Source organism: Lygodium microphyllum, chromosome 26, assembly GCF_053477565.2.
Source record: "Lygodium microphyllum isolate KBCC chromosome 26, Lygodium_microphyllum_v1.1.10, whole genome shotgun sequence".
Lineage (NCBI taxonomy): Eukaryota > Viridiplantae > Streptophyta > Polypodiopsida > Schizaeales > Lygodiaceae > Lygodium > Lygodium microphyllum.
In genome coordinates, this window is record NC_141160.1 from 131,259,992 (window position 1) to 131,404,170 (window position 144,179).

General features: G+C 41.8%; 1 protein-coding gene across 2 annotated transcripts; it reads left to right on the forward strand.

Annotated features, from left to right (window-relative positions):
- The first annotated feature begins 69,481 nt into the window (after window positions 1-69,481).
- LOC148013808 (protein RGF1 INDUCIBLE TRANSCRIPTION FACTOR 1-like) lies at window positions 69,482-72,271 on the forward strand. 2 transcript variants are annotated; one of them, XM_087667717.1, is made up of 3 exons: window positions 69,482-69,938; window positions 70,737-70,952; window positions 71,296-72,271. In XM_087667717.1, exons 1-3 carry the CDS (start codon window positions 69,720-69,722, stop codon window positions 71,833-71,835), a joined length of 975 nt encoding a protein of 324 aa, XP_087523843.1. In that variant the 5' UTR covers window positions 69,482-69,719; the 3' UTR covers window positions 71,836-72,271. The 2 variants fall into 2 exon arrangements, with proteins under 2 accessions (XP_087523843.1, XP_087523844.1); XM_087667718.1 differs by having other exon boundaries at window positions 69,496-69,938; window positions 71,302-72,271.
- The last annotated feature ends 71,908 nt before the right edge of the window (window positions 72,272-144,179 follow it).

Sequence of the window (144,179 nt, forward strand, 5' to 3'; positions counted from 1 at the left end):
CATCATCCTTACAAAAATGGTGTAGCCTACATCTCCAATGGGAAAAACAAGGTTCCCAAGTAATGACTAATGCTGAGCAGCAACGTGCAATTAAAACAACTGAGTATGACCTAGCTTACGTAGCATCAACCTCATTCAGGGTCTTGGCCATCACTCGAAACAAACACCCAGATGACTAGGTCTTGGCCCCCACCCTTACATTGATCGCATCCTTATGGAAGAGGAGCTACATGTGGCTATCGCATCAACTCAGGTGATTTTCTAACCGATGTCCTAACTTACATTACCCAAGTATGTGTTAGCCCTTGTAATCTCAATCGTCATGCCCACTTGGAATGCAACCTTGATTTCTACAATTGGCTTATGCCAAAGTAGATAGCACCATACTATGCTCAAATACCCTGACTCTCCCATGTCCAATCCTAGGAAGGATTCTCATCATTTCTCAAGGAGGGAGGGGGTAAGTTTACTAAGAAAACATAGGCAAGAAGGAAACAAAAATCCTTAATCAAAGTTAAAAGAAGAGAAGAATAGAGAAAGAAAAAGGGGTTGAAAAGAAAATGTCAATAATGTTTTGGAATGAATAGGCTGATGTTTGAAAATTTCATGTTTTTAATTTAGCTTGTTTATTCTGTTCATGGAAGCAAAATCAATTTCTTGCTTACCGAAAATTCATCGGAGGAATACTAATGTTGGATTATGATGAATGATAGGTACCCACAATGGCAGGGCAAGATAAAGATGGCAAGCTCCCTTTCACGAAAGAAGAGTAGACTAAGTATGGCTTGAGGGTCGAGACAAGGGGCTTTAGCCATTTCACCTTCAAACACATTGAACTTGGACGAAGTCATCCTGAAGGAGCTTGTTGTAAAGCAACTCATGGAAAAATGTGCCCTCTGGAAGTGCGTGGAGAAAGTAGGGCAAGCAATTGACTATAGCATGTGCACAGATTTCCTGAGAAGATTTGATGATGCAAGGAGCTACGGCACAGTAACAGTCAAGGGTGGAGAAGAAGACTGCCAAGTGGAGGTGCCCCTAAGTTCTACAATGGTGGAGAAGGCCCTAGGTTTGGCCGCCAAGAAAGAAAAATGCCCTCGAAGAGATGTATATGCCATGCCGGGAGCGAATAAGAATGATGTGCACACAATGGAAAGGATAAGTTTGGCAGACATCCCAAATCTAGAAGTAAGGATGCAAGCAAAGATGGCCCATGCCCTCTTCTCGGGACAGAGTTCCAACACATTGATGAATAGAATTGGCATGCTGCTATTGGAAAGCATAGCCATAGGGTCCCCTGAAGAAGTAGACTGGAAAAACCATCAAGAACTCAGCCACCATCCTAGCCATAACTGCAGCACCAGCAGGAGGGAATTCCCAGCCTCGAGGGCTAGATCAACATGAAAGAAGCCTGCCTCTAAGACATCCACGATCAGATTTGGTGGAGTCTTAATGCCCATCATGTAGGAGGCCATAAAGGAGGCAGAAGGAGTTGAAGAGGAGGTAGAAGACACACCCTAGCAATTGGCACGTTGTCCTGACATGGAGCAATCCATCAAGAGAACCATCAACAGGAGAGCAAGAAGTGCAAACTACCCAAAAGGAGGCCAGGGCATAAGAGAAGAAGAAGAGCAAAAGAAGAGCTAAGGAGTTAAGGAGAAAGGAGGATGAAGACATGGCGGAGGCCATGCACAGGTCTATCAAGGAGACCCATGGTTTCTGAAGAGCTAAACCCCTTGAGCCCATGACAAGAAGGCGAGCCTAGCAGTAGTGGCCCCTATCATTGCAGGAAAGCGCAAGGCCCTACTACGTCCCCTCCCTTCCACTTTTGTGCCTCAAACCACCACCGCCAGAACACAGGAGCCATCACCTGTCATAGACACTACTCAGCTCATGTCCATGATGTAGTTCCTAGTTACGAAAGCACAAGAGATGGTGCCAGGGGCAGGAGCCAAAAAGCTGGCTGTAGAGACATCGAGTCAAGGCAAGACCCAAGGCGGCAAAGGTTGGAAGCATCCACCACCATAGCACACTAACAATGCCCATGGCTGCAAACTATGATGCCTATGTAGCTGAACTCCTAGCCTAGTTGGAGAAGGCTAAGGAAGAGAAGAAGGCCCAAGCTGCAGAATTAGAGGCTGAAAGAGACGTTTCTACTGCGCTAAGGCTAGAAATAACACGGCAAGTCGTGGAACATCAGAAAGAAATTCGAACTTGAAAGAACAACTCAATGCCAAAGAAAAGGAGGTGCAAGAGAATGAAGATCGGCTAAGGAAAAGGCTAGAGGATGAAGCCCAAGACCTAGTGGCAAAGTAGCGGGGCCACAAGTTGCTCATCCAACAATACGCTGAGTTCCAACAATGAATGGCATGGGTGGAAGTGATGAATACAGAACTATGGGAGAGAGCCAATAGGAAGGAGACCAGGCATGAGAAGAACAACGCCAAGAACATGAGGATGCCCTGGTATTCAAGCTGTGGTTAGCAATGTAGAAGCAAGGAAGGCTAGAGAGAGATAGAAGTAGTATCGAAGGAGATGGAAGAGGCCATAGAAGAAGCCACCAGGAGTCTATAGAGGACAACCTGCAAAACACCCAATAGGAAGTGGAGGGACTAATGGCCATGGCCATGACTGAAAGAAGGCTGTACCGAGAAAAACTGCAAAGCCAGGTGCAAGTCAATGAAGATCTATTAGAAAGGCTCATAGAAGCCCACCATCAATTCTTGGTGGCTGATCAAGGTAGAAGAATAGCCAAAGAGCAACTGACCACCAAGATAAAGAGAAGACTCAAATGCTGGAAGTGTGGAATGAGCAGCAACAGGTGGTAATGATGCTATCTCAGGATATGGAAATGGGTAAGGAAGATCTGGAAGAAAAGGCACAACAGTGGAGAGACGCAATTTTGAAAGAGTGTGAGGATTATTAGAGTGCCTAGCAATGGCAGAGTGCAAGAGGGTGCAATCCAAAGCTGACGCCGCTGAATTGTGCTCCGATACGCAGAGGAAAGCCTTTTTGAGTACAGTGCTTCATGTCACACAAGTTGAAGGCGAGGATTCAATGGAGAGAATGAAAAGGAAGTTGGAGTTGACGACTAGAGCTTTAAGGTATGGCTTGCAAGAATGCACACTCCCGACCAGCACATGCATAATCTAGGATTAGCAATCCAGCTACTTACCACAAGCTGGCCTCTCCATTGAGATGAGGTCATGGAACTTGGATTCAAAGAACAAGAGCAACCCCATCCAACCCATGATGGAACAAGACACCAAGGAAGACTTTGAGTAGGAATTCAAAGAAGAACCACAAACCAGAGAGCCCAGTCTGCCTGATCTACGCCCAAAAGAGCCAGAGGGTGCCCAGGTTCTCGAGTGCATTATTGTTGTAAGACGGAGAAGATGGGAACTTGTGGAGCAAGCCCAGCAAAGAGTGCAAGCGTGGCCACAATAACTTCCTGATGAGCCCATGCCACTACACAAGGATCACCATCCCGTCAACTAGCTGCATGAGCTGAACAGGAGCTCCAATCCTTTGAGTTCTCCTCCTCTACCCATGAGCATTGCACCGAGTCTTACCCCTGGAGGTTGTGGAAAGAATCATTCGTTTGGGCAATACTTTAGTGAGCCGATGGGTTGAGGAGCGGAGCATCGTAATCACACAATGGAGGCAAGAACCCACGGATTACTAGCAGGATAAGGTTGATTAGGTTCCCAAAACCATCCTAGGCTATGAGGCATAGCCAAAGTGGTGGAGGATTATTCGGGACACCAATCTTGATGCATGGATGGCCTTCTGCGGTATGCTACCGGAAGAAAGGAATGATCCTATCTACATGCCCTACCCTCGCAGACATGGAGTGGATTACGATAGGGGGGTGCATGGCAGATATGACTTCTCGAAGATCTATAATGTCAATGCATCAACTCTCGAGGCCTTTAAAGTGGGGGACTTGCGTCCTTCACTTCCTCGAGGATTTCTCTTTCTGCCCAGACCCAGCCTTCATAACTACTTGTAATTACCTTAGGACCATTAGGTTTTTACTTAAGCAAAAGCTAGCAGCTGAGGAAGCCCACCTTCCCCCACTCTTTTTTGACATTAACCTAGGAATAGATAGTTGTGCTATGGCTAGGCTCATGAAGAGGGCAACCCTACTTCCCTCTTTTTGTATAAAGATCCTTGAGGACATGAGCGATAGTAGCCGCTTCATGAGGTGCAATCATCCCTTCTTCTCAAGCACACCTCTTAATGCAAAGGTTAGTATCAAGGAATACTTGTAGAGCCACATCTTTTTGACTAACTCAAAGACCACATCGTGAATCATCGCGGAGGAAGATCGGGGCACAGTTTGAGCACATCCCTGTATCAAAATGCTGGCTATAATCATCTAATTTTTTAATTAAAAAGAGAAAAAAGAAAAAGAAATGTGAAAACTTGGATCCCGTGACATATCATGAGTGCCACAACCACTGCACATAGGGTTTTTATACCTAGCCCCATTCCCCACTGCACATGCTTAGGGCACATCAAGGGTAGGACATTCTCCTAGACCTGCCTCCCTAGGCGGCGCACTGCACTTACAACCATGCACGAGATGGGTCCTCAAGTGTCAGGTAGTGCCCAGGCTTCAACCCAACTCCTAGTCCCACTAGCATGATCACAATGCACCACATGGCACACCCCCAAGAAGTGCACCTTCTTTTCTTTTTAGGTACAAACAAAGGCTCCAAACCCCAGCTTCGAAGGCCCCATCATCCATGCAATGCGCTCCCGGACTCCGATACCTTAACCGGGTGATCCGTTTCTTTCCAAGCCCAATTCCTTTGCAGCCCCATCATCATTGACTCAAACGTTTGCCCTTCTCATCAAACCTTCATCAGTTCAAAACTAGCAGCCACCTAAGAGAGGGGCCATCTTATGCGACAATGTTTCCATGCAGGCAAACCAAGGTAGAGGCAGATCAAGGCAGCCCCAATCAAAAAGTGAATGAAGAAGCTCATTTGGAATAGTGTAGAAGAAGGCAGCCATAGAGGGACAAAAGACCGGATCCATCTAAAGCCATCTTAAATTTCAAAGATGGATCCATCCACCCTCCATCCTCCAAGCAAGGATCCAACAAGGATTCGTCTAACACCATTTTCAATTTCAAAGATGGATCTGCCCACCAATCTATTCCCATGCACGGATTTTTCCAATACGATATTCAATTTCAAAGGCATAAATCCCTCCAATACATCCTCAACCAGGGCATGTATATAAACTCAAAATGTCACCTATCTACCCCATCACCACCATCCAACTCACCACCCAATAGTGCCATGGGACTAGTGCTCGGCTAGGAGGGGGTAATGTTTACTGCAGAGTAGAGGAAGCGGAAAAAGAGGCATCAAGAGGAAAAGCGCAAGGTGAAGAAAAGGAAAAGGCGCCTCACAAGAGAGTGGGCCACCCGAAAAAAATCTAAAATCATGGGAACAACCACCAGGAGTTCAAGGTGCAACCATGGAAGTTGCGAAAAAGTCAAAAGCAAGAAGACTCACATTTAAATATAAAGGCACAGCCAAAATCTTTGTAAAAGATCACTAGGCCCCCTCTTGTGCAATTTGTAACCATGAACAGGCGGTAGGTCAAAGCTAGGAAGTTAGGGCAAAGGGAAAAAGGGCCTAGGGCCATGTAAAAAGGGGATGACTACCCAAGGGAAGGAGGGCATGTATATAAGCCAAAAAGTTAATGAAAACTCTCATTCTTGGTGTGTGGAAAAAAGCTTCTCTTCTTCTTTCCTTCTTGTGTGTGCTTGAGTGAGGGAGTGAGGGAGTGAGGGAGTGTCAGAGAGTGAGGGAGTGAGTGTGTGAATGTGAGGGATCGAGGAGAAGAAGCTTCCCATCTCCTCTCTTCTTCTCTTCTCTTGCTCACGGCAATGGAGCTTGGAGCGTGGAGCTTGAGGATGGAGCTCGCTTGAAGCTTGCACTTGGATCGCGAAGCTACCGGAATGCTCATGAGAGGAGGCAGATCGCATTTTGAAAAAGGAGTTACACATTGCTAGCAGAATAGTCTTTGAGGCTCTCCTAATGGATGTCCTCACCTACATCACTCATGTAAGTATCCAACCTATCAACATGGACCACTATGCTAGCATGGAGTACAACCCAAACTTCTACGCTTGGCTCATGCAAAAGTAAAACACTGTGAGCATGTGCTGGAATGGTCTTAACCCTTCAACCTCTAATCCTAAATAGTATTTTTCTCATTTCCAAAGGGGGAGGGGGTAAGGTGGAAAAACATACTTACTTTAAGAAAATTCTCATGGACCTTCGTTGGATTGTGCAAATTGTTTACTGGAATGTGTGAATTGTGAAAAAAAATTCCATTTCTGTACTTAAGCTTTTCATTTTTCTATAAGCACACAATAACTATCTACTCGTTATCTTAAGAAAACTAATGGTGAGTTGTGGTGTTATGACAAGGAGCCACAATGGCAAGTCAAGAGAAGCATAGCAAACTTCCATTCTCGCAAGAGGAACAAGCTAAATATGGCCTCTCAGTGGAGACGAGGGCCTTCAACCAGTTCGGGCTTAGGCATGTCCTAAACTTGGAGGATGTGGCCATGGAGCAACAGGTCGTAAAATAGATTGTGAAGCAATGCAATATGCAGAAGTACCTAGAGGAAGCCAGCCAGCCATGGACTATGAGAAGTGTGAGAAATTCCTCCAAATTTTCAACAGGAACCACGGCACCATAATGGTGCATTAAGAAAATGAAACCTGCCAAGTGGAGATCGAGCTGAGCGCCCTGAGTTGGTACAAAGACATTGGGCCTGCCCAACAAGGTTGAGAGATGGTCCAAAAGATATGTATATGATATACTGGGGATGGACAAGATCCTAGTCTACACCAATGATGGCATCAATCTCGCCGACATCTCAAATCCAGAAGTCTAGCTGCAAGCGAAGATTGACCATGCATTATTCTCCATTCAAAGGTACAATGCACTGATGAGCCGGATCAACATGCCTATGTTGGAGAGCATTGCAGTCAAATCCCTAGACGAAGTAAACCTAAACCTCTTTGTGTGGAAGAAAAATAGTAACTTTAGCAAAAGCACTGGCAGGTGGAAGACCCACAAGTAGAGAATCCCTAGCCTCCAAAGCAAGGAAGAAGTTGTCATTGAAGGCCTCAACCATTGAGTTTGGAGGGGTATTGATGTCCATCATTAGAGAGGCTTTGGGGCAAGTGCAAGAAGATGAGGGATTGGTGAGACACCATACAAGTCCCCTCCCCACCAAGAACAAGAACAATCTAGTGAGAGGATAGAAAGTGATGAATAAGAGAGTAGGAAGAAAGAGATAATAGACTTGCAAAGAGCCCGAAGAGAGTCCAAAAACATCAAAGGCAGAAGGAAGAAAAAATAAAAGGAGGAGGTAAAAAGAATAAAAGAGGAATCCAAGAGGGATAAATAGGAGAGGAGGAGGAAAGTAGATGAAGAAGCCGAGGAGTTAAGGAGGAAAAGGCAGAACACCTTGAAATGGGACAACAAGAGGAGCAGCTAGTCCCACAACCTCCTTTCCCACGACTTGAAGAGTAACAACAGGTGGACACCCCTACTGCTAGGAAAGTCGAGCTCAAAAATAAGAGCAAGCAAATGCTAGAGCAAGCACAAAGAAGGTTGAATGCTCAATCGGGCAGTAATGCCAGCAGTGCACATCCGAATGAGAGAAGATTGCTTCCTAGTAAACTATAGCCTCAAACTCATATTCTGGGAGCAGAGAGAGAATAACCATGAATAGTTTGACTTTGATTTTTGATTCCCCACTGCATTGAGCAGGGTATTATCAACCAAGGTGGTGGAAGAGGTGATCAATGGCAGAAGGAGATTGGGAGAGATAGGTGGACCTCTAAGAGAGAGAAAAATCTTGCCCAATGTGGAATAGAGGCTCCAAACTATTGGGAGAACAAGGTCTATGAAGTGCCCAAAATAGTGAAGGGCTATGAGTGCCAACTAAAGTGGAGGAGGCGCATTTGGGAAGGCAACATGGATACTTGGATGGCATTTTGTGACGCCCTTCCCTTCAAAAGAAATAACCCTACTTTCATGCCATATCCAAGAAGGGTAGGAGTGGATTACAATCTAGACATCCACAATCAATATGACTTCCCCAGAATATACAATGGCAATGCCACCAAGCCTAAGGAAGCCCTCACTTTCACGCTGCAAGATTTATACAACTCCATAGCCCACTTCCTTAATGAATTCACTTCATGCCCAGACCCAACCTTCCTAACTACATGTAATTATCTCATATTACTTAGGGTACTATTAAAGCAAGAGCCTACATCACAAGAGTACCGCCTATTGCCACTCTTTTTTTATCCAAATGGCATAGGGAGGATAATATATTTACTGAAACCAGAACCCATGCTACACTATGACTAGGTTAATGATGCGAGCTATCCTCCTTTCTTCTTTTTTCTTAGCTTTCTTAGAAGATATGAATGATATCAACTTCACTCTCAATAATCATCCATTTCTTTCCACTACTTCTCTCCAAGCACGAATGAACCTCAAAGGATACATGCAAAGATAGAGATACTTAACAAATCTCTTAAGCCCCCAACTCCTCCCTCTCATGACTTTGATGATGAAGACTAGATTTTCATCTATTTAAAAAAATGGAAAAATAATAGAAAAGACAAAGAAAAGAGAAAATAAAAGAAAATAATAAGTAATCATGAGAAGAAAATCATAGGAGAATGCAAATGAATCATCTCACTACATATGGGCCAAAGTCATTGCACCTAGGGGTCCTCAAATTAGGTGCATTTGGTGGCTTTAGTCAGCTGGCTCCATCCCTAAGCCCCTAGCCCATTTTGATTCCCCACATCATGCTTAGGACACATCAAGGGCAAGACATGCCTAAGGGGGTCACCCTCGTCTATGGTTAAACCTGTCTCCCTAAGCCACACTCACCGCACCACCGTTAGGCATAGAATCAAGTCCTCAAGTGTAGGACAATACCCAAGCTTTCATGTGGTTTGACCCAAATTCCAATTCCACTAGCACAAGCACAATGCACCACATGGTAAGGTAGACACAAACCCCCCCCCCCCCCCCCCATGTAGCACACCTTCTTTTCTACAAGTAAATACAAATGTTGCAAACCACCAACTTTGGAGGCCCCATTATCCACTCAATCCACTCTTGGCCTCCACCACCTTAATCATGTGATTAGCTTCTCCCTAGGACCAATCCCCATGAGGCCCCATCATCATCAACTCACATGACTGCCCTTCAAATCACCAAACCCTCATCAGCTTAGACCCTACAAGTGCCATGGGACTGGCACTATCTAGGAGGGGGATAATGTTATAGACATGTCACGGACCATACAACCCAAAAGGAAGCAAAGGAAGGCCAAGGAAGCCCAAGTCAAAAAGTGAATAGAGAAGCTCATTCTTCCCAAGCAAGAAAAGTAAAAGAGAAGGAAAACTCATAAAAAATCTAGGAGAGCATCAAATATTCTAGCAAAGTGCATTGAATATTCTAGCAAGGTGCACCAAATATTCTAGAAATGTGCAAGTTCTAGCAAGGAAAGCGTAGGGTGCAATGTAATTCATTTTATAAAAGAGTGCCAAGCTCTATCCTGTGCAAATTGTAAAGTCTAGATGGACATAGGTGAAGGGATAAGGCAACTAGAAGAGAGTAGGGAAAGAGGACCTTAGCAAGATGCCCGGTCATGTAAAAAAGGGAATGGGTGCCCAAGGGATTTAGGGCGTGTATATAAACTCAAAAAATAAATGAGAATCTCATTATTTTGGGTGTGGCAAAATTGGTCTCTTCTTCTCTCCTTACTTGCTTGTGTGTGCTTGAGAGAGGGAGTGTGGGAGTGTGAGGGAGTGAGTGTGTGAGGGTGAGGGATCTTGGAGAAGAAGCTCTCCATCATCTCCTCTCTCTTCATCTCTTCTCTTCTCCTGTCTCACACACAGCTATGGAGGATGGAGCTTAGGGGTGGTGGCTTGAGGTTTCTTGAGCTCGCATCTCGAATCGTGGAGCTACCGATTTTCTTGAGGGATGAGGCTACTCATTCGAGCATCAAGGTAAGCTCAATACACCCCCATAGAATCGAAGGTGTGCCGGCTAAGTGAGAGATAGCCATTTGTGCTTGCTTGAAATGATTGAAGCAATAAGAAGTCCATGGATCTTGGTGGATGAGCGTGAGCTCCCACTATAAGATACAAGGAAGTATCCCCATAGTCAAGTCCATAATTGCATCCATAATGTAAAAACATAGATCTAGAACATGGCTTGAGTCGGAAGCTATGGAGGTTGGAAGAGAAAGAGTAATTTCATGAAGACACTGACATGATTGATTGTTACACAAGTGAATTAGTTTCTAAGATGGAAGCTTGGACTTATAAACATAATCTTGTGTATAGACTAACAATGACACAGAGATTTTACTGAAGGACAAAAGTACTATGACATTACATTAGAAAAGAGAGCAAGTACAATGCTTTATAAGAACTAGATAGTAGCACTTCTCTTACTGTGCTTATGGGATTCTAGTCCTGAGCCCACAGTGCTCCATACAAAGAGGCTAAGTAGGTGTGATTGCAGAAATCTCAACACCCCTCCTCAATCACAACCAGAAGGACAAAGTATGTAGAGGCTTTAGTGAGAGCAACACCTACAAAGTGTGGGCACACCATAAACATGGTAGAACACCAGAGATTGTCGCAGATAAGGCTAAGTGTGGATACCACAAATATGGTGGATATCCAAAGGCTGTAACAAGGACCTCACAAAGTTTATAGAGGTTGTAGTACAAGGCTACATGAAGAATTTACAAGCATATGATAGAGTCATTTTTTTCTAGGCAATGCAAAGCTAAGTCTATTAGAATAGTGAGAATAGAAGGACTAGTGAGGCTTGTCCTTCTGATCCTGGTGGTCTTCTTCTTCTTCCTCCTCCTTTGCTCCATGGTCTTCTTCCTCTTTCACTGTAGCAAGATATGCCTTCTAGGACCTCTTTCTGGCATGGCAGAACTTTTTAGTGTGTTTGGTTCTTTTGCAAAAATCACAGAATAGCTGGTCCTTCTTGCCTTTGTACCTGTTGCCAACATATAACATTTGTTCATTTCTAGAGGTGCTTGGTTCTTCTTTAGATTTCAACTTCTTTTCCTCCTCTAGGAGTGATTCTTGGATATCAGCAAGCTTAGGATTTGGCATATTGATTAAGGTTGTTGATAAATTATTATATTCAAGAGGCAAACTTTTAACCAATACTAATATTGTCATCCATTTTCAAATTTATTCTTGCAAGCTGGGTTAGAAATCCTTCCATGTAATTTAAACATGTAGCAAGAGGTGTGCTCGACTTCATATCAAGCCTAAAGAATTCAATCAAGAGACCACACTTTGATGACTTAGACTGTGCACCAAACAAAGTGTCAAGTCTCTTCCATGTATCATGTGAAGTATCTAGTTATCCACATGGTGGATATAGATGTCTTCTAGCTCTAGTTTGATAATGGCCTGAGCCTTATCATCATTCTTTTGCCATGTGATTGCAAGGTTTGCATCACAAGGCTTCTTCTATTTTCCATTGGTGATGGCCCAAAGACCCTTCTTCATTAGGATGAGCTTGATGCGGGTCTGCCAGGTGTGAAACCCGACCCCTTTGAAGTGAACTATCGGAGAGTCCTTGCCCATGCTAGAGTTGGAGGATCAACAACAAATCAGCTTCAAAATTCTCATATTTTAGCAAGCAGAAGACTTGATCTTGAGTGTACTTAATAAGCATAACTGCCAAAAGACACTAGATGAATAGTATCAAGAGATATTGATGCTTGTGGCTCAAAGCTTGAGACCTTCAAAATGACCTTTAGAATCTCCCCTCCTTGATTTGATACTGAACAAAGTGCTGGACAACTTCAAATTAAGTGGATCAGAGTGACAAAGGCTTGGCTTGAGTGTTAGGAGAGAGAAAATAATTGAAAGATGAAGCATTGAGTTCTTGGCTATGGCAATCAGAGTTAGGGTTTGCAAGGCATCCTGGTTTTTCACAAATTACACGAACGTTAGTGCATCATTTCCAAAAAAAAAATATAGAAATGAAGCTTAATTCATGAGCTATCAATGCCCTATGATGGTGCCTTGAATTGCAGCGTGTACAGAGAACAAGATGAGTACAAATAGGGCGGGTGCAGTTCTGAGCAGCAGGTCAAAAAGTTCACAATGTTGGGTCATATACAACCTAATGTCAAGGCCGCAGGTCACAGGAAGAAGCGCCCTGATGTGGGGAGCAAGTCCTCAGAAGGAACCATGAGGAGATACTACCTGGATGTGGAGATATAAGAGCTCCAAGCAAGATTGGTACCGCCTAACTATGGTTGCCATGGAAGGTTGGTGAAGAGTAAGAAAATGAACTCATTGGTTGGTGAACAGAGTTGGAGAGAGGCTAGAAGGGGGGTTTACTGATCCGAATTGATGTATGCCATGCTCACCATTGCTTTGATACCATGTAAAAACATGGATCTAGAACATGGCTCGAGGCAGAAGCTATGGAGGTTGGAAGAGAAAGAGTGAGTTCATGAAGACACTGACATGACTGATTGTTACACAAGTGAATTAGGTTCCAAGATGGAAGCTTGGACTCATAAACACAATCTTGTGTATAGACTGACAATGACACAGAGACTTTACTGAAGGACAAAAGTACTATGACATTACATTAGAAAAGAGAGCAAGTACAATGCTTTATAGGAATTGGATGGTAGCACTTCTCCTACTCTGCTTATGGGATTCTAGTCCTGAGCCCACACTGCTCCATACAAAAAGGCTAAGTAGGTGTGATTGCAAAAATCTCAACACATAATCCCCCTAATCATAGGGAAACACAATGTCATCTTCATCTTCATGTATACCCACATCATGTGTTAGATCATCATCATACACATACTAATCATCGTAACCATGATCAAGGTACTCATTATCATATGCATTATATGGCTATTGTAAACCTTGATTAAGTGTAAGATAATACTCAATTAGATTGCCATGAGGTTACTCTAAGGCTTTAAAACATTTAGCATAACCATCTACATCCATGAGTGCCTCATGTGATTCTTCAACTAATATGTCATCAGCTTGTACATTTTGCTCATCATTGTCTCCTTCTTGTACATCTTCCTAGTCATTGTCTTTCTCAACTCCATCATGACATAGCATTGAGTATTCATGTTGTCCACAAATTGGGTCAAGTATTGCTAGCAAAAATCATTGAGTAGGATCACATAAAACTTGCAATATCTTTGTTATCAGACCCTCAACAAAGGGCTCAAACCTCTTCTTTGTTTCTAGTAGTTCCCAAATTTTAGTACAATGCCCATTGTAGCAAAATTCTTATAGCTAACACAATCTATAATCCCTCCCTAAAGGATAGTCTAGCAGCAATAAGCTGAGCATCTCTACAGTTAGTTTCCAACAAGGTAAGTAACGGAGGTATGCATCCCCCATCTAACATCTTCACTCTCCACTCGTGTTCCTGACATAATGCCTTGAATATGCATGCAACATTATTTTTTGTAGCCATTGTTCCTAGCGGCTTGGCTAATGCTACAAGCAAAGGTATAGCTTGAGTGTGAACACCAATGGCAATCCTAGCTTCCACCTTGGTCCTTGTAAGCTCAAGAATATGCCTAGGAACAAATGCCTTCTCGTTGGGAGTTGATACATTTCCCTTAGTTTCCCAATGCATCGAACAAATTTTCAACAAATTTGTCTAGATCATCCAAATTTTTGTGTCATGCTCCAAAACATGATTTCAACAGATTGTATAGAATTGTATTTTACACATCCATTGCAAAACCTGCTAACATGATAAGATTGCATAGTTGAAATTGCAAAATTATTTAGCTTTGACATGCTATGTTGGCATAGAAGAAAGTGTGGGAGAAGATGGAGAATCTGAGAACTCTAGGTGGAAGGGTCAAAAGCTTGGACCAATGTATGCATCAACTGCTACTTCAATTTCTGTGATGGCAATCTCCTTTCAAGAACCACAGTGACGACAAATAATCCACACTTGTGTATATTCAATTGTCTTCACATCAAGAGCTTAGAGCTTATATTTTTAGAACCATCATCTATGTGGATTGTAACAATAATTACTTGATAGAGCTTTTGAGAGAGCCAACTCTGCTCTTGTTCTTTTCCTTAGAAACACCATTCAGTATGTTGAACTGGGAAAATCAAACCCGCTATTCGCAACTTCTGTAGCTCCTTGAATAACCCATCCCTTAGTTAAAAAGCCATGCACCTTACTTTCTAATGTACAAGCCGACTTCCTTCCTTTAGAGGAATGGTATGCACAGCCAGGCTGGGAGAAATGCCTCTAAGGTCATCATAACTCCAAGCAAAGATGTCGTGAAACTCTTGAATTAAGGACACACATAGTCCTCTCTTTCTTCCGAACTGAGCATGGAACCTAATTTGATTGGCCGCAAATCGTTTGGCACACCAAGGTCCAACTCAATTATATCTGTGTCTCTTATCCTATCTTGCGGCTTTATCGGCTCATTCAAAGTTATTTGATAAATATCCCCTGTAGTGGCCCCTTCTTTAGATCCATCGCTCAATGACATCTCACTACTAGATGGATCACCTATTGTTTCTAGTTCAGTAGAGGATAAAGGAGCTCTCTTACTCTGAGGAGACTCAGGGTAAGCATCCACTATTACACGATTGGCACCTCTACCTAGAATCACTCGACTAGCGGGTATATCGACTTGACAGTCTATTCGTAAAATCTATGCCCTACCTAGCAAAACTCGATAGCTAGGATGTCCTGCAAACCTTATCACCTTAAAGTTTAGATAGCATTCCATGCTTGCAATGGTAACGTGGACTTTAGTGATGCAACCTTCTGGTTTCCTTAGACTATCATCAGCCATCCTAAGAAGTGTGGAGCCGTCTTTTTGGATTTCTAGACCTAGCCTCTCCATCAAGTCTGAACTCATGATATTGACAGAGGATCTAGTGTCCACGATAGCATGCTCCACTAATATTCCATCCACATATGATGGAACCCTGGGACAATGCTTTTCAACATGATCGAACCAATCTTCTTCCACTCGTGCTATGCCCAAAGGTTCTACAATATACCCAATACATAGGATTTTCTTGAATTCCTTGTGTACTCCTAGAGACAGTTTAATCAAATGTAGGAGATTCACGTCTAGTTTAACCTCGCAAAGAGAACTTGCTAGATCACAGTCGTGGTAGTTAGCCAAAGTTCTCTTCTCTTGCCAAACCAGTCTCTCCTTTGGTTTTTGGACTAGCTTTGGTGCCTCTCTTTTAAATTTTGTATTCTTTCTTGGAAATTCATTATCCTTCTTGAGATCAACTTTACTATTAACAGGTCTTAGATATCCACCTTCCATATCAGGATTCAATACTTGCTTATGAGGCAACTCCTCTACAATAGCATTTTCTCTTTGCAGTATTTGTCTTGGTCCATCATTGTAACATGTCCACCTATTCACTCGTAGGACACGTCTTAGTAGCCCATCGGGAAGAGAGTCCAGAAGGCACTCCCACGGAATGTCACGGGGTTTGTGATCTAGGTCTTCCTGAGTCTGCCATGAAGCGGAAGAATCCCGGCCGTTCCCACTTAGGATCGACCTGAATCAGGGTTTTCCTAATGGTCAAGTTCCTAGAACGGTAACTAGCGTCGAACCCCAGGTGAACTACTTTACGCAGAAACGTCAGGGTTGAAGCGGATTCATGCTGCACTTGGTTCAAGGAGAATGGGAAATGAGAGGGAATGTGAAGCTCGACCTCTCTGCCCATAAGGCATAGTCCCATTCCATTCCCCTAAAATAGCATAAATCGGGTTTCTAGCTTCCTAGATTCTAGGTCATCGTTCCTTACTGTCAATTCCGTTGAGAGAAGTTCCCGACCAACCGAGACCACCCTTCCGTAGAATAGACCCATGGCCACATCCACCGCACTTTCCTCAGGGTTGCTTTAGTTGTCTAATTACCTACCACATTTAGTTTGACAAACAAAAATAGCTTCCTTAATTAGCCAATTATTAAGTGATTCCTTCACGTAATTTAAGCACTGACATCAAAAAACAATGTCAAACAACAATTGATCTTATTTATCACTCTTTGAAATACATCATATAATCCAACCTGTAGGCTATTCCATAATCCAGCCCGAATGCAATCCATAATCTGCCCGAAGGCAACCCATAATCCGCCCGAAGGCAATCCATAATCTACCTGAAGGCAATCCAACAATCCTCAAGGATTACTAATCCAAGTTTCTACCCGTAGACTAGTATATGGACCTCGAGATCCAATCCTGAGTCATGTCAGCCTCTTGTGCAGGACCCGGAGGCAAGGGATTTACGGCCAGAGCCCCCCCTGGCACCCAAGCGTCCTCTTGCTCCAAGTAGCACCCATGGAGAGACCTCTCGCGGCGAGTTTGGTCCACGTACCTAGCACGGCTAATAACCCCCTTGGTTAGGGTCAGGCAGACAGTCGGGGGTAACTAATGCTGCCTCTCCCTCCAGGCCTTCAACCTAAAGCATTAATTATTTTTCCATCTTTAGTTCCTTGAGCAAAGAGTACAAATAGTGCTACTAACTGTACAAACACAATCAATCCAATGGTTATTTATTTGGCCAACTGCTAAGTGTGAATCCTCTTCTCCGAATGCATCCAGTATTCGATCCGGGATCGATTGTGACTCGGAAAGATCCTCAAGGGTTTGTTGTTTGTTTACCCTTTTATCCTTGGGTTAGGGTTATACCCTGTTAACCCAAATTAACCAACACCTTAGGTTCCTTAAATTAAGATACTAAATCCTGGGCAACCTTGTCGCCCTAACTTGATTGATCAATTTCTTATTAGGCAATACATAACTTCCCTAATTTGGCAAATCGGCCTCAAGGGAAGGTGATGTAGCATGATGACTACTCATCCTCAAGATATAATGACTTGAACTTAGGACTTGCCAACCTCGTTCTAAGGGGTGGCCATTCTATTTTGTGATTTAACACAAAACCATGCAACGTTACAACTTGTTGCATAGGAGTCGCATCTGACATGCAGGATCATTTCTCCCATCGCTCAGTATTCCTTGGTCAAGAATACCTTTGGTCAAGATGTCAGATTTGGGATGTCCTCTTGACTCAACCCAACCTTAATCTTACTAGGCCGACAATGTTTGGCCCTAGGGTTTCTAAACTCAATCGGGAGTCTAGTATTAGGCCAATTTGCCCTAGGGTTAAAACCCTAGATCGTTATTGTATGGGCGTCTAACTAACCCTAACATTCTGTGAATGTGGGTAGGACCTTTGAGGTTGGAAGTCTTGACTTGGCATCCCAAGTGCGATACCAGGCAGAATTTTTAACATACTAAACCCTACCTAGCACTTTGAAGTGTTCGTCGTACCAACTAGTTATGCTTTTACGAATCCCTTGAGGGTTATGCCATTACAAGCGATTTACCTAAAACGATCTAATTGTCTTGTGACGAGAGTGATCTTTGCTTAGAAGAGATGTAAATACTTTTCCTAAGAGATGCAAATAAATAAATTCAAGATACAATATTCCGTGCAAGTATGCGAATCATAGACTTTTCCTTCTATGCAACTATAGGGTTTGCAATGACCATTTCTTTTCCCTTGCACTAAAACTATAATGATGCAACGGAATCAAGCTTAAATGATTGACAATTTAGGACTAACTCGTATAGAAACCTACGTTGAGTTTCAACGAGAACTATACCTATAAACCTTTTGTCCAATGCATTGAATTCATGATTTACTATGAAATGCATCTTTTTCTAAAATAACTTCGATAAAGAAGTTCATGCATGATGAATGTCATAAGACTATTGTTGACTTAATCCATTCAGCGGCACTTAATTTGACTTAAAAATGCAAGTATCCTCACATGCAACAAGTAAGTTCATGGTTTCCTTTTCATGCAATGCAATTCTTTGGGCAATATTCAAAGGCGTCGAAGATTAACCTTTATACGAATCACGTCCATGAATTTAAATCATAAGTGCAATATGCGACAAGCCCTATCCTTCTTAGCATGATCCCTCCTCTAATTTATACATTATACATTCAAGGAGATTGCAACTTGGAAGTGCAAGCATTTTTCAAAGGCATGACATGCACTAACTTTGTAAATGAATGGATAATTGCATTTAAAATTTCCAAATGTATTTAACTCGATTACGTGTATTAAAGACATGCTTAAATGCATTCTTTCCATGAAAGTTAAACGTACCTAATGCATTTCTTTTCTGCAGAATTAATCTTCTAAGAACCTGGGCATTGGGGTTCGAGGTATTGTCCACACGTGTGCTCGGGGTAGAAACTCCCACGTGAGTGCCTCTCGCCATTTTCTTGGGAGCCATAGATGACGTAGTTATTTTGTTACAGCAACTTCCCTTGGGTTACTTTCGTGTATCGAACCTTCTCTGACTGAGCTCTTCTCCTCTACGCGGGACACGGCCCTTACAACAGGTGGTTTTAAGAAAAACCCGCAATGGTCAGGATAAACAAGGCTTATAGAAGCCTTGTTTTAGAAGCTTCTAAAGAAGCTTCATGTCTTCTGTGACATCAACGTGACGTGGAGAGACAAGGTAATAGTGGAGGAGATGATGATAATAATGATGATCATGGTGATGGGGTGGGCGGTAGTAGCGCGGCTGAAGGCGACAGTGGCGTGGCGGATGGCGATGGCCTGGGTAGCATGACATGGGTAGCAGCAGCAGTCATCCTCTCTTGTCCCCTCACAAGCTCCAAGGGGGGGTCATATAGGCTAAGGGGGGGGAGAGGTAGCCACCCACATGGCTTGTGTGCATGCCTCCTCCCTCATGCTTCCCCACACCACTTAGCTCCACTCCCTCTCACACTCCTCTCCCCTGCCATGCATCGGCTGAGGGGAGGGGTTAGTAAAAAAAAATTTGCAAAATTCTTATCCATTATCCATTACCTTTTCCCCGAGAAGGGTGTTCTTGTGCGGCCTTGCGGTCTTCAAGCCGCGGCCTTTTATGCACCATACGGGTGGAGTTTATTGACGCGCGAGGGTGGGGCATTTAGCCTAGGGTTCTTCTAGTCGCGGGGAGATTATTTTAAGTTTCTCTTGCGCGGGGCGTGTAATGGTAAAAATTCATTAATATTTCGTGCAAAAATATTACAATCATCCTTACTGGAGATTATTCCCTTATGCACGATGATTAACTAGACCTGGTTGTTTACTTCCTTGTTGGAGAGAACTAATCTTACTCCAACAAGTAGCATCTAAGTGGCTAGACTTTTCGCAAACATCGCATTTGACATTTGGGCAATTTCTAGGGAAATGTTGGTCACCACACTACTTACAACTGAATCTTAAGGGGGCACCCTCTTCAAGGTGTTGACTCCCTATCAAATTCTGTTGCTTCTTAAGGAAATTGATATCCACATCTATTTGTCTATACTATTCGGTAATCATGTCAGTGTAGTGCTTCATCATATCATTAACTTCACCAAGGATATTTGAGGCACTTGACTCATAGCCGCGATCGTCTATATGTCATCCCATCGGTCTAATCACTTGATTGGGGATCAGCCACTAACTTACTGGGACAGCATTTGGGTTTGTTGTTTGGCCTCCACCATTTAGTGGGGCCATCTGACTAGCCATAGGCATAGCTATACTGGGAGGAGTTGGTAACATAAGCAAATTTGGCATGATACTCCCTCTTCCATTCGCATTTGACATGGGGTCCCCTTAACTCCTGTTGATCAGTGCCAAATTATTGCCATTCTAATTTCCCTTGTTGCATAAGCCACTTGCAAGCGTGACTCTACTCCTTCTACTTGGGTAATAGCAATGTCAATGTTGGCCAAAGCAACACTACTAAGTTGCACCTGGATGTTGAAATCTAATCCATGTAGGAAATATTGCAACTGTGCAGCCGATGGAATGGGAATATAAGCATCAAGTTTGCGAAGAACTTGCTTTAGTTTCTTGGCATAGGCCTGGACATTCTCATTTGGCTCCTGGCGTGTTACATTCAAGACACACAACCAATAATGTCCACCCCTCTCAAGGACAAACTCTCTACGGAAGGCCGTGAAGAATTGGTCAATGCTAGTTATGGTTCCGACCTCTAGACTGTGATACCATACTATTGCCCTTCCTTTTATTGTCATGTTGAAGAACATCATTAAGTGTCCTTCATCTTGGATTCCATAGTTGAACATGAGTTTTTGAAACTCATTAATATGGAGTTCTCCATCTTCTTCTCCTAACCCATGGAAGATGGGAAAAGGTGCTCCTAATCCCGGTAAATCCTGTGTCCCTATTACTGGGATTGCATTGGGTTGTGCCATGGCTACAACCAGATTGACAATAGGAGTTTGTGTAGGTAAAACTATACCCCCACTTGAAGTGGGTTGATTGACTGGAAGAGGGGAAGTATTAGGACTTCCTCTTACACTCAAAGGGTTGCTTGTGACACTTAGGTTACTAATACCACTACCGCTTATGTGTATCAAACTGCTCCTTTGAGGAGAATAACGCCTTAGAATCTTAGCTCGCCATCTAGCCCTCTCAGCATGTTCCTCTTTTTGTATTTCGGCTTGACGGTTCTTGTCAGAGGACATAAACCGACTATTTGGTCCATAGAGACCCTAGATTCAGAACCACCACTTATTGGCGGCTCTCGGAAAACCCACCACTTGGTCAGGACCAAAAATGGTCCCAACACTAGCTCTCTAGCACTAGTCGAACCTCTAAGACACATAGGACACCCCACACAACCTCCCGGCTAGGAGCGTCTAAGGCTCACACTACACTGAACTCTAATGTCAATTTTGTGTTTGTAATAGGACACAGTTCAACGTTTATCTTCCCTTCCTCCCCATAGGGAGATCCCATACACATTGGTATAATTTACCACATATCACATACACAAGAGAGGCAACCTCTCAGTTGCAACACCGTGGCCCCCCACTATAGCTCTCATATATCTCAGGGATTGGTCCCTTAATGCGCTGCCTCAACATATAAGGCACACGATACATAGTCCACTCTCTGATTTATCGAACGATCCAGGAGTTAATATTTCCTCACTGAACCTACTCCAAGGAACCGCTCATCTAACCTACAGCAAAGGACTTCCTCACACTCTCAGCGTTAGTCAATATTCGGCATACAGGTACTATGCATCCAGGAGATTATACCATGTGGCATGCAAAATGCAAAAGTGTATGCTTATTATGCAAAAAATATATATTTTAAAACAAATTAGCAAAGTGGAGTGTAAAATTAGTCCTTCAATGATTTTCAATCTACTCGTTGTTGCCACGTTGCTAGAGACTAGCACCGAGTTACCTCGTGCTACTAACCTCTTAAAACTTAAATGATTATCGTCCTATATGGCGTGCACAACCAAAAGATCAGACTTTACTTCATGTTCTGCACTTAAACACTTCCACAACCCTTTTCTCCCCCTATCGCTTATATGTTGCATCATTACATAGATGTAGGGTTTTATTTTTTGTCATTTTTCAATGTATAAAGCAATAAAAACCGCACTAAAACATACAAATAAGAGTGAATTGAGGCTATACCTCATGCCTCAACCTTGCCAAACATGCACGAACATTAATCGTACTTTCACTTATTTTTCAAAGCACAAAAACTTATTTTTCTCAATTTTCGCTATTTTTTCATTATTTATTTATCAAGAAAATACACTAGTTACTAGTTTTTCTAGTTTTTTCTTATCATGACAACTGAGAACCATTTTATAAGGTACTAAATGATTGATCTAGTAGTCAAAGTTAAGGAGATGGGGTTGGCCTTTTGCCTCCTTCCTCCCTCTTGTGGTGGAGGCCATGAGTTCTTTTCTAGCAAATAATTTAAGTATTTGGGGAATAGATTTCTATACTAGATTTTGATGAGCTTCTAGTAGAGTTCACAAATGATAGGGTAGTGAGACATCCCCGAAAGATCCAACCTGCACATGAGACACAACATAAGCTATATTCACAATGAAAGGGATCGGACATTAGACTCACCTTCTAGCCATAGAGCAAAAATGGACTCACCCTCGAGCTTGGGAGCTAGCGGCACTCCGCGTTGCGATCACATCCCAAGGGTTGGTGTCCCATACACCAGCCCATACCATCGCAGTGTTTAGATGGCCAATGGACCAGAGTTTAAGAGTGGTGATCACACAATTAATGTGCACAATACTCATTCCCCACATTTCATCCCATATGCATCTTTTCATCTCACCCAAAACAAGCAAAACCTCATTCTCCTTTATAAAATGTGTGTTTCTTGGTCTTTCAAGAATTATTTTCAGCATTATGACATTATGATTTTTGATTTTTTTCTCCACACAAGTCTCAAAAAAACAGCAAACAATAATCCAATATGAACACCATATGACCAATAAAATATTTAAAAAGACATTTTCCTTCATAAAAGAGAGTTACCGTTTTTTTTTTTTGTGGGTTTTCAAAATCTGATTCATGATAGCAAAACAATGCAACATTGATTATCAGTCCTTCTCCAATCATCCATTTTCAGCCCCACTCGATTCAGAAGCGATCTGATACACCGCTAAACAAACATTCGCCAATCGGGCTTCTTCCACATGAATTGCCTCTTAGAGGAGAGAGAGAGCAGAGAGAGAAAGACTAAAACAGGATCTTTCAAGCCGGGCAACCATTTCAAGATTGGATCAGTGTGATTGAGAGCGTAGGAGAAGAGAAACAGGCATGTGCTATCGGGTTGGCATGGTTCATAGAGGCTCCATAGCCTCTCTCTCATCAAGAAGACGCCATTGTTTCGTTGTTGCTTGCGCATGCTAAACCCCCCCCCCCCCCCCCAAATTTTTTTTTTGGGGTGGGAGACCCCAAGGGTCACCCCCTTTGGCTATTAAGCCCATTTGCATTTGGCCTCTTTTGGCTCTCCACTTCTTCAGGCACTCCCATTTTCGCATTCGGCCTTTGTTTGATGAGCTGAAAATTTCTGCCTGACTGTCTCGGGGTCCCCCATTGTTGGGCACTTCTAGAAGTCTCATTTGACATGTCGTGAAATTATGGAAATTACCCAACCATCGCTCGATGGGTCTTTAAAGCACTTTTGGAACCCATCGGCTACTTGCTACTTAAAATCGACCCAATCAGCAATTATTAAAAGTGGCCTACTCCACAAAGTGAACTTCTTCTTCTGGTCTGTTGACATATCAGAAGGCAACACTCCATCTGTCAAAAACTACACCATTTGGTCACGCCAAATGTCAAAATCTTACCCTTGTATTTGAAATAATTTTGCATATGGAAGTTGATCTGACTCTCCAAGTGCCTCCTGTACATGCTCCAATCTGCTAAGATAATCCGCCACTGCATGTTTGTTGCCTAGTGTATGCAGCACTATATAATCAAATTCTTGTAACAAAAGCATCCATCTGGAAAGTCGACCTTCTAGCTTTGGTTTCTTCACCAAGAAAATGAGCTCTTGATGATCCACATGAAATATCACTTTATTCCCTAGCAAATAACGCCTGAACTTTTCCAATGCAAAAATCATCCCCAAAGCTTCTCTCTCACTGACCGTATAATTCTTTTCAATCGATTTCAGTATCTGACTAGCATAATACACCATCCTTGGATCCTTTCCTGCATCAAAACTGCTCTGACTACCATATCCAATGCATCCACAAACACATGAAATGGTAGCTGCCAATGTGGTGGTTGGATGATAGGGGAAACCATAAGTATCTTTTTCATAATCTGAAATTCCTTCTCCTGAGCATCTTCCCACGCAAACTCAACATCTTTCTTTGTTAGATGTGTCAAAGGTGAACTGACATCTACCAAATACTGCAGATACCGATTATGCCACTTTATTTGCCCCATGAATCTTGACACTGCCTTCAAGTTTTCAGGTGCTACTACCTTCTAGATTGCATGTATTTTGTTAGATTCAATTGACATCCCTTCCTATCAGATGATATGACCCAACAATTTCCCTCTCTTCACTACAATTGCACACTTGTAAGGATTCAAAGACATCCAAAACAGTCGGCATCTCTCCAAACATTTCCTAAGATACTCCAAATGCTTTGCCTTTGCTCCAAACACAAAAAAGTCATCCATAAAAATCCGCATGAATTCCATCAAGTACAGCTCAAAAGTTTTGAAAGCTGCTTTAGAAAATGTGGTGGTCCATTCTTCAATCCAAAGCTCATCACTGTGTATGCAAATTATCCCCATTCACTTATAAATGTCGTCTTAGTGACATCCTCATCTGCCATCCGGATCTGATTGTATCCTGAAAATCCATCAAGAAAGTTGTACATCTCATGCCCTACAACATCATCCAGAATTGAATCACAAATGGCAATGGAAACGGATCTGCGATTGTTGCCGCATTTAGCTTCCTATAATCCGCACACACTCGAATCTTGCCTGACTTCCTTGGAACAACCACTATTGGTGACAGCCATTCTGCGTGATCTATTGGGACAATGAAACCCACTTGCAAAAGCTTATCTAACTCCTCTTTCACCTGCTTTGCATAATTCGGATTCATCCTATAACGTTGCTAAATCACTAGCACTGCATCCTCCTTCAAATTGATCTAATGCTTATACACTCCTAGATACATGCCTTTTAGGTCAGAATAGTCCCAAGTAAATACATCCATGAACTCCTGCAACAACTTCTTAAGATCCTCCTTAAATCCATCATCCAAATTGACACTAACTTTAACAAATTTTGGGCTAACTTCAAATCCAAAATTCAAATCTCACAAATCATCCTCTTTTACCTATGAAACATTTTCCATCAGCTTGTCATACAAGATTTCAGCTCTGGTTATTGCCTCCTTTGGTGCAACCTCCCCTTCTGCACATTCCAAATCCTCCTTCAGCTTTAACTGATGAGAAACTCTTGACTCCTGAGTTGGATTTTGCTTTGCATCCACATCCTTTGACTTACAAGATGACTCCTTAACTAACTTCCCAGATTCCTCCTGACAAACATATGTTTGCACAATCCTTTCCACATCAACTTCAAACACTAGTACCACACTAGGATTGGCATCCAGAAAACATGCTTCCTCCTCATCTTCAACATCCTCAGCTAAATAATTAGTTTGAGCCATCATTGGCTTTATTGATGTTGCAGTCTCTTCATAGATGTCATTGGAATCCTTACTAAATTCTTTCCTTTCTTTAAAACCACTTCATTTCATTCCCAATCCTACTTAAGCTTTGTTGATTTGCACCAGGGTCTTCCCAATAACATTGAATAAGCATTACTTGCATCATGCATTTTCAAAACAATGAAATTTTCTTGAAATGACAACCCATGCACTTTGAGGGTTTGCCCTCTTAGCATCCCTATTGATTTATTGCACTCTTCACTGGCCCGCCATCCTTACTTAAAATGGTGCCTGTTCAAGTTTTGCATTTGTCAGCCTTGAAAATTTAGGCTCTGACAAAATATTTACCCCAAATCTGCCATCTGGCAAAATATTTGAAAATGTGTGACCATCAAACTAAAGCTTAACAGTTGGAATGGTAAAATCAACATCATCAGGGACTGATCTGATAGCTATCAACATTCTCCTTCAATGCATTCTGAATCTTTGGAACAGTTGACATCCTTGTAATTGAGTAAAACCTATCCTTGAAAATCGGGACCAATGAGAGCAACTGATCTAATGTAAAATACATAGGAGTATCCAGCAATTCTTCAAACAATGCTCCTGATGTCAATTCGGAATTCTCCACTTCCTTTAATTGCTTTTTCTTCCGCTTGGATGTCATCTCGTCTCCCTCTAACTTCTCCACTTCTTCAACACTTCATCTCGGACTTCTTTCTATTCCTTCCAATCCAAAGGTGATTTTAGCTTTGCTTTAGAGCGTGTGACCGCCAATACTTCTGGTTCCACCTAACTTGCATTGCGAACAATCACATTCCAGATAACAATCTGGTGACACTCAATTTGTCCCATGATCCTTAGAAATCTCCACATCAATTAAATTTCTTTGAGGTGCTTTCTCTGCTTCCCTCGGTTGCACTGGTGGGGCAAGTAGTTGTGGCTGCTCATTTGGTGGTTGCTGATTCTAACCTTGTGAATTTCACCCTTGCTGATTCCAGTTTTTCTAATTCCAATTTGGTGGCTATTGCCATCCTTGTTGTTGATTCCAATTTCCTCCCCATGGTCTAGAATTCTGAAATCCACCAAATCTTGGTCAGAACCCTTGATTGAAATTCCCTCTGAATACCCTATCTTGATTGAAAGGTGGTATCCATCCTCCAAAGAACTATTGTTGTTGCCTTTGCCATCCCGAATTGTTAAATGGCCTCTGCTGTCCTACAGCATCAGGAAACACTCCACTTGCCTGTGCCAAATTTTGTTGAATCTTTTGCTGAACCCGCTCCGAAATTTGTCCTCGGAATTTTGGGTTACACCAGCAACTAGTTGTCAAATGACCATCCTTTTCACAAATGTCACAATGAGCCTTCTTGCTACCCGAGCCTTCTTGACACCCATTTGCTTCAACTTCTTCTCCACCATCTTTTGAACTAAACTCCCCTTGATCTTTTCTTTACCCTTCTTCTTATGCTTCCTCTTCTTATCTCTGTTATCTGAATCTAAATCTAAATCTGAATCTAAGTCGGAATCTGAACTGCTACTTACTTCTGAATCAAAATCCGAATCTATATCTGTATCAGAATCATCATCACTGCTGTCATCCAAAGATTTCTTCTTCTTCCTCCCCTTCTTTCTCTTCCTTTTCACCCGAGAACTCTTCCTTGAAGAACTCGGACTTGTAACTCCAAATGTCTTTTCTGCTCTTGTTGCAATGTCCACCAAGGCATTAAAACCAGCTCCGACATCTACATCATGCAATATCCAGCCAACATTACATCTGTAGGCCTTTCTGCATTTGTAAGCCTCTTCAAATACTGATTGAATTTCTAAGTGTAATCCTCCACAAACATTTTCCTCTACTTAATCCCTTTGATTTTGGTAAGCACATCATTCGGAGTTTTCTCCTTCCGGAATCTATTCAGAAATGTATCCCTTAATGCTGCATAATCTGCAAAATGCCCTATATTAAAATTGTTCAACCATTGCATGGCTCTTCCCTCAAGTGTTTCTTGGAATTTTCGCAACTTGGCTTGTGCATCATACACTCTGTCAAATCCTGTGGCCTGCCACCTTGTCTCAAATTGAGCTACATGGCAATCGGGGTCTTGTTTGCACTTCCCAAAAAAGGTCCCGAACTTCACGCATAAATCCGCTCTGCCCACTACTACCATATTCCTTTGCATATTTGGGGTCAAATGCCCTGCTAAAGATGATGTTGATGATGTATGTACTGAAGGACATATTGGTATGCCTCTTCGAATTCCCAAAGGGTCAAACTGCAATTGTCTTCTCACCAATGCCTGCTACAAAACTACTCCTCCTACAAAAGTTGGATCCAATTGCCCAACTCCTCTAGGTTCATTGAAAAGTCCTCCATAATTCTCTATATCCTCCAATCCCTCTGCACCTTGATCTGACTCATCCTCCAAATTCTCACTTTGCATCCCACTATTTTCACCACCTTCATGCCCTTCTGCACGTTGCTGCACACCTCGCTGCCGCACTGCCCACCTTATGAAATATGGATGAACAAGTTGCTGTGAATTCTCCAAAACGAAATATCATTCAGCATCTGACTTCCAAAAAAAAACATAATCGCCAATGTAACTACCCCCAAAACCACTGTTCAGCATGGCACTCGTCCCTCCCACAGAAGAGAGCAAACTTGACCATGAATACCCTTCATAAACACCGTGATCGCCAGTGTATTAAGGTCACACAGCCAAGCATTTTCTACATAGACTTTGACAAAACTGTGTGACTTCTACCTTGACAAACATCAAAATTCTGCCTATTTCACAAAAAACGTCACTACGGCAACATGAGCATTCCCCACTCAGCATCATTGCATTGTTACTGCACTCCAAAACATGAAATACGCAAAAAATACAAATTATTGGGACAGAGAAGAAGATAGAATGTAAATTGCGAATTGCATCTATCATATCAAAAATTTAGCCATAGCCATCATAACTTCCGCCCCTTGCATCCGCCTTATATATCTGAATGTGGTTGTGCAACTGAAAAGCCAAACGTCCATTTTTACTTCCTAAGATCTGAAAAGTCACCATACATAAGGTAAGGTTCATACATATGCCAAAAATAATCCGCCTAAGATGCTTGCCCTTATACACTATTGTCCATACATAAATTTAGCAGGCATATACCTTGTAACTGCACTATGAGTGGTCCTATTAGCCCATAAAGTGAAGGGTAACATTCTTGGCCACTCTTTCATCCTGCCCTTGCATGACTTTGCTAATGCCTTAATGATAGGCTAATGACCTCTTTCACTTTTGCCATTTTCTTTAGGATTGTAGGTTGAAGTTAAAGCCATCTTGATACCCAATTGTGAAAAGAAGTCACAAACCTCATATGCATCCAATGCTCCTCTATCTACAACCACTTTACCAACACAACCATACCTGCAAAAGATTTCTTCCAATAAGAACCTACAAATTGCTTGAGTAGTCTTTGTGCTAAGAGCTCGACCTTCCACTTGATTTGTCAAGTCTTCTCGTGCAAGCACAAGATATCTCATATTCCATAAACCTATATGCATAGTAATCAAATCAACTACCCATTTGTAATGCATAGACAATGGATAGGTCGGTTGGAACCCATCTCTATGCTTTACCATAGAATACATTTGACAAACATTGCATGATTCCACATAATGCTCCACATCTTTATACATGTTTTGCCATCAATACTTCTCTTTGATATTGGCAAATGTGCCCCAAACTCCTCTATGTCTAGCCCATAAGCTTTCATGAGACTCATGCATCACTTGTTGTTGAGAAGCCCTATCTCCTAATACACGTACTGAAGCTCCTCTTTTTTGTATTTGCATGCTTCCATAAATATCTAACTTTCAAGAAAAACCCATAAGCTTTTCTTTTAATCCTTTTGAATTCCACTCAGCCTTCTTTGTCACGAGGCTGAGATATTGGCCTATTTTCAGCCAATCATCCTCATACAACTCTTCCAAAAATTGTGTTCTCACTGAAGCATAACACTAATGATGCTTTCTCACTACTACCCATCTCTTCTCCATGGCTATAAGTTCTTTTCTTACTATTGAAATCCCTGTTACAACAGTTGTACCTACTATAGTAGCAACAATTGCATACTCATTCCCTACTATCATAAAGTCATTTTCATCACCTATCACATTGTCCTCTTCATCTTCCATCAGCTCCTCTTCATCTTCAAACCTTGCTTTTGAAACATGTCAGTACGAGGTTTTCTCTACCTCAGATACATTCGAACATGTCTCCCGCATCCTGCTTATCTTTACTGATGAGGGCTTTCTTCCATATGGTCCACACATGTGCCTAACAACTAATATGTTCTCCACTCCAAAAATTGACTTTTCTCTTGATAGAGTCAAATGCACTTCTTCATCAAGGTGGCTCAAAATCCTGTCATAATCAACAATATGTTCAATCACAAACCTTCTACATCCTTGCTCATTCAACTCTTCATTCTTCTCATAGATATCACACCCTTTTATTAGCACATCATCAAGAAAGGGTAAGGTCAACTGAGGGATATACTCCCTCAAGACTTTATGCATAGCATTCATCATATGTGCCACTGAATTGGTTGCTCCCTATGGAAGCATACACATCCTAACCAATCCAAGTGGTGTCTTCATGGTAGTGATATCTTGGCTTTTAAATGAAAGTTGGAATTGATCATATCCCGAATATAAATCTCGTATAGAGTAAAATGCATTGCCTGCAAATGCTTCTGCAAATTCATCCACTATCGAGCATGATCCAACATTCCTTATGGTGATCTTATTAACTGGTTGTTAATCATGTATAAACCTCAAAGAACCATTCTTCTTTAGAATACTAAACCACCAATTCGAATATGGAGCTAAAGAGGGCTCCAAAATCCACATCCTAATCTTGTCGTTCAAAAGCTCTAGCAGCTTAGGCAAATATTCCCAAGAGGTACTAGAATAGGCTTTAAATTCCATGGCACATGAGGTACTGTAAAGATCACCATAGGTGAGACTATGGTCGGCCCTCAACACATCCAATTTCATTTGGCTGAAACACAAAGGCTTTCCCATGCCTTGCCAACATCTGCAAGAAATAAGCTCTTTCTACAAGCACAAGAAATCATGTACCAGCAATTTTAAATTTTTGTAAAGTTTCAACTGTAAATTTATGTCCTACTCCATGTGGATCCCATAAACTAGGCTGTTGAGACACTTTTCTAGCCAACCCATCACTTTCACGTGGTAAAGGCAAGCCACAAGCTTAACCTTCTTTGCAACTATTTTGTACTTTGTATCCACCCTTGCTTCAGCCCTGTTTTGCAGCCCATATTGTAGCCTATAACATTCATGCTCAGCAAACTCTTGAATGACTTCATACATCTCTAAAGTGTCAACATAAATAACCTCTTTTTCTTCCTTGTTTTCAGCATTAATTGCTGTAGAAATTTTAGCCATTGTATCAATATCAACTAGCCTTGAAAATAGCCCTGAAATACCTTCATTTGCAGCCATCAAACCATATGTCTTTATCTCTTTTTCAACCCATCCTACACATTTCTTCTCAGCCGTGCACATGGCTAAAATATTCTTAAAATTGCCAAGACTACATGTTGTCCATTCCTGCAATCCAAACACCAACACAATTTCCCCCTTTCTTAGAGGCATAATTATCTTTCTAGAGGCACTGCCATAGCCTCCACTTATAGTAGTGCTGTCTAAAAATCCTTAAACTCTCATGCATTAGGTGACATAGAATTATCCCACATCCTATCTCAATTTTGTGGGGATGATTCACACAAACAGTGAGAAACTGTACCACCTTTGTATTATCTTTACTTTGAACCCGAGCATATGAAGAACCATCATAGGGCCGCCCCAAAATCACCGGATAACTACATGAATCATGCACAAAAAAATGATATTCATCCCTAACATCTCCAATAGTCACGGGAACATTCAGACAAGCCACATAAAGATCCCCTGATGAATTATTTGTTGCCCACATGCGGCATCCTAGATCTACATCAATCGTCCAAACCTCCATTCTCATACAAGATGTGTGCCATAACATTGATTTCGGAACCATGATCCAAGAGAGCTATGCAAGGCGTCTCTCTTTCTCCCACTTTAACAATTGTCTCTGTTGTAGCACAAGCCCAATGCATTCGTGAATAATGACTACTTGGAATAAAATGAGCATCTTCTTCTTCATGTACTTGTTGATGGACATCCCCACTATATATAGCCTTCTCTCTATGCTTACTGCTACCCATAAGACCAATTTCAGCCGCAAGCTTGCTGTCTACACTCCCATTTAACCCATTTTCAACATTAGTTTGCTCCAAATCAGTATTACATGCATCATCATATTCTCTTTGAAGATGTTTCTCTATGTCTTTGTCAACATGCATCAATGCTTGTAAAACTTCACCATCAAACTATCTTTTTCGTTTCAACATATCAATGATTGCATCATGAAATTCACACTTCACGATTCCAAGAACTTCACCAAGGGTGAATTCCAGTCTACTACCAAGTATGCGATCTTCCAATACCTTTTTAAGGTTTGTGGCAATCTCAAGATTCGATTGTAACCTATAACCGGGCTACTTGCCCCTTTTCTTCCCTTCTTGTTTCTTCTCTTGAGATGCATCCTCCATAACATGCTCAATCAGGTATGGCTTTCTTAGCCTCTTTCTATTGCCCCATTTTACTTTGTGTTATGCATTTAGATGGGCCTGAAGAGGAAGGACTAGCATTGTCCTCATCTCTTCTTCTCTTTTCTTCCACAAGAGTTTCTTGATTGTGGACCTCAACCAAATAAGCATAGGTTGAAAATGAATCTACCGGTTCACTCCATCTTGTTCTCCCTGGTATACTCTGACGACTTGCATCAGCCAATTCAAACTGTCGTTTTGCCCTTTTCCATGCAATCTAATGTTTGCATCCAAATGCAAGATTTTTCTTCAGTCATGCCTCCTTTACGAGCTTCATCAGTCCTTTCAATTCTCAACCCATATGTGGCTATATCTATGGCAACAAATGTTGTCCTTACAGCCATATCTTCTAACCTCTTCTACATGCCACCATTTCCAAAATTTGGCTCTATTGGAAGAGCAGTTTCTGTTGCATGTATTTTTCCATCTTTCCAAAAGACTAACCTTTTCTCTTCCAATTCACTATAGGCTATATAGTCTCACTTTTCATACTGTAAATTGTCACACCAAATGTATCTCCTCTTGTATCCTTCTTTGTATAGTCTTTGGGGGGTTGTTTCTCGAGCCTTCTCTTCTACCTTAACATCCAACTTTTCAATCTTTGCATAGATTTTTGTCAAATTCAGCCTCAAACCATGCATGCCTTTGATTAATTCATCCACAACATCACCTTTAAGAGCCAGACCAATAGGTATAGCCTGTTGTTCGGCCATAGCTATAGGCGCCTTGGTTGCACTTTCAGAGCACTAGCAGGGGTGGTGCCTGTACCCCATCTTAATTTCATCTGCTCTCTCTTTACCAACATATGCATTGTCTCAGTTACATTAGCCTAATCTAATTTCAGTGCCATTTTAGAAGAGGCATCTTCTAAACAATCAGTCAGCTTCTCCTGCAATACATGATCTACAACCTTCAAAAACAAATCAATTTCCTAACTCTCCAATTATTGCTACTCATCGGCATCCAACTGTGCATACCAACTTTCAAATTCACGGAGCAAAGCTATAGCAGCTATTGGGATTTTCAATCCAATCTATAAATGTCTTTTTAGTTACCAATCCTACATCTTCCAAGAAAAACTCTTCTTTCAAAGCTTTCTTAAAAGCTACCCAATCAGCATCTCTTCTATGTAACTCATCAATCCGATCATGCAATGCATGCATGGCCAAATAGGAGAAATACCGACTCCATGCATACTATGGTACCCCATGAAACAACATATTTTTTCCATACAACCAGATGAAGGCCGAAAAATTTTGACCCTTAAACTACTTCAATTCCTATCCCACTGCCTACAATGCATTCACAGCTAAGGAATCAATTATTTCTACTTCTTGTCAAGTTTGCATCTACTATTATAACAACAACTGTTGTTGTTGTTGTTGTTGTTGTTGTTGTTGCAACAAAGCAATCATCTATTGTAAAGCATCACCACCACTTGAACCTATAGAATCCCCCAACTTTACACACATGCTACTGACTTTCACATTGGGTTCACTACTATCGGAGCTTTTGGGGTCGAAAGTCTACCACCACGAGGGTAAGAGATAGTAGGGCGAAGGGAGATTCAGGGAGATGAGTAGACAGAAGATAAGAGGTTTGAAGAAATAGAAGATGTAGAAGAATACTCATAGAGGTAAAGCCTAACAATTTATTTTTGCATCCTAAGAAGCTAAATCTCTTATAACCAAAAATGTGCATAAAAAACAATAACTTCCCCTTTGCTACTTAGACCGCCAATCTAATACTTTCGTTGGCTCCAAAAGGGGGGTAAAATACCATCACACTTGGTAAGAATACTCCCAAATCACTCCTTCTTCTTCTCCCAGTTATTACAAGTGTTGTTTGCTGCCTGTAAACTATGATCATGTGTCACGTGATTTCACTAATCCTTCTTTTTGCATAAAATCCCCCAAAAATGGCTAAAAGCCACTTGCTTTTTTTTAAACATGTCATCTGTTCTAGAAGTTTACAAAGTTGGATATTTATAGGAGATAATATCTAAAATATAAAAAATATGCTAAACTTATCCAAAAATCTAGTATTTTTGAACCATCCACACTACAGACAATGACACTAATGACTAATATGGCATTGACTCTCTAGATCAATAAGATAGCTGAATGACAATGCACTCTAGATTTTTTCACACTGTGTCCACATAGCAACACGACAATGCCTAAATCTAATACGATATGTAAAAGTTATGGCCAAAATATGATAGTGTTGTCAAGCTATCATAGTTGTCCATGATAGCATACTCTATAACCACTCAAAATGGATAAAATGTCTATTCCTCGGCTCAATAAAATGGCTAAAATAACTTGAAAGAATAAAAGACTCAATGCATATCTCGAGAGAAAGAAATAATGTCTACCATGAAACCTTGAGTTGAAGCTTGAGTTCGAGTTGAAGCAAGGGATAAAAAATCTCCTCAAATGGCTCTGATACTAGTTGAAGGGAGTGAGTTTGGAGTGGATGCATGCAAACAGAAGCAAGAGCTATGGTCAAAAGAGCAAGAGAGAGAGAGAGAGAGAGAGAGAGAGAGAAGATGTGGGAACTCCAACAAACACAATATGTGACCAACCGTCCCTTTATTCAAATGCCACTGAAAGAATAAAGAATGAAGCGGCAATGATGGGTGCTTTCCACTTGTAATGTAAAGGTGTGCGAATATTATCAATGTAGTAATACATGGCATCTTGGCACAGGCATCTTTACCCCCAACAAAGCTTTGATTCCAATCTATACATATCATGTTGGTTGATTAGTCTAGAAGGCTCTTGCCATGTTGAGAATAACCATCAAGAAAAAATATGGATGTTGGGGGAGATAGTGGGACAAAATAGATCTGACCCTCCCTCATTATCAAAGAACTCGAAGGGACACGGGACTTGACAACCTCACTTGAGGGAAACTGTTAGGGCTTGAATTGCATCATGCACTTATTATTTTTATACCTTAGTACTTATAACTATGTAGGTGTAATCAACATGTGTAAACAGACCTAAAAATTTCATGTGACTTCACTTGAAAGGTGGTGTCTATCCTGTGTATTACGATTGTATATTTTCATATCTTTGATCATTTGAAATGTGAAAATATTTAGGACAATGCCCATACTAGGTCGCATATGCCTTATTCTAACAATCTATCTTGGTATCCTAAAAACTAATGCTATTTGTATCAAGTTATACATTTAGGAATGGTCGTCATGATAGTAATCTAACCAATATTTTTCAAGAGAGTGATGTTTTATGGATGATTATAATATGTATTTTAATATATTAATTGTTCAATATGGTTGTAAATCTATTCAAGAAGTTGTCTACAGCAATAGGGATATTTTAGGTAAACTAATGTTTCTTGTGTTTCTGTTGCGGTCTTGAGAGGCCATAACACTTAAGTGATCTTGCTAGTTTTATGGGCACAATTCTCATGATTTAGGCCTTAAGCCTAAAAAGAATAAATTTACAAGAGCAGCATGTGAAAGCATAGGACTATAATATCTGAATATCCGAGTGCAACGAAGGATTCAGATCTATTCAAAAAATATCTTAGTCATGTCTAATATAAGATAGATCATTCAAGTTTTATCTTCCTTCTTGAAGTTTTTTCTATAAGTTGTATTCAGATGCTCTACTTTCAAGATTCCTACAATGGAAACAATGCAATGTCGCAATAGTTTAGTCAAGAGCCTAAACATCTCAATCTATTCAAGAGTTCTCAATGCTCTAGGTTCAAAGTAGTCTAGTTCAAGTTGAAATTTTTCATCTGTAACAACCAATAGTTTAAAGGGTTCATTTTGGAAGTTTCAAGATGCAGTCCTAATTTCAAGTCTTCAAGTTTCTTCTCCAAAATTGAAATGTCAATAGAAGAAGATACAAGAGCAGAAAAAGAGGGTGCAATTTATTTAGAGGAAACTAGAAACAATGAGAGAAAGGTGATTCCTTTTTTAGGAAGACATTATGATTCATTTCTATAAATGGAGAGTATTAGGTTATCTCTTCTTTAAAATGACTTGCATTTAGGCTATTTTAGAGCAAATAGAGATTCATGCAGTTTCAAGGTAGACATGCACTTAAGCAGATTCGTGCAATTTAGACAATTTTTTGGAACCCAGGCAGATTCCTATAGTTCATGTAAATTCCTACATTTTAGGTAGTTTCCTACAATTTAGGGAAATTCTCCTTCAGATATTCAGGATATGCTGAAAAAGAATACAAAGAAGGCTTACCAGAAAAATGCTACCAACAAAAAATGAGATAAAAAGTAACTTCAAAAAAAGTACAATAATGAGGAATTGATTTGTACAACCTGAAGTGCAAAAGTGTCAAGAGCTGCAGAAATGGTAGGAGTTACCTAAATTGTCAAATATCTATTAGAGACCGGCACATAACACGGAGAAATATTATCAATATAAGAGTTTTTAGACAATACCTACAAAAGAGTTTTTTAGGCAACTTGAACTAGAGAAATTGAAGGAATAACCTAAATATAATAAGCCAACAACCTACTACTTCATCATTGTAAACTTAGGAGGTTGGCTCTGAAAGAAAAGTAGATCATTTGCAAATTACAGGCATGTTTTATCATGGGTAAATCTAAGAATAAGCAAAAGAAATGCAAAGGCTACTTTGAGCATGGGCATACCTCAAGAGATTGTTTGTATATTTATGAGTCTTGTGAAAGGGGGAAATACTTCAAGTATTTTTGCATGATTGATTTATGTAAACATTTCAATGTTATCCATAAGAAGCTTTCTTTAGCAGCAAAGAAAAAGGTGCCGGTTCAAGAATGGATAGAGCATGGGCTTGATGATGCTTATGAGTGGCGCAATGACCATGAAGGCCATAAAGTTAAATCTTGCTCCAGTTTGAAGCATGTTGGGAGGTTACTTAGAGCGTTGAGAAGATTTGGGTGAAATATGAAGATGTTTTGATTTTTGATTTGGTTTCAAGTTCAAGTGATGATGATTCGTGTGTTTTTGTCGTGGTCAGGCCATAACAAGAACTTCGATGATCTAAAGCCTATGTAGGGAGCCCTTAACGGTTGCTTTATCCCTCACACAAGCACAATGTTGATAAAAATTGAAGATCATTTTATCATTGAAGAATCAAGGTTATTTTGAGTTTTTACAATGATTTATAGGGTATCCCTCAGCCCATTATAGGTAATACTAGTTGAAACATGTCTTATTATCATAAACATGGCATTTATAGATTAAAATATAGGTGATGTTCATTCAAATAGGAACAAATTCTAGATAAATTATGTCAACCAACTTTGGGTTGTTGGAACCTTTTCTATACTAAACCAAATTGTGGGGTTAAGTGCTCTATTCAAAGAGGGTAAAGTAAGCTTTGATTTGAATCAAAAAGTTTGTCAATCCAAGTCAAAGCTTTCTAGAAAAAGTTATAGTAGATTTAGTGACAGTAGGTACTGTAAGACTACACTATCATTATGGGGCACAAAAGCAAAAATAAATCTCTAAAGGAGCGTGCACTTCAAATTAAGGATTTCCTCTTGGATAATGACACCCAAAGACCCTTGGATGATGCTCAAATATATGGGAAACTTAGTCAATTTAATGTTACCTTGTGGAAGCATGAAATCCAACACTTCTCAAAGCATGAGTAATTACTGGATGTTATGAATTAAACAAGGTCCTCTATTGATAGGCTTGTAGAGCAATTTCAAGATTTGATGGAAATCCAAGCAAGAGAAAGAGAAATTCAATTGAAAGGAAGATAAATTTAAATGAAGGAGAAAGGAAGGGAAAAATTTGAGCCACATGTAGAAAAATTGCCATTCCAATCAAGAAATATCAATGCTCAAGGCATTCTTGGCAAAACAATAATTCTCACTAGTATATATGAGGTAGGTGAGCCTTCCCATACGAATGAGGACCCTATTAGAAATATTCATGGGATAAATTTCAATCTCAAATGCCACCCATACTTGCAATAAGACCTTGGCTCTCTTATGGCAAAAATCACTCGAGAAACATGGCTTTATGGGTAATCAATATGATAAGCTCCATACTGGATAGCTTACATACAATGAACAAAAACTTAGAGACAAGATAGTGCTATCCAAATATAGTATTCAATCTTCATCCCCACCCAAACTTGAAGAGTGGATAGCTAAATTGGAAGCCTACTTTGACATTATTCCAAGTACACATTATCAAAAGATTCAACTTTCCACTTTGCATTTAGAGGGATTCACACATACATAGTGGCACTGTACAAAGAAAGAAAATTAGTTGTTAGATACTTTGGATGCATTCTAGGAACTCTTAGCACAAGTTTTTGTCTCCTCAGTTGAAAAGGAAAGGCTTTCTCTAAGGTTATACTACTTAGAGCAACGTGACTTAGTATGGAAGTATACACATCATTTCTTAACCGTACTATGCACATGGAAAGCATTAGTGACAATGCCAAGCTACACAAGTATATGTATGGGTTAGATCCTAAATTTTCCATTGATATAATGTCCCATTCTCATAACAATCTATTCAAAGCTAGTAAACTAGTTGAAAGGTATTCAAGGAAGTACCAACGAGAGCCATCTTTTGGATATCTAAGGACTGCTATAAGGCAGGACAATTTGGAGGTAATTATGGTGGAAATAATGTGCCCAAGAGTAACCCTAGAGTTCTAACCCACCATTTAACATATCAATCTATTCAAAGCTAGTGTGTTAATGATAGATAGGTTATCCATTTACGAGGAATCCAACGTAAGTTTGATTTTCAGCATATTACTACAAAGCAACTCAAGGAGTATAAAAATCACTCTCAAATATTTATATTGCACTTTTGCATTGAAGGCTTTTCTTGATGAGTACAAAGATTTTCTAGCTGCCTACAACATTACCTTCTAAGAGAGCAATTGATCACCCCATTGATTTGGAGCCTCACTCAAAACTAGGGAGTAAGACACCCTATAGGTTGTGCAAATATCAGCATGAAGAGGTTTCCAAGTAGATCAAGGAGCTACTGGAGATGGGATTCATTAAACCTAGTTTTTCACCCTATGCTTCACCGATCGTCTTATTGGTCAAGAAGAAAGATAGCTCCTGTCAGGCTGCCACCAAATTTACATGACAGAGAGTAATAAGATTAAAACAACCTTTAGGATTAATCATGGCCTTTATAATTTCTTGATTATGCCATTTGGTTGACTAACACTACATCCACTTTCCAAATCTTGATTAATAAGATACTACAACCATTCCTCTTCAAATTTTTCTTAGTATTCTTCAATGATATTCTTATTTACAACACATCATTGCAAAATCATCTATTACACATGAGGAAGTTATTTGATGTGTAAAGACACCATAATCTCCTTGATAAGGAGACCAATCTTTCATGCAAATCAAGGTGGAATACCTAGGACATGTTGTGAGGAACGAAATCAAGGCTGAGCATAAAAAGATGCAATATGTTCGAGACTAGCCAATACCTATAAATACTAGTTCCCTTCGAGGATTTGCTTATTTGATCATCATTCTATTGTAGATTCATTAAGCATTATGTGACCATTGCATCCCCTTAGGTTGATATACTTAAAAATGAAACTTTCTTTTGGGATGCCATTGCAGACAAAAGTTTCAATCAATTGAAGGATTTGCCAACTTCTACTCCTATTTTAGTTTTTAGAAACGTCTCTATGGAGTTTACTATACGGTGTGATGCCAATGAGAGAGCTATAGGTACAATATTGAGAAGAAAATGGCAATGAATGTGTGTGACTAGGAAATGTTAGCTATACTCCATGCAATTAAGAAGTGGCACTATTATTTGTATAGTAGCCAATTCAAGGTTAAGAGTGGTTATAGGGTCCTCAAGTATTTCCTCTCCCAATCAAAAATCACTCCCAAGTAGTATAGGTAGGTGGCTACATTGCAAAACTATGACTTTGACACTATATATACAAGGGGCAATGACAATATAGTGGTTGCTTCTCTTTCTCAAATGTGGACATCTAAATTTTTAGCGAGTGTTGAGCTACACTAACATTGGTATCAAATGTAAGAGACTTGCATTTTTTTAATCATTCAAAAATAACCAAAGCACTCTCTTCATCTCTCTAACTCTTTCAAGCTTTTATGGCTTTTCTCTCCTTCTTTCTCTCACTCTAGCCTTTCTCTCTCCTTATTACTCTTTTTCTCTCCTCTTTTCTCACTCTTCTACACTCTTCTCTTTCCTCTCTAGTCTCATTCATGAAAATTTGTGAGAAGTGACTTGTGGGCATGATTGCTCATCACTAGTAATTATTAGGATGGCCATGGTACTTATAACCCTATGAATAGATCATTGTAATCTCTAATAGATATGCATAAATATAAAAGCAACTAGCAAGATGTAAGATGATATCAATGAGTACTTTCATATCAATATTATTTTCTGGCTTCCATCTCCTATGCAACTTGCTTTTATACCTACTCTACATGATTAGTATCCCATTGTATGGATGCGTGCCATGAATGGTTGAAGACTATGGGTTATGCCATAAGTAATCTTTGACTATATGTGCCCCCTTTGGGAAGCGTGTTTGGGCACCGGTCTATCCCCCTTTGGTCAAATTTTCCCCTTTCTTCTTGTTTGCACTCTTAAAGGCCTACATGATGGTGTTTTTCGGTTATGCCATAAGTAATCTTTGACTATGTGTCCCCCCTTTGGGAAGCTTGTTTGGGCACCTATCTATCCCCCTTTGTGAAGCTTCTTTGGGCACCTATCTATCCTCCTTTGACTGATTTTCCCCCTTTAGGTTATGCCATAAGTAATCATTGACTACGTGTGCCCCCCTCTAGGAAGCCTATTTGGGCACCTGTCTATCCCCCTTTGGCCGATTTTCCCCCTTTCTTCTTGCTTACACTCTTAAAGGCTTGCATGATGGTGTTTTTGTGGTCTTGAGCATTGCCTGGTAAGCTAGACAATCCACACATAAGTAGGCTAGGGAAAACGTGAATTCAATATAAGTTGAGTGCTTGTTTGACCCCCCTTGAGCTAACACAAAACAACAAGGTTTGTGCTATAGAAAATTTACTTTTTTTGTGTTTTGGAGTTTCGTTTGGGTATCTATGTCCTTCTTAATCCTATCATATTCTACCCAACCCTTAAGTTAATTGCAATCCATCAAATCAACTCCTCATCAAGTTGGCCTTCCTAAATGAGTCACATGTGATTTGAAGTAAGTGATTTAGGAGCATGGGAGATCAATTCCTCATCATTCGATTCCACACTTGATTGGACAAGCCTATTATTCCACCATAGAAAGAGTGATGGATCCAAGTAATGGAACCCAAAATTTAGCTTTAAAGTGCAAGCATTGGACTTTAGATGGAGCTCTTATCAATTCAAGAGGCTTTAACCATGTTGGACCGAGCTAACTTTCACCTAGCTACCTTAGACTCCATCCCCAAACCAATCACGTATTCTCCCCCCATACTAGAAAGCAAGAAGACAAGACTAGCCTTAAGTTATAGCAAACTCACTTGCTTACCTCCCATGTTGTAGTCAAAGCTTAGAAGGTTCATAAGTGGCTCCATGATCCATGTGATGCTTCCCTCGAACAACAATTTACTCTCTTTTCATCTACAACAATCATACCATCTTTGACAAGAGAGTATGGAGAAGAAGAAAGAGAATAAGTTGTATGTGAAGATAGTAGATAAGCATGGGAAATAGAGTAAGAGGAAAGACCCATTGAACAAAGAGGTGCAGTGCTATGAGTTTCTTACCCTAAAAGTTGAAGCTTAGGTCCTCCATTATTTAAAATTATGTTTCTAATGCAAGAAAATCAATTTAAAGAGTGTATTCAAAATTTCTCAAAAAAATATGGTTGTAGTTGTGATAGAGTTTGCCAAAACATTAGGAGAAATATGGACTCTCTTTTTTGCCCCTTAAGGGGTTTCTCTCACCTCTCTCTCTCTAAAAAGAGATTCCAAAATAATATTATAAAAAGAGATCTTCTACAATCAAGAAAATCTCGTTTTTGTGTTTTCAATAGATTTCACCTATTATTTTATTCCCAAACTGCAGGATAAGGTCACTTTTTCTCAAAATCCTCATAACTAAAAAAATACAATTCTATTTTTTCTAAAAACGCAGCCAATCATTCTTTAATGCCCTCATGACTCTTTAATGCCCTCTTTAGTGCCCTCATGACTTTTCAATCATTCTCATTCTCGCTTCTTAAAAGGGCGGAAGTTAAAAAACGATATAAAATGGCGTACACATCATATTTTAAGATTATTTTTTACCCAGAGACACCTTTTTGACTCAAGAGTTTCCTTGTAAATTTTCGTTTTTTTTGGACAAGTATGTACCTATTTCTGGGCATTTTTTCATTCCCTCAGAAAGCTCTAGTTTTGTCCCAAATTTTGTGCATTCTTCTCTTTCCCTCCAGAATATGGTTTCTTGCATACGAGTTCTTCTGAAGCAGCATTGAGGAGTAGTTTTGATACCATTTGTTGAAATCAAGAATCTCTATCTACAACACACTCTACCCTGCTACAAGCCATCTTCCTCTTCAGAAATATGCAGTAAGAAATCTCCGTCTTCAACAGTCTATACTACAAGCAATCCAGTGATAATGGAGGTATCTTTATTTTTTAAATCTTTGTGATGTTATTATTCTTCACAGTTGTTGTTCAGTCCTTAAGCATCAATTCATAGAGCGAGAGAGAGAGAGAGAGAGAGAGGAGGGGAGAAGGGGGGGACAGAGAGGACTGTGTGAGATGAACAAAGAAAATAAGTGATAGAGTGACAGATAGTAAATTAGGGTAGAAGATAAGATGATGTTATTGTTTTCCACTAGCCAAGCTTCAGTATGAATGTGTTTAGGGTTTCCTTGATGAATTTTTGTTGAGAGAGAGAGAGAGAGAGAAAGAGAGAGAGAGAGAGAGAGAATATTTTGGATAGAACAGAAGATAAGATTTGATGCTAATTAGAGGTAGATTAAAAGCCAAGATTACAGGCTGATTAGGGGTTGATTAGGGGTTGATTAGGGTCTATCAAGACTGAAAGCAAGAGAAAGAGACAAGAACCAACTGGGTTTTTAAAAAAACACAGATATAGTGAATCAAAGGGGTGTAGTTCTGCTATTTGAATGTTAATCCAAGTTAACATTTGCATACTTTTTTTTTTGCAGAATGCAGGTGCAGGATGTACCAAGAGAAAGAGAGATATTCACTTTCAATTGGAGGATGAATATGCACCAATGTTCAAAAGAACTGTGGAAAGAGATGATGCAATAAGATGCAGGATGCAACAAGAAAGAAATGCAGGGAAAAAAAATGTGGACCTTTGGGTTGATGGGTGCATTTATCCACCCGATCCACTCACTCGAAGGCCACCACAATTTAAAGGGCTTACATCATTTGTAAAGTTTGCTTGTGAAGGCAATGAAGGATTGTATGGATACACATGCAGACTTGTCACACAAGGAATAGCAGGGGCTCATCAAACCTTGACAAATATGCAGACAAGATTACAAGGGAATATGCAGTCTTTGATGGAAAAGGATAGATTATTGGCTGAGAAGGATAGAGAGAACCAGAACCTACAACAAGCAATGTCTGTCATTGAAGATGCTATGCATGCTACACACGTGCAGAATATGGAGTTACAGTCTAAAGTCAATGACTTGGAGAAGGAGAATCAAAACATAGAGAGGAAGCTCACAAAAACTTTGGAGATTGGGCCCACTTTAAAAACCAAAGAGGCACGTCGGCGCATCCGATCCGTTAAACCAATTGGCCAATTAGCCAAAGGAAGTGGACAATATCATAGACGGATATATGCTCAATCTACTACAATGAGAAATATGTTTCCTCATGCAGAGAATGATACTATTGCCAAAGTCCTTAGCAAGAATATGGTAAAAAATGCATTGGAAAATCGTAAATTCAGGGACATTGTGGATGGTGTTGCTAGTGAACGTCTTAGGGATGTGAGCAACTTGTTTACTGCTACAGATGCTCAGGGATTATGTGACAAGGTGGGAATGAGTTCTGAGTCATATAGTATGCTCTATCAACAATTGGATACAGGTTTTAAGCAAGTCTTCAATACTAAGCGAGTAATGCCTCTGCCAAAACCATTTCACGTGAAGAAGGCTCGAAAACAACTAAATGAGAAAGTTTTAGAACTAATTGGTGAGCCTACGCATCTGGAACACACACACATATTGAAGTATGGTTCCAAAGAAGTTGCCTTTGTATTGAATGCATCCAACAACTTTGTATTGGATATATGTAGGGTTCAGATTGCTATGGTCAAGTTTTACAATATGTCTATGGAAGAATGTAGAGGCAAGCTTAAGTTTGTCCTCAAACTTGATGAGAGTGAGATTATCAAGGGGCAAAAACTTGAGCGTGTGAGTATAACACTTATGAATCGAGCATTGGATCCCAACATCGATGAAAAACATCCTTTATACTTCAGTGTACAATCGGAGAATGAAATATGGTGGCTTGCAGCATTTGAAGTACCAAAGGAGGACCATGAAGTACTTAAAGTTTTTTTTTACCTCACTAATATACCCAGTGTTATTCAACAGCAAAATAATGGAGCAGTTTTACATGTTGAGGGGTTTGGGGACTATCAAGTTGAATGGCATCTTGCAGGTGATTTAAAAACATTGAAGTGTATGTTTGGTTTATCAAATGCAGCAAATGCAAAATTTCCGTGCATATACTGCATGCAAACTAGGAAGAAAGGGAAAGATGGAAAGAAAGAATGGCTTGCCAAGGCAGGACAACAGGGTGCTCCGACACGTGATCAGAAAGTCATGAGAAATGGAATGCTAATTCCAATGGATCCAAACTGGCGCCCTATTTTGGAAATACCACTAACAAGGGTTCACTTTTGCACATTGCATTGTTTGGTTAGAATAATTGAGAAGCTAGTATATGAATATATATGCTTTGCATACAAGATGCAGCCCGTGTCAGAATCTGATGCTACATGCAAGAAGGTAGAACAAGTCCTCTCTGAAGTTGGATTGCACGGAGGCCAAGTAGAAATAAAAAAGGACGAGAAAAAATCGGGGAAGAGTGGAAATGTTCCTTGTAAACCATGCTTTGGCGGACCCAAGGCTAGGAAGTTTTTATCTCCACCTCGAGATGAGGAAGGCAATATACTAGTAAAACAACCAGAGAAGTACGAAGCATGGAAAAAGTTGCACCTTGCTGTTTCAGATTGGAGCAATGGGGGACGAACGAGGATTGCGAAGGCAGAAGTGTGGATACACCTAGATAGATTAGCAGCTCTCTTACAGAAGTTGGGGTTTATGGATGGTGATGCCAATGCATTTAAAGAGACAGCTGCTAAATTTCATAAGTCCATGGTGGAGGCATGGACTACAAATAGCATAACACACTACATGGTCAGTATTATCACCATTGCAAAAAAAAATCATCATTTCGAATTACTTTGTGTTTCTAATCTCTTTTCTTGTGCAGCATATACTTGAAGCACATGGTCCATACTTTGCAGATCAAGGCAATTTGGCAATATGGTCAACTCAACGCATGGAAAGATCTCACTGGCAAGCTCGCTGTGCTTTTCAAAAGGCAACTGATCATGGAGGTGGCATCAATGATTCCAATTCTATGAGGCAATTATTCCAATGGTGGTATAGGAGACTAGAGATACGATACGAGGAAAAAGAAAAGAAGTCCAAAACATCTCAAGCAGAATCTATAAGTAGGGCAATATATGAAGTGAGAAAAGCAAGATATGAAAACAGCACAGCTAGACAACGGCACGCAGAATGGTTGGCAACCCAAGAGAGAGATGGCAAAAAATGGAGACCTAGATAAAGATAATAATTTTGATGCATTTAGAGTCCACAAGAGAGCACAAGTCCCAAGGATATGACACATCAATACTCATATCTCTAACATGAGATGTCTTATAAATTTTCTTTAAAATTTCAAAGGTTTGTCACTATATTTTTCAAAGTCGATTTCGAACTTTGTTTTTTAATTATGAAAAGTCCATTTTGAAATCCTAAGACAAAGATATGAAAATTCTAAACATTGGAACATTCATTGGCCTAGAGAGAGAGGGGGGGCATGAGGGGGGTGTCAAGAGATAGAGAGAGGTAGGGATGGGGTGGAGAAATGAAATGAAATGATAAATTTAAAATTCATTTACACCACAGTAAGTTTGAAAGTTTCGTATTTAAGTCGTCTCTCCTTTCATTTTTTCCCATTGCTCTCCACTCTACCCTCCACCTTTCTATCCTTCATTATCACAGCCATGGCACGTTCCAAGCTTCCTATCAAAAAGGCGCCTGCGAGAGCAAGAGCTCAACACTCTTCCGAATCTAGTGAGCGTACTGTGAGTGACAAAGATCCCCTGGTGACCGATAACGGTGGCCCTACTGCAGCCAATAATGGTGGCGCTACTGTGGCCAACAATGGTGGCCCTAGTATGGTCGATAATGATGGTTCGCCATTGTCCAGAAATGGTGGTCCACATGCTCCAGCTGCTCCACCTCCCACTACTGCTCCAACTCGTAATACACGCCCTCCAACACATAAAAAGCGAAGATGGAGACCAGGCACAGCTGCGCTACGCGAGATAAGCAAATCCCAGAAGAGTGCCGACTTGATTATTCCTAAGGCACCATTCTCCAGGTTGGTGCGAGAAATACTGCAAGATCTACAGTCAGGGCATCATCACAAGTTCTTTTCGAGGAACCAGGCAAGGAATGTGGGGCGATGGTCAAGCCAAGCCTTGCTTGCTCTCCAAGAAGCAGTTGAAAGCTACTTGATTGATCTAATGAGTGATGGTCAACTTTTAGCCATTCATGCCCGACGTATCACTATTAAGCCCATAGATCTGGTTCTTGTTCGCAGGATCCGCAATAACAAGGATGCATTTAATATTAATGTCAACAATATGCTTTGAGAAGCTACCTTGTAATTGGATCTATGTTTTTAGCTCAAGTTTGGTTGTAGATTGTAAGGATCTTAGTTTTGGGTTATCTTTCCAATAGACCTTCAAGTATTTGATAGTAGTGGCCTGCAAAATGGAGCTAAATTTTCCCTAGCTCTAGTCGTACTTGGTGCGATGCACTATCTACCGTGTATTTCATAGTTTCGCAATGCTAAATCCAATATGTGATATTCTATTTTGACCATGTTTCACATTGTGTGAATTTTCAAGTTTCCAATTTTGTAAGTAGTTTTGTTGAGGATATATTCAATGTGCAACCACGTACACGTCGGTGATCAGTTGTACATGGGCCGATGCACTATATCCTTACTATATTTAGTGGTTTGGCAACAATATATCTGATGCGATATTCCATTTTACCCATGATTTATTTTTTGTCAATTTTTAAGTTTCCAATGTTTCGCATTGCGAGGTTGACAATACATTTAATCTGCAGTTGCACACACTCATTATCAATACATTTAATCTACAGTTGCGAGGTTGACAATACATTATCAGTGCAGTATAATGCAGTTAACGCATTTTCAAAAAAAGATTGAACCATCAAATTTATAAATCGGAATCTGGTGAAACTTCACCCTCATGCTGGGCATTAGAAAAACTCATTTATATTAAAAATTTGGCCCCATCAGAAGCCTCTGGGTCACCTGTCCGAAGGCTCGCGTCTGGGGCCCTGAATCTGGGGATTCAGGGCCCCAGACGCGAGCTTCCGGACAGGTGATCCAGAGGCTTCTGTTGGGGCCAAAAAAATTTTGGATGGTTGATGTGTCCTTGAGGAGCCTACAGGTAAAATTTCATGTGAATCGGAGCACTGGTGATATTTTTCCTAAGCGTGGATTCATTAATTGAAATTTTAGGGTTTTTGAAAAGTTTGGCTATAAGTTTAAAGTTTCACCTCATTTTACACATTTCACTTTTGAGTTCTGAGTTCTCTCTCCTAGAAGACATGGTACGCACCAAGCAAGCGGCCCGGAGATACCCCCCTGGAAATTCCATACGGCAGCCACGTCCTCCAGCTCCACCACCACCACCACCACGCCAGCATCGCAAGCGTCGATGGAAGCCAGGCACAGTGGCTCTTCGCGAGATCCGCCACTACCAGAAGACCACTCACCTCCTGATACCGAAGGCTCCATTCCAAAAGTTGGTGCGGGAGATCATGGAGGGCATACTGATCATGAACAACAGGAACCAGTTTCCAAACACATCACGCGCGAAACAACCGGATCGCTGGACTGCCCAGGCCCTCCTCACACTACAAGAAGCTGCTGAAGCCTACCTCATCGACTTATTTGGAGACTCAATCTATGCAGCGGTGCATGCAAGGAGGGTCACTGTCACCGAGAGGGATCTGCGGATAGTCAGGTTCTTTCGGCGATGGAAAGATAGTCCTCGCGGAGGTCAGCAAGGATAGAGGTGTACAAACTCAAAAGCACATGGAATGTAGCTTCTGAAGACATTTTGTAAAGCCTTGGTCGTAATGGACCCCATGTAAAATTATTATTAATACAAATACAAAGTTTTTGGCGCGTCTTATTTTTGTTTAGTCACTTGATATTTATTTTATTTACGTCGTTGAGTTATCGTTACATGCGTTCGAACAAATACATGTTGCGCACGAATTCGATAAAGCACTGTGTATTAAATTTAGGGTACGAATCGTGTTACGTATAAATTCGATAAATAAATGTAACATTCAAGTAAAAAAAAATAGTAAATGACACGTATCACAAACTACATTGCACGCGAATCCAACAAACATCAGTTTTCATTACTTGAAGAGAAGATTACAAAGTGCAGTACATCAGTGATGCGATATCAGTAGGCAATAAGTACATCTATTCTCTCCTAGGCTTCTTGGAGCTAGGCTCCCCATGGTCAGAGCTATTCTTGATCATAGGCAACAATACATTTTGCCCCAATAGTTCCTGTCTAATGACAGTGGGGTCTTCAACACCGGCAACCATGCCACGGGCCACCATGGAGAAAAGTGGGCCAGACCTAGTACTCGTGAATAAGTAGAGAAGCTTCGAACGTCGAAGCAACACTACTTTCTCCAGGCTGGAGTTGGTCGGGATGGTCTTGAAGGGCCCAGCCTTTGTTAGTGCCCTCAACTTCAAGAAGTTCTCTGCAAAAGCAGGGGAGCATGTCTTATGAAATACAATAATGTCGTTGACAAGCTGCCCAACATACTCCTTCAATGCCGAGTCTTGCACCCTTCCTTGGCTACCAGATCGGCCACCCTGCCTAGATGAAAACTCATCTATATAGACAATCTCCTGCAACACACAAGTTCAGTATCAGACTCACTATGCATGGAGTGTGCTGAAGATATATAAATCATATTCATATGAAACTTAACCAGTAGGGCCTCTAGGGCATCGGGAGCACACACATGTGTTTTTGTCGGGATCAGGCCCCCAGAAGTGCCCTGGCCGGAGGCTCGCGTCTGGGGGCCTGAATCTGCAGTTTTTGTCGGGATCAGGCCCCCAGAAGTGCCCTGGCCGGAGGCTCGCGTCTGGGGGCCTGAATCTGCAGATTCAGGCCCCCAGACGCGAGCCTCCGGCCAGGGCACTTCTGGGGGCCTGATCCCGACAAAAACACATGTGTGTGCTCCCGATGCCCTAGAGGCCCTACTGGTTAAGTTTCATATGAAACCGAGAACATTACCTTCTCTGCATCATCTATCTGCCGCTGTAATGGAGCATCCAGGTCTGCTCCTGCCACTGGGCTGCCCTCGTCTCTCTCCTGGGTAGGCACTGCATAGTCGGGTCGAGGACCAAAAAGGCTTTCCTGCAACCGCTCGAACTCCTCATCAGAGATCTGATACTGTGGCGCCGCATCCTCAATCTGCTCCTGGATGCTCACAATGGCAGAGATGTCATCGATGCTCGTGCCATCATAACAAGCCACCTCATCAACATGTGGTGGGGCATCCTGTAAATCAAAATCTATGAAATCACTAGGTGCATCACGCACCATGATACAGTATAGTTCTTCTTCCCTAAGCTCCAACAACTCTAGCACATCCTGCATGAGTAGATATTCCACCCCCTCGATGGTGATAGCATGGAGAGAAGAGAGGGGTGGCTCTTCACTCGTGGGCATCTCATCAGGGCAGGGAGGTGGGTGCACAATGGCCAAGCTCTGTGCTGCCTCAACACTCAGATCGAGAGTGATCTCCTCAGGCTCCCTCTCAAAGTACTCTAATAGTGGCCGAGAGGGTGCGTCGATGTCCTTGTCACTATCCTCTTGCACCTCAGTGCACATAACATATATGGCAAAGGCGGCATCCCTCTCAATGAGATCCATCGTGACGTGGTCCTGTGACGAGGTGGGCACTGCTCTAGCGCGGAGATGTTGCCCCACATGCACCAGGGCTCGACTTATCACATTTGCATGGCTGGATCCGGCACACAAACTATACAAAAAATCCATGGGAACCCACCTGAGAGTGGAGTCGGGAATAGAGCAAGTGAGAGGGTTCACTGCATCACAAAACGATGCTAGTATACTAGAGTCAGGGTCTACAGCGGAAAGCGAGCTCTCTAGACTCAAGGTCACGCAAAACCTAGGGTATATCTGGTCCCCTATGTGCGCGTAGCATGTGGAACTGATCCATGCGGCGAAGGCGGGAGTGGTAGCCATGGCACACAAAGAGAGAAGGAATGAGAGCACAAGTGTAGGGAAGTGGAGAATGAAAGCGAAAATGAGTTTGGAGTTATAGCTTTTATGTGTCTAGGGTTTTAAATAAAGGTTCTTTATAAAGTTATTAATTCTAAAGTTTCAAATTAAAACTCTTACCTTAGTTTCTTTATTTCAGTACTTTAAAGTCACTGTTCAAATTACTCATACAGACAAACGCTTCGTTCTACATTATTATATCCTTGAATATGTTTGGGTCACTGAGTATATTCAAGTCTAACGAGAGAAAATATATAATTTTTTAAAGAAAATAAATCTAAAAGGCCTTGAAATTCCCTTTGGATCCAATTTAATATTAAAATGTAATAAACGAGCAGCAGAGATGCGCTACAATATATCATTGTGCAAAGACAATATTCTCTAGATTATAGACCTCTAACCTGCAATTTAATTATGATTTTTAACTGCACGATTGAGTAATTACAGTATGTATTATCGCATGCTTGGATCACAGTAAACTAAAATTTAAAGTACTCAGAAGTTCAAAAAAGGTATGTATTCGCTCTTTATAAAGTTTTTTTACAAGGATTCCACTATCTCAAGGATATGTGGAGAAGCACATTGTTTACATGTCATGGATTGCTCACTACGAGTCCTGACTTTTCTATTATCTAACTTGAAATAGAAGTTGTAGAGGGGCTCACTAGACATTAATTGGATTTCTTGTCTCAGAAAATAAATGGGCCAATGACTCTCTGCACTGACTACGAAAGGATTATGACCACTCCACAAGATTACCACATCTACGAGCGCTGTATGTGTGTCATCTCGGATATCTTGATCCAAGCTGATCCACTCCCCTCGCAAAAGTCGCCATCTTCTATATCGAAAGCGAACGCACAGAGTTTGTCTAGCAATGAAATACCTGTAATAAAAACAAAAATAATGGTAAGTGATCAATGCGACTAACATAACAATTCATCTAAGCGAGACCTATGTCAATTAAATCAAGGTATGCAAAGTAGTAAAAAAGTTTTACCTGAATGTAATATCAGATTGGTTGACCCTGCACTCAATCGTCTCATCAAAATGTGTTCTTTTGACTTCCCAAGACTCACCCAATAGCTGACTCATCCATTCCTCGGATGGACACTTGCATTGATAAGTAATCTTTGTTTTCTTCAAAACATCACATGAACCAAACAAATGTGCAAACAATGAGAATGGAATAAACCAATTAAGATGCACATCTTTGGAGCCTGTGGTGGGTTTCATAGCACTATTGATGTCAGATTTTATCTTCGACTTGCAAGCTCCTGACAACTCCAAGCTACCAATGAACCATTCACCACTAGACAATGGCGGCAATGGGACATGCTGCAATCTCTGGCTTTCTACCACATACAATGAATTATAAAAAAAGATATTTTGAGTGGCAAGTTGACTTGTAGAGGTATTATCATAGATCAAAGAACCTATCTCTTCATGCCAAACATGTATCTTGCCGCTTAAACATTCCACATTCTGCCATTCATGCAAAGTCGATGGATATAGAGCTGTCAATCAAACAAGACTGAATTAGAATACTATAAAGACTTTTAAAAACAACTCTGATACAAAAGAATAATCAATGATAAAATTTAACAACTTACTGTTTTGTTTATAATTTGCAATGTTGTTCTCGTCGTGTACAGAGATTTGTTTATGCGTATAAACATGTTGAATCAACACTTCTGTTACTGCACTTGTGCCATTAAACACTTTTCTGAACTCTAGAATTCTACCTTTCCAATGTTTGCTAGGGTTTGCAACATCCTTGCGCTTGACCTTGAAACTCCCTCGAGTACTTGGGTGCATCAAAATCCAATCCAACTTATAATACTTATCACAAATCCAATTACCGCCATTATCTTTCGTGTTGAAGACCTCCACTGCAAGTATGCTACTGATATTTTTCCTCCGTGAAGACATCTGTAACAACCAAATACAAAAGTTACCTATCAACATGTGTATAATTTGCAAATGTTATCTCCAAATGAAATTAAATTTAAATGGATCAATTTAAAAAAGAAACATTGTACCTGTAATTTCTTTCACAAAGATCCCTAGATATGTTGAACAAGAAGTTGACTTATAGCAAGACCATTGTTCCTTCACTGACAGATTCCTGTAGTATAAAAACAAAAGAAATATTGGGTCAACACATACATATAACTTATATAGGCTTTGTCCAAATGCGTTGAAATTTAACCATGGAACAGTAGTAAAAAATGGCAATATACCTGTGGCTTTCTCTGCAAAAAATCCCAAAGATATTGTAGAAGTTGAGTTCTTAATAAATCATTGTTCTTCACCCTCGGAGATTCTTGGAGTAAAAAAACAAAGGAAAGCTCAGTATGCATGTAACTTGTATACATTTTGTCTAAACGAGATAAAATTTAACAGTGGAGCAACAAAAAAACAAGACAATATACCTGTAACTTTGTTTACAGAGAAACCCTAAGATGTTGAAGAAGAAGTTGAGTGTTCAAAATCCCAAAGATGTTGTAGAAGTTGAGTTCTTAATAAATCATTGTTCTTCACCCTCGGAGATTCTTGGAGTAAAAAAACAAAGGAAAGCTCAGTATGCATGTAACTTGTATACATTTTGTCTAAACGAGATAAAATTTAACAGTAGAGCAACAAAAAAACAAGACAATATACCTGTAACTTTGTTTACAGAGAAACCCTAAGATGTTGAAGAAGAAGTTGAGTGTTCAAAATCCCAAAGATGTTGTAGAAGTTGAGTTCTTAATAAATCATTGTTCTTCACCCTCGGAGATTCTTGGAGTAAAAAAACAAAGGAAATCTCAGTATGCATGTAACTTGTATACATTTTGTCTAAACGAGATAAAATTTAACAGTGGAGCAACAAAAAAACAAGACAATATACCTGTAACTTTGTTTACAGAGAAACCCTAAGATGTTGAAGATGAAGTTGAGTATTCAAAATGTCACTATTATTGACTGTAAGAGACTCTTAGAGCATCAAAACAAAAGAAATTACATGTCAGAGAATGCACATAACTTGCACAGGTTTTCTCCAAACGAGATAAAACTTTACCATAGAACATCTATGGAAGAGAAAAATATACCTGTAGAGTTTTGTGAAGAGAATCTTAGGGCTTTGGTAAAACAAGCTCTGCTCTCATGAAACACATGAATCTCTCTCTGTGCTTGTGCAAAGCAAATGAAATTTTACAGGGTTACAGACATGGCAAGAAACAGTGAGGCTGTAAAATTTCGTCAGGAAAGAAGAAGTGGGGAAAGAGATATGACAAATTTGAGTTCCGCCTAAAAAAGAGGGGGAAACTGAAAAGGGGAGAAAAGAAAAGTCAAACATAAAAAATAAGAAAATGAAAATTCGAGGCACAAACTTCCAAGAAGTGACAGCTTTGTACTCCCCTTTTCCCTTATTTTATTGCTGAGGGAAGATTTGGTCCAAGATATGGCTAGAAGATTCATGTTACATGAATCTGGAATCCCAGCTCTCTCATTGGTTAGGCCTATATTTGTTTATTCACTCCTTAAGGGGCAAAAAAGAGAGTCCATATTTCTCCTAATGACTATGCTTTTAAAGGGCAAAATGAGATCCAATCTATGCATTGGCATTTAACACAAGTTACCATATTTGTATGCATCATTACATCAAGAAAGCTAATGAACTCATCAAAATTATCCACTTTTTCATTTCAAATAATAAAGTTCACGCCACATTGTTGCCTTAGTATTTGAATGGAGTAATTTGTGTCTTTGAAATTAAAGGGAATTTTATTCTTTATTAACAATTTCACCTCTGAAACGAACCCTTTCACATAGTAAACCAAATAGTCTATTCTATATATGTTGATGTGTTGATGAGTGCATGCATGCCAATCAAAAGCATTTAAGTATCTTAATGCTAAACTAGTTGACTCTTTTTTGCTCGTATTTCTTTATTTTTTATTATCAAGGCAAGAAAAGGGTGTGTCTAGGATGCATTTTTTGCTCATATTTCTTTATTTTTTATTATCAATGTAAGAATAGCATGTGCCTAGGGTTTTGAACCACCAATGCATTGATGAGAATTTTAACCAATATTTGGGTAGAAACATATAAGATATTTTGGCTACACCAAGTGCATATTTCAAGGGGGTAGGTATGGACTTTCACCATAAGTATAGATTAATAAAAATGAATTCTAAGGCTCATAGTGTAGGTTTCCACTATTGTGTGCGTTTAGATGTATAATGTAGTTGTAACAGTACTAAAAGTAGTTGCAATAGTATTTGGGAGCACCTTATGTCTTATTTGTATTTTCACTTGTGTTAGAATCAAAGAAATTCATGTTTATTCATAATATCATACTTTGGAATTTCAGCTTTAGCAATCCAATAGGTGATAAGAGATTGAATGAGAAATATATATTGGAAGTGCAAAGGTAATTACTTTGATTAAGTAAACTTATTCAAGAAAAATCACATTGAAGAAAAATGTTAAGAAAATCAACATCTTTAGATTTGACAACTAACAAATCTCTTGATATTTGTCAAGCTTATGAAAGTTCAAATGGCATAAGGCATACAAGTCATGTAGTACCAAAATGTTTCTAAAGGTTATGTCAATTATTCTATTTGGCCGACATGAAAGTCTTTAAACATTTTGAAAGCACATGAGAACTTAAGTAAGAGTTAATTTAACATTATATGTGCAAAATGGATTGAGAGTATCCTTGGTTTTCATGCATTGGCTAATATGTATTAATGTATGATGCACAAGGTACCATTATTCTCATAAGGATGTATGATCCAAAGTGGTTACACACACCTATTCAAATTGCTACTTATGTCCCTAATTGCTATAGTAGCATTTCAAAGCACCAAATCATTCAACTTCATGTGAAGCTTCCTAGTGCTCCTTGCACATCATTATGAGTAAGGTATGCTAGTTTATGTTGTAATGATGAGAACTATATGTACTTGCATCATAGTATCTACCAATTGCACATGTTTATATATAATGCAAGTCTTATGTGAAGAAGATGAGATGAAATGAAGAAGATTAGAAATTCAAGTCTATCATGATTCATAAGAATGGCCATCAATTCTGCATACTACAATAGAAAGTAATGTGAACCTTCCATACCGAATATTAAGGTTGCTTTTGTAGTGAAAGTCTTGATACTTCACGTGGAGAGATGGATTTTTGTTTCTTGTTGATTTTTGTTTCTTGTTGTGGCTAAGTTAAATGAGCAATAACTCTATTTTCTTGGAGTTGAGCATAATAAGAAGACTAGGACACCAAAACAGAAATGTATAGTAGTATACCTTCATCATCTTTTTGTTGCCTTTTTTATTCAAGGATAATAATTGCTTTTATGTAAGCAGTTAAAAATATCCAAGTGAATCTCAAAGCTTAGAGACTCATACAAAATGTTGCTTTCCTATTGTTATTACTTCAATAAAGGGCATTCTACTCTTGTGCAAATTGACAACTGTCCAAGCCTAGGCCTATCATTTCTATAAGTATATGCTAAAACAGGAGCTAATCAACTGTTCGAATGAGTGTGAGCTACATATACAAAGTGCTACATTCATAAACGTTTTTCTATAGAGGGGATTCTTGAAATAAGTATTGAATAGTAATTTTTCAATGTATACTTGATAATTACCTTAAAATTGTATGCATGGGATTTGTTTATCTAGCTTCAGAATGTATGATGTAGGTAATTTCTTCATAGTGATTGCCTCGAGATTTCAATATGGAATTAGCCTTTACTTTTAGAAGTAATATGAAATATATGGTGTAGGTAATTTATTCATAGTGATTGCCTTGACATTTCAATACACATTTAGCCTTTTTTAAAAGAAGTAATATCAAATCATCAAAGGTCTATTGATAAGCACACATAAAAAGGAACACAATAAACTCTTCTAATAAGTAGTTATATGCTTCTTCAATTCTTATTGTGTACTTCAACTTAGGCCTAGTCCTAAGTCTTTGAACATAGTCCCTATGATGAATAGAAACATGTGTTTCTTTCAATGACTTGTGTGGGGAGATGTAGTGAATCTTACCCAACTAGATTGTAATAGTCACCATTAATTGATAATAAAGTGTCGCATTTCTCTTATCAAGGGCAATTTTCTCATGATAGTGCTAATTTGTTGGCATACAAGAAAATTTTCATAGTACCATACATAAAACATTGTGTGTTAGTCCTTTATAATACATTTCCATGGTTTTTGAACTTCTCTTCGTACGCTTTTACAAGGATATTCACTTAATAATTTGACAAATGTTACCTTCTTCATGTTCTATGGAGCATCAAAAGATTAAGATGGATACAAAAGTTGTATTCATTGTCATTTTAAGGAATCTTCTATATGACATATTTACCTTTCCATGCAACATAAGAAGCTCATGTTCCATGCGATGAAATTGTGAAAAGTTTATCAACACAAAAATCCATTTAAATCTTTCTTCACTTCAAATAAGCACTCACATGCTTTTCTGAAGGTAGTGCCACCTTAAGGTGAAATATTCAAATATCTCTTGAACAAATGTTTTGTCTTATGTACATACACTTAAACATATTGGTTAGAAGAATCACCTTTCAAAGCAAAACATGCACTTTGTCTTTAATCTTAAAAAGAAGTTATTGATTCCCCATCCCAAGTTTCTCATAGAAATGTTACTTTTTAGCCATGTTAAACACAATGTGCTTACTTCATGAAAGGACAAATTCTTTCCTTGGTTTTAGAATTCCTCTATTAAAAAACACTTCATCCTATTCCCAATTTGAGCTAAAACTACCCTCGTTATGTCACACAAAGAGTTTAGAGATAAAAATATCTATAGAGTTCCACTGCTTCTTGATGATTGTCGCTTATGCATGGAAAGTTCGCCATGGATAGTATAGGGATTAATTTGGTGGCCAAGCCCAAGATGTTTGACTTGGAAGTTTTGTTCTTTGGGCTTCCATGTATCATTGCCACATTTGATTAAATATATACCCTTGCGCAAGAACTTAGGCCACTTTTAGGAGTAATAAGGTAATTCTAACATTTCTTGCTATGCTTATGGTGAAAGGGCCATCCTCAATCACCTCTAAATATCATTCCATCCCAATCCTTCATTTAACATCACAATGTTATGTTGTCTTGGTTACCTCCAATCATATGTATGAATAGTAATAAATTTTATTAACCTGAGGGTTCCTACGTATTATTTCAACTCCAGCCTATCTAAAAGACTAGATATCTTCAAAACCAATTGAGATTAATGAGGAAATGAATATTTTAATGACCCTCCCACTAATTCTTATTAAGGGAATCCTTTATATTAAAGATTCACATTTCCATGCATGATAAGAATGCTAATATTCCACGCAATCATGTTTATTGACAAACATTCTTGTCTTATATGTATACACTTAAAAATGTTGGTTGGAAGGATCACCTTTGAAACCAAGACATACCCTTTGTCTTTAATTTTAAAAAGAAGTTATTGCTTTTCTCATAGAGATGCTACTTTTTAGCCATGCTAGACAAGTGTTAGACAATATAAAACATTCTTTATCTAATTTTCCTTCATGAAAGGACAAATCCTTCCTTGATTTTAGAATTCCTCTATCAAAAAACACTTCTTCCTATTCCCAATTTCATATATGTACCCTTTTTATATCAAATGAAACATTTAGAGATGAAAATCTCTACACAAGTTCCACTCACTTTTGATGATTGTCACTTATGCATGGAAGGTTTACCATAACTAGTACAGGGATTAATGTGGTGGCCAAGGCTAAGGTGTTGGACTTGGGAGCTTTGTTGTTTAGGATTCTGTACATCACTGTCAATTTGATGACATGTATACCATGTACAAAAATTTAATCCACTTTTACAAGTAATAAGGTAATTCCACCATTTCTTACTATTGTTCTTATAGTAAAAGAGCCATTATTAGCCACCTCTAAATATCACTACAACTCTATCCTTTAGTCACTATCACAATGCTATGTTGTCTTAGTTACCTCCAATCATATTTGTTACACTACAAGGGATTAGGCCCCTAGACAACCATATTGATACAGTTCTTGAATTGGAAAAAACTTGTGACCACATGTGTAGTTGTGATTACTAGTGTGACAAAAGACCCATGACGAAAATCACAATTATTTTACAAGACATAAGCACAACCTTTTACACATTTGTAAATGCAATTCATATATGATTTTCATGGCAATTTAAATGGTTATTTGAACAAGATATGCCTACGATTTTCATGCAATTACAAACATGCTCTATGTAGTTTTTCTTTTAAAAACTAGGGAGTTGCTAGTTACAAACATGTGGCTCCAAGCAGAGTTCTACAACCAACAAATTTGTGTTTTTTTCTCTGCTTCTTCTTGCATTTTCATTGGGCATTAATTCTACAAATGGAATACACATATCAAGTGTCACTAAATTGATTGCTTATTATGCATTCTCTATTTAATAAATTTATGTCAATAAATTAATGACTCACTTTTCTTTAAGTGTTGATGATGATCTAGCATGGCCATGAGACCATTTAGAGACCAATATTCCTAGAGCATCACTTAATGGGGTGATCAGAGCACTGTGATGGGGATATTTGGTACAAGCAGTACAAGTTATGAAGGGGGAAAGAAGTGTCTGCCAAGTGTAAGAGTGTACACAAGAACCAAGGAGTTACACATAAATGAAGATGGATTGAGTTCTAAGAAGAGGAAGTGCATTAGCATTATGTATATGTATTTATGTGTGCATCTGGGGACGCCTGGGAACATTTACTTGTGTGTAATGAGCATTGCATTCATTTGGGCTCATCCTCTCCCTTACAAGTCAAGGTTTAAGGTATTTTCTTTCATTAAGAAAGACGAGAGAACTAATTCTCCCACATAGAAAGACAAGAGACGTGATCCTCTCGAAGTGAGGAGAGAAATGATTTTCTCTTTCTAAGGTCTAAAATGGCACAAGCTTTTGTGTGGAATTCAATCTTAAGATTCAAGGCAATCTAATGAACTCTCCTTATCTATGGCTCAAGGTGGTTGCATGGACCACAAGTTAAGAGTACACTTTAAAAACAACGAGATCTACAACTTTTGTGTTGGACGTTTTTTCATCCGAGCAATGCACAGAGAGATATCTCAAAATTGGTGCTATAGAGTAGGTCCAAGAATAGCCACATCTTGCATGAAGATCAACCTTTCCAATCTTGGCACTCAAGTCTCTCTCCAAGAAGAGAAGCTCTTGAAAGCCTATAAAAGAGGAGGTTCTCCTTGGGTATGGGGGAGGTGAAGAAAGCATCACTTTTCATGCATCCAAGAGGAGAAGAGAAGGAGCAAGTGCTGTGAAAGCCCTGCTAAAAACAAGTTCCAAGAGGAGGAGAGAAGGTGCAAATGCTGCGAAAGCCCTATTGAAATCAAGTTCATTTCTGCCCTGCTGAAATCAAGTTCCAAGAGGAGGAGAGAAGGTGTAAGTGCTGCGGAAGCTCTACTAAAATCAAGTTCCAAGAGGAGATCCCTACACATATTGTGTAGGAGAGAAGGTGCAAGTGCTCCAAGAGGAGATCCCTACGCATATTGTGTAGGAGAGAAGGAGAGACTCAAGAAAGATCAAAAGATGCCAAATTCCAAGTTGTGCAAGTGTTAGCCGGTTGTATACCGTGCAAGGAACCGTGATCTTGTTTCCAAGATCTACAAGTAAGAACTGCTTTATGTGTAAGGGAGGAGCTTGCTCCTTGTCAATAATATAACTCCACAAGGGGGGGGGGGGGACTGGCCCATCTTCAAGTCCCTAGTGTGTTGTCAATCTCTCTCTATCTCTCTCTCTACATCTTTATTTTCTCTCATATGTTCTCTCTCTGTGCCAACATAATATTTACCATATATCTTTTAGGTATATAAGAAATTCGAGAGTGTATCTCGGATCTTATAACATCAAGAAAAGACTACACACAGTAACTAGATTAAGGCATATAAATATACACAATAGAAATGACCAAAAGTGGCTTATATTATATATATATATATATATATATATATATATATATATATATATATATATATATATATATATATATGATTTTGAAGCCATCGATTATAACTTGTAATATCTAACATACTACTATGTACATCAAAGTTCATATGTCCTCTGAAGGGCTATCACAAGTAGTCCCTCATTCTTCATCATTGTCTTCATTTCCCTCCTCATCGTTGTGCTCTTTGCTCTTTATATCGCCCCCTTCTCTACTCCTTCCCTCTCAAGATGTCTCATTGCGTTCTTGCCCCTATCGACATAAAGTTCAAGCTTAAAATAACTAGGAACTTTCAATGCATTTGACAAAAGAAACAACTTAGCAATTTATTCATACATTCCATTGTCACTCTATGATGATGCCTTGCTACCACAAGTGTGTCTATGTATTAGGCCTATTATGACAATGCTTATAAGCTGTCTTGTAGCTAGCAGGGGGAGTCAACTAATAATACTCAAGTGAAAATTGAAAACACAATGAGCATCAAATGCAATCAATGACAAATAATCACATATAAAAATTGGAAAAGAAATGCTTACTCTCGTGTACAGACGCCTCTTGATCCAAAATGAGACAAATCAAATCACTCCATTTGTATTCATTGTGCCTTTCTTTGTTGTGGGTTGAACACCCCATGCTCCACCCTACTTTGAGCTTCTATCCACTCTTGACCATGTGTAGCAGTTAGCATTGGCTTAGGATGCAAGCCTTACTCTAACCTCACCTTATTTACCACTTGTCTTTGTTTGACCATGACCCTCTTGTTAGAAATTGCATTTCTAATGATTTCTCAAGCTCGATTGTACACAAACCTTAGATGCAAGGGATTAGGGAACTATTCATACACAATAGCAATGGTTGCATGGAGAGCATTAGGGTCCTATCTTTTGAAGGTTAAAAAGCAGTACTGGTAGTGTGCACCCACTACAACACGCAAGTAGCTCATGATCTCCTTTCCCATAGGATATTGGAGGACCCCACTCTTAGGATTTAGTTGGCAGTATATATCTCGATGGGGTGTTTCCTTCCTCCCTCTCTTTATGTTGCTAGGATTTGATCGGTCACTCTCCATGCTACCATCGAGGGGCTCCAATCTCCACCACAGAAACCTCTACCAAAACAACTTCTATCTTGGTGCTTATGCCCATGGATGATACTACTAACATCTCATAGGATGGCTCATGTGATGAAGATTATGGAGCATTTGCACCTTGAAAGTGCAAATCTAGTACTATTAGAGCAATTAGGGACTGTATGACTGTTTCCAATTGTTTGAGAATGTTAAGGTGTGATCGTGTACTCATATAGCTCGAATTATGTAGGGGGATGCCCAAAGAAGGCATCTACCCATTCTATCTCTCTCTCTCTCATCCTCAAGGTTGAGATCTTGAGATGATGACCCCCACCACCTCAAAAATTGCATTAAGATGAACAAAAATATATATTAAAAAATTGTATAATAGGTGTAGTGTATAACATTACATATTAATACACATAGGCTTCTACATATGCATACATATGCCCATACGTATACGCATACACATAGACATATGAATACATATATGTATAGGCACATGCCTATGCATTTTGTATGTCTGTACATATACATAGCATAACACAGTATATACATATGTGTACATATGCATATATGCATAAACATACAAATACATATACATATAGACATGTTTATACATGTAGGCATATATATAGCTATGTATATACATGTGCTTATATCTATATGTAGCATACATAGTTTATGCATATGCATATGTACTCATATGTATACATATGCTTATGCATATGCATATGCATACCCATAGGTATACGTATACACATAAACATACTAATATGTATATGTATAGGTACATGTATGGGTATAGGTGCATGTGTAGCCTATGTGTATGTGTGTGTCTATACAGATATGTAGCATAACACAATACAAAGTGATTAATGGTATAACATGACATACCAATATTCATATGTTTATGCATATGCATACATATACCCATATGTGTACAGATCCAAATAGATATGTGTACACATATATGTATAGGTACATGTATATGTATAGATGCTTGTGTGGCCTATGTGTATGCATGTGCATACACATATAAGACAAACTATGTACCCTAAACACATGAGAAATCAACAAACTAGATAAGCCAAACATCCAATATGTGCGGTAAAACACGTGTTTAAAATCACGTTACAAAACAAAAAATGCCTTGAATAGTAGATGCATTTACTAGCCAATTGATAGTCTCATTCACCAAGCCCAAAGCGTGTTTATGTATATGGAAAAAATTGTGTTTTGTCTATGTAAAAACAACCTAATCCGCACCAACAAACCCAATTCAACATGCATTGTAATCATGTCAAGGGAAATGGGAATACCTATAATAATAACCACATTTACAAGGTCCCTAATAATCACATTAAGCAAAGCTATGTGTGTTTATAGCAACAACAAAGAGCGCGCTCATTCTACACAAAAATAACACAAACCCTTTGTGGTCATGAAGCCATTTCCATATGTGCATACAATAAGAAACAAAAAATTGACATAGCAAAAATAAGAAACTCCAACTGACTCATAGGCTTGAAGCGATACCTCTTCAAAGGCTCACAAAGAAACTCCAATTAACTCATAGGCTTGAAGCGATACCTCTTCAAAGGCTCACAAAGAAACTCCAATTGACTCATAGGCTTGAAGTGATACCTCTTCAAAGGCTCATAAAGATCTCTCTCTCTCTCTCTCTCTCTCTCTCTCTCTCTCTCTCTCTCTCTCTCTCTCTCTCTCTCTCTCTCTCTCTCTCTCTCTCTCTCTCTCTCTCTCTCTCTCTCTCTCTCTCTCTGTGCAACTCTTTTTGCTTGTGTTCTATGTTTTTGTCCAATAAGGGGAACGCTAAAACTAACACGATTGCTATTTTTAACACACAAGCATGTGTACACTATTACTATGTGTTTATTTTCACAAATTTGTTGAGTCTTTTTTTGCATTTTGAAATATGTTTTTCATGACATTTATCGAGTGAAATATTCTACATTTTTACACACGAGTTTACACAATAAAATGAACACACCCACTTTTTTGTTGTGTTTGGCTTGTCATCTCTGCTTCAAATTTTTTTGTAGTGTTAATAGTAATAATTTCCTTAACTTTAGGGTTCCTGCCTATTACTTAAACTCCAAATTGTCTAAAAGCCTAGTTTTCTTCACAAAAAGTCGAGGCTAATGAAAAAATGGATAGGTTATTCTTTGAAAATAGGTCACGCAAAAGTATTCACAAGTCCTTATTTAGTCCAACAAGAAGGATAAATAGGTCCCTTCACATGAAAGATATGGTCAATTCTCAAGGCTTCGTTTGTCTTTTGAAATGAGAGATTTCTGAATTTTGAAGGTGATGGGGCCTCAAGCCCTTTTGAAGGTGTTCGATAAGATCAAAGGTACCAAAAAGGAACCTCATGTTGAACATGATCAATTACAAGTAGTTCAGAAACTTGTGTTCCAAGGTTGAAGAAAAATGTCAAGAGGCCCCTCAATTGAATTGTACAATTTTTATTTTTATTTTCATTTTGTTTGGTGGTGAAGTCTTTGGGATGTTTGGACCCTTTCTGCAAACTTGTCTACCAAAGTAAAGATCAACTTTTCATGGCCTTGTTTTATGAAAACTTGTCTGGCGATGAGCTTCTCGATGTCGTGTGGAATGTGGCGTAGTGAAAGGTTGCAGCACCACAATTTATAGTGCTTGCGAGAAGAGGGGATTCACGTCGACCTCTACCTACAATGATTTTGCAACAATATGATGATGATGAAAGAGCTGGTCCCAAGTTCCTAATTCTTAGGATTGGGGGGGGGGGGGGGGGGGCCTTCACAACTTGATGGCATGCATGATTATGGGGGGAAGAGGGCAAATACAATTGGGAATTTGGGTGAGTGGGTGCCCATAAAATAATTGAAGGAAAGATATCATGACTAGATAGACTCTATGATATGTGCGTTTCATTGGACTTTTTTCTTATGTGTGAGGCTGCGAGAATATGGAACCAAAGCAATAAGACAAGATAGTGTGGTGTAGGATGGAGATATAAATAGGGGGGGATGGGGGCAGCCATGCTACGTGGCCAAAGCCATGAGGAACATGAGATGCTCACGGGTTGCGTGTAAGCTTCTATAACGCCCACACGCCGTCTTGGACAAGCAACCGCAGAACAGAATGTGTGTTGTAAAGGGGCTCGGAATATGTGTATATATTCAGCATACCAGAGAATAGTCAGAATTCTGAATACGGGGTGGTATATATATTTTGTGCTTTTTTTGGGTAATTTAATTGCGTTTTATCCACTCGACATGTCCACGTGAAGGGGCGGCTCGAAACAACGATAGCGGGAGGTTGTCCACGTAGGCGCGGGTGGCGGGCCCGGGAGAGTGCGACCTGGAGGCTGGATGGAGGAGGCTTGTTGCGTCATCGGTGACGTGGCATCGGGGTTCTGGATCATTGGGGGTGGGGGAGGGCCCCACGGAGAGAGCATTGGTTGCCGTGGCGTGATCCTCTCTCTCTCTCTCTCTCTCTCTCCCCCCTTACCCCCCCCCCCTCACACACACACATGTCACACATACACACACACACTCTCTCTCTCTCTCTCCCTCTGGTCTTCTGTTTTTGTATATACACGTATGATTGCAGGGCCGTGGGCCTCCCCCCCTCTTGGGAAGGTCAATGACAGACCCTACCCCCTCCTTGATTAATGTGTCTATATACAAAATATAAGATAGTGCCGATAATTTGATGATGCAATCAGCATCACGCCACCAGATTCTTCCACCCGCCTTCCGTGGTATCCGTGAAACCTGCAGCCCCACACCCTCTCCGGCCTACCCCCCCCTTAGAGCATGTTTCCACCCCAGGTTGTATACGTAAAACGACTTAGAGCCTGGTCATACCTAAGGTTAGTAGGGAGAGTGGAATACAAGTCCTCCCACTAACCTCGTGGTCACCCCCTCCCCCCCCCCCCCCCCCCTGGGACTGAGGGTGAGTACCGCCTTATTAATTGTCACCTTAGCCTGCTAGCATCCCCTCAAAACAGGGTTCTTGCTCAGTGCTAGCAAGGTTAACCTCTTTCATATGCTCTGTTGGGTTCCCCATAGACCCCTTTTTGTCAAGCTAATGAGCAGAACCAATGTGATTTTAGCTACTTCCTTTTTTTTTAAAAAAATTTCAAGCAAGACAACTAAGGAAACCCTGTTGCTATTGTGACTACCTTACAAGTTGAGCACCTCCATAGCCCTTTTGCCCTGTTGTTGCCTTCTTGGGGCAGCTCGACTCTTACAAGATTGGCCTTCCTAATTACACCATAACTTGTTTGTCTAAGATCAGCAAAATCTAAAGGATTAACAACTTTAACTAGCCTACTGACTATACATCTCTCTTTGAAACATTCAACACACAAGTAAAGTTCACTTACACCATGTCATCATGGTATATGGTGTTAACTACATCCAGATGGCCCCACAAAACTTGTCCTCTACTCATTGTAAGGACTCTTCCTGATCCCCTTGAGATCATTGAGATGTCAAGCAAAATGCTTGCCTATATATCTCTATTGAGAGTAAGAGAAGAAAAGAGCAAAATGTGGAGTAAGAGTTCTCTATTCTAAAGGACCAAGTTGAGGGACCTTTAGAATGGAGGATGTTCCGAATGTATCATGTAAAGCCTTTAAATATTTACAAGTACCTAAAGGATTGATTAGAATAATGAGAGTTTTTCAACTGCTCTCTTACTTGCAAACATTAATGTACATAAAATGATGAAGAAAGAATAACCTCTAAGAAATGTGCAAGCTGTACATTTTTTAAACCTCAACAAAATTAGGCTTTACAACTTATAAGAAAGGCTCTCTCTTCTCTTCCACTTTTCCCCTATGATAGGAATACAGGAGCTTTTATTTCCAAAACTTTATTTCCTACGTCTTTCTATGGTCCCTTAATTATTGAAAGCCCTCTTTGGTGGGCACTTTTGCATTGAGTCTTGAAAGGCCTCTTTAGTAGGCACTTTTGATTATTCTAAGGTTTTGTAGGACTCAATCTTGGCCACATGCAAAACTTTTTCATAATGCAAAAGTCAAATTTGCACATTGATTCTCACCCTAGAACAAGAGGTTAAATGCATATAATACTACATCCATGAATAAGCTCAAGTATTGTGCTACTCCTAGGGTAGCTTGGAACATCTTCCTTATTTTGTCCCTTAAAGCTTCTTATGAGGGCACCCTTGCAATACTCGTTCTTTTGCATGAGGTTCCTACACCAAATGTTCACTTGAGTGAGTAAGAATCATCACGCCATCCTTTGTATGTAATGATTGTATGAGCAGTTTATAATGGAGAATCATACTTGAATCAACAACTGAGTTCATTTATCAATCAAAGTTTTAGTGTTTCAGCTACAATTGTCACAAACCATTGGCCGATGCCTATTACATGAGCCTATTATAGGACAAATTAAAGAGGTTAAAACTGCTCATTAAGGTAATGGTTTCAAATAATTTATAGTTTTATGATTTAGGGTAATCTATTCAAAGCAAGAACTCAAAAATGTGTTGTATGGGCATGAAAAAGAGTTATTGTCAAGCTTTCTAGAAGAGCACTCCTTTTGAGCAAGAAGTTTAGCATGCATCCTTTTCATGGTCTTCCAATATTGCAAAGATACCATGACTTTTGATTATTCACACAACTCAATAAGTGCAGATGCTTGATTGATCTACACTAGATACTTAACAAAAAGTCCTTTGATTGAACGAGTGTTGGATGGTTGGTAGAAAAAATTACTAGAGTAAGTTATGTAGACTTTAAATCCTTTTTAAATACGGTCAATCTTCTTTTGTTGCATAAGCTAATTGGGTCCCCTTTGTTCCTAATGTGGGCTACATGATTCTTGCCTCCTCTCGAAGGGAGGAGTACATTGATTGGAAAATTTTCATGTTTTCCCCTTTTATCTCCAAAACATTACTTATGTGTGTCTAATGTCTGTTTTGATTTATTGTACATGGTAAACAAAACCTACATCCTCCTACCTAGAAATTCCAACTTCAAATAGAGTAGTCATCAAATTCTTGCAAGAATGACACCATTATCGCGAAGCTTCTAAATTTCAACTTGCACTAAAATCTCTCATTAGCAAATAGCCTCTGAAAGATTTCAATTCCTAAAACTTTATGAGAAGTGAACCATGTTGTCCATGTTTTTAGAAGGTGTGATTTTTGTGATGTTGAAAAGTTCTTGAAATGACCCTTTAGATATAACGTTGGAGAAAGGCAAACCTAACTTACATGCATGGTTTGGTGTCGTGCCTCCTTAACTATGAAGTATATCCCAAGTGCATGGATTTTTTTGTAGTAATCATTAGTGATGTTTTTATAGGGTAAGTTTGGTGAAAAAGATTTTTGACTACAATATCACAAGCATTGGAATGTGCTAATTTTTTGATGGTTTGGCTAGGCCTCGGGTAAGTTACTCATGAATATATATGTGTGCGTCACATGGATTCAAAATAAGGTAGTTTTTAAATGCCATTTGTATACACTTTTTACATACAAAAGGGTGTAATATAAAGGGGCTATTTAGAGATTGAATAGAAAAGGGTTATGTTTTATTCACGAAAAATTCACAGATAAGGATATTTATAAGTAGACCTTGAACGCACGTGATGTAGAGGATATACATATAGTAACTTCCTCGACGGTTAGGCACCAAATTAGTATGTTGAAAAGACATATAAATTTATGACCATGGTAGGTGAGTATCAATTTGAAGACCGCATAGTTTGACCTCCACCATGGTAGTTTTATCATAGGTCAAGCTATAGGCTAATTTCACAATTGGGTATTAATGTATAACCTTTGTCCAACATTCTCATTTGCCTCTTCTGTTTGTTACACTGTTGCTTAGCAATTGGTTTTTGAGAACATGGGCAACTTGCTTGCTCTAATTTTCATGTATGTATATATGTTTATTGCATTCTTCCAATATTTCTTAGTGTTAAGCTTAGGAAGGTGGCACATGGGCCTAATCCCCAAGTGTTTATGTGCACCTTGCCTCTTAGGTTGTTGGACTTATAGAATGCCAAGACCCTTGATGGTTGCTATGGTTGAAATATGGGGTGTGAAACAAATCTTCAAGTGGTTATGTGTTCCTCTCCATGGAGGTTGTTGTTCGAACATGAGACCACCACCTCTTGATGGTTGTTACATGGAAAGAATTGTGGCCCAAGGTTGAGTTCTCAAGAAAGTCCAACAAGAGCTTTTGGAGGCATGATAGTGGGGCAAGTTAGGTGGTCTTCTATTATAAACCACAAAGGCATAAAGAGAGAGGAGAATGGGTGACTTAGAAAGAGCTTGAGTGACTTGGAAACAACTAAGAGTCGTGTCACACCAATGCTACGTGGGACAATATCGTTGTAATAACCAACAAGGTCTTTTGTGCTAGTCTCCTTTGATTGGTCGGCCATAGGTTAGTGACAAGCTATTGTTATTTCTGATTTGCTAGAGCTCCAAAAGGTTTGATAAAAAGGTGGCTTCTTCGCCACTGTTAATAGTGGTTGTTAGGGTTTTGGTGAGAGACCCCTAGTCCCCCGACTTGTTGTGGAAGGGGGTATAAGCTGCCCTTGGATTCAACATAACCCAAAGGAGGGTGGTGGGGAGGCCAAAGAAGGTGCCAGGGGGGGTGTACGTGTACGAGTATGCTCTCTCTCTCTCTCTCTCTCTCTCTCTCTCTCTCTCTCTCTCTCTCTCTCTCTCTAGGTCAGCTTGCGCGGTTGCGGCCGGTAGTCCAGTCTTAATCAGAGCAAGTCTGGCCGCTAGCGGCGATGCTTACAAAGACTTAGCACTCCTCTCTCTCTCTCTCTCTCTCTCTATCAGGAGTTAGGAGGAGATCACCTCGCATGCGAGACTTTGTTTTCGGCAAAATCAAATCAATCATCACACGCACAGCCGTCTTCATGTGTCCCTCTTCCCCCCCTGCTCTTGTCAATGCAACATAGCCTCTCCCTCTCTCTCTCTCTGTGTACAGTCTGATAATCAATATCCTTCATCCCATTGTAATTATGGCCCGTGGCTTCCTTGTCAGTAACATAGACAATGCAGACATGGAACGCATTGCCCCCCCCTGGCTCGGCCCCCTCCTCAAGACTGATTTCTTCATGCCCTGCTCCTCCCACGCAGACTCCACCAAGAGTGAATGCAACCAGTATTGCCTCGACTGCACAGGCCCTGCACTCTGCCCTTCTTGCCTCATCCATCACAAAGACCACCACGTTGTGCAGGTAATTAAGTTATCACCTCAGACTAATTCAATGCTGCCTCATGGGTGACAATTCACACACAATTAGGCGGCTTCTGCATTCTTCATGTAGCGCTTGAGCATGTTTCATTGCCGATTCGACGCTGCCTCATTCAGTTCCTCGATTAGGGAATAATTCACACAATTGGGTAGCTTCTGCATTGATCGTACTGTAGCTCTTGAGCATGATCCTTTCCAAATTCAATGCTGCCTCATTGAGCCCATCAGTTGGGTAATAATTCACACAACTGGCTTGTGGCTTTCTGCATCAATCATCTAGCGCTTTAGCATTATTCGTTATTACCCAACTGACTTGTGGCTTTCTGCATTAATCATCTAGCGCTTTAGCATGATTCCTTATTACCCAACTGACTTGGTGGCTTTCTGCATTAATCATCTAGCGCTTTAGCATGATTCGTTCCCAATTCAATGCTGCCTCTCATCATTATAATTCACATAACTAAAAGTGGCTTCTGCATTAATCATGTAGCTCTTGAGCATGATCGTTGATTGCCCTTGCAGCACTTCACACATTGCTGGCCCTTAATCAGCTCTTGCATCATTCATTAGTCTCCCCTAAATTAGTACACACAATTAGGTAGCTTCTACATTCAATTAGCTGTCGAGAATGAATGATTCCGTTACAGTAATCCACACATTGCTCGCCCTGAATCAGCTAGACTTACATATAGGCACCTGGTGAAGCACAGTTGATTCCCTTACTACAGGTATATGTTGACAGTTTTCTTTCTCCTCCTCTTGTTCTTTGATGGCTTCCCAGATAAGAAGGTCATCATACCATGATGTGATCAGGGTCTCGGAAATTCAAAAGGTCTTGGACATCAATGGCATCCAGACCTACATCATCAACAGTGCCCGCGTGGTTTTCATCAATGGCAGGCCACAGTTGAGGCAAGGGAAAGGAGTCACCAACAATTGTGAAATATGCGATCGCAGCCTCCTTGATACATTCCGGTTTTGCTCTCTGGGTTGCAAGGTGAGCAGCTAGATACAGCAGATGTCTTTATTGGTAGAGGTACTGCATTGATTAGGTGAATTGAGAACTAGGGTAATTGTAGTTCAGGTCCCAATGTTAAGAACTATCTAGTTAAGAGATGTGATCACTGCCAACTGCATTACTGTTATCCCTTTGTCTGGCCAATGTGGTCTTAATTAATGTAGGGTTTTGTATGTAGCCATGGGTAGCGCTTGTCCTTTATCTAATCACATTTTTCATACTCAGTCCAATAACCACCTAGTACACTGCAGGGCTATGTGTTTTGATGATCTTTTGACATCTCGGCGTGGTGACTAATGGCACGTAGTATATTCTTGTCAAGTTTCAGCTTGCAGGAATTCGAAGATACCATCCAGAGATGACATTTTTACTGCCACCCAAAGCTCAAGCAGGTGGTATAGAACCTGCTGCCAACCCATCAATGAGGAGTACTACTTCTGATTCGGAGGAGTCCTCATTGATCAAGAGGCCAAGATCCATCAGGTCAAAGGATCATCACATGAGCCCAACAATGCTGGAGGATACAATGATGTTTGTCATGGATGAATACACCAGCACTGCGATGTCGTCGCACAAGATCATCAAGTGCGCAACCGGAGCTACCAAGTCTGTTCTGGGCAACATGGACAAGATGCCCCTACACATCAAGGATTATACCTCCTTAGTGGATGACTACACCGTCCTCAAGCCCAACAAATTGAGCAAGCTGAACATAGTGAATGCAGTCATAAGCAACAACATGAACCAGCATTGTTATAATACATCTAGTCATGATATCTCCCCTCCCACCCCTCCACCTTCAAGCCAAAGAAGCCTGCACAGAAGGAAAGGGGTTCCACACAGAGCACCCATGGGGATATAGGACGAGGAATTATCAGGGAAACAACATTAAGACCTGGTACTACAGATCATGGAAAAAAAATGATTATTATCAATCCTTTCTGTCTGTCATCATGTTATACGCATATACATATGATCAACAACCCAATATTGGTGAAGAAGCGCCTTCAAAACGTGGCTTTGGAAGCTTGATTGCATGAAAGCCCGGAAGAAGACTGGAAAGTTTATATATGAGACAGAGACTTGTGACTGTGTATAGTCTATACCAGCATCATCAAGTCAACAAACCCATGGGGCAGTCCTTGGCTGGTATGCTGAGCATAATGCCTATAATCTACATACAGTGTATGATCATCACGATTATAATTGTACAGGGATAAATTAGTCATGTAGCTGGAGAGCCTCATCTCCAATTGGTACATATTGTTGCCCTGTAATATATACCATGTACATATGTATGCATGCGCCCACATTGTTTTGATTCTTATCATCACAATCATCGGAGCCGATTAGTGCTAATTAAGTGCCACTTAATGTACACATTCGCAAATTAATCAAAGGGTTATGCTGCTGGCACTTTAGAAATTGGGTCCACAATTGCCTTACAAAAGTGTTCCTAGAGATGCGCAATTTTTGTGTAGATGTGCTCCCGGCTTTTTATACCTTAGAAATCTCTCGCGTTTGAGAAAACATACTTACATTTGATAAGTTTTCAATTACTGGAGAAATGGCCAAACATATTGAAACATCATAAAATTTGGAGAACTGGCCAATACATTAACACTTGATAAAACCTAAGAAAGCTCCCTTATATATAACTAAAGATGACAAGCCCTAACCTTATGTCATGATGATAAAATAGGGAATGGCCCTATATAGTGTGAAGGTTCATGTGCTCAAACCCCACCTTTTTACTTGCCTTTCTACAAGCAATACCACTTAAATTAGCAATTCAACTTGATTCCACAACCACAACCACAACCACAACCACACCCACACCCATTCTTACTTGAATGTACCCGTAACCAGGGGGGGCACCTAATAACCTTGTCAACCAACTCTACCCTTGGTCTATTTAAGCAATCCAACTTGGTTCGATTGTCACAACCACCTCCATTCATTGGGATTTTTTATGTGAAATGATATTGTACTTTGCTTCACTATCTAGTGCTTACAGCTTATCATCAAGGGGGGCACCTACTAACCTTGTTAATCGACTCAACTCTTGGTCTATTTTAAATGTCCACCTTAGTGACCAGCTAGGGAGAGTTACAACAAAGGCCCTACTATGTCAACTTTTTCCAAAGGTGCATCACTATTGCCCATGAGAATGAAACCTTGGTCTTCGTTTAAATTTTTTTGAAAGCTCAAATAGAAATTCAAAACTATGTCACAATTTCATTCATTAACTTCTCAATGTACACTTAATGAAAAAATGGGTTGGCCCAAGCCTCCTCCCTCATTGGGCTCTTTTTTGTGTCGTCATCTTGTCACACCACGACTGCCCATGTATTCAACAGCCCTTCACCTCCATGTGTGGAGCAAGGGATGAGATTGGGGCTCTTAGGATTAGGGTTCTTAGGGTTGGAATTCTTTGGATTAGGGTTGGGATGGAGAGGGGGATGTGAACCTAAGCTGCCCATTTGTGGGTGAGCTGTGAGAGCTTCCTCTTGCTTTTGCTTATTCATCAACAAATGCAGCACCTTGAAGCTTGGTAGTTGCACTACCTTATTGAGGAAAGGGTTCTTCCTAAGTGGTTGCTTGGTCCTTCCAATGCAAAAAATATTGAGAAGCTTTGTTTACATAGAGTCAAAACCTAAAATATAGTAAAAATTTTAACCTTTTATGACATCCAAAACACATCATAAATAACAAGTCTTAATCTGTGTTATTGTTGTTGATAACAGTGTAATCCAACATGAACCTTCCCACATTGTTGCTGATGCCATACTAATCCAATAGGAGATTGCCATTATTGATGGTGTTTGCTTGGTTCTAGCCATCTAGGCAACACCAACAACAATCTCTATTTTTTTCTAGCACTCAAAGATAGCATAGCTCATCGCTCCCAATTGTAGAGTGTGGGTTACCATCATTAATGTTGTAAAAGGTTGTACAGTGGATGAATCACGTTCCGTGTATCAGTTGAACATTGCAAGTCCTCTAGGGTGTAGGTTCTCATAAATCGTTGTGTGGAGCACGAGGAAGCAATGGCCATTCATGCTCATTGTATAAGCATGGGATAAGGTAGTGATATATGTGCAATACAAGTGAAATGAGCCAATGCTTGCTCGTTCACCTTGTACCACATGTGTATCACTTGCTTGCCCCTCACCTACATCATCACCCTAAAAAGCCATTGTTTGATTGTGCTTTTCACAACAATGTCCAAGTCTATGCCTTGCTATTAACATATCTTGAACTTTTTTGAAACTATTAATGTCTTCACTTTTTGATTTAGCTTCCATCTAGCCCAAGCCACCATTTTTTGGTATGCACAATTTTTTAATACATCTAAATTTGATAAAACTTGAGGAAGATCTTTTATATATAAGTAAGCATGACAAGCCTAACCCTATGTCACAACGATAAAGTAGGAAAGGGTCATATATAATGTGAAGTTTTGTGTGCTCAAAACACCACCCTTTTACTTACCTTTCTACAAGTAATATTGCATAAATTAGCAATTCAACTTAGTTATCAAGGAACATGTAAGATACCACGTGAGTTCAAAAGAAAGGGTATTTTATTTAGTAAAATTTACACGATTATATTTACATAAGGGACTTTTAAATAACCAAATGTTAAAAAATCCATAAGTTTAGTACAACCACACCATTCATTAAATTTTTAACTTGGGCTTATGACGTGCCATCAACAAGGGGTGCCTAGTAACCTTGTTAATCAACTCAACTCTTTCACCTTCATGCGAACTTTTGATACTTGAAGTCACAACTTAGGAGCAACAAAGACAAGGTTTACATGGTATGCAACCCTACTTAGAGGTGTGGACACGCAGTGTTGAACAATGATATCTTTCAAAAGACTATCTCTAGTATGTGCTAGGGTTCTTAATAACATGTTGGCATCTACAATGTCTTTGGAATTCTAGCAAGTGTGTCTATGGGTAAGAAACTCAAAAGTGATTATCACATTTTCTAATGATAGCTTTCATCTTGGTCATCTCCAAATGTGACATTGCTCAAGAGTGACGATTGTAGATGGCAATGATCTCAAGAACTTGATGGCTTTTGCAAATATTTGCACACGTGTTTCTCAAGGTTTATATTTTCATGGGTGTTTCTCAAGGTTTAGCATGCCAAGTCACATTTCATGGGTGCAATGTAACATAGTTTGATGTCTTTGAAATATTAAACTGCATACATAACATGCATTGTCCTTAAATGCATCCCAATGCCATTGAGAAATCAACTTGCTTAGGGGATGGACTTCATTAGTCTCACCTAAGGAAACAATCAAGAGAAATCTAGTGTCACCATAAAATACTAGGAAATGGCTTTGGAGCCCCACCCCATAAAGGGTAAGGAGGATGAGAGAACAAGCTAATCCAACCTTCCCAACACAAAGTTTGAGAGCATATAAGGCCCTAAAAGAGAAGTACTCTTTTCTATACAAATGTTCACAAGTATTGTTAAATTCAAGCTGAAGTGAAATTTATTTATATTCTTAATAGAAAAGGTTATTGAGGAGGATTTCCTAAACATCGATTATAAGATAAGTAGGGGAATGAACATGTGGAACACCAAACCAAGTATGTTCAAAGTGAGGTTAACATTAGCAAAGGCTTCCAAATGGTACAAGATGTCAATAGACACATTACTACTAGAAGAGATGTCTATTGAAATACTCCAACTACCTATGTAGAAATTATGATCAAGGAGAGAAGGTTGGTGAACCATGACATCAAAGGAGGGGGGGTTTCTTTACCAATAAATAATGAAATTTCTAGAGACAAAGAAGTTAAAGTTGAGTGCTACACTTGTTGACTAGTTGAACCATGTGGCGAGTCAAATAAGCTACATGAATCGATTTCATTAAACAATGTGTTAAGGTAAAGCCATAATTTGAGAGATGTGAAGGTAAAGATATTCGTAAGCTTTGCTTTCCTTTGCCTTGATGTGGCAATAGTTTCATACCTTTGAAGAATTTTGTATGTTCATGGGTATAAAGTTTGTTCATAGTGCCATTTTGAAATAGACAAGGTAATGTCATGCTTGCATGGAAGATGAAGGCAAGGAGAGCAACAAATTTTGGGACTTACCTTTTCCAATGGTGTGGAGTTAGTGGAGTTGTTTGGCAAGTGATGGTTTAGGTCAATTTAGAGGTCTTGTGGGGTTGAGATTCAAAGTAATGTACTCACAAAACAGTGGAAAGCCTCATAAAGTTATTCCTGTCTTTTGACTTTTAACTTCTATTACACTATTGTTGATAACTTCGAACTTCTATGGTCCTAATTATTGACTTCAAATGTGTAAGCTAGTGAGTGATTAAGGAAATCTATAAACATTCTAACCAGAAAAGGTCTTTCAATTTGTTTCAATTCGTAATCTTAGCATTCTTAAGATTTTTGAGGAATGATGCAAGTTATAAATGCTAAAATATGTTCTTAGGTTTGCCAAATTGATGCATCAAAATGCTCATCATTAGCCAAAGTGGTTCCAATTTCTTAGACTTGCATATTACAAGCGAGAAAATTGTGAATTTAGTTTTGCATTTATGAAACAGTTCAACTTTGTTCTTCAGTTTATGAAGATTGTGATGTGTCTCCTACCTAAACTTCCACTTTTTGGGAAAGGCTATGTTATGTATGTTTTGGATCTTGCCACATGCCTTATGTTTGGCATAGGGGGTTAGGCTATCCTTATTGTAACTTCAATAAAAAGTCCATAACACTTTGGACACTTTTAAATGTGCCTAAATTTTCAAAGCTTTCGTAGAGTATGTTGGATTATATTTCATATGCATATATTGGAAAAGGAAATTTCAAAATAGAATTTTGGTTTGCTTATTGCTAATTTAAGTACTGGCATTGTATCTACGATAGAAGGTTTACAATGTGTATACAATGTATACATGTAGAGATATGGATGAAAATGGTCACGTACTGTCGTCACGGTTAGGTTTGATGCGGAAGGGACTAAAACAACTGTGAGGTGGTAGTAGGAATAATTGGTTGTTTGGTGAAGGAATTTTAGTAATGGGGTAGTTTTGCAAAGAAGAAGGAATTACGATTTTTGCTAGACATATGAACTAAGTTCTTTTGCACCCTCTTGTGAGGAAAAAAAAGCTTAATTTATCTCTATTAATGTTACGATTAAATAATACCTCTTTTTTCATTTACATCCTCTTGTTAAGCAAAACAACGTAATTCACATGGTTTTTTTTTTTAATTGCACGCTCTTGTGAGAGAAAACTTGATTTATCTCTATTAATTTGGCAGTTAAATAATACATCTTTTTTCATGTACATCCTCTAGATAACAAAACCTAATTTACATCAATGGCTTGGGCATTGAAAAAATCTATGTTTTCGATAATTTGTCACTATGGTGGGTGTGGGTATGTGTGTGTGTGTGTGTGTGTGTGTTTTGGGGAGCATTTCTTCTTATGTCGATGTCGCTAATGCCAACCAACCAACAAAAGAGATGCCATCTTCCTTCTCCTTTACTTTTGGCCTCCTCTTTCGTCCAAAAAGCAAAAGGTGGGATTATGCTTAAACAATCAAGTGCTTGGGTTGATTGTTATCCACGACCTTAACCCTAACCACCCCCCACAAATAAAAATAACAATAATAATAAGCATTAAAAAAAAGGAACGGCTAATGGGCATAATGGAAAGATTAATAAATTGGATAAATCCGAGATAAGATACTAGCGAAGTGATAATTGAGGGCGATGTGATTATGAGGCGTGGAGAGCTCCGTCCGAAGAACGGAACCTGTAAAGCAAAAAAAGACAACCAGCGTTGCGTCTCTCTCTCTCTCTCTCTCTCTCTCTCAAAACATTTTAAACACACACAGAGATGACGGACGCCCTTCCTTGCTTTTGGCAGCGCCTTGGTAGGTGGGCAACGCATCCCATGGTGGTCAATCATCATCTTCATTATCCTCATCATCCCCTCCACCATTCATGCCTCCCACGTGACACCACTCTCCTTTATACGAAAACCTTCAACCTTCACAATTTGCAAGTTTTCTAGCCATATTTAACCTTAGTCTTATGTGAATAATGCTCCACACACACACACACACATCAAGGTTTAGTGTCAAGCACACTCCTAAATTGTCTAATCTTAAAATGTGTGGCTTCATATTTTGATCAATATTAGTCACTCTCAAGTAGTATTGCTTTGAAACGTCATTCACAACCATGGAAAATATCCACAATTATTGAATGTTTTTATATAGATTCTCAAAACTATTTTTGCTCTCTCTCTCTCTCTCTCTCTCTCTCTCTACACACACACACATTTTTTATCCATCCATTGAGACACACATGTAGCTTCATTTGCACATCTATGATATCACCTTAACATTTTATTTGCCATTTCTCTCCATACACAATTACACATCCATTCACACACACACACACACAATGCATATATAGCTTCATTCACACATGTATTGACACTAACATTTTCTATGTCATATTCATTGGATCATACTTTTGGGAATTGCTCTCCCTCTAACAACCCAACTTTCTCCAATACATCTTCATAACAGTGTCTTAATATGCTTTCAAAATGAGTAACACAATAAACTCTTTCTACTAGTTTATGAATTTCAACAATTGGAAAATTGTATCAGCATGAATTGAACACTAGGCAAACTTACGGAGGGCCAAATCAATGTCAAGTTGGTACTTTTCAAGAATTCCCACAAAGACCCTTTTTTCTAAAACGGAAGTTCTTTGTAAGTCTTGAAGAAAACAAGTCAAATATTTTTTAAGAGCACTTAAGCAAATATTGCCCATGCACACAATTCCGCCTCACTAAAAGAAAATTTTTATACAAAGTCTCCAACCTTTTGAGTAGGCATGATTTGATATGCTAAGTGTAGCCTTTAGCAATTTAGAGAATTCTAAATGCATTGTTGCAAACATGGCACTCACTTGAAATTTTCAATGTCTCTTCTCACTAGACTCTGCATAGTTTAGATATACAAGTAGACATCTATGCTATGCACATTGATAGCATATGCCCATACATTGTATTCAACAAACACTACATGCATATATTAAATACATAGTATACACTCATATTTAGTCCACACTGCATAGATATACAACATGTGTTTATGTGCATATATTTATTTCAGAGCATGCATACACACTCACTCGCATACACTCATACATATACATGCTCTTCCCTTTTGTAGCAATCTCTTTAAGGGTGTGCTATTATAGCCATCAAGGTGCACTTGGTTAGAATGAATAGAGTTTCTCTAAGTGCAATTCATGTTGATCCCCCCACCCTCTCTCTCCTCATTTCTCTAGGGTAAGGCTCAACCAAACTCACATGCACCCTTGCTTATTTGGTAGCTATGTCTTGTCTCTACCAAAACTTGCACCAAGTAATGGATTTGAGACACTTAATGGTTAGATCCTGTCGAACTAAATCATAACATACAAATTGAAATTCTACCTTGTTGATTCTTTAGTCATCACATATAAGAAGGGTTTTTGTGGTGGTGGTCTTTAACTCTAAAGTAAAATCAAAGAATGCGCTTGCATTCCACCAATGGTAAACTTGGAGATGTCAAGTTGAACCCTTTATTGAAAATATCTACTATAATTTCTCTGAATATAGACCATAGCACACACCATATGAATCCCTTGGATGACTTATGAATCTTCTAAAGTGTTAGATTCATCTTTGCACAAGTATAGGAAGCATCACATTCCATGTTTGTAGATAGAACTAGGTGCTCCACGCTTAGGTTGCATAAAGCGCAATGTCATGAAAACAAAGTGTACTTTACATCCTAAGCAATGGTTTGCATAGAAAGATTGTTGTTGGCTATAAAAACTCCATATAGGTATCATATTTTGTGTATCGTATGGCCCACCTCAATGCTTCCATATGTGTGTATGCTCATAGATCAAAGTGTTCATTGCAATCATATGGAACGCTCTCAAAGCTTCCGTATCTGTGTATGCTCATATATTAATGCGTGTATATTAAAATGTTAGGGTACGTGTGTTCAAATTGATATAATAGTGTGTGCATATTAATAAATGATCAATTTTCTTCATAGACTTTAAAAAGTAATTGTGTTTACGAGTAGATTGGACATTGCTTTAAGGAAAAAAGGAGCTACAAGTTTGCATGAAAGGAGGAGGACATGATTTAACAAACCTTGGATAGCATGCAACCATGGCTTGTAGACCAAATAGTGTCTAATGAACTAGATGAGTTCTTCAAATCATACTACATAGTCTCATATTTTTTTACCAACATGAATATTTTTTGACCAAGGCATCATGTTAACCCTGGTGCAAAGAAAGCAAAAAAGAAAGCGAAAGAAAATAAAAAAGGCGCAAGGGACAAAGTGGAAAAAGGTGGCCCAACGGAAAGACAAGAGGAAAAGGGCCAAAAGCGCAAGGAGCAAATTTAAAAGTCCAAGGCGAGTGCAAAAGGGGAAAGACACATCTTAAATATGAAAGCGCACCCTAAATCCTTGTAAAAGAGTGCCAAGCTCCCTCCTATGTAATTTGTAAAGGTAGATGAGCATGGGTGAAGGAACAATGTAAATAGGAAGGGAAAATGAAAAGAGGACCTAGGCTAAAATGGCCAGTCTTTTAAAGAAGGATGCGGGCCCAAAGAGGAGTAGGGCATGTATAAAAGGCAAAAAGTGAATGAAGAATCTCATTCTTGTGTGTGGCAAAAACTAGCTCTCTTCTTCTTCTTCTTCTTGCTTGTGTGTGTGCTTGTGCTTGAGAGAGGAAGTGTGAGGGAGTGAGAGAGTGAGTGTGTGAGGGCGAGGGACTGCAGTGGAGAAGCTCTCCATCTTCTCCTCTCTTCTTCTTCTCTTCTCTTCTCTTCTCTTGTCTCGTGCATGATAGCAATGGAGCTTGGAGCTTGGAGCTTGAGGATTAAGCTTGCTTGAGCTTGCACCTTGGATCATGGAGCTACAAAAGAGCTCGTGCAAGGAGGCCACTTGATTGGGCATGAAGCACTCACTACACTCGTATATGTGAGAGTGCACACCGCTATGTGAGAGGTAGCCATTGCACTTGGCTTGAAACACTTGAAACAATAAGTAGTCCATGGGCCTTGGTGGTTGAATGTAAGCTCCACATTTTGGTTCTGTTGTCGAGACCAATGGATTCAAGCTTTGAGTGCTAACATGCTCTGAATTGAGCATTGAAGTAGGGTTTTCACTGAATCGGGTGCTTGAGATAGGTAGGAAGTGAGGGAGTCTAACGGAATTCAATCTCTTTTCAAGTAACTTTTTTGTTTTTTGAGGTTTAGGAAAGTAGGTTGGATTAGCTTAAGTGTTTGCTTGTGATCCGGATGCATTTAGGTAGGGAAAACTAAGGAAAAGAAGGGAAATAAACAGTAGGGTTACTATTAAAAATAGGGTAAAACAGGGAGAAAATGGGGCTTCAATGCATTAAGAGAGGAAAGAGAGAGAGGTGGGAGTGGAAGACTGAAGGAGAAGGGGTTTAACAAGTAGAGAGAGTAAGGGGGAGCTCATCTCTACACCTAGGGTTTGAGAGAGAGAGAGACTTGGATAGGTATGTTACAAGGCAATAGGGAGGCATGGAGAGCTTTGATTTGTGCAATCGAGCATATTCGCAGGCTATAGGTGAGTTGTTTTGATTGACTCCTTTTTGTTTGATTCTGGATCTTGCTAGAGATTAGGAGGAAGCATTGAGAGTGATATGCTAGATTTTCATAGAGTCTGCGCACGTTTTCTCCCTCAAAGCCTAGACTATCCGATTCCTAGTTCGACTATCAAAAGTCGTCCAATTTTCATATTCGAACAAATCATAACCGGATCATCCAATCGGACAACACTTGGCCCATCAAAATCAAATAGCTCCTCTGACCATCCGATTTGGACAAATTGGACTTGAAAAGCACATTCAGACCAAAATTTAACAATTGAGAATTGGACGCAACGATCGGACAACCTAGAATCGAAAATCTGATTTTGGAAATCAAACTGAAACTTGCAAATTGGACAAGAGAACAAAGCATCATTTTATGAAAGTTTTTGACCTTCCGAGATCCTGTATGGCCAAACCCTAGATGTAGGACATCCCAATAGTTCCCCAAGCAAGTAGATAGGGCAATAGAGCCGATTGACTCGAGGGTTGAGACTCGAAAGTCTAGGAGCGACTACAGTCACTGATGACATACCCCAATAGAGGTTTGAAAGTGACAACCTGAACCCACTGCCCTTCAAACCGCGCGTCAAATGTGCAGTAGGGACCTAGAGTGGACCACTACGAGTGGCCACCACTTGTACGGAAGAGCTGCAACTAGCCAAATTCATTGAAGGGAGTGTGATCTGCATTGATTATGATTCAACTCACACACTTCATTACATAAACACTCGAAGTGCGCAAGGAAAGATAGAAAGCTTGATTTTGGCACAAGTTCACTCCACCACTCATGTGCCTAGTAACTTTGCAAACTAATTTAAATAACAAGGAACACACTAACACAGTCTAAGGAATGGGCCCACTAATAGGAGCAAACCCCAAGAAGCCGGATACAACCTAAGAACTAGAACCTAAAGTGAACAACTATGAATTTTCAAGTGACAAATAAGGGAGAGAGAATCAACATGATTAGGGGCGCAACCTTACTCGATATAATCAACTTAGCAACTACGTTGCTAGCAAGACTAGGAATGGCTCCAAACTCTAAGAGCCATACCAAAATACCTATAGTTGCTAAGAAACTCAATAAGTATCAGCCCGACAATGACCCTTGATGCTAAGGCTACCTTGATTCCATTGAATGTCATGACCCAAGCACAAATGAAGCAAGCTAGTATCTCATTACCTAGACCTAGCAAACTTGACACAACTTCAATAGGGAAGAAGAGCCATAAGAGAAGGAGAAAGAGGGCTGAGACGAAAGTTATGCTTAAGATAGGTAGTGCCACTACATTACCCAAGGGTAAGCGAGTCACAAATGTGGAAGCGCAAACATCTACTCCTAAGATGGCAAAAAAGGGGAGTGTTAAGATTGGGGAGTATCCCAACCCAAGGCATCGATTGGAAGTGGTGGATAAGGTCAAGGAGTGGGTGAGAACATCCCAAGAGCACCTAAAAGATGTTGAACCTATCATAGAAGACGAGATTGATGAAATCTCTAGCGTGAGCACACTAGTCTCACATATGAGGTTAAGATCAAGAGATGCATCTACACCCCATGTAGCACCGCATAGGCAAAGCCTAAATGCCACAACCAGGCAGACCGCCGGCCCAGATCACTAGCAAAAGAGTGTAGACCGTGACGAAAAGCAAGTGATTGGTGACTTGCTCACAACATTGATATCAATCCCTGTGACTCTACCTCTAGGAGAGCTTCTTAAGCATAGCCCAATACTATGGCAAGTGTTGAAGAATAGGGTAGAAAGACTTGATGAGCTTAGAGTGACTAACTTGCCTGACCATGATGGAGTAACGCACATACCTAGCTTGACTCTCAACTCAGGGCCTAAGTTTTTCCATGTAAATCATTTTTGGGAAGGCAGAAAGACAGACACAATCTTACCTATCAACACATTAGGAGACGCTACAAGGAAGGGAATTGTAGATACAGGAGTGGGAGTTAGTGTGCTCAGTCATACAATCTTCCATGCTTGGGGTAACTCACGTGTGGAGACCGCTAGGTTTAATGTCACGTTGGCTTATGGAATGAAGGTTAGACCATTTGAAGTACTAAAAGACTAGCCCTTGAAGATAGCTAGAGTCCAATTCTCATTCAACTTCATAATCATGAAGGGAGTGAACTACGACATCCTGCTAGGCCAACCCTAGATGCGAAGCACACGATTGATAGAAGACTAGGAAAATAGTCTAATATTCTTAGGTAACCGATGCTGTAAAAGTCAAGATGGACACCCGAAAGACCATGTCGGTCAATCTAGATGCCATCTTTGCTATCTTGAAAGGAGACTCACAAATCCACAATTTCTATGAGCCACTAACAAAGTGTATCCCTTGCCATGAGCAAGAGTAGGATTGGATGCATGTGCTAGCCACCATCAATATGCTATTCTCAAATGATGAGGAGGATTATAAGTAGGTTGTCAAGGTAACCGGTGAGTCCCATAAAGTCACACCATCTCAGCTCTACCAAAGAGTAGGATCCCACCATCATTACCACTCTGCATGATGATCAGGAGCTCTAGCAGTCGACCAACACTTGTCCCTTCCACGTCCCATCTAACAAACTCAAACTCCAAGGGATTCTTGAATACTTGATGAGAGAGCTAGCTGATAACCCAACTATGAATCTCAAACCCCTCAAGGACCTCATGGACAAGCCAAAGTGGCAATGGACCAAAGTGCATGACTTGAACCTATTGTACAATTGGGCAGCACTAATCATGAATGAAAAAAAGGCTAAGAGCAAAAGCCTAGGAGAAAATAAGCAGCCAGAATATGATGATTCGGATGACAAGTACAAAGACTGCTACTCTATGAATGAGGAAAGTGAGGAAGAGGCCAATACAATAGAGTATGATACGGATAGCCAAGTGATCGAACAAATACAAGTAGACTCCAACCATGAAAAGCCAACTTTTTAGGATTGAAAGAGGAGTCGTCAGGACAGGACACAACAATACTTGGTTGGACCACCTAGGTGTAATAGACTATGAGCAAGCTAGATTAGTTCGACCAAGTACTGCACTACTCTTTAGAATTGAATTGCGGCCTCAAAGCTATGACCATGAGGGGAAACTCTTCCTTCTAGCGAGGGTTGTGAGTTTAACTTTGAATCAAAAGTGAGCTCCAAGAGGATCCAAAGATTCCCCATCCACCTAAGACCAAAAGCACCAAAAGGGACCTACTAGTCCACCTAAGGCACGTGTGGTTGAACAAGGAAAAGAGAAGGCAATTAAAGAGGTCAAAGCCGAAGAGCAAAGGAAGTCCCAAGATCTACCAAAGCACTTCATGAAGTTTAAAAAGGGTGACAGGGTAGTGATCTTGCTAGGAGCTAAGATGCAAGGACAAGCAAGTAAACCAATAGAAGGGCCTGCTAAGGTCAAGGAGGTCAACTTAGCAGGGGAAGGTGAAAAGCCTTGACCCATATTCATAGTCGAGGACCTAATTGAGCTAGAGGAGGCTAATCTCGTCACTCTCCCTACGAGAGTGCATAGATGTGTTTGCTTAACTAAAGAGAGTAGATCCGAGAATCGTGACTCATAACATCCCAATGACTCCTAATGCAACACTAGTTAAGTGATGACCTTACCTGATGAATCCAAGCATGCATATGCCATTAATAAGGAGATAAATAAGCTATTAAAGGATGGATTCATCTATGAAATTGAGCACACATAGTGGGTTCACCTATAATGATTGTCTTGAAGAAGAATGGGAAGATTTGAGTGTGTGTGTGTGTGTGTGTGTGTGTGTGTGTGTGTGTGTGTGTGTGTGTGTGTGTGTGTGTGTGTGTGTGTGTGTGTGTGTGTGTGTGTGTGTGTGTGTGTGTGTGTGTGTGTGTGTGTGTGTGTGTGTGTGTGTGTGTGTGTGTGTGTTATAAAAATGTGAATGCTATGACTAAGAGAGGGACAATTATCCACTACCCTACATTTTTCTGGACAAAATTTTAGGCTATAACCAGGTGTAGATACACCTTGACGACAAACATAAGCCAACATTTACAACCAAATGGGGCATATTTGCCTACATAGTCATGCCATTTGGACTAACAGATGCACCAACTACCTTTCAATGCCTCATGTGTCCTATGTTTAAAGACATGCTTAGACTAGAATTGGAGGTATTCATTGACAATCTAAGTGTCATCTTTAGTTGGGCGGAACATTTGGATAAACTTCACACAGTCTTTGAGCTGTGGTAAGTGGGCAACGCATCCCATGGTGGACAATCATCTTCATTATCCTCCCTCATCGTCATCATCCCCTCCACCATTCATGCCTCCCACGTGGCACCACTCTCCTTTGGCATCATCCATTCCAATCAAACACCCCCCCCCCCCAAACCTTCAACCTTCACAATTTGCAAGTTTTCTAGCCATATTTAACCTTACTCTTATGTGAATAATACTCCACACACACACACACACACACACATCAAGGTTTAGTGTCAAGCACACTCCTAAATTGTCTAATCTTAGAATATGCGGCTTCATATTTTGATCAATATTAGTCACTCTTAAGTAGTATTGCTTTGAAACGTCATTCGCAACCATGGAAAATATCCACAATTATTGAATGTTTTTATATAGATTCTCAAAACTACTCTCTCTCTCTCTCTCTCTCTCTCTCTCTCTCTCTCTCTCTCTCTCTCTCTCTCTCTCTCTCTCTCTCTCTCTCTCTCTCTCTCTCTCTCTCTCTCTCTCTCTCTCTCTCTCTCTCTCTCTCTCTCTCTCTCTCTCTCTCTCTCTCTCTCTCTCTCTCTCTCTCTCTCTCTCTCTCTCTCTCTCTCTCTCTCTCTCTCTCTCTCTCTACATAAACACATTTTTTATCCATCCATTGAGACACACATGTAGCTTCATTTGCACATATATGATATCACCTTAACATTTTGTTTGCCCTTTCTCTCCACACACACACACACACACACACAATGCAAATATAGCTTCATTCACACATGTATTGACACTAACATTTTCTCTGTCATATTCATTGGATCATACTTTTGGGAATTGCTCTCCCTCTAACAACCCAACTTTCTCCAATACATCTTCATAACAGTGTCTTAAAATGCTTTCAAAATGAGTAACACAATAAACTCTTTCTAGTAGTTTATGAATTTCAACAATTGAAAATTTGTATCAGCATGAATTGAACATTAGGCAAACTTACAGAGGGCCAAATCAATGTCAAGTTGGTACTTTTCAAGAATTCCCACAAGACCTTTTTTGCTAAAACGGAAGTTCTTTGTAAGTCTTGAAGAAAACAAGTCAAATATTTTTTAAGAGCACTTAAGCAAATATTGTCCATGCACACAATTCAGCCTCACTAAAAGAAAACTTTTATACAAAGTCTCCAACCTTTTGAGTAGGCATGATTTGATATGCTAAGTGTAGCCTTTAGCAATTTAGAGAATTCTAAATGCATTGTTGCAAACATGGCACTCACTTGAAATTTTCAATGTCTCTTCTCACTAGACTCTACATCGTTTAGATATACAACTAGACATCTATGCTATGCACATTGATAGCATATGCCCAAGCATTGTATTCAACAAACATTGCATGCAAATATTAAATACATAGTATACACTCATATTTAGTCTACATTGCATAGATATACAACATGTGTTTATGTGCATATATTTATTTCAAAGCATGCATACACACTCACTCACATACACTTATACGTATACATGCTCTTCCCTTTTGTAGCAATCTCTCTAAGGGTGTGCTATTATAGCCATCAAGGTGCACTTGGTTAGAGTGAATAGAGTTGCTCTAAGTGCAGTTCATGTTGATCCCCCCCACCCTCTCTCTCCTCATTTCTCTAGGCTAAGGCTCAACCAAACTCACATGCACCCTTGCTTATTTGGTAGCTATGTCTTGTCTCTACCAAAACTTGCACCAAGTAATGGATTTGAGACACTTAATGGCTAGATCATGTTGAACTTAATCATAACATACAAATTGAAATCTTGCCTTAATGATTCTTTAGTCATCACATATAAGAAGGGTTTTTGTGGTGGTGGTCTTTAACTCTAAAGTAAAATCAAAGAATGCGCTTGCATTCCACCAATGGTAAACTTGGAGATGTCAAGTTGAACCCTTTATTGAAAATATCTACTATAACTTCTCTGAATCTAGACCATAGCACACACCATATGAATCCCTTGGATGACTAATGAATCTTCTAAAGTTAGATTCATCTTTGCACAAGTATAGGAAGCATCACATTCCATGTTTGTAGATAGAACTAGGTGCTCCACGCTTAGGTTGCATAAAGCGCAATGTCATGAAAACAAAGTGTACTTTACACCCTAAGCAATGGTTTGCATAGAAAGAGTGTTGTTGGCTATAAAAACTCCATATACGTATCATATTTTGTGTATCACACGGCCCACCTCAATGCCTCCATATGTGTGTATGCTCATAGATCAAAGTGTTCATTGCGATCATATGGAACACTCTCAGAGCTTCTGTATCTGTGTATGCTCATATATTAATGCGTATTAAAAAGTTTGGGTATGTGTGTTCAAATTGATATAATAGTGTGTGCATATTAATAAATGATCAATTTTCTTCATAGATTTTAAAAAGTAATTGTGTTTATGGGTAGATTGGACATTGCTTTGAGGAAAAAAGGAGCTACAAGTTTACATGAAAGGAGGAGGACACGATTTAACAAACCTTGGATAGCATGCAACCATGGCTTGTAGACCAAATAGTGTCTAATGAACTAGATGAGTTCTTCAAATCATATTACGTAGTCTCATATTTTTTTACCAAGGCATCATGTTAACCCTGGTGCAAAGCAAGCAAAAAAGAAAGTGAAAGAAAATAAAAAAGATGCAAGGGACAAAGTGGAAAAAGGTGGCCCAACGGAAAGACAAGAGGAAAAGGGCCAAAAGCGCTAGGAGCAAATTTAAAAGTCCAAGGCGAGTGCAAAAGGGGAAAGACACATCTTAAATATGAAAGCGCACCCTAAATCCTTGTAAAAGAGTGCCAAGCTACCTCCTATGTAATTTGTAAAGGTAGACGAGCATGGGTGAAGGAACAATGTAAATAGGAAGGGAATAGGAAAAGAGGACCTAGGCTAAAATGGCCGGTCTTTTAAAGAAGTATGAGGGTCCAAAGAGGAGTAGGGCATGTATAAAAGGTAAAAAGTGAATGAAGAAGCTCATTCTTGTGTGTGGCCAAAACTAGCTCTCTTCTTCTTCTTCTTGCTTGTGCGTGTGCTTGTGCTTGAGAGAGGAAGTGTGAGCGAGTGAGAGAGTGAGTGTGTGAGGGTGAGGGACTATGTTGGAGAAGCTCCCCATCTTCTCCTCTCTTCTTCTTCTCTTCTCTTGTCTCGTGCATGATGGCAATGGAGCTTGGAGCTTGGAGCTTGAGGATCGAGCTTGCTTGAGCTTGCACCTTGGATCATGGAGCTAATAGAGAGCTCATGGAAGAAGGCCACTCGATTGGGCATGAAGGTAAACTCACTACACTCGTATATGTGAGAGTGCACACCCCTATGTGAGAGGTAGCCATTGCACTTGGCTTGAAACACTTGAAACAATAAGCAGTCCATGGGCCTTGGAGCTTGAGTGTAAGCTCCACATTTTTTTCTATTGTTGAGACCAACGGATTCGAGCTTTGAGTGCTAACATGCTCCGAATTGAGCATTGAAGTAGGGTTTTTCCTAAACCGGGTGCTTGAGATAGGTAGGAAGTGAGGGAGTCGAAGGGCATTCAATCTCTTTTCAAGTAATTTTTTTGTTTTTTGAGGTTTAGGCAAGTAGGTCGGATTAGCTTAAGTGTTTGCTTGTGATTTGGATGCTTTTAGGTAGGGAAAACTAAGGAAAAGAAGGGAAACAAATAGTAGGGTTACTATTGTAAAATAGGGTAAAACAGGGAGAAAAGGGGGCTTCAATGCATTAAGAGAGGAAAGAGAGAGAGGTGGGAGTGGAAGATTAAAGGAGAAGGGGTTTAACAAGTAGAGAGAGTAAGGGGGAGCTCATCTCTACACCTAGGGTTTGAGTGAGAGAGAGAGACTTGGATAGGCATGTTACAAGGCAATAGGGAGGCAAGTAGAGCTTTGATTTGTGCAATCGAGCATATTCGCAAGCTATAGGCGAGTTGTTTTGATTGACTCCTTGTTGTTTGATTCTGGAGCTTGCTAGAGATTAGGAGGAAGCATTGAGAGTGATATGCTAGATTTTCATAGAGTCTGCACATGTTTTCACCCTCATAGCCTGGACTATCCGATTCCTAGAATTGGTCTGTTAGACTATCAAAAGTCATCCAATTTTCATATTCGAACACATCATAATCAGATCATCCAATCGGACAACACTTGGCCCATCAAAATCAAATAGCTCCTCTGACCATCCGATTTGGAAAAATTGGACTTGGAAAGCACATTCGGACCAAAATCAAACGGTCGAGAATTGGACGCAAGGATCGGACAACCTAGAATCGGGCATCTGATTTTGGGAATCAAAGTGAAACTTGCAAATTGGACAGGAGAACAACACATCATTTTGTGAAAGTTTCTGACCTTCCTAGACCTTGTATGGCCAAATCCTAGATGTAGGACATCCCAATAGATCCCCAAGCGAGTATATAGGGCAATAGAGCCAATTGACTCGAGGGTTGAGACTCAAAATTCTAGGAGTGACTGCAGTCACTGATGACATACCCCAATAGAGGTCTGAAAGTGACAACCTGAACCCACTACCCTTCAAACCGCACATCAAACGTGCAGTAGGGACCTAGAGTGGACCACTACGAGTGGCCGCCACTTGTACGGAAGAGCTGCAACTAGCAAAACTCATTGAAGGGAGTGTGATCTACATTGATTATGATTCAACTCACACACTTCATTACATAAACACTCGAAGTGCGCAAGGAAAGATAGAAAGCTTGATTTTGGCACAAGTTCACTCCACCACTCGTGTGTCCAGTAACTTTGCAAACTGATTTAAATAACAAGGAACACACTAACGTAGTCTAAGTAAGGAATGGGCCCACTAATAGGAGCAAATCCTAAGAAGCCGAATACAACCTAAGAACTAGAACCTAAAGTGAACAACTACGAACTTTCAAATTACCAATAAGGGAGAGAATATCAACATGATTAGGGACACAACCTTACTCGATATAATCAGCCTAGCAACTACATTGCTAGCAAGACTAGGAATGGCTCCAAACTCTAAGAGCCATACCAAAATACCTATAGTTGCTAAGCAACTCAATAAGTATCAGCCCGGAAATGACCCTTGATGCTAAGGCTACCCTGATTCCATTGAATTTCATGACCCAAGAACAAATGAAGCAAGCTAGTATCTCATTACCTAGACCTAGCAAACTTGACACAACTTCAATAGGGAAGAAGAGCCATAAGAGAAGGAGAAAGAGGGCTGAGACAAAAGGTATGCTTAAGATAGGTAGTACCACAACATTACCCAAGGGTAAGCAAGTCACAAACGTGGAAGTGGAAACATCTACTCCTAAGATGGCAAAAAAGGGGAGTGCTAAGATTGGGGAGTATCCCAACCCGAGGCACCGATTGGAAGTGGTGGATAAGGTCAAGGAGTGGGTGAGAAAATCCCAAGAGCACCTAAAAGATGTTGAACCTATCATAGAAGACGAGATCGATGAAATCTCTAGCGTGAGCACACTAGTCTCGCATATGAGGTTAAGATCGAGAGATGCATTTGCACCCCATGTAGCACCGCATAGGTGAAGCCTAAATGCCACAACCAAGCAGACCGCCGACCCAGATCACTATCAAAATAGTGTAGACTGTAACAAAAAGCAAGTGATTGGTGACTTGCTCACAACATTGATATCAATCCCTGTGACTCTACCTCTAGGAGAGCTTCTTAGGCATAGACCAAAATTATGGCAAGTGTTGAAGAATTGGGTAGAAAGACCTGACGAGCTTAGAGTGACTAACTTGCCTGACCATGATGCAATAACGTACATACCTAGCTTGACTCTCAACTCATGGCCTAAGTCTTTCCATGTAAATGATTTTTGGGAAGGCACAAATATGGACACAATCTTACCTATCAACACATTAGGAGATGCTACAAGGAAGGGAATTGTAGATACATGAGCGGGAGTTGTGTGCTCAGTCATACAGTCTTGCATGCTTGAGGTAACTCACGTGTGGAGACCGCTAGGTTTAATGTCACGTTGGCTTATGGAATGAAGGTTAGACCATTTAGAGTACTAAAAGACTAGCCCTTGAAGATAGCTAGAGTCCAATTCTCAGTGAACTTCATAATCATGAAGGGAGTGAACTACGACATCCTACTAGGCCAACCCTAGATGCAAAGCACACGACTCATAGAAGACTAGGGAATTTTCTAATATTCTTAGGCAACCGAAGCTATAAAAGTCAAGATGGACACCCAAAAGACCATGTTGGTCAATCTAGATGCCATCTTTGCTATCTTGAAAGGCGACTCGCAAGTCCACAATTTCTATGAGCCACTAACAAAGTGTATCCCTTGCCATGAGGAAGAGTAGGATTGGATGCATGTGCTAGCCACCATCAATCTGCTATTTTCAAATGATGACGAGGATTATAAGTAATCTGTCAAGGTAGTCGGTGAGTCCCATAAAGTCACACTATCTTAGCTCTACCAAAGAGTAGGTTCCCACCATCAATACCACTCTGCATGATGACCAGGAGCTCTAGCAGTCGACCAACACTTGTCCCTTCAACGTCCCATCTAATATACTCAAACTCCAAGGGATTCTTGAATACTTGATGAGAGAGCTAGCCGATAACCTAACTATCAATCTCAAACCCCTCAAGGACCCCATGAATGCAACAATACTTGGTTGGGCCACCTAGGTGTAATAGACTATGAGCAAGCTAGATTAGTTCAACCAAGTACTACACTACTCTTTAGAAGTGAATCACGGCCTCAAAGTTATGACCATGAGGGGAAACTCTTCCTTCTAGCGAGGATTGTGAGTTTAACTTTGAATCAAAAGTGAGCTCCAAGAGGATCCAAATATTCCCCGTCCACCTAAGACCAAACGCACCAAAAGGGACCTACTAGTCCACCTAAGGCACGTGCGGTTGAAGAAGGAAAAGAGAAGGCAATTAAAAGGGTCAAAGCTGAAGAGCAAAGGAAGTCCCAAGATCTACCAAAGCGCTTCATGAAGTTTAAAAAGGGTGACAGGGTAGTGATCTTGCTAGGAGCTAAGAGGCAAGGACAAGCAAGTAAACCAATAGAAGGGCCTGCTAAGGTCAAGGAGGTCAACTTAGCAGGGGAAGATGAAAAGCCTTGACCCATATTCATAGCCGAGGACCTAATTGAGCTAGAGGAGGCTTATCTCGTCACTCTCCCTACGAGAGTACATAGATGTGTTTGCTTAACTAAAGAGAGTAGATCCAAGAATCGTGACTCATAACATCCCTATGACTCTTGATGCAAAACTAGTTAAGCGATGACCTTACCCGATGAATCCAAGCATGCACATGCCATTAATAAGGAGATAAATAAGCTATTGAAGGTTGGATTCATCTATGAAATTGAGCACACATAGTGGGTTCACCTATCATGATTGTCTTGAAGAAGAATGGGAAGATTTGAGTGTGTGTGTGTGGGAATTATAAAAAGGTCAATGCTATAACTAAGAGGGACAATTATCCACTACCCTACATTTTTCTCGACAAATTTTTAGGCTATAACCAGGTGTAGATACACCTTGACGACAAACATAAGCCAACATTTGCAACCAAATGGGGAGTATTTGCCTACATAGTCATGCCATTTGGGCTAATGAATGCACCAACTACCTTTCAGTGCCTTATGTGTGTTATGTTCAAAGACATGCTTAGGCTAGAATTTGAGGTATTCATTGAAATTCTAAGTGTCCACTTTAGTTGGAGGGAACATCTAGATAAACTTCACAGTCTTTGAGCTGTATAGGCTATATAATCTATCCTTGAACCCTATAAAGTGCCAGTTCTAAGTAAAGTATGGATGTATCATAGGGAATGTGGTGTCTAAGAATAGAATTGCCACCAACCACAAACTATAAGGGAGTTCAATGCTTCCTAGGATACACAAGCTACTTTAGACAATTTGTTCTAAAGTATGCATTGATTGCTAGACCCCTTTACAATTTTCTAATAGTATTTGAGTAGACCAAGGAATGCCAATGCGCTTACGAGGAACTAAAGAAGGCTCTTACGGCCACACCAATCTTATGAGCCCCAGATTGGAACATAACGTTTCAGGTGCACATTAATACATTAAAGTTCACAGTGGGAGTTATTTTGTGCTAACCTAGTAAACATAATCTTGATTATCCTATGAGCATTATTAGTAGACAACTCATAGATATAGAGATGAATTACTCCACGATGGACAGAGAAGGCCTAGCTATGGTGTTCAGTGTGAGAAGTTCTGTCATTATCTTTTAGCTATGCTCTTCACCTTCTTCTTTGACCATTAGGCTTTGCTTTATTTAGTAAACAAACATTGCACTACAAGATGCATAGCTAGATGGTTACTTCTGGTTTTAGAGTTTGACTTCTTTGTGGTTGTACACAAGGGTAAGCAGCACTACATGGCAAACCATATGTCCCACATACCCATAGGAGAAGATGCTAACCAGGGCATCGTAGATGACTTACCAAATATGTGCACTTTTTTAGCATGTTCAGTGAGAGAGAGACTTATTTAGGGCTAATTTAACATCGTATTGGGCAGATGACATAGTCCAAATCCTAGAGCATGGATTGCCTGAGAGACCTATAGAGAGAAGGCTAGGCTAAAGTTCCTTATCCTCAAGGTTCAGCCCTATCAATTAATAGCCGGCTAGCTAAGAGAATAGAATGGTTATTACGAAGATGTGTGTGTGAGCACAAGATGCATGATGTACTTATTGAAGTGCATGGTGGATTTGCTGGAGCACAATTTAGCAAAGACACTACAGTATGTAAGGTGTTGCAATCTCAACTGTGTGGTGGGCCATCCTATTCTACGATGCAGCTATAACGTGAAGCATTGTGACAAGTACCAAAGAACCAAAGTCCCCATTCGTAAGGACAAGATGGAGTTGATCCCAATAGTAGTATGACAACCCTTTGAAAAGTGGGGAATCAACTTCATTAGGCTAATCAGCCCCATAGTGTAGTACTCATAGGTGAAGTACATTATTTTGGCGATGGATTACCTCATGAAATGGACTAAAGCTTGGGCCACTAGGAAGAATGACACTAGGACCACGGTTAAGTTCCTTTGGGAGCATGTGATCTCACAATTCGGCTGCCCCATCGAACTACTTACTGATCAAGGCACACATTTCATTAATGAAGTGATTGCCCATTTACTATCCACCTTCTTGATCACCCATAGGAAATCCTCACCATATTACCCTCAAGCTAACGATCAGGTGGAATCTACGAATAAGATCCTAGTGAATGTCTTGACTAAAGCAGTGTCCACATCACGCACTAACTGGGACAATACGCTCATGACAATGCTAATGGGCCTATAGGATAGCTTATAAGATGACCATAGGGTAGACACCATTCAAAATCTGACCTATGGGACCAAAGAAATCCTACCACTAGAGTTCTTCATTCCAAGCTTAAGAGTGGTAGTACAAGAGAGTTAGGATGGAAAGGAAGCATGGACGGAACGCGCCTGGTGGAGTTAGAATGCCTCTCTAAAACTTGACTCCTAGCAACCCATGCATTGATTTGCAAAAAGACAAGATGCAAGAGCTGGTTTGACAAACATGTCAACAATGTGACTTTCAGCAAGGTGACCTAGTGCTCTTGTACTCTGTTAAGGGTTGGGACCTTTTAAGGTTTGTAACATTAGTCAAACTGGCAATGTAGAGCTCGAGACTCTAGAAGGAGAGAGCATAGGCTTCTTTAATGGCAGTCACCTCAAGAAGTACTACCCTCCAACACACCCACTAGCATGAGTCTCCAATGCTGGACCCAACTATGAATGTAAGAGTAGCCACCATCATCATTGAGATAGAGAACAACGACAAGGAAGCAGTGGCACCTCCATACTTGCATATATCAGTCACATTGGCCACAAGAGACATGCCTTTGATGCACTCATTGATGAAGGAGCTGACTTTATTATCCTTATGCATGATCATTGGACCCTCATTAGTCAGCCCAATTGCAGCCTACTAATGCTAAACTCAACCTTTTTGGGGGGGAAATCTTATTCACCAAACCCATCGAGCCTCAATAAGTCTATCGACCAAAACTGCGGCCTGCTGCATTTGAACCAACTCAACTTAACACTTCTACTATTCCAACTGTTCCATAAGCAGAAAGCAGCACATCAATTGAGCTGCAAGTCCAACCCATTGCACACATGGCGGATAGACACCCCACTGACCAGTCGTGAAGCAGGCATTAGTAACTAAGTTATCCATTCCAACCAAACCTCAACCTCCCGTACACCTTAGACCCTCCTATAAGTGGAGACCTATCCTTACTTTGGCCTCAAACCCAGCTGCAAATATGGGGGATGACCTAGTCACCTATATCAAATGCTTGGATGCCACCTTCACCGCATTTGCTAAAAGCTATGAATGGTTAGATTTAGACCTCCTCAATGAGCCATTAGTAATGGATATATGCTCCTTGCCATTCACTTGGGAGGAATATGAATTCATGCTCATCAAGATTCTTGAGGTGGTCAAGAACTTGATTGCCAATAAGATTTCTTGAGAGTAAGCTCTCAAACAACGGTTGCTCACCTCCTATAGAGCAAGAGCAAAGTCTCTGCAACAACCCAAGAACTAGAATAATTGAAACAAATAACCCACTTTTACTCTTCCTTTTTGCAAAAATGGTATGCTCTTTGTCTCCAATGGGAATAAGATGCTCCTAATTATAACCAACATCGAGCAGAGACATTCAATCAAAATCTTTGAGTACAATCCAACCTATGTGGCTCCTACCTCATTCAATGTATTGGCCATCACACAAAATTAACCTTTAGAAGAGCATGTTGTGGCCCATCCCTATTTGGACCGACTCCTAACTGAGAAAGAACTACACATCGCTAGTAGTAGTAGAATGAACTTTGGTGACTTCCTAGCCAATGTGTTGACTACATTACACATGTACACATATTAGGCCTCAAAACATGGATCATCATGCCCACTTAGAGTAAAACCCATAGTTCTATGCTTGGCTCTCATGAAGAAATAAGGCACAATAAGTATGTGCTTAATTCCCTTAACCCTTCATCCTCCAATCCTAGGAAGGATCTTCATCATTCCTGAGGGGGAGGGGGTAAGGTGGAAAAGAAAACATGACTAGAACTTCAGAACTTCAAATCGAACTTCAAAAGAAAAAAAGAACAAATAAAGTTAACTTGTACTTGACAAAAAAAAGTTATGGAATTCTGTGAAAGATGCGGGATCTAGGACATGGCAGTGAGTTATGGTGGATGGAAGGAGAAGAGTGGACTCATGATGGAGAAGACAAAGACACTGTTTGTTACATAAGTGAATTAGGTTCCAAGATTGAGACTTGGACTCATACCCACAATCTTGTGTATGTGGACAATGACACTGACACTTTATTGAAAAGAAAAGAGTACTATCATTTCATGAAGAAAAGGAAGCAAGTACAATGCTTTATAGGAAAGTAGGAAACTGCAGTAGGCACCACTGTGCATATGGGATAGGTAAGCCTGCATGTCCTTGGCCCTGAAGCTCCATACAAAGAGGCTGTCAATGAGTGTGATTGTTGAATCTCAACACCCCTCCTCAATCACAACTAGAAAGGCACGAAGTGTGTAGAGGCTGTAATGAGAACCACCTGCAAAGTGTGGGCACACCACAAACATGGTAGACACCAGAGGCTGTCGCAGAAAAGGCTAAGTGTGGGCACCAAAACATGATGGACATCCAAAGGCTATAACAGGGGCTTCACAAAGTATACAGGGATTGTAATGCCAAGTTACATGAGGAGTTTACAAAGCTTATGGCAAGAAGCATTAGGGCAAGGAAATACAAGGTTTTTAAAACAGTCTATCAAAGTAATGAGAGTAGAAGGACTGATGAGTCTTGTCCTTTCGATCCTGGTGGTCTTCATCTTCATCTTCATCTTCATCTTTTGGTCCATGGTCTTCTTCTTCTTTCACAGCTGCAAGATAGGCCTTTTGGGACCTCTTTCTAGCATGACAGAACTTCTCAGTGTGTCCGGTCCTTTTGCAGAAGTCACAGAAGAGCGGTTCCTTTTTACCTTTGTATATGTTGTTTACAAATAACATTTGTTCATCCTTTGAAATGCTAGGCTCTTCTTTGCTTTTAAGTTTCTTTTCTTCCTCTAGCAGGGAGGCTTTAATGTCAACAAGTTGAGGATCAGGCATATTGGTTAGAGTGGTTGATACATTATCATACGCAGGAGGTAGACTTTTTAACAAGACACCAATACAAACATCTTCATCCATTTTTAGCTTTATCCCTGCAAGTTGAGTAAGCAGGCTTTCCATGTAGTTCAGATGGGATGCCAGGGATGTATGAGGCTTCATATCAAGTTGGAAAAATTCAATTAATAGACCATACTTAGACGACTTTGACTGTGCACCAAATAAGGTATCCAATTTGTCCCAACTGTCATGGGACGTGTCACAGGCATCCACATGATGGATGTAGCTATCGTCCAATTCCAGTTTAATGATGGCTTGTGCCTTGTCATCATTCTTCTGCCAAGTAACTGCAAAGTCCACATCCTAAGGTTTCTTCTCTTTGCCATTTGTGATGGCCCAAAGACCCTTCTTCATCAGAATGAGCTTGATGCGGGTTTGCCAGGTGTGAAACCCGACTCCCTTGAACCGAGCATTTGGAGAGTCTTTTCCCATGTTGGATAGCTGAAGCAGCAGCAAATCAGTACCAAGATTATCAGATGTTACAGGTGAAAGAGCATATTACAATGTGTCAAGAGACACAAGTAATGGTAGTGTGAAAACACACTATGTAGAGACTTGATGTTGAGCTTGAATCTTCCTTGCTCGGGGTTGTCGATCCTTCTTTAGTCTTCTCAGGGTCGAAGTCCACGACTCCCAAAATTGTCTCCTAAAGAAGCTCAAGAAAGAAAGTATGCCTATCGGATGATAGCACGCATGCGGGTAAAAGGTGTTCACTTTAGTAATTCCAATATCTCACAAAGGAAAAAATTATGTCGCCATCAATTGCTAGGTTCTCATAATTGTGGTGAGTGTTTTGCAAACAAAGTGAAGGCCCTTCCGAGAGGTCCTCGTCTCCAAATCATCAAATCTCTCTCTCTCTGGCCTAATCCATATCAAAGGAGGACAACTATGCATGAACGATGTGGAGTTTTGTAGAAGTGCAAAGTATGGAGACTACCTTCAACTGTTGTTAGCTCGAAGGTTGGGTGTGGTTGAAAAAGTGGCCATCACACCTTATGAAATATATGTCACCGAGAATGGACACACCAAGGCAAGAACAACCACTGGTGAGCAAATTCTCCGTATAGCAAAGTTGGTGGGTTCCAAAAAAAAACACTCTGGGAAAAATCCTTCATAATTCAAGAAAGTGCATTCCCTCTACTCCCTTAAGTAGTCTCCACTCATCAATAATAATAATGGCCCAAATTTCTACACCTTCCACTCTGTACAAAACATCCAAGTTAATGTATGCATCAATAGGAAGGTTTTCTTCCAGCAACGTCTTGTCATGTACTTTGGGGCTGAAAGATTAAGGGAGATTCTTGTATCACCAGAACCTATAATCTTCCCAATGCTAGACTACAATGCATCCTTCAATGTACATGTCTTTATCCTATTATAATAGTTTCTCATGAATCAGAACGAGTTGTATGGACCTATCTGTCCACTTGCTATGCAAACTGTGCATATTGTAGCTAGCACAAAGCTTAGATTCCAAGGCATTATTAAAAGCATACTGGGGCCTAGACGTCTTGCTGAAATCAATGCATCTGTGAACCCATTCATCCTTCCACTTATAAAATACAACTTAAGTCTAGACGTTTTCATCTTCATACTCTACTAAGGCAACATGGCATTTCCAAGTTTTTTTGGGCACAAAGGGGAGAAAGCTCTAGACTTTTTGGATGACTTAGAAATGGCATTCCTAGTCACAGGCCGGGATGATGAAGCAACCAAAGTACGGGCCTTCTCTTTAGTTCTAAAAGGTGATGCTCGAGTGTGGTATCAAGCTCTCCCGGAGGCTACAAGGGGTAATTGGGAGAATCTCAAGACCGCATTCATGCACAAGTACCAAGATACAGAGCCACCTGAAGATATTTGGAGACAACTCTTTGATCTTCGCCAAACCGTAGCAGGGGAATACCAAACCTATGAAGGCATGTTTATAAAATTGTGGGATAAATGGACAGCCTCTTTAGCCGAGGGAGAAAGAGTACCTAATTGCCTTAAGAAAGATTGTTTTCTAGCCGGACTCCATCCTCTACTAAGGGAGAAGGTCAAAGGAAAGTTTCCCACATCCTATGAAGAATCAGTCACTTATGCGAGGGAGAAAGGTAGAAAATTGAAGTATCAAGCCCAGTTGAAGGGGGGAGTTGAGCCCATGCAGGTTTTACCAACCATGCCAAGGCCTAGAGAAATAGCAGAGGCCCCGCCTGAACCAGAGATACCACAGCAAGAGCTCCTACAACGCATTACTAATCAACTTGAAAGCCTTTCATTAAATTTGGTGCAAGGAGTGCGGCCCCCTCCCCTCATAAATGAAGGCAATCGAGGTCCAAGAAGACAAGAAAGAGAGTATGTTTGCTATAATTGTGGGGAGACTGGCCATGGTATGTACTTTTGCCCTCATCCTAGGCATTTTCCAGGAAATGGGTTCCAACCAAGAAGGAGGGGACAACAAGTGACACCACCTAGGGAAAGGTTTATTCCACCAAATCCAGGGCCTCCACCACCGGTTCAAGTTCTCCAACATCCTCGACCACTTGCAGAGGTGCCGCCCTTGCCTGTCCAACCGCCAAAGAATCATGATGTTAGGATAATTAGTTTAGATGAGAGTGATGTCAAAGGGAAGACCAAAGTAGTAGAGGTTGAAACAATGCCTGTGAAGAAAGCCCGGAGAATTGAGAGAATGGAGCCTACACCACCAAAGGAGGTTGAAAATATGGAAGAGGAGGCAGAGTCATCAATGGCTGCAAAGACACGCAACAATAAAAAGAGGAGGGCTCGCTCACGCCGATACATTGAGCCAGATGATTTTTCCCTGGGTAAAGGTACTAGAGCTTATGATTTACTTACTGATGTGAGGAATCAAGGGCCAAAAATTTCATGGCCCCAATTACTACATCTATCTCCAACAGTGCGGCGACAATGGTCAAAGATGGTAAGCATTAGACCCATGAAGAATAGACATGTGAATGCAATCCAGGCTAGAAAGATGAAAGATATTGTGCCTCTAGTGGAAACCGAAATCAATGGACAGAGAGTGTCAAAGACATATGTGGATGGAGGTGTAGAGATTTGTGTCATGACAGAAAAGTTGATGCATCGTTTGGGATTAGAGGTAAATGAAACTACTAAATTTGGGGCCAAAATGGCTAACAATGTAGTAGTAAATTGTTTGGGAGTTATAAAGAAAGTCAAGGTAAAGGTGTGTGGAGTGAAATTGGAGCTTGATATGTATGTGATGCCAGTGAAGGGGGACGACTATCCGCTCATTCTTGGGCAACCATAGCTAATGGGAATGAAAGCCAGACAAGATTGGGAGACAGGGGCTTTAGAGCTAAGACCACAAAAGGGGCTGCATAAAAAATGGAAGAGCACTATCTACAACATGAAGGAAGGCCGACAGGAGGATCTTGTGTTAGAGACCACCGCTGATGAATGGAGTTCTAGCGAGGGTTGGTCATCTATGACACAGGGAGAGTCTTCTAATGAGGAGGAAGAAAGCTCTCTAGAAGTGATGGGGATTACATTAAAAGGGCCTTCTAGTAGTGAAATTCCGCAGCAGCTTCCAAAGGTCGAGAAGGAGGGGTTAGAAAAAATGTTGGCTAAGGATCTATCAGTTGAGGAGAAGGCAGCCTACATGGAAGTGGTGATAAAACACTCTACACTTTTTATTTCTGATTATGAACACATCACAGGTGTGACAGCAGTACAACATCACATTAATCTAAAAGAGGGAGCACGGCCAGTGGTGCGGCGACTACGACGATTGGGAGTAGTTCAACAAAACTCTCTACTCACTGAGGTGCAACGACTTTTAAAGGCAGGCTTCATCTATCCAATAGGGGACTCAGAGTGGGTTTCACCTATGGTGGTGATACCCAAGAAGAATGGAAAATGGAGGATTTATGTAGACTACAAGCCGCTAAATGCTGCAACAAAGAGAGATCACTTTCCTCTTCCCTTTCAGGATGAAATACTTAACGAGGTGGCCGGGCATGAGAGATACACTGTTTGTGATGGGTATTCAGGTTATTTCCAAATCCGAATAGCTGAGGAGGATCAACAGAAGACCACCTTCATTACACCTTGGGGTTGTTTTGCTTACAAAGTAATGCCATTTGGATTAACAAATGCCCCCAGCTACCTTCCAGCGATTCATGAATTATGTCTTCCAACCATATTTTGGGAAATCCATCAGGGTCTTTATTGATGATTTTTGTATTTATAGCTCTAAGGCTTTACATCTAGGGAAGGTGGATGAAGCTTTCAACCGCCTTGCACAAATGGGGGGGCAATTAAACCATGAGAAGTGTCGCATTGGCGAAAGCAGTGTAACTTTGTTAGGGCATGTCGTAAGTGAGAGGGGCATTGAAGCAGATCCAAACAAAGTTAAGGCCCTATTGGCGGTGCCATCACCATCTTCTGTGATGCAACTAACCTCTTTCATTCAGAAGGTGTGATATATGGGGCGGTTCATTCATCTCCTCTCCCAATTAATATTTCCACTGCAACAGTTAACCCACTCTGAGGAGCTTCTGTGGAGTGACGACAGCGAAAGGTGCTTTCACGAGGTGAAGAAGGCTCTTAGCACCCTTCCTATAATTTTACAGCCGTGTTGGGATCAGGAGTTTTTTGTCAATCCGAGTTTTGGGGAAGATGCTCTAGGGGCAGCACTAATACAAAAGGATGCTAAAATTGGCCTAATGAGACCGGTTTACTTTTCTAGTAGAGTAATGACAGCATCAGAACGAGGGTACAAGATGGTCGAGGTGATGGTTTTGTCTCTAATGTTTGCTGTAAGAAAGTTTCGTCCTTATCTTCTCCCTAGGCCATTCACAGTGATCACGACAGAAGAGCATTTTCCCTATGCCTTACAACACATGGATGTTTCAGCTAGAATCTCTAAGTGGGTGATACAACTCCAAGAGTTTGACTACACCTTCAAGGTGGAGGATTCTACTCGAGCTTGCCTAGCTGATTTGTTGACCCATAAATGTCATCAAAAGAAGGAAAAAGAGAAGGAAAAGATAAAAGAGGAGACACCTCCTCTTGAGGAGCCGCCACGAGTGGAGAATGCCCATGCCCTCTACTTCGATGGGGCCTAAAGGATCTTGGATCTAGAGAGGCTAGAGTTAGACAGAGAAGCAGCAGCCCAACACTATTCCATGCAGGCTAAAGAGAGGACAGAAAGGATGCTAAACTTGTGTTCAAGTGGGAAGGGCCATTCATGGTCATAAGGAGATATCCAAATGGCAGCTATAAGCTAGGTGACATGGATGGGAAGGTTCACAAGACAAGGGTAAATGGATGGTGACTGAAGCCTTATTTTCAAAGAAATATGAACACTTTGGAGCAATCATTCAATGAAGAGCCACCAATGAGGGGGTGCAATCCTCCTTACTCTATTGGACCATCATTATCAAGATAGAGGCATCAATACCTCTAGCCTAAGGGGAGAGCTAATGATCCGGGTTTTTTACAACCCGGATTATTACCACAAAATTTGGCCAAAGTCCCTATCAAGAGCTTACCATATCACTTTGGGTTTACTCTTCAAGCACTAGGTATGCTACATTGCTTCTCGATTATGATAACTCTAGCAAATGGGGAGAACAAGTTCTTAGAAGGCATGTCAATGTAAAGGGTAAAAGGGATGGTTATCTTAATGAAGATGAAAATGGATTACACCTAGGAGTTGAGTGAATGCATAGATTTTTCAAAGGACTAGCCTCCAACTACACATGGGCTCCGTCTGCATCACTAAGATTTGGAATCTATCACCATCATTAGAGGACACCTCACCCTAGCACACAAGTCAATATCCACATCATGGTGTCATTTGGATCTTGCACAAAAGCTTACAAGCATGAACCCCTTTTGTCACATGCTTATATGTATTTATATACATATGGGGGACTAAAGTCAAAGCAGCTTTTGAAAGCCATTTTTTATAATCTCAATAATTCCCAAGAAAAAGCAAATTTCAAGAAAATTCTCGCCATGCCCGATCGGTTTCAACCTGGTCTACAAAGTTGCAGAAGAAAGTTTTTTCAAATTCCTCACGGATTTGAAGTTACGAAGGCGCAGACTGCTGGCTACATGCAATTTTCTTCTCTCTTTCACCACACCAACTTTCCACTCTGTCCTTCTTGTAAATATATTATAATAATGTGCTTTGGGCACCCATCTCTTGTAATCTAGCTCCATTTATCTATTTTGTCTACCACCACCATTGGCTTCTTGCATGATAACCAAGGTGGGGACTTGTCCCATCCACTATGCTCCATATTTTCAAAGATGCCATACATCATCTAGGATTATGTTAATCAAGAATATTAGCTTAATCTAATCCCTCATAGAGGCTATATAAAGAGTCCATGGAGAATGAAGAGGGGGGGAGGAAGGACAATGACAAGCCCATGAGAGCACTCTAGAATACCCTCATCTCTTTGAGGTGAGCTATGAGTGAGTTCTTTTATTATGTAGCATAATGGCAAGCTTCCGCTACCTCTTCTTCTATTATCTCCCTCTCCTCTCATCTTCTCATTCCATGTAGCATAATGGCAAGCTTCTTCTACCTCTTCTCCTCTTATCTCCCTCTCCTCTCATCTCTCTCTCTCTTATATTCCAATATGGTGTCTAGTACATATATTCTCTCTTGTAAATTTGTGTCTTGGTTCTTTTGATTCTCTTTGAGAAAAGAGGGAGAGAGGACAATGACAAGTCCATGAGAGCACTCTAGAATATCCTCATCTCTTTGAGTAAGCTATGAGTGAGTTCTTTTATTATGTAGCATAATGGCAAGCTTCCTCTACCTCTTCTCCTATTATCTCTCTCTCTTCTCATCTTCTCATTCCATGTAGCATAATGGCAAGCTTCTTCTACCTCTTATCCTCTTGTCTTCCTCTCCTCTCATCTCTCTCTCTTATATTCCAATATGGTGTCTAGTACATATATTCTCTCTAGTAAATTTGTGTCTTGGTTCTCTTGATTCTCTTTGAGAAAAGGGATGTCCTAGCCCATCCTCCCTTTGGCTAGGTGGTGCCCCTCTTTAGTTCTCTTAGTGAGGATTGGAGGTTGGATGGGTAAGAGGCAACCCGTTCATCATTTCAGCCCTCAATGTAACTCCTCCTTAGTGAGAACCTTATCATACAAAGAGTTCTCTTGGCTAGTTTCAGCTAAGTCCGTACTCCAAATGGCAGTCAGCACACTCGAAAGGAAGTTGGTGCCACATAGGTTGGGTCTCTTTGAGACTGCCATTTGGCCAATCGCTCCTCTGAGAGACTGTCATGATCTGGGCTCCTAGTTCGGCCATTGCAACGCAGTTTTCACATCAACGTTGTTCAAGTTGACTTTGACCCTCTGATTATTGCTTTAGTTGCTCTATCTCTAAGAGATTTAGTTGGCAGAGCACATCATTGAATGTTACAGTTAAGCGTAGTTTGTCGGCTTCCTCGTGAGAGATGAGTCGCATGCGTTCATGCAGGAGCCTGTTATAGTGCTTGTCAAGATGTTCTTGCTCTTCCCAAGATAAGGGAAATGGCAAGTATTCTTCAAGCTGCTCTTTAGGGAATACGCCCATGTCTGCCAGGACATAGACACGTGCGAACACTTTGAGCTTAGCATCCAACTCAGTTAAGCATTCTACGACACTTCTATGTTCAACGAGGGCTTGCTTGGTTGCTATCTCATGCAAGGTTCTAGGAGTTTTCCTAGGATTTAGCATAGCTTGGGGCTCAGGCCTAGACGAGCAAGTTTGGTCAACACTAGGATTTCTTATGCTCTTGGGATTTCCATGTTTCTCCTGAGGCTTCGTTATTGCCTCATGGTTCTCCTTGGATGTGACTAGTATAAATTTGTCACCTTGTTGTGACAGTGTTGTACATACTCTTGATTGGTCAATGCAAGTTCTGTTGTCGATGGATTGAGTGTTGCAAGCAATCGTTGATGGTAATGACTACTTTGATTTTTCAGAGCACATGTATGTGTCTGAGGTTTCACCACTATTAGGAGAGGCATAAATGGGGTCATTGGTGGATGGACTCGATGCTTTATTCCTCATCTCTCCAATGCTCTTGGTGTCAATGTTCTTGCAGTCCACAACCACCTATAACTACTGTTGTTTTCGCTATTTTTTCCTCTTCTTCTTGGTCAGTGAAGGTGTATCTCTCAATGACTCATGACCCTGGACTAGGTCAACCGTTGATGTGCTTGGTTGGGCCGCAGCATTGTGTGTCCTTATGGGACATAGCCGTGGCCTGCTGAATAGCCTCGCTAGGTTGTGAGGGTACAACTGCCTCCCTTTTCAGAGAGTCTAGCTCTTCCCTTCTATTTAACTACTCCAACCTAAACTTTAGGTGCTTTGGAAGTGCTGGAGTTGTCAATGAAGTTGGTTGCAACACCTCCTCCATAAGTGAACTACTAAGGACACATTCCACAAGGGGCATTGTCACGGCCAAGGGCTGTGACTGCTGTGATCCCTAATTGGAAGTAGTAGCAGCTAGTTCAGTGGACTTGCTATTATTGGTGGATTGCAGTGTCAAGTTCTTAGGTCGATTGGAAGTGATGGTGTCTTTTGTTGCCCTTAGAGCATTCACTTGCATAGATCGAGTATCAGTTGAGCTAGCCACTGTGGATTGCACAGGCATATCCTTAGGTTGAGAGCTAAGGGTGGTGTAGTGTCCTACCTCTTGGACAATTGGAAGCTCTGATGTAGGCAGAGATTGGGATTGAGTAGCTACACTTGACGACTGTTGTGCTTCTTGTGTCTGTTTAGGGAAAGAGGGTGTAGGAGACTTGGGACTCCTAAGTGGCTTTGACATTGGCTAGGAGATTTGCTCGTGGCTATTAGATGATTTTGCTATTTGCTTTGTTGAGCATTTAACCTTGCCATGAGCAATGTTGAGCCTATGATACATGCTATCCTCTTAGGGAATCAAAGGCTCCTTTGGCACTAGTGGCTTTTGCATATCCTCAACGATTACATCTGATATCTGCTTGTCAAGCACGCTAGGCTTAGGATCCACCCTCCGACTAGTCCTGCTTGGTTTCTTGATTTCGACCATGAGGGGCTTGGTCACTCCACTGTTATTGACTCGAGACTTGGTTTTTCGTTTAGATCTCCTCCTACGCTTCTTTGCTTTTGATACGATCTAGCCTTTAGTCGACAAGGGAGGTTTAGCAAGGGGTTTTGGCACCCAAATCCATCAGTTACCTGTATAATACCCTTGAGCACATAGCAACGCTTTGGATATCCATCGTGATGTTGTGCTGACCCTCCATCGATGCCTTCATCTATAAGACTTGGGCTTATTTTGGGGTCTTCTATGATATTTGTAAGTCCAAATCCCGTCCTTGGCATTGTCTCTTGACCTTCCTATTTCGGGCATGGCCTCACTCACTGGTTCTCATTGTTCGACCTGTGCTTGTATCAACTCTTCCAACAAGTCCTTGCTCTCGTTAGCAGGCTTGACTGTTATGTCAGCACCCTCCTTGCCTTTCCCTAGAGGTTCGATGAGGTCACCCTTGCTAAAGGTTGTGACTCTCCTCACACCCGGTAGGGTCAAGTGCATCCTTTGTGCTACACAGTCAGCCTCACACTTGGTTGCCCTTTTGAAGGGTCTTCCTAGGAGGGTTTCCTTCCTATAATTAGCACTATTTGAAGCAACATGAAATAGGATAGGCAAGCTTTTAGTTTCAATTGTTGCAAGGATTTTGCACTTCCCTATGAGTGCTTGTGGGTGTCCCTCATAAGGGCTAAGAGTTGCATTAGTCGGTGTGAGCTTTGGTTGGCCTAGTAGGGTCCATGATTCATAGGCCAAGATATTAAAATATGCTCCTTCATCAATCAGAGCATCGATAGTATGCTCTCTTTTTGCGGTGAGTTTGACCCTAAAATAAGCAGGTGGTACTATGTCTTCGTCTTTCAAATCTTGGCTTGTAAATTTAAGCCTTCTGACAAATGCCCTTGAGTCCCAAACTGCATGACCAGATGTGGATTCTCCACTGATGTCTTGGATCATCAGTGCAGTGCTATTCAAGGAGCATCTATCGTCAGAACTGTCATATCCAGTCATTCTCACCGTTGTAGCTCGATGTTGTTGCTTTCCGCTTTGACTAGATGCAGTCCGAATGCAACACATATGTGTTTTTGCAGTGTGGCCTTTTTGCCCTTGTTGGCTAGATTGGCCCATTGATGTTCTAGGATCTTTGTTTCTCTCTGTTCAGGTATGGGCTTTTGGTTTCTCTTTTGCAAGTGAGAATCCATGCTCGTGTAGAGCCATTACTACACTAGGATTCGATTTGAAGGACCTATCACGATGCGCGTTTTCTCTCCAACCTAGTTGGGGGAGTTGCGGAGGGGGCAGAGCCATTACGGTAAACACCATGTGCAATTTGAAGGACCGTTTATAGCCAAATTTTGAGCTATTTGCTCTAAGCTTCAGCCCAATGATCGATCTATGATATGGTTTCGGTTCTATATGGTCTCTCGGTTAGTTTCAGTTCTATGGGTTAAAATTTGAAAAAACTCCAAATTCGGCCCAACAAGTCCGAGTTGTAGGGGTCGAATCCCCGATTCGACCTCATCCGAGGGCCGAGTAGAAAGGGCCGAATGTAATTGGTCCGAATGTCAAATTCGGCCAATCCGAGTCTAGTTGTTCGAGGGCCGAGTGGCCAAGTGAGCCAAGGGCCAAGTCAGGTGGTCCGAGTGGTAGTGGGCCGAGGGTCGATTCTGAGACTCGGCCAGGGTGGTCCGATTCTCGGAATTGGACGGGCTGGTCTGATTGTGAGAATCAGACGGGCTGGTCCGATTGTGAAAATCGGATAGGGTGGTCCGATTTTGGCACTGGGTCTGATTTCTTGTGGGAGCTTTCGCTCAACCGCCAAGACCCACGGACCGCTTATCGTTTCAAGCGTTCCAAGTGAGCTCTAATGGCTATCTCTCACCCAGCCAATGCGCCGTCGATCCTACGAGTGGTGTGAGTTTACCTTGATGCCTGATCGAGTACCCTCCTCTCTCTTGCACTCCGGTAGCTCCACGATTCTTGATGCTAGCTCAAGCATCCTCAAGCATCCTCCATCTCCAAGCTCCATCCTCCATAGCCGCGCGCACAAGAAAAGAAGAGGGAAGAGAAGAGAAGAAGAGGAGAGGAGATGGTGAAGAGCTTCACCCTCTTGATCCCTCACTCTCACATACACTCACTCCCTCACACTCTCACACTCCCTCTCTCAAGAGCACACACAAGCAAGGAGTAGAGAAGAAGAGAGGAAGAAGAAGACTGTTTTTGCCACACACCAAAGAATGAGCTTCTCATTCACTTTTCAACTTTATATACATGCCCTAATTTCCATGGGCGGTCATCCCCCCTTTTTTACATGGCCGGCCATTAGCCTAGGCCCCTTTTCTCATTATCCTTCTATCTTCCTAGCTTCCTTTCCATTGCCTGTCTACACTTACAAATTGCACGGGTGAGAGCCCGGTGCTCTTTTACAAGATTTTAGGGTGCGCCTTTTTATTTTAAAATGTGCATTTTTCCCTTTTGCATTTGCCTTGGACTTTTAAGGTTGCCCTTGCACTTTTGGTCTTCTTTCCTCTTCTTTCTTCAGTCGGGCTACCTTTTTTCGGCCTTTGCCCTGCGTCTTTCCCACTTTCTTTTGCTTTCTTCATGTTGGGGTTAACATTACCCCCCTCCTAGATGAGTGCCAGTCCCATGGCACTGCGGTGGGCCATTGTGGTTAGTTACGTTGGCCTTTAGGCGGAACAGGTAGGTCGGGGTTGGGGGGATTGATAGGTGATGGAGGTTGGGGATGATGACCAGGAGAGATTCCGGCGTGCTTTAGGCTCCATGAAGATACTCGGCATCTGTCACACAATTGTGGTACTGGTTACATAGCCGGTCGTCTTTTGAGTACGAGAAATACTTGAAGCAATAAGCAATCCCTTAGGATGATGGTATTGGAGGGATTTATTGTGAAGAAACCCTCCAAAGCGGTTTGGCTTGCAAACCCGTGGCTTTGATTGAAGATCCTTGTCTTTGAGTTGAAGGTCTTCAATTTTGAGTTGAAGGTCTTCAGGCTTGTGGAATCAATAAGCGATCCGTGGATCTTGAGGCGTTGGGCATGGATCGTTGGACGAGGCGGTTCCAAGATCTATGCCAATGGCAGCTCTACCTTGACTTGATTCATTCAGGGTGGCCATCAGCAGGCAGGTGGCCAGATACTGGTACAGGAAAAGAAGCATTGACCATTAAGGGAACCCAGGGGCGATCCTCCTCTATGGGTAGCCCTGTCTTGAAGTGCGAACATATCCTGCAAGAAAAATTGTGCATTCCCTAAGGGGTGTGGCTGTCTTGCTGTGTAGTGCATGGTGCGTGTGACAGTGGAACTGGGAGATGGGTCTGACCTTGGGGTAACGTCCCACACTTGAGGACCCAGTTCATGCTTTGTTGGCGGTGCAGTGCAAGTCTTAGGGTGACAGGTCTGAACGTCCTGCCCTTGATGTGCCCTACGTGTGAAGTGGGGGGGGGGGGGGGGGGAGCTAGGGAGGATCCTAGGTGCGGTGATTGTGGTGCATCTTTCCGTCTTCTTCTTTCTTTTTCTTTTTCTTTTCTTTTTCTTTTTTTGTTGTTTTTTTAAATATAAATTATAATAGCATGAGGAGGCGTATACCTGGAGGCAAGCGGTACAAGGGCATGATAGGATTTTACTCCTCGTCATCTGAATGGTGGGTAGGGGTTGGTGGAGGGCGGGGGGCCTTGTTAAGGAATTTTCGACTCAATAAGTAGCCTTTGATGTGGAGATGGGTCTTGAGGGTGGTGGTAGAAAGGAAGGGGTGGTTGCACTAGGTGAATTTGATGTCGTTCATGTCTTCGAGTAGTGCACCACAAAAAGATGGCAAAAGAGAAGCACGCATCATGAGGCGAGTCATGGTGTTGCTGTCTATGGCATTGGGGTTAAAATAGAGGGGTGGAAGGTGGCGTTCTTGGGGTGCAGGCTCTTGGTGGACTAGGATCCTAATTAACCTAAGATAATTACAAGTGGTGATGAATGCGAGGTCGGGACAAGAGGTGAACTTGCTAAGAAATTTATCTATAGAGCTATACAAGTCGGGGAGGGTGAAGAGAAGGGCGTCCCTATGAGAGGTGCTATTGGTATTATAGATAATGGAAAAATCAAACCTGCCGTGGATGGACGGATTGAAGTCTACCCCTACCCTTTGAGGATACGGCATAAAAGTGGGGTCTTCTCTCTCTGAAGGGAGGGAGTTGCAAAATGCCATCCACGCTTCCAGGTTGACGTAAAAAATGCGTCTCCTCCAGGTGGGTTGGCAATTATAGCCTTCCACTGATCTAGGCACCTGGAGGACTTTATCTTGCCAAAACTCGCGGTCCTCGGCTCCCCAAGCAGTTGGGTGAGCCTCACGCTCCGCTAACCACTTGGCTTTGAGCCTTGCCCCCATGGCAATGACATCCTCTACTAGTTGAATGGGCAGTACCCTATTCAAGGCAGTGGGAAACTCAAAGCGCAAGTCGAAGGGGTCACGGTTATACTCCTACTGTTCCCAGATAATCAATTCGGCATGGAATTCAGCAGGGGAATCTTGAGTGCACAGTAGGAGAGGGGCAGGCTGTCTTGGAATGGGTCTGGCATTCAACTTTCTTCTTGCCTTCTCCACCATCTCTTTCCTGCGGTTGATTTGGGCCACTCTTCTCTCGGCAGATGTATCAGGGGGCTGCACTTCGGCTTGCTGTGGCTGAGGGGGTGGTGGGACGTATTCCTCCTCATGAGGTCCCAGATTGAACTCCGGTTCACCCCCTTCTGCTTGCTTGTTTTCTTGTGTTTTTGCCTCCGTGAAACCAAGGTCATCTATCTCCTGCATCGTCAGGCCTACCTGTGCAAGATATCTCCTCTGCTCCTCTAGGCTCTGCAGCGGGCCTCCTAGCTGCAGCGGCACGTGCAGGCCTGCTGTGAGAGCTCTGCGCACAATGGTTAGTTTCCTTTGCAGTTGATCATTGGCTTCATCTCCTTCCGGTCTGGTGGAGTGGAGCAGCGTATTGAGAAAGGTGTGCTGCTGGGCTATCATGGAGAGTTGGGCCGCCTCTACCTGATTCTCAGCCAGCACCCTATCTCCTTCAGCCTTGGCTAGCCGGCATGCTAAGTCTCGTACTCTCTGCTCATTGTGATCGGCCCATTCTTTTGCCCTTCTTTCCATATCTTCCAGGCTCTCCCCCTGATGGAGGGTCATTGCCATGAGCTGTTGCTACTGGGCCTCGAGCTCACGGTGCAGGCGGGACTGCTCCTGGCATTCACCTGTGATCTGCGCATTGAGCTGGTCCAGCTTCACGTGCATCCTTCGCACCTGTTCTACCCTTAATTGGTCTAGCTCTACAGTCTCCTGTCTGATTTTGTCAAGCTGGCTTTGCGCTTCCAGGTTGACTGCAGATAACTGATCATTTTTGCGCCGAAGGTGGACATTCATTTCCCTCTCCCCATTGAGACGCTCCATCAAGATTTTTCTTCTTCCCTCCCAGGTAGCATCACGTTCCTTCAAGGCTTTTAATTCTTCCGCCTCCTTAGTGCTGGCTTTCTCCCTGAGCACAGCGATTTCCCTTTGATATTCTGTTATCTACTTTGTTCTTTCCAGCTGGAGGGCGACTTGTGATTCCCGTTCCGCTGCCAGCTCCTCCACGGCTATCCTCCTTTCTTTCCTGGCCCTTTGCACCTGCAAGAGCAGTTCCTTCACATACTCGTCATATTGGCCTGCTGGAGGTGGGGTGTGGGGCATGGTCGTAGTGGTGGCGACATCTTCTACTTTTTGCCTTTTCAGTTCCGGCCTTGGCTCCAGTTAAGCTGTGGCTGCCCTTTTGGCTCCTAAAGCTGGGGTGGCCACGGCCGCTTCCCTTTGCCAACTCCCTTTCCACCAAAAATTGTAGCTAAGTGACCACATTTCTCTCGTCGACTTTTGGGGTGGGCCCTTGGGTGGTGGTGGCAAGGGGTGTCGTCATGATAGGAGCGGCTGGCATGGATGGTATGAGGAGGGGGGAGACGGGCATGATCAAGTCCTTTCCTTTTCCTTCTGCAAGGGGCAGGGGCGCAATTTCTGGCACATCGGTACTGGGACCGGGTGCCTCAGGTCGGTGCGGACCCTCTGCTCCTTCCTTGTCTCTTCTATGTTGTTCCTCAATGGAGCGCCGGGTTGCCAGCTCCAATTCCTCCTCTTCCTTCCTTCTCAGCTCCTCCTCGGCCTTCTTTTTTCTTTTCTCCTCATCCCTCACGGACTCCCTTCGAGCCCTTTCCAGATCTTTCTTCTCTTTCTTCTTTCGCTCCTCCTCTCTTTTTCCATGTAGGGCATTGGTTCGTTGTTCTGCATGCCTTTGTGGTGTAACCTGGGATTCTCCCTCCTTGTCGGCATCCGTTTCTGTCTCATCAGATGACCTCTGCTGCTCCTCCGTGTGAGGTGGGGACTGTGACGGTGACTCGCCACTTTCCTCGTCACCTTCCTCTTTGTCTTCTCCTGCTTGTCCCTACCCTATCGCTTCTTGGATGATTGCGGTAAGGACATCTCCAAACCCTATGGTGGAGGCCTTGGAAGATGATGCCTTGCGGGTCGATCAGGATGACGAGGACTCTCCTACCACGGCTCTTCCTCCTATCGCCAGGGCCTTCGTCGAAGCCTCAATTGTCTTTCTCACGAACCCATTAAGGTTCACCTCATCCAGCGATTGCGCCGCAATGCTGTTGACCAGAGGTACATTGATTCGGGTCATAATGCTATTGTACCTCTGGCTTGAGAACAGTGCGTGCACCATCTTTGCTTGCAACTGAATTTCTTGGTTGGGGATGTCTGCCAGGCTAATTCCGTCATTGGTGTGAACCTTCACTTTATCCATCCCCAACATGGCATAGATGTCTCTTTTTGGCTTCCTTTCCACCTTATTTGGCAGCTCTAGTGCCCTTTCCACCAACTCGGGGGTTAGCTCGATCTGCACCTATCTGATAGCTTCCTTGTCATGCACTGTGATGGTGCCCCTATTTCTGTTGAAGGTACGCAAGAAATCAGCGCATAGGGTGTAATCTATCCTCCGGCCCACTGCGTCTAGGTACTTCTGTAGGTGGCATTGCTCTATGATTTGACGTACCGCCGATTCTTTGATGACTATGTCTTCCAGGTTGAAGATGTGGTGGAACTTCAACTGGTTGAAAGCTCTTGTTTCCACCGTGAGGCCATACTTTACTTGTTCCTCCTCCGAGAAGGAAAGCTTGCCTGCTTTGTCCTGGCTTGCCATGGTCGCCACCTGCACATTTAGCCATTTCTATTTTTAGTATTTTTTGGCAACTAATTTGCTGGAAAAACAAAAGCATAGTAGTGTTTATCGATCATAGCCTTAACTTTGCCTTTCAGACTTCTATCACCACCTTTTACTTTTGCATTTCCATTTTAAGCGTTTCACACTTGGTTTACTTTTTAGATTTTATTTCATTTATGTCATTTTTATTTTGTTTATCCCCTTACTACCCCTTTCCCCCTTTGGAAAAGAAGAATCCGTCCCAGGATTGGAGGTTGTGGGGCCAAGGCGTTCATCTTTATTTGTGTAGGAGCCAAGCGTAGAAGTTGGGGTTATATTCCAATTGAGCAGTGCAGTCCAGATCAAAGGGTCGAATTCATACATGTGTGATGTATGTGAGGACATCCGTGAGGAAATCATCGGAGTCGACCCGACTTGCGATGTGGAGCTCTTCCTCTGTTAAGAGGCGGTCGAGATAGGGGTGCCCTGTGATATGCTCGTCCATGGGTCGACCCTGAAGAGTGGTTAGCACTCTATACGAGGTAGGCGCAACGTAGGTGGAATCATACTCGGCCGTTTTGATGGCTCGGCGTTGTTCAACGTTGGTCATTATGCGACATCCGTCGACTTCCCATTGCAACTTAAGAGCATACCACTGCCTCAAGAAGGGTGATCCCGTATCAGCCAGGTGGGATAACCTTGCGATCTCTTGGTCGGTGATGGCAGACGTTGTCCGTGGGTCAAATGATGTGATGAGGCATTGCTTAATGGCTTGCTTTTTGGAGACCTTGCTAGCGAGCAACCAGCGGCGGCGGCAGAGCGAGAAGCCTGTGCAAAGGCGAATTCAAAAGTCTCCCATGAGCAAGGCATATTGCGCACATCTATAGGCCCAAGTCCAGGCGGTCATAGCTGAGGGTCAGTGCAACAAAGGTGGCATCGAGCTGTTTGATGCAGTCCACCACATCATCTCTAGTGTCCTCTGCAAGGTCAGCGGCCAGCGTTAGAAATAACTTTCGTTCATAGAAGGGCTTAAGGCCGACAGGTGGTTGAGGCTTGCTGGAACTGGAGGTTCTGACTATACAAAGTTGCGGGTGGGAGGCCGTTTGAGTCGGCAACCAGGCTGTTGGTAAGATGGATGGGTCGGGTTTGGTCACAGCAGCTAGGCTGCTGCAGTCAGCTAGGCTACGAAGCGACGGGTTGACTTGGTCGGATGATGCCACTTGTGGTGGTGGCCGTTGTTTGGGCTGATAGGTATGTGCGACTCTCTTGGGCTGACGTGTAGAGGGGTCAGATGGCTAGGGTTCTGGAGAGCACTGCGGCCCATGGTCTTGAGACATCGGGGGACATGGGCTGATCAGACTTGAGGTCGGCGTAGGACTAGTGCTTTTGGTAGTAGGGAGCTTAGGGATCCACAGCGAGGCATTCCTCTCATAGTAGCCTTGCACATGCAGGAGGATTTTAGGGACCCATATTTGTTTAATCACACGGCGCTTCTGGTGATGGCGTCTTGGTTTCCTAGATTTTGAGTTGTAGGTCTTATGCAGACATGTGTCTCTAGTCCTATGCAGTTCTCGAGGCTGTTTAGGTACCCATTGCAAGCGAGGCTGTTGGGGTTTTGCTTTGGTTGCTACGGCCTGCGGTTTATGGGGATTTGGGAGCGGCAGATATGCATTACCTTCCTCCTTAGTCTTACCTATGGCTATTTCTATCAGTGGCCCTGTGAACGGTGATGGTGTTATGAGGGCCTTGCTGAAAGCTGTGACAATGCGCACGTTGCCGATCGCTAAGTGGATGCACTGCGACCCATAATCAACATTGCAGTGAGTCAGCTTTTTAAAGATTCGCCCGAGCAATGACTCTGTGCCTACATCCCTGGTACTTGGCAATACGTAAAACAGCATGGGGACAGTTTCAGACTCGATAGAAACGGTGACTCTGCATGTGCCGAGAAGCGCATAGGATTGAGCCCCGTATGGGCTTAATTTGGCCGTTGTGGGATGAAGTAGTGGGTTGCCGAGTTGGATCCAATGCTTGTGCGTTAAGACATTGAAATCTACCCCCTCATCAATCAAAGCGTTGAAGGAGCACGTTTGCTTGGCAGTGACCGTGACACGAAGGTAGGCGGGTTCTACAGGCTCCTCCTCATTCTCGTAGATTTCAGTAATTGTGGCTACTTGTATTTTGACAGACGGTTCCACCATTGGTGGCTCATGCAAAGGATAAGTGGGAGGGTAGTACTTCTTGACACGGCTGCCATTGAAGAAGCCTATTCCTTCACCATCTAGTGTCTCAAGCTCGACATTACTAGTTCGATTGATTGCCTAAACCTTGAAGGGTCCGAGACCTTTGAATTTCATCTTTTGCTTATGTCCTTTAGCTGAGTAGAGGAGCACTAGGTCATCGTGCTCAAACTCCCATTGCTTGACATGTTTGTCAAACCAGCTCTTGCGTTGGGCTTTCTTCGCAGATAAGTATGTGGGTGGCTAGAATACGAGTCTCTGATAGGCATTCCAACTCTACCAAGCATTGCGTCCATGCTTCCTTCCCTTCCCATCGTTCTTGGAGCGCTATTCTCAGGCTAGGGACGAAGAATTCTAATGGGAGAATGGCTTCAGTCCCATAGGTCAGCCTAAAAGGTGTTTGACCTACGGCCGTTTTATAAGTTGTTTGGTAGGCCCACAAGGCTGCCATCAACTTGTTATCCCAGTCGCTTCATGAGGCTGAGACTACTTTAGTTAGGACGTTGATGAGAATTTTGTTGGTTGATTCCGCATGGCCATTAGCCTGAGGGTAGTATGGTGAGGATTTGTGATGGATGATAACAAAGACGGATAGGAGATGGGCTGCCACTTCATTGATGAAGTGTGTTCCTTGGTCACTAACCAGTTCGATGGGGCAACCGAAGCACGAGATTACTTGCTCCCATAAGAACTTGGCAGTTGTCCTAGTATCATTTTTTCGTGTGGCTCTCACCTCTGCCCATTTTGTGAGGTAATCCGTGGCCACCACGATGTACTTGGCTTGTGAGTATTGCGCTGCGGGGCTGATGGGTCCTATGAAGTCAATCCCCCATTTTTCGAAGGGTTGGCGAGCAATAATAGGGGTTAACTCCATCTGATCCTTACGAATCGAGACTTTTGTCTGTTGGAACTACGAATTGCTTAGCATCGTGGAAAAGTGTGGGCTACCATAGCTGGGACTGCAGCACCTTCCGTGATGTCCTGTCTCCGCTAAAGTATCCTCCTGCAATGCCGTTGTGCGCCTTTGAGAGCACATCGTGCATCTCATGCTCACACATGCACCTACGCAGCAATCCGTCTTGCCCCAGCCTATAGAGTTGGCTTGCAATCGGTAGGGCTGGATTTTCAGGATCAAGCGCCTAAGCTATGCCCGTTCTATTGGTCGTTCGAGTAGTCCATGCTCGAGCACTTGGACTATGTCATTTGCCCAGTATGGTGTCAGATCGGTGCTGAATAGGTCTCCTTCACTAGACAGGTGGAATAAGTGGTTGTCAGGTAACTCGTCCATGATACCTTGTCCAGCGGCTTCTCCTGTGGGTATACGAGACATATGATCAGCCATGTAATGTTGTTTTCCCTTCCGTACCACCACGGAGAAATCGAACTCTAGGAGCAGGAGGAGCCATCAAGCTATATGTCCTGTCGCACAAGGTTTGATCACTAAATAGAGCAGGGCTTGATGGTCCACAAAGAAGGTGAAGGGGGTGGCCAGCAGGTAATGCCGGAACTTCTTCACGGCGAGCACCATGGCTAATCCCTCCCTTTCCGTTGTCGAATAATTCATCTCCGTCTCAGTGAGTTGCATGCTAGCAAAACTCACTGGGTAATCTAGGTTATGCTCACCAGGTTGGCACAACACTGCCCCCCTCGGCAAGCTTAGAGGCGTCAATGTGTACATGGAAGGGAATGGTCCAGTCCAGGGCTCGTAGAATCGGTGCCATTGTTAGAGCCTTTTTCAATTCTTCGTACGCCCGTTGGCATGCTTCGGTCCACTCGAAGACAATTAGCAACTTGTACAATGGCCTAGCGATCAGCGCGTAGTTCAGTAAAAACCATCGATAGTATCCTCTGTGACCTAAGAAGCATTGACCTCCCTTGTAATTACATGGGGGTGGAAGGTCAACGATAACCCTGACCTTCGAGAAGTCCATGGCAACGCCGTTCTTCGACACCATGTGTCCTAAGATGCATCCGTGCTTCACCCAAAACTGACATTTCAAGGGGTTCAGGGAGAGACGATATAAGCGACACCGTTCAAAGACCACGCGGAGTTTGTCTAGGTGTTCAATCCAAGTCGAATGGACACATAGGTCATCAACAAAGACCTCTAACTCCTTGCAAAGCATGTCCTTGAATATGGTGCACATGAGGTGTTGAAAGGTGGTGGGGGCATTGGTCAACCCGAAGAGCATGACTACGTACGCAAAGACGCCCCACTCAGTGGCAAAGGCGGTCTTGTGCCTGTCTGCAAGATACACTTGCACCTGGTTGTACCCTGAGAAGCCATCCAGAAAACTGTAGGCTTCCTTGCCTACCACTCTCTCAAGCATGTGCTCGATGTATGGCAAGCAAGGGATAGTTGTCTCTCTTTGTAGCAGCGTTCACCTTTTTGTAATTGACGCACACTCGGATCTTGCCATTCTTCTTCATCACAATGACTATGGGTGATACCCAGTCTGTGTGCTCAATTTTGTAAATGAATCCAGCTCTCATTAGCTTGTCAATTTCCTCCTTGACAGCATGGGCGTGTTTTGGATTCATGGGATACGGTCGCTGCTTGACCGGCGTTGCGTCCGATGTCATGGGTATGTTGTGAGTCACAACACTCAGATCTAACCCCCGTAGCTCTTCTAAGGACCAGGCAAATACGTCCATGTACTCCCGCAAGAGAGCGACAAGACTCAACTCTTTCTTACCAGTTAAGTCATCGGTAGTGAACACTAGTCGAGGTATCTCCCCTTCCAAGGCTAGGTTAACCTCCTTGACCTTGGCTGGTCCTTCGATCAGTTCGCTTGTCTGCCCTTAATGCTTGGCACCTAGCAGAAGCACTACCCTATCCCCTTTTTTGAATTTAGTGAATCGCTTAGGGAGGTCATGCGTCTTTCGCTGCTCTTCTAATAGTATATCCTTGCGATGCTTTGCCCTATCCTGGTGTGACCGTCTACGTCTCAGGTGGATGGGTAAGTCCCCCTTGGTGCATCGGGTCATGGGCGGCCTAGGGATCTCTGGGTCGCTATCCGAAGTAACTTTCGATTCAGAGTCAAACCCTCCATCTTCGCTGGAAGAGGTGGTCTCCCCTGGTGGAAGCAATTCGGATGGCGATTCGGTTCTAAGTATTGATGTCATTCCTGCTTGTGCTAGGCCTGCTTGCTCCAGGTCTATGCCCCCCATACATTCCAACCACGCACGATCACATTCCATACGCATGACTCCTTGCTCCAGTCTAAGGGCCTACCTTTTCTGTGGCTTGGTGTCTACTCGTATCTGCTCAATTTCGCGTCCATCCATGTCGTACTCTATGGTATCCACTTTACCCTCGCTCTCACCACTGAAAGATTGACAGTCTTCGTATTCATCGTAGGAATCTTTGTCGTTCAACTACCCATCGTCTCCTAGGGCTTGGAATGCCCCGTCTCGTTGGTCTGGAATCAGGGCCCAGTTATACATGAGGTTCAGCTCGTGCACTCTGGTCCATTGCCACTTAGGATCCTCTAAGAGATCCTGGAGCAGTTTGAAGTTGGCAGCCGGGTTACCCGCTAGCTGGTCTGCTAGATATTCTAGTACCCCCTGGAGTTCCCTTTTGTTGGATGGTACTTGGAATGTGACAGGCTTAGGCCCTTCATGGAGGCTTGCTGCCATCATGTAGACGGGTGTAGAGAGTGCTTCGTTTGTCTTGCCAATTGTTTTGATGGCCTGCTCATATGCCTCATGGTCTGAGAACGGCAGGTCAAGTGTAGCGAGAACGTGCATCCAATCCCGCTCGTCCTCTAGGCATGGGATATACTTAGTTAAGGACCCATAGGGTTCCTTGACCTAAGTGTTCCCTTTGAGCATAGCAAAGATGGCGTCTAGGTCGACTGGTGAGGTCTTCCAAGTGTCCATCTCTATTCTTACGGCGTCAGTTCGATTGCCAAGGAAGATCAGGCTGTTACCCCAATCTTCGATGACTCTAGCATTGTGCATCCAGGGTCATCCCAATAGGATATCATAGTCCACTCCCTTCATGACTATAAAGTCGACAGAGAACTGGACTCATGCAATCTTTACTGGCCAATTCTTCAAGACCCCGAATGGCTTCACTCTCATACCGTTTGCTAGCATGACATTAAACCGATCAGCTTCGACAGGCGGGTTTCCCCAAGTCTGCAGCACTGCGTGGCTAAGCACACTAACCCCAACTCCCGTGTCTACAATTCCCTTCCTTGTTGTGTCACCCAGAGCTAGGACCGGCAGGACTGCGTGCATCTCAGAGCCCTCCCAAAAGGCATTGACGTGCAAGGATTTAGGCATGGAGTGTAGCGTCAGACTTGGCAATTGTGTTTCCGCATCCTGGTCTTGAGGATCTGCAGTGGCCTGCTCTTGCGATCCCTCGACTCACTGCTTGAGGTCTTGCCATAGGGCAGGGTGCTGCTTAAGCAGGTCCCCCAGGCTAAGTGTTACAGGTGTGTTCACCAACATGGTCAAGAGGTTGTTAGACACTCATCCTTCTCTTAGCCTAGACTGTCCTGGCCACTAGCTGCGGCTGTTCTGTGGTTCTGTTGCATCTAGACATGGTCTCAGTGGCACTGCTGGTGGCGCAGTGGCTTCGGCCGACTTAGGTTGAGGTGGTGACATTGGCGCACTCATGCTGGAGAGATCATCGATCTCGTCCTCTATGATGGGTTCAGCATCCTTGAGATGCTGCTGAGCCTCCCTCACCCATTCCTTCACCTTTTCTATGGCCTCTAATTGCCGTTTGGGGTGCGGGTATTCCCCTATCTTAGCGCTTCCCTTTTGGGCTATTTTAGGGGCTGAAGTCTCTGCCTCTGCGTCTAAGACTTTCTTCCCATTAGATAAGGTCGTAATACTGTCGGTCTTTAGTACGACCTTAGCTTCCAATCTCTTCTTTCTCTACCTACGGCTTTTCTTTCCTACTGAGGTCGCGCCAAGATTGCTAGGTCCTAGCAGAGAGATGCCGGCCTACTTCATTTGGGCTCGGGTCATAACTCGCAAGGGAATAGGTGTGGCCTCCCCATCGGGGTTTTCAACACCAAACAGCCCCAATGGGATGGATGGCAAATTAGCTGAACCGGAGGACGACTTCCACTTTGGGCAATCTATGAAAAGATGGGTGATTTCGCATTCTGCGCACCTTTGGTCAACTTTGTCCCTGTTTTGCTGCTCTCTTTTAGGGCAACGCGATGAGACATGACCGGGATATCCGCAAGTCCAACAAGTGACCGAATCCTGTGGCTGCCCTCCTAGGCCTCTACCCCGTCCTCGTCCTAACGCCATCACCGGCACGGGTCGATAATCCATGAGGACCGCGTTGCCCTCGTCGTCATGCGAGACGTAAGGGTATATGTAGGTCTCTTCATCACTGAGCTCCTCCATGTAGTGTACGGGAGCGTCGCTCGGTGGAGGGTCACATAGGGACCAGGCGGTCTAGGAATGCCGATAGGATTTATGTCCATTCTAGGGACAGCTGGTTTCGTATCGTTAGGCGTAGGTAGGGCTAATGGGGCTCCCCGTCCGAAGAATGGCTACAGCCTGTTAGCTGGATAAGGCTGGCCGTAGGGTTGCGCGTATGGTAGTCTTCGTGGTAATCTGCAATGTGCGGCATCGTGGCCGAACCTACTGCAGTTAGCGCAAGGTCTTGACCTAGGGTCTTGACACTCTACTGGCAGGTGGTTTCCGCCATAATACACGTACTGGATGTGCGGGCGCATCGTCGTCTCAAAATGTCTTGTATTTTGGCTAATTCCATCTTGACCTCAGCCACTGTCTTGGTGGTCTTCCCCTTATCTTGGGATGATGGGTTTGACCGCTCACTAGAGGTTGATGTTCGATCTATGCTTCGCGGGTTAGTCTCTTCCAGAGTTGAGCTCCTAGAGCTTCGCTCTTTCAGCTGGTCATCGACTCTGATGGCTTCCTCAAAAACTCTAGCCACCATGTCTCGCTGCAAGCTTGAATTGCCTGCCAATGCCTTATATAACTCCTCATCTCTAATTCCGCTGATGAATACAGTTGAAACTGCTCTGTCAGTCGGTCGCTCGCCCAAGGGGATTCTCTTAAAGAGACTTCTCACGTGGGTCACATAGTCACAGATGTCCTCCTTCTCCTTCTATTTGACATTCATCAAGCGTACTAGTAGGTTGTCGGAGTATCCGGGCTCGGCGAACCTCTTGATGAAGAGACCCTTGGGATTATTGAAGTTGGCTCGTTCCACGGCATCCAGGCTTGTATACCACGTCCTACCCTTATCGCTTAAGCAAAGTCTGAATGCTTGCGAACGTTGAGCCTGGTCGTTGAGGCCGTTGGCTTCGCAGACTTGCTCAAACTGCTCATCGAAGCTATACGGATCATCATGCGGTTGGTACTTGTCGAGTTGCTTGGCAACAATCGGTATTTTGGACTGGCTCTTTGAGCCCTGGTTTGCCCCTAATCTTGCAAGCAGAGAGGTCGCTAGTACAATGGCACTCTGCTCTACTGCGGTGTTATCGAGCAACTGTTTCATGAGGAGCTCGCTCAACGTCAGGTCTCCCTCTAGTGCTCTCTCATGGTCTGTTCGGTTCCGGCCAGCCAAGTTTAGCACTCGCTGCACCTCATGCAACTCCATGCTTTGCCTTAGGCTCCTAGCTTGTTGATCCCTATTATACTCAGCTATGCCTTGCAATGCCCTACGGGCTAGCCTTCTCTCCTCCTCTAGGTCTGCAATGATTGCATCTGTCGTCCTACCACGATGCTCGTACCGGGCGTGTGCATCGTAACTACTTACCATCTATTGTATAGCGTCTGGGAATACACTCACATCGAGCTCCTCAGTAGACCGATGGCCTGAGCTTTCTTCCATCATGGTTGAATTCTTGCACCTCACCGCGCCCTCGATCAGGTTAACTAGTCGACAGATCCTTGTCGTTGACGCTCCTTGCTTGGTTCTATCCTGCGCTTCGCGCATTTGTCTATGTCTTGAGTCCCCTCTTATTGGTGGGTTTTTTGAGCAATTTATCTGAGTGAGTTCCTTTAATTACTGGATACAGTTCTCAACTTATGGTCACTCGTGAGTGTGTTGTTCCTCGTGCACTTGTGCTCAATCAGGCTTTCAGCTTTCCGAAGTGTACTTCAAGTGCGAAAATTCAACATGAGTGCTGCAAGCAATTTCCCAGCGTCTTACTCACTCTCGCTCGTTTCGGGCCTGATAGGCTTTGTTACTCAAGTCCTGGCCATTCTAATGGGTTCTAGGGTCTGTGCTGCTTCTCATTGTTCACTAGGGGGTAGGTCACTGGGGAATGCTCCAATGTGTCCCTTGGTGGGTCAAGTTTTGATGTTTTTCCCTTTTTTTTTTGTTCGACTCTAGGAATCGGACGTTCGATTTACCAGTGGTCCAATTCTGGGAATCGGACCAGGTGTGTCAGGGTTGCGTGGCAATCTCAGAGTCCGAGTGTCCAATTCTCAAAAATCGGATGGGCAAGTGTTCAATGAATCGAACAAGGGTGGTCCGATTCTGGGCTGGTTTGATTTTGGGTGGTCCGATTCGTCCGAATGGTCCGATCGGACAGGGTGGTTCGATTTCTAAAATCGGATGGGCTGGTCCGAGTGTCCAATTCTAGTGGTCCGATTATGGGCGAGTCCAATTCTGGGAATCGGACCGAGCAGGTGCTTTGATTGTTGACCTGTCCTAATTCGTCCGATCGGACAGGGTAGGTCTGAGTCCGAGCGTCCGAGTCTCCGAGCGTCTGAATCGGACGGGGTGGTCCAATCGGATGGGCTGCTCGAGTGTCCGAATCGGACGGAGTGGTCCGATCGGACGGTTGTCCGAGTGTCCAAATCAGACGGGGTGGTTCAATCGGACGGTAGTCCGAGTGTCCGATTCTGGGAATCGAACACTGGGTCAGACGTCTGATTTCGTCGGCCCGACGAACTTGCGAGCACGGATTTGCCCAAATATCTCCAGATATCTATTACTATCGACCACGAAATTCACCAGCGATGGAGTTGGAGTGGTGAAGGAGAGATCAGTGTACCTGGGGATCGCCGAATGCAATGTCCCTCCGTGCCCTAGTCGATCGGACAGTCGCCAAGCTGTTGGGATATCGAGCTCCACTCGTGATATGCCAGGGTGACCGTTGTGCATTTATGTCACCAACGTGTCAGTTGCAGATGCGGTTGGTACACCGGCCATGAATAATAGCTACATCGCACCTATCCTTATCTACTCTAGTTCATGGCTCAGTTAGTATGCCACCTTAGTTAGCTGAGTTCGGTTTGAGACCCATATATAGGGTTCTTCTATTTCTTTATAAGAGAGTTCTTTTTGGCTTACACAACTAAGAAGAGGAAAACTGTTTTCAGCCTCCACCCTTGTGTGTATTCCCCCATTGTGCAAGCAAGAAAGCTACAAGTGAGACTCCTTCCTTCTCTCCCACAATCTTGACATGGTATCAGAGCCTTGTTCGTGGTAAGGAGCTCAAGAAAGCAAGCCAAGTTCACGGTGTTCTGGTAAGAGAAGCAGTGTTGCTTTCATTTTTTGTTTTGGGAGCAGATCTCTGCAGGTAGCACAGCCGGAAATTGCAAGAGTGCATTGTTGTCAAGATTGTGGGAGAGAAGGAAGGAGTCTCGCTTGAAGCTTTCTTGCTTGCACAATGGGGGAAGACACACAAGGGTGGAGGCTGAAAACAGTTTTCCTCTTCTTAGTTGTGTAAGCCAAAAGAACTCAAGTACAAAGAAATAGAAGAACCCTATATATGGGTCTCAAACCAAACTCAACTAACTAAGGTGGCATACTAACTGAGCCACGAACTAGAATAGATAAGGATAGCTATCATGTAGCTATTATTCATGGGCGGTGTACCAACCGCGTCTGCAACTGACAAGTCGGTGACATAAATGCACAACGGTCACCCTGGCGTATCACGAGTGGAGCTCGATATCTCAACACTCCCCCTCGAGCTCAATCCCAATTCCTGCACACCAAGCAGGTCTCTGAACTTGCGCAGCTTCTATGCGCCCAATGCCTTCGTGAATATGTCAGCTACCTGATCCTCTGTGCTGACATAAACTAGATCAATAAGACCTAGTAAAACCCTCTCTCGCACATAGTGATATTGCACCTCAATATGCTTTGTTCTAGCATGATAGACTGGGTTATTTGCCAAGTGTATACTACTCATGTTGTCACAATAAATGACAACTGGCCCATCTGTAGACTGATGCATATCATAAAGTAGCTTATGCAACCAAGCTACCTCACATGCAGCCATTGCTGCACCCCTGTACTCAGCCTCTGTGCTCGACAAGGCAACTGTAGGCTGTTTCTTGCTGCTCCAAGTGACTGCAGCACTCCCAAAAGAGAATACATATCCACTGGTAGATCGTCTATCAGAAATACTACCAGCCCAATCAGCATCAGTGTATCCATGCAACTGTATCTGAACCCCAGTCTCATAAAATAGTCGATACTGCAATGTGGACTTCACATACCTAAGTATGCGTCTAGCCGCATCCAAATGTGGTTTCCTTGGAGCCTGCATAAACTGACTTACCAATCCAACAGCATAGCTCAAATCTGGCCTGGTAATAGTCATATAAATCAAACTTCCTACTATGCGTCTGTACATAGTAGGGTCTTCTAGAAGCTCACCTGCATCTGTGCTCAACTTCACATTTTGCTCCAAAGGAACTGAAATAGGCTTACAGCCTGTCATCCCATATTTGGACAGCATGTCCAATCCATACTGCCTCTGCAAGAGCTGTATCCCACTTGGTGATCTAATCACCTCAATGCCCAAGAAATAATGCAGCTCTCCCAAATCCTTCATCTCAAACTTCTGCTTCAATAGCATTTTCACATGAAGGATATCTTCATCACTGTCACCTGTCATAATCAAATCATCAACATAAATGACAAGCAGCATAATACCTTTCTCTGTTTTTCTCACATAAAGTGAGAAATCTGCCTTGGAAATCTGAAAGCCAATAGTGACAAGATACTGTCCTATCTTGTCAGACCATGCTCTAGGTGCTTGCTTCAAGCCATACAAGGCTTTCTTCAACCTGCAAACAAACTCAGGATGAACAGCATGCACATAACCTGGTGGCTGCTCCATATAGACCTCTTCTTGCAAATCACCATGCAAGAAGGCATTCTTTACATCCATCTGATGTAAAGACCATCCCTTTGATGCAGCCATAGCAATGACTGCTCTTACGGTTGCCATCCTTGCAACCGGACTAAATGTTTCTTCATAGTCAATGCCATATGTTTGTGCATACCCTTGACTACTAATCTTGCCTTGTATCTGTTCACAGAACCATCAGCATTGTGCTTCACCTTATAAACCCACTTACAGCCAATTGCATTCTTACCTTTAGGCAAAGGTACTAACTCCCATGTAGCATTTGCTTCCAAGGCATCCATTTCTTCATCCATGGCTTTCTCCCATTTTTCTTTTCCCATGGCTTGCTCAAAAGATGTGGGTTCTGGTTCCTGTATCACTTTGACCATATATGCATAGTGAATGGCTGTAAATCCATCATATTTCAGCCTATCCACAGGATACCTAGCTCTTGTAGACCTGCGCAAAGTAGGTTCACTCCCAGGTGCTCTCAAAACATCCCTGGTCTTCCTTACTCCAGGTGTAACAATAGAAGGAATACCCAACTCATCATCAATGCTCTGTTCTGAGCCACTGGATTCACCATCCACATAAGAGTGACCTGCATTCACATCAAACATGGGCTGATCAACCTTCTCTTTTCCTTTTCGTGATACCTACATACCACTATCTGCATTGCTTTGAGAAGATTCTCCTGATCTCAATCTGCCTATCCATGGCGAAGAATGTGAACCACTGCTAGAGGACGCTCCAGGTCCACTAATATTTTGTGACTGCTGCTGTGAATTCTGTGTAGCATTACCATTTTGTGCATCTTCATCATCAATCACATTTACTGGTTTATACCAGCTACTCATCTCATCAAAAACAACATCTCTGCTCACTGTAAACTTACGAGTAGAAGGGTTATAGCATCTATACCCTTTTTGCTGCAGAGAGTAACCAATAAAGATGCACTTCTCAGCTTTTGGATCCAACTTGGATCTCAGCTCATCTGGCACATGTACATAGGCAATGCAACCAAAAATTTTCAAATGAGAAATATCTGGTTTCCTACCAGTATACCTCTCCTCTGGAGTCATTCCATGTATTGCTGCAGTGGGAGTCCTGTTCATTATGTAGACTGCTGTAGCAACTGCTTCAGCCCAATAAAAATCTGGCAAGTCTTTTTCATTGAGCATGGCACGAGATACCTCTCCAATATGCCTGTTTTTCCTTTCTGCAATTCCATTTTGTTGTGGGGTATAACTGCATGAATATTGCTGCTTTATGCCATGCTCCTGCACGAACTTTGCAAACTCATTTGAGAGGTACTCTCCCCCTCCATCTGACCTTAGGCATTTTATCTGCAAGCCTGTTTCTTTTTCAACCATAGCTTTAAGAGTTTTGAAATGCCCAAAAACTTCACTTTTCTTTTTCATAAAATACACCCAAACTTTTCTGCTATAGTCATCAATAAAACTGACAAAATAATGACAGCCTCCAAGAGATGCAGCTTTAGTTGTCCACACATCAGAGTGAATTAATTCCAATGGCTTCTCACTCTCTTGAACATGTCTAGGAAATGGTTTCCTTGCCTGTTTTCCAAACTGACAGGCTTCACATACCTTATGCATTTCTGCAACCTTGAATTTGGGCAATCCTGCAACAATATTTTGGGCCTGCATTGATTTAAGTCGCTGTACATTAACATGACCAATGCGTTTATGCCAGATATCAATATCTGCAACTACACCGGTCCCATGTGCAAACATTGCTGCACTCAATTCAGACATGTCTGCATCCAATGTAAACATTCTGCCCTTCTTCTTTCCTTTTGCTATCAAGCGACCTTTATTTTTCATATCCTCAACAAAGCATCCATGAGGATTAAATCTGACCTGCAAGCCCTGTTCAACCATTTGACCAACTGAAACCAGATTCTTGGTAATATTCGGGACATGAAATACATCGGACAGGTATTTCTTTTTCCCACCCTGCATAGACAAGGGAATTTTTCCAATCTGCACAATAGGATGTGCAGTATCATCACCAGTCTCCACAAATCCTGGTTTTTCCATTTTCCTTGCATCCTCCATCCATTCTGCATGACCTGTCATGTGGTTTGATGCACCTGAGTCAACATACCATACATCATTGCTTTCTTCTGCACCTGTCATAGAATTGTTCATGTGCTGCACCATGAACAAATGCTCATTTCTGTCATCACCCTGTCTACTAGAAGATGCATAATTCCCTTGTTGCAGTTTTCCATTCATGATGTCATTCTGCTTTTTATAGCAGTCTTTAGCCATATGACCCATTTTACCACAGTAGTAGCATTCAACATTACTGTTTGCATTTTGGCCTCTTTGCCATCCACCACGACCTCTTTGGCTCCCCCTGCCTCTAGAGTTACCACGTCCTCCTCCATAGGACTGGTTTTCTTGAGTTTGCTGCATATTCTGATTTCTGCCACGGCCTCCAAATCGGCCTCCTCTACCTCTGCCTCTACCTCTTCCAGCATTTGAGTAGAAGACAGCTTCTTTTGAAGTTCCTCCTGAAGAAGATGCACCACCATTTCTCTGTTCCTCAGAAATTAGAAGAGCAATCAACTCCTCAAAATCAGGAAATCTTTCACGAACTGAAATGGATGTCCGAAACTGTGCATAATCCTTTCCTAGACCATTCAAGGTCACGGAAACTAAATCATCATCTTCCACTGGCAACCCAATGGAAGCAAGTGCATCTGCAATCTTCTTCACCTTCATGTGGTAGTCGTTGATGCTCATACTTTCTCTTTGCACATTATGCAACTCTTGCTTGAGCTGCATTTTCCTGGCTTGCGTATTTGTGCTATACATTTTTGACAAAGTATCCCATGCCTCCTTTGGCGTACTTGCATCCTGAATATGCACAATCATAGAGTCTGAAATACTGATAGACAGCCAATACATAACTTTCCTGGCTCTCTCATGCCATGTTTTAAATGCCTGCATTTGTTGTTGATTGGGAACATCAGGAAGAACTGGTTCTTCTTCATTTCCTGCAACAAATTCCCAATATCCTTTTCCCATAAGGAAATTCGTCATTCTAAACTTCCATGCCTGGAAGTTGTTCTTGTCAAGCTTTTCAGTGACAATCTGTGAAAGAGAATCAGACGCCATTACAGAATACTGCAAGAAATTCTGTCACTGCAAAAAACACAGCTTCACCCTCACAAGGGCAAATCTGCAAAACTGGCGAAAGTGGTATTTGACCACACAGTCACTTCCTAGTGACGATTTTGCATAAACAGGAACCAAGGATGATTCTGAAACTCCCAATGTCTCTGCGCACAAGCATACGATGCAATTTCTACAGTAACTTTTCACCGACCTGTAGAACAGTGGTCGCACAGCATAAAACTGAGCCTTTTCTTGAGTGCGTGCAGAAAACTTCCGTCTGCAAAACAGGCCCCGAAATGGCCTCAAATCAAAAAAACAAGGTCGCCAAGGGCTAAAGGCCTTTCCCGCAGCATATACTGCCCTCTTGCTTCACCGCGAAGGGCGTCTCAACCTGAGACAATGCACTCCTGCAATTTCCGGCTGTGCTACCTGCAGAGATCTGCTCCCAAAACAGGAAATGAAAGCAACACTGCTCCTCTTACCAGACCACAGCGAGCTTGGCTTGCTTTCTTGAGCTCCTTACCACGAACAAGGCTCTGATACCATGTCAAGATTGTGGGAGAGAAGGAAGGAGTCTCGCTTGAAGCTTTCTTGCTTGCACAATGGGGGAAGACACACAAGGGTGGAGGCTGAAAACAGTTTTCCTCTTCTTAGTTGTGTAAGCCAAAAGAACTCAAGTACAAAGAAATAGAAGAACCCTATATATGGGTCTCAAACCAAACTCAACTAACTAAGGTGGCATACTAACTGAGCCACGAACTAGAATAGATAAGGATAGCTATCATGTAGCTATTATTCATGGGCGGTGTACCAACCGCGTCTGCAACTGACAAGTCGGTGACATAAATGCACAACGGTCACCCTGGCGTATCACGAGTGGAGCTCGATATCTCAACAATTGTCTCAGGTTGAGACGCCCTTCGCGGTGAAGCAAGAGGGCAGTATATGCAGCGGACAAGGGCTTTAGCCCTTGGCGACCTTGTTTTTTTTATTTGAGGCCATTTCGGGGCCTGTTTTGGAGGCGAAAGTTTTCTGCACACACGAAAATGTTGAGATATCGAGCTCCACTCGTGATATGCCAGGGTGACCGTTGTGCATTTATGTCACCAGCGTGTCAGTTGCAGATGCGGTTGGTACACCGCTCATGAATAATAGCTAGATGACAGCTATCCTTATCTACTCTAGTTCATGGCTCAGTTAGTATGCCACCTTAGTTAGTTGAGTTTGGTTTGAGACCCATATATAGGATTCTTCTATTTCTTTCTACTAGAGTTCTTTTGGCTTACACAACTAAGAAGAGGAAAACTGTTTTCAGCCTCCACCCTTGTGTGTATTCCCCCATTGTGCAAGCAAGAAAGCTACAAGTGAGACTCCTTCCTTCTCTCCCACAATCTTGACATGGTATCAGAGCCTTGTTCGTGGTAAGGAGCTCAAGAAAGCAAGCCAAGCTCGCGGTGTTCTGGTAAGAGGAGCAGTGTTGCTTTCATTTTCTGTTTTTGGGAGCAAGTCTCTGCAGGCAACACAGCCGAAAAGTGTAGGAGTGTATTGTCTCAGGTTGAGACGCCCTTCGCGGTGAAGCAAGAGGGCAATATATACTGCAGATAAGGGCTTTAGCCCTTAGCGACCATGTTTTTTTGATTTGAGGCCATTTCGGGGCCTGTTTTGGAGGTAGAAGTTTTTCTACACGCACTCAGGAAAAGGCCCTGTTTTATGCAGTGCGACCACTGTTCTACAGGTCGGTGAAAAGTTACCACAGAAATTGCATCGTATGCTTGTGTCCAGAGACATTGGGAGTTACAGAATCATCCTTGGTTCCTGTTTATGCAAAATCGTCACTAGGAAGTGACTGTGTGGTCAAATACCACTTTCTTCAGTTTTGCATATTTGCCCTTGTGAGGGTGAAGCTGTGTTTTTTGCAGTGACAGAATTTTTTGCAGTGTTCTGTAATGGCGTCTGATTCTCTTTCACAGATTGTCACTAAAAAGCTTGACAAGAACAACTTCCAAACATGGAAGTTTAGAATGACGAATTTCCTTATGGGAAAAGGATATTGGGAATTTGTTGCAGGAAATGAAGAAGAACCAGTTCTTCCTGATGTTCCCAATCAACAGCAAATGCAGGCATTTAAAGCATGGCATGAAAGAGCCAGGAAAGTTATGTATTGGCTGTCTATCAGCATTTCAGACTCTATGATTGTGCATATTCAGGATGCAAGTACGCCAAAGGAGGCATGGGATACTTTGTCAAAAATGTATACCACAAATACGCAAGCCAGGAAAATGCAGCTCAAGCAAGAGTTGCATAATGTGCAAAGAGAAAATATGAGCATCAATGACTATCACATGAAGGTGAAGAAGATTGCAGATGCACTTGCTTCCATTGGGTCGCTAGTGGAAGATGATGATTTAGTTTCTGTGACCTTGAATGGTCTAGGAAAGGATTATGCACAGTTCCGAACATCCATTTCCGTCCGTGAAAGATTTCTTGATTTTGAGGAGTTGATTGCTCTTCTAATTTCTGAGGAGTAGAGAAATGGTGGTGCATCTTCTTCAGGAGGAACTTCAAAAGAAGCTGTCTTCTATTCAAATACTGGAAGAGGTAGAGGCAGAGGTAGAGCAGGCCGATTTGGAGGCCGTGGTAGAAATCAAAATATGCAGCAAACTCAAGAAAACCAGTCCTATGGAGGAGGACGTGGTAACTCTAGAGGCAGGGGGAGCCAAAGAGGTCGTGGTGGATTGCAAAGAGGCCAAAATACAAACAGTAATGTTGAATGCTACTACTGTGGTAAAATGGGTCATATGGCTAAAGACTGCTATAAAAAGCAGAATGACATCATGAATGGAAAATTGCAACAAGGGAATTATGCATCTTCTAGTAGACAGGGTGATAATAGAAATGAGCATTTGTTCATGGTGCAGCACATGAACATTTCTGTGACAAGTGCAGAAGAAAGCAACGATGTATGGTATGTTGACTCAGGTGCATCAAACCACATGATAGGTCATGCAGAATGGATGGAGGATGCAAGGAAAATGGAAAAACCAAGATTTGTGGAGACTGGTGATGATACTACACATCCTATTGTGCAGATTGGAAAAATTCCTTTGTCTATGCAGGATGGAAAAAAGAAATACATGTCCGATGTATTTCATGTCCTGAATATCACCAAGAATCTGGTTTCTGTTGGTCAAATGGTTTAGCAGGGCTTGCAAGTCAGATTTAATCCTCATGGATGCTTTATTGAGGATATGAAAAATAAAGGTCGATTGATAGCAAAAGGAAAGAAGAAGGGCAGGATATTGATATCTGGCATAAACGCATTGGTCATGTTAATGTACAGCGACTTAAATCAATGCAGGCCCAAAATATTGTTGCAGGATTGCCTAAATTCAAGGTTGCAGAAATACATAAGGTATGTGAAACCTGCCAATTTGGAAAACAGGCAAGGAAACCATTTCCTAGACATGTTCAAGAGAGTGAGAAGCCATTGGAATTAATCCACTCTGATGTGTGGACTACTAAAGCTGCATCTCTTGGAGGCTCTCATTATTTTGTCACTTTTATTGATGACTATAGCAAAAAAGTTTGGGTGTATTTTATGAAAAAGAAAAGTGAAGTTTTTGGGCATTTCAAAACTCTTAAAGCTATGGTTGAAAAAGAAACAGGCCTGCAAATAAAATGCCTAAGGTCAGATGGAGGGGGAGAGTACCTCTCAAATGAGTTTGCAAGGTTACTATAGAAGCATGGCATAAAGCAGCAATATTCATGCAGTCATACCCCACAACAAAATGGAATTGCAGAAAGGAAAAACATGCATATTGGAGAGGTGTCTCGTGCCATGCTCAATGAAAAAGACTTGCCAGATTTTTATTGGGCTAAAGCAGTTGCTACAGCAGTCTATATAATGAAGAGGACTCCCACTGTAGCAATACATGGGATGACTCCAGAGGAGAGGTATACTGGTAGGAAACCAGATATTTCTCATTTGAAAATTTTTGGTTGCATTGCCTATGTACATGTGCCAGATGAGTTGAGATCCAAGTTGGATCCAAAAGTTGAGAAGTGCATCTTTATTGGTTACTCTCTGCAGCAAAAAGGGTATAGATACTATAACCCTTCTACTCGTAAGTTTACAGTGAGCAAAGATATTATTTTTGATGAGATGAGTAGCTGGTATAAACCAGTAAATGTGATTGATAATGTAGATGCACAAAATGGTAATGCTGCACAGAATTCACAGCAGCAGTCACAAGATATTAGTGGACCTGGAGCGTTCTCTAGCAGTGGTTCACATTCTTCGCCATGGACAGGCAGATTGAGATCAGGAGAATCTTCTCAAAGCAATGCAGATAGTGGTATTCACGTATCACGAAATGGAAAAGAGAAGGTAGATTAGCCCATGTTGGATGTGAATGCAGGTCACTCTTATGTGGATGGTGAATCCAATGGCTCAGAACAGAGCATTGATGATGAGTTGGGTATTCCTTCTATTGTTACACCTGGAGTAAGGAAGACCAGGGATGTTTTGAGAGCACCTGGGAGTGAACCTACTTTGCGCAGGTCTACTAGAGCTAGGTATCCTGTGGATAGGCTAAAATATGATGGATTTACAGCCATTCACTATGCATATATGGTCAAAGTGATACAGGAACCAGATCCCACTTCTTTTGAGCAAGCCATGGGAAAAGAAAAATGGGAGAAAGCCATGGATGAAGAAATGGATGCCTTGGAAGAAAATGCTACATGGGAATTGGTACCTTTGCCTAAAGGTAAGAATGCAATTGGCTGTAAGTGGGTTTACAATGTGAAGCACAATGCAGATGGTTCTGTGAACAGATACAAGGCAAGATTAGTAGTCAAGGGGTATGCACAAACATATGGCATTGACTATGAAGAAACATTTAGTCCGGTTACAAGGATGGCAACTGTAAGAGCAGTCATTGCTATGGCTGCATCAAAGGGATGGTCTTTAAAAAAATGGATGTAAAGAATGCCTTCTTGCATGGTGATTTGCAAGAAGAGGTCTATATGGAGCAGCCACCAGGTTATGTGCATGTTGTTCATCCTGAGTGTGTTTGCAGGTTGAAGAAAGCCTTATATGGCTTGAAGCAAGCACCTAGAGCATGGTCTGACAAGATAGGACAGTATCTTGTCACTAATGGCTTTTAGATTTCCAAGGCAGATTTCTCACTTTATGTGAGAAAAACAGAGAAAGGTATTATGCTACTTATCATTTATGTTGATGATTTGATTATGACAGGTGACAGTGATGAAGATATCCTTCATGTGAAAATGCTATTGAAGCAGAAGTTTGAGATGAAGGATTTGGGAGAGCTGCGTTATTTCTTGGGCATTGAGGTGATTAGATCACCAAGTGGGATACAGCTCTTGCAGAGGCAGTATGGATTGGACATGCTGTCCAAATATGGGATGACATGCTATAAGCCTATTTCAGTTCCTTTGGAGCAAAATGTGAAGCTGAGCGCAGATGCAAGTGAGCTTCTGGAAGACCCTACTATGTACAGACACATAGTAGGAAGCTTGATTTATATGACTATTACCAGGCCAGATTTGAGCTATGCTGTTGGACTGGTAAGTCAGTTTATGCAGGCTCCAAGGAAACCGCATTTGGATGCGGCTAGATGCATACTCAGGTATGTGAAGTCCACATTGCAGTATGGACTACTTTATGAGATTGAGGTTCAGATACAGTTGCATGGATACACTAATGCTGATTGGGCTGGTAGTATTTCTGATAGACGATCTACTAGTGGATATGTGTTCTCTTTTGGGAGTGCTGCAGTCAGTTGGGGCAGCAAGAAACAGCCTACAGTTGCCTTGTTGAGCACAGAGGCTGAGTACAAGGGTGCAGCAATGGCTGCATGTGAGATAGCTTGGTTGGATAAGCTACTTTATGATATGCATCAGTCTACAAATGGGCCAGTTGTCATTTATTGTGACAACATGAGTAGTATACACTTGGCAAATAACCCAGTCTATCATGCTAGAACAAAGCACATTGAGGTGCATTATCACTATGTGCGGGAGAGGGTTTTACTAGGTCTTATTGATCTAGTTTATGTCAGCACAGAGAATCACGTAGCTGACATATTCACGAAGGCATTGGGCGCAGAGAAGCTACGCAAGTTCAGAGACCTGCTTGGTGTGCAGGAATTGGGATTGAGCTCGAGGGGGAGTGTTGAGATATCGAGCTCCACTCGTGATATGCCAGGGTGACCGTTGTGCATTTATGTCACCGGCATGCCAGTTGCAAATGTGGTTGGTACACCGCTCATGAATAATAGCTAGATGACAGCTATCCTTATCTACTCTAGTTCGTGGCTCAGTTAGTATGCCACCTTAGTTAGTTGAGTTTGGTTTGAGACCCATATATAGGGTTATTCTATTTATTTGTAAGAGAGTTCTTTTGGCTTACACAACTAAGAAAAGGAAAACTGTTTTCAGCCTCCACCCTTGTGTGTATTCCCCCATTGTGCAAGCAACAAAGCTACAAGTGAGACTCCTTTCTTCTCTCCCACAATCTTGATAGAAAAAGCCCAGTTTTATGTTGTGCAACCACTGTTCTACAAGTTGGTGAAAAGTTACTCTAGAAATTGCATCGTATGCCTGTGCACGGAGACATTGGGAGTTACAGAATCATCCTTGTTGCCTGTTGATGCAAAATCGTCACTAGGAAGTGACTGTGTGGTCAAATACCACTTTCGTCAGTTTTGCAGATTTGCCCTTGTGAGGCTGAAGCTGTCTTCTTTGCAGTGACAGAATTTTTTGCAGTGTTCTGCAATGGCGTTTGATTCTCTCTCACAGATTGTCACTAAAAAGCTTGACAAGAACAACTTCCAAGCATGGAGGTTTAGAATGACGAATTTCCTTATGGGAAAAGAATATTGGGAATTTGTTGCAAGAAATGAAGAAGAACCAATTCTTCCTGATGTTTCCAATCAACAGCAAATGCAAGCATTTAAAGCATGGCACGAGAGAGCCAGGAAAGTTATGTATTGGCTGTCTATCAGCATTTCAGACTCTATGATTGTGCATATTCAAGATGCTAGTACGCCAAAGGAGGCATGGGATACTTTGTCAAAAATGTATACCACAAATACACAAGCCAAGAAAATGCAGCTCAAGCAAGAGTTGCATAATGTGCAAAGAGAAAATATGAGCATCAATGACTACCAAATGAAGGTGAAGAAGATTACAAATGCACTTGCTTCCATTGGATTGCCAGTGGAAGATGATGATTTAGTTTCTGTGACCTTGAATGGTCTAGGAAAGGATTATGCACAGTTCCGAACATCCATTTCCGTCCGTGAAAGATTTCCTAATTTTGAGGAGTTGATTGCTCTTCTAATTTCTGAGGAGCAGAGAAATGGTGGTGCATCTTCTTCAGGAGGAACTTCAAAAGAAGTTGTCTTCTACTCAAATGCTGGAAGAGGTAGAGGCAGAGGTAGAGGAGGCCGTGGTAGAAATTAGAATATGCAACAAACTCAAGAAAACCAGTCCTATGGAGGAGGACGTGGTAACTCTAGAGGAAGGGGGAGCCAAAGAGGTCGTGGTGGATGGCAAAGAGGCCAAAATGCAAACAGTAATGTTGAATGCTACTACTGTGGTAAAATGGGTCATATGGCTAAAGACTGCTATAAAAAGCAGAATGACATCATGAATGGAAAATTGCAACAAGGGAATTATGCATCTTCTAGTAGACAGGGTGATAATAGAAATGAGCATTTGTTCATGGTGCAGCACATGAACATTTCTGTGACAAGTGCAGAAGAAAGCAACGATGTATGGTATGTTGACTCAGGTGCATCAAACCACATGATAGGTCATGCAGAATGGATGGAGGATGCAAGGAAAATGGAAAAACCAAGATTTGTGGAGACTGGTGATGATACTGCACATCCTATTGTGCAGATTGGAAAAATTCCTTTGTCTATGCAGGATGGAAAAAAGAAATACATGTCCGATGTATTTCATGTCCCGAATATCACCAAGAATCTGGTTTCTGTTGGTCAAATGGTTTAGCAGGGCTTGCAACTCAAATTTAATCCTCATGGATGCTTTATTGAGGATATGAAAAATAAAGATCGCTTGATAGCAAAAGGAAAGAAGAAGGGCAGAATGTTTACGTTGGATGCAGACATGCCTGAATTGAGTGCTGCAATGTTTGCACATGGGACCGGTGTGGTTGTAGATATTGATATCTGGCATAAATGCATTGGTCATGTTAATGTACAGCGACTTAAATCAATGCAGGCCCAAAATATTGTTGCAGGATTGCCTAAATTCAAGGTTGCAAAAATGCATAAGGTATGTGAAGCCTATCAGTTTGGAAAACAGGCAAAGAAACCATTTCCTAGACATGTTCAAGAGAGTGAGAAGCCATTGGAATTAATCCACTCTGATGTGTGGACTACTAAAGCTGCATCTCTTGGAGGCTCTCATTATTTTGTCACTTTTATTGATGACTATAGCAGAAAAGTTTGGGTGTATTTTATGAAAAAGAAAAGTGAAGTTTTTGGGCATTTCAAAACTCTTAAATCTATGGTTGAAAAAGAAACAAGCCTGCAAATAAAATGCCTAAGGTCAGATGGAGGGGGAGAGTACCTCTCAAATGAGTTTGCAAGGTTCCTGCAGGAGCATGGCATAAAGCAACAATATTCATGCAGTCATACCCCACAACAAAATGGAATTGCAGAAAGGAAAAACAGACATATTGGAGAGGTATCTCATGCCATGCTCAATGAAAAAGACCTGCCAGATTTTTATTGGGCTGAAGCAGTTGCTACAATAGTCTACATAATGAACAAGACTCCCACTGCAGCAATACATGGGATGACTCCAGAGGAGAGGTATACTGGTAGGAAACCAAATATTTCTCATTTGAAGATTTTATTGATGACTATAGCAGAAAAGTTTGGGTGTATTTTATGAAAAAGAAAAGTGAAGTTTTTGGGCATTTCAAAACTCTTAAAGCTATGGTTGAAAAAGAAACAGGCCTGCAAATAAAATGCCTAAGGTCAGATGGAGGGGGAGAGTACCTCTCAAATGAGTTTGCAAGGTTCCTGCAGGAGCATGGCATAAAGCAGCAATATTCATGCAGTCATACCCCACAACAAAATGGAATTGCAGAAAGGAAAAACATGCATATTGGAGAGGTATCTCGTGCCATGCTCAATGAAAAAGACTTGCCAAATTTTTATTGGGCTGAAGCAGTTGCTACAGCAGTCTATATAATGAACAGGACTCCCACTGAAGCAATACATCGGATAACTCCAGAGGAGAGGTATATTGGTAGGAAACCAGATGTTTCTCATTTGAAAATTTTTGGTTGCATTGCCTATGTACATGTGCCAGATGAGTTGAGATCCAAGTTGGATCCAAAAGTTGAGAAGTGCATCTTTATTGGTTACTCTCTGCAGCAAAAAGGGTATAGATGCTATAACCCTTCTACTCGTAAGTTTACAGTGAGCAGAGATGTTGTTTTTTATGAGATGAGTAGCTGGTATAAACCAGTAAATGTGATTGATAATGTAGATGCACAAAATGGTAATGCTGCACAGAATTCACAGCAGCAGTCACAAGATATTAGTGGACCTGGAGCGTTCTCTAGCAGTGGTTCACATTCTTCACCATGGACAGGCAGATTGAGATTAGGAGAATCTTCTCAAAGCAATGCAGATAATGGTATGTAGGTATCATGAAAAGGAAAAGAGAAGGTAGATCAGCCCATGTTGGATGTGAATGCAGGTCACTTTTATGTGGATGGTGAATCTAGTGGCTCAGAACAGAGGATGATGAGTTGGGTATTCCTTCTATTGTTACATCTGGAGTAAGGAAGACCAGGGATGTTTTGAGAGCACCTGGGAGTGAACCTACTTTGTGCAGGTCTACTAGAGCTAGGTATCCTGTGGATAGGCTGAAATATGATAGATTTACAGCCATTCACTATGCATATATGGTCAAAGTGATACAGGAACCAGAACCCACTTCTTTTGAGCAAGCCATGGGAAAAGAAAAATGGGAGAAAGCCATGGATGAAGAAATGGATGCCTTGGAAGAAAATGCTACATGGGAATTGGTACCTTTGCCTAAAGGTAATAATGCAATTGGTTGTAAGTGGGTTTATAAGGTGAAGCACAATGTAGATGGTTCTGTGAACAGATACAAGGCAAGATTAGTAGTCAAGGGGTATGCACAAACATATAGCATTGATTATGAAGAAATATTTAATCCGGTTGCAAGGATGGCAACCGTAAGAGCAATCATTGCTATGGCTGCATCAAAGGAATGGTCTTTACATCAGATGGATGTAAAGAATGCCTTCTTGCATGGTGATTTGCAAGAAGAGGTCTATATGGAGTAGCCACCAGGTTATGTGCATGTTGTTCATCCTGAGTTTGTTTGCAGGTTGAAGAAAGCATTGTATGGCTTGAAGCAAGCACCTAGAGCATGGTCTGACAAGATAGGACAATATCTTGTCACTATTGGCTTTCAGATTTGCAAGGCAGACTTCTCACTTTATATGAGAAAAACAGAGAAAGGTATTATGCTACTTGTCATTTATGTTGATGATTTGATTATGACAGGTGACAGTGATGAAGATATCCTTCATGTGAAAATGCTATTGAAGCAGAAGTTTGAGATGAAGGATTTGGGAGAGCTGCGTTATTTCTTGGGCATTGAGGTGATTAGATCACCAAGTGGGATACAGCTCTTGCAGAGGCAGTATGGATTGGACATGCTGTCCAAATATGGGATGACAGGCTGTAAGCCTATTTCAGTTCCTTTGGAGCAAAATGTGAAGCTGAGCGCAGATGCAAGTGAGCTTCTGGAAGACCCTACTATGTACAGACGCATAGTAGGAAGCTTGATTTATATGACTATTACTAGGCCAGATTTGAGCTATGCTGTTGGACTGGTAAGTCAGTTTATGCAGGCTCCAAGGAAACCGCATTTGGATGCGGCTAGATGCATACTCAGGTATGTGAAGTCCACATTGCAGTATGGACTACTTTATGAGATTGGGGTTCAGATACAGTTGCATGGATACACTAATGTTGATTGGACTAGTAGTATTTCTGATAGACGATCTACTAGTGGATATGTGTTCTCTTTTGGGAGTGCTCCAGTCACTTGGAGCAGCAAGAAACAGCCTACAATTGCCTTGTCGAGCACAGAGGCTGAGTACAAGGGTGCAGCAATGGTTGCATGTGAGGTAGCTTGGTTGCATAAGCTATTTTATGATATGCATCAGCCTACAGATGGGCCAGTTGTCATTTATTGTGACAACATGAGTAGTATACACTTGGCAAATAACCCAGTCTATCATGCTACAACAAAGCACATTGAGGTGCATTATCACTATGTGCGAGAGAGGGTTTTACTAGGTCTTATTGATCTAGTTTATGTCAGCACAGAGGATCAGGTAGCTGACATATTCACGAAGGCATTGGGCGCAGAGAAGCTGCACAAGTTCAGAGACCTACTTGGTGTGCAGGAGTTGGGATTGAGCTCGAGGGGGAGTGTTGAGATATCGAGCTCCACTCGTGATATGCCAGGGTGACCGTTGTGCATTTATGTCACCCACGTGTCTGTTGCAGATGCGGTTGGTACACCGCCCATGAATAATAGCTACATGACAGCTATCCTTATCTACTCTAGTTCGTGGCTTAGTTAGTATGCCACCTTAGTTAGTTGAGTTTGGTTTGAGACCCATATATAGGGTTCTTCTATTTCTTTGTAAGAGAGTTCTTTTTGGCTTACACAACTAAGAAGAGGAAAAATGTTTTCAGCCTCCACCCTTGTGTGTATTCCCCCATTGTGCAAGCAAGAAAGCTACAAGTGAGACTCCTTCCTTCTCTCCCACAATCTTACCACAAGCTTGCTCTCTCTCTCTCTCTCTCTCTCTCTCTCTCTCTCTCTCTCTCTCTCTCTCTCTCTCTCTCTCTCTCTCTCTCTCTCTCTCTCTCTCTCTCTCTCTCTCTCTCTCTCTCTCTCTTAGCTGGTTGCAAATGAGGATTCTCTTACCCTTCTAGAACTTATACCCTGCTGGTCCTTCCCTGAACACTACAAATCACTCTCCTAGTGTTTCCTACACATTTACATATGCATTTCCTCCATTTTCCCCCTGTTTTCCCCGATTTCCTCCCTATTTCACAGCAGCAACCCTCTGCCTCTCGTATGTGATTTCCTATTGTTGACCTACCCTAAATACAACATAAATCAAAAGCAAAACACTGAACTAATTTCTCCATGTTTTCCAATCATCAAACAACCAGAATATCCCAAAATACTTACATGTTCTGAAGATCGAAAACACCCAACTTCCTACCTATCTCAGGCTCCGTTTCGGGGATGAATACCCTACTTCGATGCTCGATATGAGGTGCACAAGTGCTCAAGCTTGAATCCATTGGTCTCGGCAATGGAACTAAAATGTGGGAGCTTTCGCTCAACCGCCAAGACCCATGAACCGCTTATCATTTCAAGCGTTTCAAGCGAGCTCTAATGACTATCTCTCACCTAGCCTACGCGTCGTCGATCCTACGAGTGTTGTGAGTTTACCTTGATGCCCAATCGAGTACCCTCCTCTGTCTTGCACTCCGGTAGCTCCACGATTCTTGATGCTAGCTCAAGCATATCCTCAAGCCTCATCCATCTCCAAGCTCCATCCTCCATAGCCGTGCACGCAAGAAAAGAAGAGGGAAGAGAAGAGAAGAAGAGGAGAGGAGATGGTGAAGAGCTTCACCCTCTTGATCCCTCACTCTCACACACACTCACTCCCTCACACTCTCACACTCCCTCTCTCAAGAGCACACACAAGCAAGGAGTAGAGAAGAAGAGAGGAAGAAGAAGACTCTTTTTTCCACACACCAAAGAATGAGCTTCTCATTCACTTTTCAACTTTATATACATGCCCTAATTTCCATGGGCGGTCATCCCCCTTTTTTACATGGCCGGCCATTAGCCTAGGCCCCTTTTCTCATTGTCCTTCTATCTTCCTAGCTTCCTTTCCATCGCCTGTCTACACTTACAAATTGCACGGGTGAGAGCCCAGCACTCTTTTACAAGATTTCAGGGTGCGCCTTTTTATTTTAAAATGCGTCTTTTCCCCTTTTGCATTTGCCTTGGACTTTTAAGGTTGCCCTTGCGCTTTTGGTCTTCTTTCCTCTTCTTTCTTTAGTCGGGCTACCTTTTTTCCGCCTTTGCCCTGCGTCTTTCCCACTTTCTTTTGCTTTCTTCGTGTTGGGGTTAACATTTCTACTTTGGTCTGATTTCCCTAATCGGATAGGGTGGTCCGACTCCTGCGATAGGACACGTGGTCCGATTTTGGCACTGGGTCCGATTCTGGGAATCGGATTGGACAGGGTGGTCCAATTCTAGCAGTCGGACGTGTCCGACTCCTGAAATTGAATGGTCCGATTCTGGGAATCAAATGGATTGGTTTGATGGCGCAGACGACGGTCCACGGGTTGCGCGCGATGCTTCAAGGTCAACGCCTACTCCCTGGAATCATCCCCTGCCTTCCAAATAAGTGCAAAACAATACAAGGAATTGCCAGGCATACTTGGAATCACTGTGGCGCTCGAATCAATCGACACTTGAGAGGTCTCCCCGCAGCTCTCTCTCTCTCTCTCTCTCTCTCTCCTTGGCTCTCAAGCTCACTCTCTTCTCAGAAGGCAGAATGTCAAATGTGGTCTTTCCTAGTTCCCTGGGCCTCTTATTGCCCCATCCCAGCTTGCTGCAACCTCAGAAGTTAATCTCTCACTCTCTTCCAGCCAAAAATCTAAATCTATGCCCCTATTTCATTGTTTCTAGTAGCAGCAGAACCCTTCTGTTTTCCTTCTTTTTCATATCCTAATCTTAACCTAATGCAACAAAAACCAAAACTAGAGATAGAGATGGATGGTCCTACTCTAATATTCAACAACAAATCAAAATACTTACTTGCTCCAAGGATTAAAACCTCCCAAATCTCCTAACTATCTCGAGTACCGGTTCAGGCTGCAAACCCTACTTCTATGCTCGATCCAATGCGCCCGACGCTCAAGGCTCGATTCCGTCGGTCTCAGCAATGGAACCAAAATGGAGGGGAGCTATAGAGCTATACTCCGAGACCTACGGACCGCTTATTGATCAAGCGTTTCAAGCCGAGCGACCATGGCTACCTCTCACATAGCCGACGCGCAATGCCTACCTTACGGGTGTAGTGAGCTTACCTTGATGCTCGATCGAGTTCCATGGAGGGGAGCTACGGAGCTCTACCCCAAGACCTACGGACGGCTTATTGATCAAG

Bases quoted from the DNA above. Each gene is read 5' to 3' on its own strand.
- LOC148013808 (XM_087667717.1), top strand. From the start codon at position 69,720: ATGGCCCGTGGCTTCCTTGTCAGTAACATAGACAATGCAGACATGGAA. The intron at 69,939-70,736 runs GTAATTAAGTTA...ATGGCTTCCCAG, and splicing joins AAGACCACCACGTTGTGCAG to ATAAGAAGGTCATCATACCA. The intron at 70,953-71,295 runs GTGAGCAGCTAG...ATTCTTGTCAAG, and splicing joins TTTGCTCTCTGGGTTGCAAG to TTTCAGCTTGCAGGAATTCG.